This window comes from Somniosus microcephalus, chromosome 11 (genome assembly GCF_052327205.1).
Source record: "Somniosus microcephalus isolate GS21.2 chromosome 11, FLI_Smic_1.0, whole genome shotgun sequence".
Taxonomy (NCBI): Eukaryota; Metazoa; Chordata; class Chondrichthyes; order Squaliformes; family Somniosidae; genus Somniosus; species Somniosus microcephalus.
This window is the reverse complement of record NC_140997.1, coordinates 233,332,982-233,476,324: the sequence shown is the minus strand read 5'-3', so window position 1 is coordinate 233,476,324 and position 143,343 is coordinate 233,332,982. Positions and strand designations below refer to the sequence as shown.

At 51.8% G+C, this 143,343-nt stretch overlaps 3 protein-coding genes across 4 annotated transcripts; 2 read left to right on the top strand and 1 right to left on the bottom strand.

Annotated features, from left to right (window-relative positions):
• Positions 1-32,692: 32,692 nt before the first annotated feature.
• LOC147111344 (uncharacterized) lies at positions 32,693-35,985 on the bottom strand. Its single transcript, XM_086002133.1, has 2 exons — positions 33,006-35,985; positions 32,693-32,737 (listed from the first exon to the last, which is right to left on the bottom strand). Exon 1 carries the CDS (start codon positions 35,888-35,890, stop codon positions 33,809-33,811), a length of 2,082 nt encoding a protein of 693 aa, XP_085858259.1. The 5' UTR covers positions 35,891-35,985; the 3' UTR covers positions 32,693-32,737; positions 33,006-33,808.
• A 22,157-nt stretch (positions 35,986-58,142) lies between these two features.
• Positions 58,143-61,426, top strand: LOC147111343 (uncharacterized). The gene has a single exon (XM_086002132.1). It carries the CDS (start codon positions 58,278-58,280, stop codon positions 58,950-58,952), a length of 675 nt encoding a protein of 224 aa, XP_085858258.1. The 5' UTR covers positions 58,143-58,277; the 3' UTR covers positions 58,953-61,426.
• Positions 61,427-74,043: 12,617 nt separating this feature from the next.
• Positions 74,044-130,724, top strand: LOC147111342 (phosphatidylinositol 4,5-bisphosphate 3-kinase catalytic subunit gamma isoform). Of its 2 annotated transcripts, XM_086002131.1 has the most exons (11): positions 74,055-74,583; positions 82,212-84,176; positions 87,831-87,896; positions 89,390-89,615; positions 98,305-98,399; positions 99,308-99,454; positions 100,681-100,771; positions 102,864-102,994; positions 118,833-118,944; positions 124,937-125,094; positions 129,396-130,724. In XM_086002131.1, exons 2-11 carry the CDS (start codon positions 82,221-82,223, stop codon positions 129,657-129,659), a joined length of 3,246 nt encoding a protein of 1,081 aa, XP_085858257.1. In that variant the 5' UTR covers positions 74,055-74,583; positions 82,212-82,220; the 3' UTR covers positions 129,660-130,724. The 2 variants fall into 2 exon arrangements, 1 of the variants encoding a protein (XP_085858257.1); XR_015080086.1 differs by lacking the exon at positions 118,833-118,944 and having other exon boundaries at positions 74,044-74,583; positions 129,396-129,524.
• Positions 130,725-143,343: the final 12,619 nt, after the last annotated feature.

Below are 143,343 nucleotides of genomic sequence, written 5' to 3'. Positions count from 1 at the left end.
ATAGAACAAATGTGTTAGAAGCACAAATTCAGCTTAAAGGACTTGATGTAGGAGCCATTAGACAGACCTGGCTACAAGCTGAGCATGAATCGGAGCAAAATTCCAGGCTATAGGATTTTCAGAAAGGACAGGGAATTTGGGAAATTTGAGGAGTAGCAATATTGATAAATGACACAAGTAAAGAAAGACTTGCATTCCTATAGCGCCTTTCACGACCACCGGACGTCCCAAAGCACTTTACAACCAATGAAGTACTTTTTGAAGTGTAGTCACTGTTGTAATGTAGCAGCCAATTTGTGCACAGCAAGCTCCCAGAAACAGCAATGTGATAATGATCAGATCATCTGTTTTAGTGATGTTGATTGAGGGATAAATATTGAGCCCAGGACACCAGGGAGAACTCCCCCTGCTCTTCTTCGAAATAGTGGCCATGGGATCTTTTATGTCCACCTGAGAGAGCAGACGGGGCCTCAGGTTAATGTCTCATCCGAAAGACGGCACCTCAGACAGTGCAGCACTCCCTCAGTACCGCACTGGGAGTGTCAGCCTGGATTTTTGTGCTCAAGTCTCTGGAGCGGGACTTGAACCCACGACCTTCATGACTCAGAGGCGAGGGTGCTACCGACCGAGCCACAGCTGACATAAAGCAAACAATCTCATCTGCTTTTTTAACAACCTTCTCAACTTGTCCTGCCACCTTTGATTTGACAGCGGTGTTCAAAAATCATGAGGGGTCTAGACAGAATAGATAGAGGGAAACTGTTCCCATTGGCGGAAGGGTCGAGAACCAGAGGACACAGATTTAAGGCGATTGGCAAAAGAACCAAAGGCGATGTGAGGAAAAACTTTTTACGCAGCGAGTGGTTAGGATCTGGAATGCACTGCCTGAAAGGGTGGTGGAGGCAGACTCAATCGTGGCTTTCAAAAGGGAGTTGGATAAGTACCTGAAGGAAAAAATTTGCAGGGCTACGGGGACAGGGCGGGGGAGCGGGACTAGCTGAACTGCTCCTGCAGCGAGCCGGCACGATCTCGACGGGCCGAATGGCCTCCTTCTGTGCTGTAACCATTCGATGATTCTCTAAAGAAAGCGTATGTGAACTGCCTTTAGCATTTAGTTTATATTGCCTCTCCTCAATCTTCCTTCCTAAATTCACTTCACACTTTTCTGCATTAAATTTCATCTGCTACGTGTCTTGCCATCTCACCAGTCTGTCTGTGTCCTCCTGAAGTCAGTTACTATCCTCCTCACTATTGACTACATTTCCAAATTCTGTGTCATCTGCAAACTATGAAATGATGCCCTGTGCACTCAAGACCAGGTCAGTAATACAAGAGATTATTAGCAAAAGTGAGCGTGCATGACACTGGAGGTAACCTTGTGACATGGGCCAGTCATTGTCTGGGAGGCAGGAGGCAGAGGGTGGGGATAAAGGGAATGTCCTCTGGTTGGTGGAATGTGACGAGTGGTGCTCCCCAGCGATCTGGTCTGGGGCCCCGGCTGTTCACCATCGTGCATAGGTGCGAAGAAAAAAGGAATCAACAAAGCTGATGGAAAGTTAGCCTTTATCTCAAGGAAGGTTGGAGTACAAAGTGTCAGGAGATGAGACCACACCTTGAGTATTGTGTGCAGTTTTGGTCGCCTTATCTGAGGAAGGACGTTCTTGCCATGGAGGGAGTGCAGCGAAGATTCACCAGACTGATACCTGGGATGGCAGGAATGACGTATGAGGAGAGATTGGGTCGATTGGGCTTGTACTCACTGGAATTTAGAAGAATGAGAGGGGATCTCATTGAAACTTATAAAATTCTAACAGGACTGGACAGACTAGATGCAGGAAGGATGTTCCCGATGGCGGGGGAGTCCAGAGCCAGGGGTCACAGTCTAAGGATAAGGGGTAAGCCATTTAGGACAGAAATGAGGAGGAATTTCTTCACCCAGAGAGTGGTGAACCTGTGGAATTCTCTACCACAGAAGGCAGTAGAGGCCAATTCATTAAATATATTCAAGAAGGAGTTGGATATATTTCTTAAGGCTAAAGGTATCAAGGGATATGGAGAGAAGGCAAGGACAGGGTACAGAATTTGGATGATCAGCCATGATCGCATTGAATGGCGGAGCAGGCTCGAGGGGCTGAATGGCCTACTCCTGCTCCTATCTTCTATGTTTCTATGACACCGGGGGCTAAAAGGGTTAAATTACGAGGACAGGTTGCACAGACTGGGCTTGTATTCCCTGGAGTTTAGCAGGTTGAAAGGTTATCTAATTGAGGTGTTTAAAATGACAAAAGGATTTGATTGGGCAGATACAGAAACTATTTGGCAGAATATTATTTAAATGGTGATAGATTGGGAATTGTTGATGTACAAAGGGACCTGGGTGTCCTTGTACACCAGTCACTGAAAGCAAACATGCAGGTGCAGCAAGCAGTTAGGAAGGCAAATGGTATGTTGGCCTTCATTGCAAGAGGATTTGAGTACAGGAGCAAGGATGTCTTACTACAGTTATACAGGGCCTTGGTGAGACCGCACCTGGAGTATTGTGTGCAGTTTTGGTCTCCTTGCCTAAGAAAGGATATACTTGCCATAGAGGGAGTGCAGCGAAGGTTCACCAGACTGATTCCTGGGATGGCAGGACTGTCGTATGAGGAGAGATTGAGCCGACTAGGCCTGTGTTTGCTAGGGTTTAGAAGAATGAGAAGGGATCTCATTGAAACGTATAAAATTCTGACAGGGCTAGACAGACTGGATGCAGGGAGGATGTTTCCCCTGGCTGGGGGGTCTAGAACGAGGGGTCACAGTCTCAGGATACGGGGTAGGGCATAGTGGTTAGCACTGTTGCCTCACAGCGCCAGGGGCCCGGGTTCGAATCCGGCCTCGGGTGACTGTCTGTGTGAAGTTTGCACATTCTCCCCGTGTTTGCGTGGGTTTCCTCCGGGTGCTCCGGTTTCCTCCCACAGTCCAAAGATGTGCGGGTTAGGTTGATTGGCTATGATAAATTGACCCTTAGTGTTAGGGGGATTAAATACATGGGGTTACGGGGATAGGGTGGGATATGTGTTGGTGTAGGGGTTACGGGGATCGGGTGGGATATGTGTCGGTGCAGGCTCGATGGGCCGAAATGGCCTCTATCTGCACTGTGGGGTTTCTGTGATTCTGTGATTTAGGACTGAGATGAGGAGAAATTTCTTCACTCAGAGGGTGGTGAACCTGTGGAATTCTCTACCACAGAAGGCTGTGGAGAACAAGTCACTGAATATATTTAAGAAGGAGATAGATAGATTTCTAGACACAAAAGGCATCAAGGGGTATGGGGAGAGAGCGGGAATATGGTATTGAGATAGAGGATCAGCCATGATCATATTGAATGGCGGAGCAGGCTCGAAGGGCCGAATGGCCGACTCCTGCTCCTAGTTTTCTATGTTTCTATTTCCTCCGGCTGGGGTAGTCCAGAACAAGGGGATACAATCTTAAAATTAGAGCCAGGCCGTTCAGGGGTGAATCATTGAATCATAGAATGGTTACAGCACAGAAGGAGGCCATTCGGCCCGTCGAGCCTGTGCCGGCTCTCTGCAAGAGCACTTCAGCTAGTCCCACTCCCCCGCCCTTTCCCCGTAGCCCTGCAAATTTTTTTCCTTTAGGTACTGATCCAACTCCCTTTTGAAAGCGGTGATTGAATCTGCCTCCACCGCCCTCTCAGGCAGTGCATTCCAGATCCTAACCACTCGCTGCGTAAAAAAGCTTTTCCTCATGCGGTCTTTGGATCTTCTGCCAACCACCTTAAGTCTGTGTCCTCTGGTTCTCGACCCTTCAGGAAATCAGGAAGCACTTTTCCACACAAAGGGTAGTGGTAATTTGGAACTCTCTCCCCCAAAAAGCTGTGGCTGCTGGGGATCAGTTGGAGTTTTCAAGACTGAGAGCGCTAGGTTTCTGATGAGTAAGGGTATCGAAGGATATGGAGCAAGGACGGGTAAATGGAGTTGAGATATACATCAGCCATGATCTAACTGAATGGTGGAACAGGCTGGAGGGTTACCTAAAATGCCCTGCGGTCTAATTTTTGATAATAATCTCTCGTGTGGAACCTTATCGAATGCCTTCTGGAAGTCCATATAGATAACATCCATTGACATTCCCTTATCCAGCTTATTATCTGCTTCAGGCAGCTTGATCAGATGACCAGGGGATAACTCAACTTTCTTATCTGATTACCTTTAATGTTGGTATCTCCCCGACGGTGTCATCAAAAAGCCTCATTCTGATTAGAGGTATTGGCTCCAAGTCATATTACAGTAAATAATTTACCCTAATCTCATCAGCACACAACGACATGTCACAGACAATTATTTACTCTCCGAAGATCCCACCTTAGGTTCACAGACTTTCAGAAATGCTTTGAAGATATTCTGGGCCAAAGCGACTCAGACTCACTGCCACCGTCGATCGATCGATGCGAAAGGAATTCGCATCGAGCTCTGCTGCACGAGGAACAGCCCGAGACCCTTCCAGAACTTTCTTCGGGAATCAACTCTTTGTCCTGGATTGGCAGAAATGGAATTGTTTTGTTTATTATTATGTGGGCATCACTGGCAAGGCCGCATTTATTGTCCATCCCTCGATGCCCCCTTGAGGACATCGAGAATCAACCGTGTCGGGTTGAATTGGAAAAGAAAAAAGAAAGAGTTGCATTTCTATAGCGCCTTTCACCACCTCGGGGCGTCCCAAAGCGCTTTACAGCCAATGACTCCCTTTTTAAAGTGTAGTCACTGTTGTAATGTAGGAAACGTGTCAGGCAATTTGTGCACAGCAAGCTCCCACAAACAGCAATGTGATAATTGTTAAGTCCGTGAATGATTGAGACACGGACTAGCAGGAGAGAAAACAAACAGATCTTTACTGGTGAAAGGCATAAACGAAACTAAACAACAGAGGCTCTCTAGCGCCTTTTATACAGGGGTGGTCACTGCCAGTACTGCAGTCTGAGGCCAGTTATTCTCTTAAAGGTACATACACAACAATTCCTCCCCTTTTAGATAAACAGTACATAACATTCATTTAACAACTAATGATAACGAATTACAATCACAATTACGGTTGCTAGATACATTGGTTAAGTTTAAGCAATTATAAGTTCAGTCTTTGAGGAGGCTTCCTGATTCTGTCTGGATAACGCCTCTTTGGGGTAGCAGGTTCTTCTGGCAATGTTGAGTCAGAATCAATGTCGTTGTTTGGTTGCTCTGCTTCCAATATTACCGGTTCTGCGGTAGCTGCAATTGGAACGTCGATTTCATTACCAGGTGTATCAGATCGTGGTGTGGAGTTGACGTTTTCCAGTGACTCTAGAATCTGGTCAGCATGTCGTCTTACAATGCTCTCCCCAACGTCCACGGTATACATGAGAGGTCCTTGTCGTGTACAAATCGTTCCTGGCTGCCATTTCTCAGTGCGGTAGTCCCGGGCCAAAACTGGTTGACCTATCTTAAAACTCCTGGTCGGCCTTTCATTCATATTCTGAAACTGCCTGTTCTCCACATCTCTTCGGACGTTTGGCTTAACCAAATCCAAGCGGCATCGTAGTCTTCGATTGAAGAACATCATGGCTGGAGTTTGGTTGGTAACCGCATGTGTCGCATTCCGGTAGGCAAACAAGAAGTTGTCCACCTTGTGTTGTAGGGGTATATCTTCATTACACATTGCCTTGATAGCTTTCTTGAATGTTTGGACAAACCTCTCGGCCAATCCATTAGTGGCTGGATGATATGGGGCAGATGTGTAATGCTTAACACCATTGTTCTTTAAGAACCTCCGGAACTCTTCAGACACAAACTGTGGTCCATTGTCAGAGTAAATCTGTTCAGGCAGCCCATTCCTGGCGAATATGGTTCGTAAAACTGTGATCGTTTTTTCCGTGGTGGTTGAGGACATTTTTATTACCTCTGGCCACTTTGAATGTGCATCCACCGCAATTAAAAACATCGAGTCCATGAAGGGACCAGCAAAATCAATGTGCACCCTTTGCCATGGAGATGAGGGCCACTCCCATGGATGCAGAGGAGCTTGTGGTGGGGCGTTTTGGACCTTCTGGCATCCTGCACAGCTCTTGGTCATCTCTTCGATTTCTCTATCGATTCCCGGCCACCACACAAACGCTCTGGCTAAGCTCTTCATTTTTACCCCACCCAGATGACCCTCATGAAGCTCATTGAGCACTCTATCCGTCAACTTAGGTGGAATTACTACTCTGGATCCACACATCAAGGTTCCTCTGCACACTGACAGCTGTTCTCTTCTCGGCGAGAATGCTGGCAGCAGTGGTTCGCCATGTGCTGGCCATCCCTTCACCGTTAAATCATAGACCCGTGATAGTGTCGGGTCATTCCGTGTTTCCTTTTCTATGTTTGCATTCGTCACAGGGAGACATTCGACTATGGTCGAGTGGAATAACTCCATTGGATCCACTGCAAGGTCTTCTTCTTCCACCGTCGGCAACGGTAGACGTGACAATCCATCAGCATTTCCATGCTGTTTAGTTCCTTTGTACTCGATGGCATATTGGTGTGCTTCTAGGAAAAGGGACCATCTCTGTAGCCGTTGTGCTGTCATTATCGGTACGCCCTTCTGAGGGTTGAAAATGGAGACAAGAGGTAAAAACAGGAGGGTAGATTATTATCTAAATGGCAATAGATTGGGAGATGGGGAAGTGCAGAGGGACCTGGGTGTTCTTGTGCACCAGTCACTGAAGGAGAGCATGCAGGTGCAACAGGCGATTAAGAAGGCAAATGGTATGTTGGCCTTCATATCAAGGGGGTTCGAGTATAGGAATAGGGATACCTTACTACAGCTGTACAAGGTGCTGGTGAGACCGCATCTGGAGTATTGTGTACAGTTTTGGTCGCCCCATCTGCGGAAGGATGTTCTTGCCATGGAAAGAGTGCAACGGCGATTCACCAGGCTGATACCTGGAATGGCGGGAATGACCTACGAAGAGAGATTAAATAGTTTGGGCTTGTACTCACTGGAGTTTAGAAGATTGAGAGGGGATCTCATCGAAACATATAAAATTATGGCAGGCCTGGACAGGCTGAATTCAGAGAGAATGTTTCCAATGGCCGGGGAGCACAGAACCAGGGGCCACAGTCTAAAAATAGCGGGCAAATCATTTAAAACAGAGATGAGGAAGAATTTCTTCACTCAAAGAGTGGTGAGCCTGTGGAATTCCCTGCCACAGAGGGCTGTGAAGGCTAATTCAATAAATATTTTCAAGAGAGAATTGGATATATTTCTGAAGGCTAAGGGGATTAAGGGTTACGGAGAAAAGGCGGGGACGGGGTACTGAACTGGTAAGATCAGCTATGATCTCAGACGAAGATCAGCCATGATCTCATTGAATGGCGGAGCAGGCTCGAAGGGCCGAATGGCCTACTCCTGTTCCTATCTCTATGTTTCTATGTTTCTATGATCAGTTAGTAGAGTAAATTTTTGACCGTGCAGATAGTGATTGAACTTCTTCACCCCCCACACTAGGCTGAGGGCCTCTCTGTCAATCTGGGCGTAGTTACGCTCAGCAGAAGTTAACGAGCGTGACGCAAAAGCTATCGGCCTCTCCGAACCATCAAGGAATTTATGTGACAGTACCGCCCCAATGCCGTAGGGAGATGCATCACACGCCAGCCTGATTGGCAGTGCTGGGTTGTAGTGAGCCAATAAGTCCTTACTCTTCTGAAAAGCACGCTTACAATCATCGCTCCATTTCCATGCTACTCCCGTTCGTAGCAGGGCGTTCAGTGGGTGCAGAATTGTCAACAAATTCGGCAAAAACTTATGATAGTAATTCACCAACCCGAGGAATGACCTCAGCTGCGACACATTTTCAGGCGCTGGGGCCTTAACAACCGCTTCAATTTTGTCAGGGGACTTATGTAACCCCTCTTCATCAATCACGTGGCCACAATACGATATCTGTTTCTTAAAAAATTCACACTTGGGGTGGTTGGCTCGCAGCCCATGTTCCCGTAGTCTAGTGAGCACCTGTTCTAGGTTGTTAAGGTGTTCACTGTCATCTTCACCTGTTACAAGGATGTCGTCCAAGTAACACTGAGTCCCCGGAATCCCTTGCAGGACTTGTTCCATCGCTCTTTGCCACATCGCCGGAGCCGATGCTACTCCGAATACCAATCGATGATACTGGTAAAGACCTTTGTGAGTGTTTATCGTGAGATACTTCCTAGAGGACTCTTCAACCTCCATCTGCAAATATGCTTGTGCTAGGTCAATTTTTGTAAAACGCTTCCCTCCAGACAGCGAGGCGAAGATGTCTTCTATCCTTGGAAGAGGATATTGTACTGTGCGAAGGACAGGGTTCACCATCACCTTGAAATCCCCACAGATGTGAATCTTCCTTGGCTCTCCAGACTTATTGGTTAACGTTTTCTTCATGACAGGAACGATGGGTGTCGCCCACTCGCTCCAGTCGACCTTAGACAACACGCCCGCCTTCTCCAGATTCTCCAGCTCTGCCTTGACGGCTGGGCGAATTGCATATGGTACCGGTCTCGCTTTGAAAAACTTGGGAACTGCATTCTCTTCTATTTTTATCGAGGCGGTTACGCCTTTAAGCGTGCCCAGTTCTTGTTGAAATATCTCTTTGGCGTTAGCTAAGATTGTTGACAATCGTCCAGGAGTGACATCTTCATCTTTTTTACCGTCCACCGTCATTGCATGAATGGAATGCCAATCTAAGTTTATCTTCCTGATCCATTCCCATCCCAATAACGGTGGTCCACCATTTGGCAGTATGTAGAGATACAATTTCCGTATTTTCTTGCCATTGTATTCGACAGGCACCCTTATTTTTCCTCTGGGGTATACTTTTTGCCCCGTATACGTCGTCAAGACGATGGATGTCTCTCTCAAGGGTATGTGTGAAAATAGCCGCTCGTAGTCTCGTCGATTCATGACGGTTAGCGCTGATCCTGTATCCAATTCCATTTTAACTTGGGACCCTGCTATCGTGAGGGTGACCCAAATGGTTCGGTGATCCTCTTTTGCGATTACATTGTGAAGTTTGAGACAGCTTAGTCTCCTGTTTCCGGATTCACTATCGCTCATCTGGCCTTCGGAACTACTGTCCGTCATCTTTTGTACTTTCTTGTACGGTTCCTTAGTAGCCTTTTTGTTGTCGCTGGTCTTCTTCCCAGACCTACAAACTCGTGCAATGTGTCCAATCTTCCCGCATTGTCTGCATATTTTGTCTTTGGACCAGCAGTCCTTCTGGTCATGGTTAGTTCTGCCGCAGCGATAACATTTTGCAAATCCCTGTGTCATTTCGTGGGTGCCGTATTCCTGTGGTTTTTGTTGAATTTCTGCAGCTCCCCTGGCTGCTGCTTCATACGATACTGCCACGCTGAAAGCCTTATCTAGCGTCAGCTCTTTTTCTGCGAGTAACTTCTTCTGTGTTCCTTCACTCAGGAGTCCACAGACAAATTTGTCCCGTAGGGTATCTGCCAGTCCTGCTCCAAACTGGCAGTGCTTTGATAGCTTGCGTAGTTCCGTAAGATACTCAGCACTGCTCTCATCTTTGTGCTGAGTTCTCCTGTGGAATTTAAATCTTTCTGCTATCAACAGCGGTGCAGGGTTTAAGTGCTCCTGTAGAACAGCAACAATTTCGTTAAAACTCTTCGCCTTCGGTTTGGCTGGAGTAATCAGGTCCCGCAATAGGCCGTACGTTCTAGCGCCCATTAAGTTTAACAATATCGATGCCTTTTTACCCTCCGCTATATCGTTTGCCTCGAAATATACCTCGACTCTTTCCACATATGTGGTCCAGTCCTCTAATGTATTATCAAAAGCAGTGATACAGCCAGTCTTCGGCATCTTGCAAATCTAAAATGGCGCCTCCCGCGCTTTGCCTTCTTCTCCGATTTAACAAAATGGCACCTCCCGCGCTTTTCCTTCTGCCCCGCTGTTGTTAGCGCTGCTTTCCACGGTTTCTTGCGCGTATTCTTTTTCTTTTATTATTTTCCCGTCGTGGAGCGGACCCTCTGGGACACTTCCCTCCCTCTTCTGAGGTCCGAATGCTGCCCAGCTTCGAAACACCGGCCGCGCCCTGTATGCTCCACCCTCTCTCTCTCTCCTTGCTTCCCGACTCGCTGCCCGGCCCCGTTGAAAAGCCACCCGATCGAGCTTCAGCCCGCCGCAGCCCAGGAAGGATCAGAGCACTACCTGCCACCAGCCCAATTAGCTGGGAAACCACGGACCGAGGAACCCAGCCTGGCTCTGGACAGTCTCTCCTGCAAGTTTTGAAATCGATGATTGACGGTCGACGCCTGTTTCTCGAGTTTCAATGGCCTATTTTTTTTTTTCTTTCTTCTGGCTCCGACCTTCAACAACGTCGTCGGAGCTGCTGCTGAGTTGCAGGTAAGTTCGTTTCTAACTCGTCGCCAGTGTTAAGTCCGTGAATGATTGAGACACGGACAAGCAGGAGAGAAAACAAACAGATCTTTACTGGTGAAAGGCATAAATGAAACTAAACAACAGAGGCTCTCTAGCGCCTTTTATACAGGGGTGGTCACTGCCGGTACTGCAGTCTGAGACCAGTTATTCTCTTAAAGGTACATACACAACAATAATGACCAGATAATCTGTTTTAGTAACGTTGATTGAGGGATAAATATTGGCCAGGAGAACTCCCCTGCTCTTCTTCAGAATAGAGGCCACGGGATCTTTTACGCCCACCTGAGAGAGCAGGCGGGGTCTCGGTTTAACATCTCATCCGAAAGACGGCACCTCTGACAGTGCAGCGCTCCCTCAGTACTGCACTGGGAGTGTCAGCCTGGATTATGTGCTCAAGTCTCTGGAGTGGGACTTGAACCCACAACCTTCTGACTCAGAAGCAGTCACGTGTAGGCCAGATTGTGGAGGGATTTCTTTTTGCAGAACCCATGGGTTTATGAGTCATAAGAGAGATTGCTGCCAAATAACCTACAGAGTCAAGACATTTAACCAACAGCGGGAAGCCTAGTTAAGAAGCTGCTTGTCATGGTCAACCCAGGCGGGGTGTGTGATGGGTGGCTAATCGGCTATCACCTGTTTTGTACCCCTGGAGTTGCATTTCACTTCCCACCCCTCACCCCATGTTTCCTTAACACCAGTCGGTCTCGAGGGTTCAATTATGCAGCCAGTTGGAATTGGGGAAGTCAGCCCGAACATGGAGTTCCTTTCTTAGTTTATTGTCTCCCTCCCCCATGAGTTAGAGGAGTGAGGAGAGAGTGAGCAGGGGAGGAGGGAGTGAGATGAGTGAGCGAAGTGAGGTGGAGTGAGGGAGGGGGAGGGAGGGGAGAGTGAGGAGGGAGTGAGCAGGGGAGTCAGGGGAGGAGGGAGTGAGGGGAGTGAGGTGGAGTGAGGGAGGGGGAGGGAGGGGAGAGTGAGGAGGGAGTGAGGCGGAGTCAGGGGAGAGTGAGGAGTGAGGAGGGAGAGAGGGGAGGAGGGAATGAGGAGAGGAGCGAGGGGAGTGAAGAGGGAGTGAGGGGAGGAGAGAGGGGAGGAGGGAGTGAGGAGAGGAGTGAGGGGAGTGAAGAGGGAGTGAGGGGAGGAGAGAGTGAGGCAGAGTGAGGGGGAGGGAGGGGAAAGTGAGGAGGGAGTGAAGAGGGAGTGAAGAGGGGAGTGAGGAAGTGAGGAGGGAGAGAGGGGAGGAGGGAGAGAGGGGAGGAGGGGGTGAGGAGAGGAGTGAGGGGAGTGAAGAGGGAGAGAGGGGAGGAGGGAGTGAGGAGAGGAGTGAGGGGAGTGAAGAGGGAGACAGGGGAGGAGAGAGTGAGGCAGAGTGAGGGAGGGAGGGGCAGGGAGGGGAGAGTGATGAGGGGAGTGAGGCGGAGTGAGGAGGGAGAGAGGGGAGCAGTGAAGAGGGAGAGAGGGGAGGAGAGAGTGAGGCGGAGTGAGGGAGGGAAGGAGGGGAGAGTGAGGAGAGAGAGTGAGGTGGAGTGAGGAAGTGAGGAGGGAGAGAGGGGAGGAGGGAGTGAGGAGAGGAGTGAGGGGAGTGAAGAGGGAGTGAGGGGAGGAGAGAGTGAGGGAGTGAGGAGGGGAGTGAGGAAGGGAGGGGAGAGTGAGAAGGGAGTGAGGGGAGTGAGGAGGGGAGTGAGGCAGAGTGAGGAAGGGAGGGGAGAGTGAGAAGGGAGTGAGGAAGTGAGGAGGACAATGAGGGCGCCAGTGAGGAGGGATTTGAACTCATTCTCTGGATTACTAGTCCAGTAACATAACCACTGCGCTAGTACGTGAGACCAACGTTCCCACTAAGCTGCGTGGCCGCGCAGCGGTCTGAAGATTCCGCTTTTGAACGTAATTAACCGCGCATGCGTGAAAAATTGAACAGGCCGCACAGCCAGTTAAAGGGCCCACGCAGCAAAAATAAATGACAGGGAGCGTTGGTTGAGACTGGCTGGAAATCCTTCTGCTGGATTTCAAATCCCTCCATAAGTTAGCTCCATCCTCGCTGAGCTAACTCCTCCAATCCCACGCCCCAGAATGTACCCACTCCTCCTCCGAAATGGGGTTAATTCCTTGACCCGTGCCTCACTCTACCATCCGGAGACCTCCCCGTTCAGTCTCCACGCTGCTGGTTCTATGAGACCCTTTAAACCTCCCTCCCTGCTTTCAAAAGCCCCCTAAAAACCTTTGATCATCCCTTCAGCATCCGTACTCTCAACTTCACCCCTCCCGCGACCAGCACCTGTAAAGTGAGTTGCGATAGCTCTCGGTATGTGCAGAACACTGCAGCAATACATACTGTGCAAGGATGGCAATATTCACTGGAATACCAAGAATGTTGTGCTAAACCTTTTTAAATCACTGGTTAGGCCTCAGCTGGAGAATTGTGTCCAATTCTGGGCACCACACTTTAGGAAGGATGTCAAGCCTTGGAGAGGGTGCGGAGGAGATTTACTAGAATGGTCCCAGGGATGAGGGACTTCAGTGATGTGGAGAGACTGGAGAAGCTGGGGTTGTTCTCCTTGGAGCAGAGAAGGTGAAGCTGAGATTTAACAGAGGCGTTCAAAATCATGAGGTCTTTCGATAGAGTAAATAGAATGATACAAAACAGAAGGATGTTATCGTGCCTGTGGGGGCTCTTTGAAAGAGCTCTCCAATTAGTCCCACTCCCCCCCGCTCTTTCCCCACAGCCCAGCAATTTTTTTTCCTTTTCAAGTATTTATCCAATTTCCCTTTTGAAAGTTCCTATTGAATCAGCTTCCACCACCCTTTCAGGCAGCGCGTTCCAGATCACAACAACTCGCTGCGTAGAAAGAATTCTCCTCATCTCCCCTCTGGTTCTTTTGCCAATCACCTTCACTCTGTGTCCTCTGGTTACCGACCCTCCTGCCACTGGAAACAGTTTCTCCTTATTTACTCCATCAGAACCCCTCATGATTTTGAACACCTCGATTAAATCTCCCCTTAACCTTCTCTGCTCTGAGGAGAACAACCCCAGCTTCTCCAGTCTCTCCACAATAATTGAAGTCTATTATCTGATGTTTTATGATACAGCTAAAACAACTAGGAGAAGAATTGAGCAGATCTGATTAACAGACTGAAATAATTAATTGGACTCATTATGATCTCAGGAAATTAACCTGCGGAACACCGGGGATCCTTATAATTGCTGGAGTGGTGACAGTGAAATAGAAACATCAGCTTCTATCTTCAGGGACGGGAAAGTTCTTACTGAGTTTGGTCTCAACTGTTCAATGCAATTAAACTTACCACAAATCAGACTTAGGAATCAACCTTCTGATAGCTATTTTTATATACTTCTATTTAAAAGGGTGACCCTCACAGACATTACTGGAGCAATTGGTTCGGTTCAATTTGTGCGCATTAAATGGAGGGATGATGGTGTCGGGATTGGAATATTTTCCATTTCAGGCGCTCAGAATCAGCATCATTCCCGGGGCAGGTACAACATGGGTTAGATACAGAGTAAAGCTCCCTCTACACTGTCCCATCAAACACTCCCAGGGCAGGTACAGCACGGGTTAGATACAGAGTAAAGCTCCCTCTACACTGCCCCATCAAACACTCCCAGGGCAGGTACAGCACGGGTTAGATACAGAGTAAAGCTCCCTCTACACTGTCCCATCAAACACTCCCAGGGCAGGTACAGCACGGGTTAGATACAGAGTAAATCTCCCTCTACACTGTCCCATCAAACACTCCCAGGGCAGGTACAGCATGGGTTAGATACAGAGTAAAGCTCCCTCTACAATGTCACATCAAACACTCCCACGGCAGGGACAGCACGGGTTAGATACAGAGTAAAGCTCCCTCTACAATGTCACATCAAACACTCCCAGGGCAGGTACAGCACGGGGTGAGATACAGAGTAAAGCTCCCTCTACACTGCCCCGTCAAACACTCCAAGGGCAGGTACACCACGGGTTAGATACACAGTAAAGCTCCCTCTAAACTGTCCCATCAAACACTCCCAGGGCAGGTACAGCACGGGGTTAGATACAGAGTAAAGCTCCCTCTACACTGCCCCGTCAAACACTCCAAGGGCAGGTACACCACGGGTTAGATACACAGTAAAGCTCCCTCTACACTGTCCCATCAAACACTCCCAGGGCAGGTACAGCATGGGTTAGATACAGAATAAAGCTCCCTCTACACTGTCCCATCAAACACTCCCAGGGCAGGTACAGCACGGGTTAGATACAGAGTAAAGCTCCCTCTACACTGTTCCATCAAACACTTCCAGGGCAGGTATCCTCTATCCATATTCTGGCATGGATAGAGGATTGGCTATCTAACAGAAGGCAGAAAGTTGGGATAAATGGTTCATTCTCAGACTGGCAATCAGTAACTAGTGGTGTTCCACAGGGGTCAGTGCTGGGTCCCCAACTCTTTACAATCTATATTAACGATTTGGAGGAGGGGACCGAGTGTGACATATCAAAGTTTGCAGATGATACTAAGATGGGAGGGAAAGTAGTGAGTGAGGAGGACATAAAAAACCTGCAAGGGGACATAGACAGGCTAAGTAAGTGGGCAGAGATTTGGCAGATGGAATACAATACTGGAAAGTGTGAGGTTATGCACTTTGGCAGGAAAAATCGTAGAGCAAGTTATTATCTTAATGGCAAGAAACTGGAAAGTACTGAAGTACAAAGGGATCTGGGGGTCCTGGTGCACAAAACTCAAAAGGTTAGTATGCAGGTGCAGCAAGTGATTAAGAAGGCCAATGGAATGGCTTTCATTGCTAGGGGGATAGAATCTAAAAATAGGGAGGTATTGCTTCACTTGTACAAGGTATTGGTGAGACCGCACCTGGAATACTGGGTACAGTTTTGGTGTCCATACTTAAGAAAGGACATACTTGCTCTCGAGTCAGTACAAAGAAGGTTCACTCGGTTAATCCCGGGGATGAGGGGATGGACATATGAGGAGAGGTTGAGTAGATTGGGACTCTACTCATTGGAGTTCAGAAGAATGAGAGGCGATCTTATTGAAACATATAAGATTGTGAAGGGGTTGGATCGGGTGGATGTGGGGAGGATGTTCCCGATGATGGGTGAAACTAGAACTAGGGGGCATAGTCTTAGAATAAGGGGCTGCTCTTTCAAAACTGAGATGAGGAGGAACTACTTCACTCAGAGGGTGGTAGCTCCACGGAATATGCTGCCCCAAAAAGCTGTAGAAGCTACATCATTACATAAATTTAAAACAGAAATAGACACTTTCCTAGAAGTAAAGGGAATTAAGGGTTACGGGGAGCGGGCAGGAATTTGGACATGAGTTTAGGTTCGGATCAGTCATGGCCCTGTGGGTAGCGGAGCGGGCCCAGGGGCCGTGTAGCCTGATCCTGCTCCTATTTCGTGTGGCTAATTCTGTTAGATTCAGGAGATGTTTCTGTGATAGTGGATTGGCGGTTAGGATCAGATCAGCCATGATCTTATTGAATGGTGGAGCAGGCTCGAGGGGCCGATTGGCCTACTCCTGCTCCTATTTCTTATGTTCTTATGTTCTTATGCTACAGTACGGGTTAGATACAGAGTAAAGCTCCCTCTGCAATGTCACGTCAAACACTGCCAGGGCAGGTACAGCACGGGTTAGATACAGAGTAAAGCTCCCTCTACACTGCCCCGTCAAACACTCCCAGGGCAGGTACAGCACGGGTTAGATACAGAGTAAAGCTCCCTCTACACTGTCCCATCAAACACTCCCAGGGCAGGTACAGCACGGGTTAGATACAGAGTAAAGCCCCCTCTACACTGCCCCATCAAACACTCCCAGGGCAGGTACAGCACGGGTTAGATACAGAGTAAAGCTCCCTCGACACTGTCCCATCACACACTCCCAGGGCAGGTACAGCACGGGTTAGATACAGAGTAAAACTCCCTCTACACTGTCCCATCAAACACTCCCAGGGCAGCTCAGCACGGGTTAGATACAGAGTAAAGCTCCCTCTACACTGCCCCATCAAACACTCCCAGGGCAGGTACAGCACGGGTTAGATACAGAGTAAAGCTCCCTCTACACTGTCCCATCAAACACTCTCAGGGCAGATACAGCACGGGTTAGATACAGAGTAAAGCTCCCTCTACACTGTCCCATCACACACTCCCAGGGCAGGTACAGCACAGGTTAAATGCAGAGTAAAGCTCCCTCTACACTGTCCCTTCAATCACTCCCAGGGCAGGTACAGCACGGGATAGATACAGAGTAAAGCTCCCTCTACACTGTCCCATCAAACACTCCCAGGGCAGGTAGAGCACGGGTTAGATGCAGAGTAAAGCTCCCTCTACACTGTCCCATCTAACACTCCCAGGGCAGGTACAGCACGGGTTAGATACAGAGTAAAGCTCCCTCTACACTGTCCCATCACACACTCCCAGGGCAGGTACAGCACGGGTTAGATACAGAGCAAAGCTCCACCTACACTGCCCCATCAAACACTCCCAGGGCAGGTACAGCACGGGTTAGATACAGAGTAAAGCTCCCTCTACACTGTCCCATCACACACTCCCAGGGCAGGTACAGCACGGGTTAGATACAGAGTAAAACTCCCTCTACGCTGTCCCTTCAAACACTCCCAGGGCAGGTACAGCACGGGTTAGATGCAGAGTAAAGCTCCCTCTGCACTGTCCCATCAAACACTCCCAGGGCAGCTCAGCACGGGTTAGATACAGAGTAAAGCTCCCTCTACACTGGCCCATCAAACACTCCCAGGGCAGGTAAAGCACGGGTTAGATACAGAGTAAAGCTCCCTCTACACTGTCCCATCAAACACTCTCAGGGCAGATACAGCACGGGTTAGATACAGAGTAAAGCTCCACCTACACTGCCCCATCAAACACTCCCAGGGCAGGTACAGCACGGGTTAGATCCAGAGTAAAGCTGCCTCTACACTGTCCCATCACACACTCCCAGGGCAGGTACAGCACGGGTTAGATACAGAGTAAAGCTCCCTCTACACTGTCCCTTCAAACACTCCCAGGGCAGGTACAGCACGGGATAGATACAGAGTAAAGCTCCCTCTGCACTGTCCCATCAAACACTCCCAGGGCAGGTACAGCACGGGATTAGATACAGAGTAAAGCTCCCTCTACACTGTCACATCAAACACTCCCAGGGCAGGTACAGCACGGGATTAGATACAGAGTAAAGCTCCCTCTACACTGTCCCATCAAACACTCCCAGGGCAGGTACAGCACGGGTTAGATACAGAGTAAAGCTCCCTCTTACACTGTCCCATCACACACTCCCAGGGCAGGTACAGCACGGGTTAGATACAGAGTAAAGCTCCCTGTACACTGTCCCTTCAAACACTCCCAGGGCAGGTACAGCACGGGTTAGATACAGAGTAAAGCTCCCTCTACACTGTCCCATCACACACTCCCAGGGCAGGTACAGCACGGGTTAGATACAGAGTAAAGCTCCCTGTACACTGTCCCTTCAAACACTCCCAGGGCAGGTACAGCACGGGTTAGATACAGAGTAAAGCTCCCTCTACACTGTCCCATCACACACTCCCAGGGCAGGTACAGCACGGGTTAGATACAGAGTAAAGCTCCCTCTACACTGTCCCATCAAACACTCCCAGGGCAGGTACAGCACGGGTTAGATACAGAGTAAAGCTCCCTCTACACTGTCCCCATCAAACACTCCCAGGGCAGGTACAGCATGGGTTAGATACAGAGTAAAGCTCCCTCTACACTGTCCCATCAAACACTCCCAGGGCAGGGACAGCACGGGTTAGATACAGAGTGTATGTGTGTGTCCGTGTATCTGGTTATTAACACAATTCTGCTCGTGGGATCTTGCTGTGCGTAAAATTGTCTGCCATGTTTGCAACATTACAACAGTGGCTTCACTTCAAAAAAGATACTTTAAAAATGTTTTATTCCTTCACGGGATGTGGGCGTCGCTGGCAAGGCCAGCATTTATTGCCCATCCCTAGTTGCCCTTGAGAAGGTGGTGGTGAGCCGCCTTCTTGAACCGCTGCAGTCCGTGTGGTGAAGGTGCTCCCACAGTGCTGTTAGGGAGGGAGTTCCAGGATTTTGACCCAGCGACGATGAAGGATCGGCCGATATATTTCCAAGTCAGGATGGTGTGTGACTTGGAGGGGAACTTGGAGGTGATGGTGTTCCCAGGCGCCTGCTGCCCTCGCCCTTCTAGGTGGAAGAGGTCGCGGGTTTGGGAGGTGCTGTCGAAGAAGCCTTGGCGAGTTGCTGCAGTGCATCTTGTCGATGGTCCACACTGCAGACATGGTGTGCCGGTGGTGGAGGGAGTGAATGTTTAAGGTGGTGGATGGGGTGCCAATCAAGCGGGCTGCTTTGTCCTGGATGGTGTCGAGCTTCTTGAGTGTTGTTGGAGTTGCACTCATCCAGACAAGTGGAGAGTATTCCATCACACTGCTGACTTGTGCCATGTAGATGGTGGAGAGTCGGAGGGTGAGACACTCGCTACAGAATACCCAGCCTCTGACCTGCTCTTGTAGCCGCAGTATTTATGTGGCTGGTCCAGTTAATTTTCTGATCAATGGTGACCCCCAGGATGTTACATAGAAACATAGAAACATAAAAGCTAGGAGCAGGAGATTCGGCCCTTCGAGCCTGCTCCGCCATTCAATGCGATCATGGCTGATAATCCAAATTCAGTACCCTGTCCCTGCTATCTCCCCATATCCCTGGATCCCTTTAGCCTTAAGAAATATATCCAACTCCTTCTTGAATATATTTAATGAATTGGCCTCTACTGCCTTCTGTGGTAGAGAATTCCACAGGTTCACCACTCTCTGGGTGAATAAATTCCTCCTCATCTCTGTTCTAAATGGCTTGCCCCTTATCCTTAGACTGTGACCCCTGGTTCTGGACTCCCCGACCATCAGGAACATCCTTCCTGCATCTAGTCTGTCTAGTCCTGTTAGAATTTTATAAGTTTCAATGAGATCCCCTCTCACTCTTCTAAACTCCAGCGAGTACAAGCCCAATCGACCCACTCTCTCCTCATACGTCATTCCTGCCATCCCAGGTATCAGCCTGGTGAATCTTTGCTGCACTCCTTCCATGGCAAGAACATCCTTCCTCAGATAAGGTGACCAAAACTGCACACAATACTCAAGATGTGGTCTCACCAAGGCCCTGTACAACTGCAGCAAGACATCCTTGTTCCTGTACTCAAACCCTCTCGCTACGAAGGCCAACATACCATTTGCCTTCTTAACTGCCTGCTGCACCTGCATGCTTACCTTCAGCGACTGGTGCACAAGGACGCCCAGGTCTCGTTGCACTTCCCCTTCTCCCAATCTATTGCCATTCAGATAATAATCTGCCTTCTTGTTTTTAACACCAAAGTGGATAACCTCGCATTTATCCACATTATATTGCATCTGCCATGCTTCTGCCCAATCACCCAACCTGTCCAAATCATACTGGAGTTTCTCGGCATCCTCCTCACAGCACACAAGCCCACCCAGCTTTGTGTCGTCTGCAAACTTGGAGATATTACATCTAGTTCCCTCGTCCAGATCATTAATATATATTGTGAATAGCTGGGGTCCAAGGACCGATCCCTGCGGTACCCCACTCGTCACTGCCTGCCACTCGGAAAAAGAGCCGTTTATCCCAACTCTTTGCTTTCTGTCTGCCAACCAGTTCTCTATCCAAGTCAATACCTTGCCCCAATCCCATGTGCCTTAACTTTACACGCTAATCTCTTATGCGGGACCCAATCGAAAGCCTTTTGAAAGTCCAAATACACCACATCCACTGGTTCTCCCTTATCTATTTTACCAGTTACATCCTCAAAAAATTCCAGTAGATTAGTCAAGCGCGATTTACCTTCTGTAAATCCATGTTGACTTTGTCCGATCCGGTCACTGTTTTCCAAGTGCTCTGCTATTACATCTTTTATACAGTAATGGACTCTAGCATTTTCCCCACTACCGATGTCAGGTCTATAATTCCCCGTTTTCTCTCTACCACCTTTTTTGAACAGTGGGGTAACATTAGCTACCCTCCAATCCATGGGTACTGTTCCAAAGTCTATCGAATTATGGAAGATGACCAGCAATGCATCTACTATTTCTGGGGCCACTTCCTTAAGTACCCTAGGATGTAGATTATCAGGCCCTGGGGATTTATCAGCCTTCAATCTCGTCAATTTCTCTAACACCATTTCCCTACAAATACTGATTTCTTTCAGTTCCTCCCTTTCATTAGACCCTATGTTCCCCGACATCTCTGGGAGGTTATTTGTGCCCTCCTTTGTGAAGACAGAACCAAAATATGTATTTAATTGGTCGGCCATTTCTTTGTTCCCCATTATAAATTCCCCTGATTCTGACTGCAAGGGACCTACGCTTGACTTCACCAATCTTTTTCTCTTCACATATCTATAAAAGCTTTTACAGTCACTTTTTATGTTCCCTGAAAGCTTACTCTCACATTCTATTCTCCCCCTCTTAATTAATCCCTTAGTCCTCCTTTGTTGAATCCTAATGTTGATGGTTGGGGATTATCTGACTTTGCAGGGTCGACTGCGCTGGGTGCACCTTTGTCGTGTGCGGTGCCTGGGTCGACCGTCCGGTTTTATTCTTAGTATACTTCTTTGCAGCGGTTTGGTACAACTGAATGTCTCGCTCAGCCCTTTCAGAGGGCAGTTAAGAGTCAACCACATTGCTGTGGGGTCTGGAGTCACATATCGGCCAGACCGGGTAAGGGCGGCAGATTTCCTTCCCGAAAGGACATTAGTGAACCAGATGGGGTTTTACCAAGCCGTTAGTTTCATGGTCACCATTACTGAGACTAGCTTTTTATTCAGATTTATTTAATTAACTGAATTTAAATTCCCCAGTTGCCGTGGTTGGATTTGAACTTGTGACTCTGGATCATTCGTCCAGGCCTCGGGATTACTGGCCCAATAACCTAACCGCTATGAGACTGTTTTTGCTGCTGCGAGGGTTTACGATTGTTGCCTGCTGATGTTTAATCAGCTCCAGGGCCACAAGAGACAGATCACAAGATTGGTTAAGATGAAAAAAAGAAAGGCCTTCTGATCGCGTCCGTTTCACAATAAACAAGTCCGTCACCTCCCCAGCACATCGCAAGGCAGCCCGAGAACTCCCCGGTGATACCAGCAGGCACGCTATCTGGTTAGGCAATAAAAATAAAAAAACAGAGATATTAAAAAAAAACCCCAGATGGAATGAAGCAAAAGGTTCCGGGAGTTACTGGTGATTCTTGGGCTCCCCCTGATGGTTCAGTTGCTGGATGACTATCTTCTGTCGTAAAAAGAAAGAACTTGCATTTCTATAGCGCCTTTCACGACCTCAATGTCCCAAAGAGCTTTACGGCCAATGAAGTACTTTTTTTTGAAGTGTAGTCACTGTTGTAATGTAGGAAACGCGGTAGTCAATTTGCGCACAGCAAGCTCCCGCAAACAGCAAAGTGATAATGACCCGGTAATCTGTTTTAGCAATGTTGGCCGAGGGGTAGATATTGACCCAGGACACCGGGGAGAACTCCCCTGCTCTTCTTTGAAATAGTACCGTGGGATCTTTTATGTTCACCTGCAAGGGCAGACGGGGCCTCGGTTTAACGTCTCATCTGAAAGACGGCACCTCCGACAGTGCAGCGCTCCCTCAGTACTGCCCCTCCGACAGTGCGGCGCTCCCTCAGTACTGCCCCTCCGACAGTGCAGCACTCCCTCAGTACTGCCCCTCCGACAGTGCAGCGCTCCCTCAGCACTGCCCCGCCGACAGTGCGGCACTCCCTCAGTACTGCCCCTCCGACAGTGCAGCACTCCCTCAGTACTGCCCCTCCGACAGTGCAGCGCTCCCTCAGTACTGCCCCTCCGACAGTGCGGCACTCCCTCAGTACTGCCCCTCCGACAGTGCAGCACTCCCTCAGTACTGCCCCTCCGACAGTGCGGCGCTCCCTCAGTACTGTCACTCCGACAGTGCAGCGCTCCCTCAGTACTGCCCCTCCAACAGTGCAGCGCTCCCTCAGTACTGCCCCTCCGACAGTGCAGCGCTCCCTCAGTACTGCCCCTCCAACAGTGCAGCGCTCCCTCAGTACTGCCCCTCTGACAGTGCAGCGCTCCCTCAGTACTGCCCCTCTGACAGTGCAGCGCTCCCTCAGTACTGCCCCTCCGACAGTGCAGCGCTCCCTCAGTACTGCCCCTCCGACAATGCAGCGCTCCCTCAGTACTGCCCCTCCGACAATGCAGCGCTCCCTCAGTACTGTCACTCCGACAGTGCAGCGCGCCCTCAGTACTGTCACTCCGACAGTGCAGCGCGCCCTCAGTACTGATCCTCCAACAGTGCAGCGCTCCCTCAGTACTGCCCCTCTGACAGTGCAGCACTCCCTCAGTACTGCCCAACCGACAGTGCAGCGCTCCCTCAGTACTGCCCCTCTGACAGTGCGGCGCTCCCTCAGTACGGTCCCTCCGACAGTGCAGCGCTCCCTCAGTACTGTCCCTCCGACAGTGCAGCACTCCCTCAGTACTGATCCTCCGACAGTGCAGTGCTCCCTCAGTACTGCCCCTCCGACAGTGCGGCGCTCCCTCAGTACTACCCCTCCGACAGTGCAGCGTTCCCTCAGTATTGCCCCTCCGACAGTACGCCGCTCCCTCAGTACTGCCCCTCCGACAGTGTGGCGCTCCCTCAGTACTGATCCTCCAACAATGCAGTGCTCCCTCAGTACTGATCCTCCGACAGCGCAGCGCTCCCGCAGTACTGCCCCTCCAACATTGCGGCTCCCTCGGTACTGCCCCTCCGACAGTATGGCGCTCCCGCAGTACTGCCCCTCCGACAGTGCAGCGCTCCCTCAGTACTGCCCCTCCAACGGTGCGGCGCTCTCTCAGTACTGCCCCTCCGACAGTGCGGCGCTCCCTCAGTACTGCCCCTCCGACAGTGCGGCGCTCCTTCAGTACTGCCCCTCCGACAGTGCAGCACTCCCTCAGTACTGCCCCTCCGACGGTGCGGCGCTCTCTCAGTACTGCCCCTCCGACAGTGCGGCGCTCCCTCAGTACTGCCCCTCCGACAGTGCGGCGCTCCTTCAGTACTGCCCCTCCGACAGTGCAGCACTCCCTCAGTACTGCCCCTCCGACAGTGCGGCGCTCCCTCAGTACTGCCCCTCCGACAGTGCGGCGCTCCCTCAGTACTGCCCCTCCGACAGTGCAGCGCACCCTCAGTGACGGACACGCCAGGTCAAACGTTCCATGCAAGCTCTGCCTTAAATCAGCTAATCGCAGCCCCGCAATAGTAAGTGGGTGTCGTGGGATGCACACCCTTCATGTCTTTCTGCCTCCCCTCCTACTGATGTCACTTTAGGGTCTTTTGATTACCCTCCATAATCTTCAGCTCATGCAAATCTCTGCTGCCCCGTGTCCCATGTGACCGAGGCAAGCAAGGCAGTTCTTGTAGTCACATGCCCTCTGCTGGTCAGGCACAAGCAATCAATACATGCAAACATGCTGATAAGGCATCATAATCAAACAGGAAATAACATCACTATTTGCTGATATCATTACAACACCAAGTCCCGTTCACCCATCACCCCCTGTGCTCACTGCCCCGTGTCCTAACTCACACCCAGTCCCGTTCACCCATCACCCCCTGTGCTCACTGCCCCGTGTCCTAACTCACACCCAGTCCCGTTCACCCATCACCCCCTGTGCTCACTGCCCCGTGTCCTAACTCACACCCAGTCCCGTTCACCCATCACCCCCTGTGCTCACTGCCCCGTGTCCTAACTCACACCCAGTCCCGTTCACCCATCACCCCCTGTGCTCACTGTCCCGTGTCCTAACTCACACCCAGTCCCGTTCACCCATCACTCCCTGTGCTCACTGCCCCGTGTCCTAACTCACACCCAGTCCCGTTCAACCATCACCCCCTGTGCTCACTGCCCCGTGTCCTAACTCACACCCAGTCCCGTTCACCCATCACCCGCTGTGCTCGCTGCACCGTGTCCTAACTCACACCCAGTCCTGTTCACCCATCACCCACTGTGCTCACTGCCCCGTGTCCTAACTCACACCCAGTCCCGTTCACCCATCACCCCCTGTGCTCACTGCCCCGTGTCCTAACTCACACCCAGTCCCGTTCACCCATCACCCCCTGTGCTCACTGCCCCGTGTCCTAACTCACACCCAGTCCCGTTCACCCATCACCCCCTGTGCTCACTGCCCCGTGTCCTAACTCACACCCAGTCCCGTTCACCCATCACCCCCTGTGCTCACTGCCCCGTGTCCTAACTCACACCCAGTCCCGTTCACCCATCACCCCCTGTGCTCACTGCCCCGTGTCCTAACTCGCAGCAAGTCCCGTTCACCCATCACCCCCTGTGCTCACTGCCTCGTGTCCTAACTCACACCCAGTCCCGTTCACCCATCACCCCCTGTGCTCACTGCCCCGTGTCCTAACTCACACCCAGTCCCGTTCACCCATCGCCCCCTGTGCTCACTGCCCCGTGTCCTAACTCACACCCAGACCCGTTCACCCATCACCCCCTGTGCTCACTGCCCCGTGTCCTAACTCACACCCAGTCCGGTTCACCCATCACCCCCTGTGCTCACTGCCCCGTGTCCTAACTCACACCCAGTCCCATTCACCCATCACCCCCGGTGCTCGCTGCACCATGTCCTAACTCGCACCCAGTCCCGTTCACCCATCATCCCCTGTGCTCACTGCCCCCTGTCCTAACTCACACCCAGTCCCGTTCACCCATCACCCCGTGCTCACTGCCCCGTGTCCTAACTCACACCCAGTCCCGTTCACCCATCACCCCCTGTGCTCACTGCCCCGTGTCCTAACTCACACCCAGTCCCGTTCACCCATCACCCCCTATGCTCACTGCCCCGTGTCCTAACTCGCATCCAGTCCCGTTCACCCATCTCTTGAAAAGAGACCCAGCCTGTTCACCCTTTCCTGATAGGTGCACCCTCGCATTTCTGATACCATCCTTGTAAATCTTCTCTGCACCCTCTCCAGTGCCTCCTTATTCTTTTTATAATATGGCGACCAGAAATAAACCCCAGTGCTTGGTTTGTTATTTTATGGCCTTATTAACCTGCGTCGTTACTTTTAGTACGATAGCAAAATACTGCGGATGCTGGAAATCCGAAATAACAACAGAAAATGCTGGAAAAACTCAGCAGGCCAGGCAACATCCGTGGAGAGAGAAATAGAGTCAACGTTTCAGGTCGAAACCTCTTAATGGCCCAGAAATTCGGGTCTCCCCGGGTGAGTACGCACAGGGTACTCACCCGTGGGCCCAATGGAAGTGCCGGTTTCCTGCATGCACTGCGCATGCGCGGGAAACCGGCACTTCCGTTCCCCTGAAAGCAGGGGTTCAGAGGTCGAATGCGTGCGCGGGAGAGGCAGCGCGTGCGCATCGAACTTCGGGTTTTTTTTGTACAGGTTTTCCCGGGAGGGTAAGTCTCCAGAAGTTACACATGTAAAAAGCAGGCGTAAGGCCTGCTTTATACAAGTGGTGAATTAATTAAAATTAAAACATTTTTTCCACAGGTTTATTATTTTTAAATACTTTAAAGCAAGGTAAGTTTATTTTTAGCCCCGTTAGAAAATAAAATTATTTTTTTCAAAAATTTATACTGTTTAAAAGTTATTTCATGTAATTTATAGTTTATTTAAAAAATGTGGTTTAAAAAAAAATTTATTTGAAGATTTAGCAATGTTTTGGGGTCCATAGTATTTCTAAGTTTGACAGCTCTTCCTGTCAGACTTATGAATGAAGCATTCCCTGCTCTGATTGGCTCTCCATGGCCCACGTGATCCCAGGGGACGCATCGAACTAACTGCGCCCCTGGGATACGCAAGCACTGCGCACCGGCAGTTGGAGGAGGCCCAGGATCAGAATCCCACGTGGGCCCACAGCTCAACGGCTGGCGCGCTAGGTAAGTGCAGGTCGGGGGCTTGCACCCGCGGGAAGCCCCCGACCCGAATTTCTGGGCCAATGTCTCTTCACTTCTCTTTTGTTCTCTCATCCCCATTTCCCAGCCCCCAAACTGGCCTTTAATCTGTTTCATTTCTTGTGTTTTTTCAGTCCTGACGAAGGTCCAAAGTGGATGACCTCACATTTGCCGATATCCCTTTGTAATTTTATGCTTTCATCTCCACTGCCTACAATGCCACCTATCTTTGTGTCATTGACAAATTTGGATCTATGACTTTCTATGTCATCATCTAATTCATTAATACTGTGAATAGTTGAGGCCCCCACACTGATCCCTGGGGACACCACTAGTCACCTCCTGCCAATTAGAGTACCTGCCCATTATCCTGACTCTCTGTCTCCTGCCGCTCAGCTAATCTCCTAACCAGGTCAATAATTTGCCCTCAATTCTGTGGGCTTCTACCTTAGTTAACAGTCTCTTATGTGGGACTTTATCAAATGCCTTCTGGAAGTCCATATAAATAACATCCATAGACATTCCCTTGTTCACTACTTTAATCACCTCCTCAAAAAATGCAATCAGGTTTGTCAGGCATGACGTACCTTTCACAAATCCATGCTGGCTCTCTCTGATCAACTGAAAATATTCGAGGTGTTCAGTCATTCTATCCTTAATTATAGACTCTAGCAATTTCCCGACAACAGATGTTAGGCTAACTGGTTTATAATTCCCTGGTTTCCCTCTCTCGCCATTCTTAAAAAGTGGAGTGACATGTGCAATTTCCAATCTAAAATTATGTCAGGCAGCATCTGTGGAGAGAGAAACAGAGTTAACATTTCAGGTCGATGACCCTTCGTCAGAACTGGAAAAAGTTGGAGATGGAACAGGTTTTTAAGCAAGTGCAGGGGCCGGGAAAGGGGAGGAAAGAACAAAGGGAAGGTCTGTGATAGGATGGACGGCAGGAGAGATTAAAGGACAAAAGGGATGATAGCACGAGGCAAAGGGAGATGGTAATGGAACAAGTAAAGAAACAAAAGATGGGTCTAGAGAAGGTGTAAATGGGAATGGCAGAATCAACGATTGCCGTCTGAAAAAATGGGGGCAGAGGTTATGATCTGAAATTGTTGAACTCGATGTTGAGTCCAGAAGGCTGCAGAGTGCCTAATCGGAAGATGAGGTGCTGTTCCTCGAGTTTACGTTGAGCTTCCGTGGAGCAATGCAAGAGGCCAAGGACGGTGAGGTCCGAGTGGGAATGGAGCGGTGAATTAAAATGACAGGCGACCGGAAGCTCGGGGTCACCCTTACGGACTGAACGGAGGTGTTCCGCAAAGCGGTCACCTGATCTGCGTTTGGTGTCCCCAATGTAGAGGAGACCACATCGTGAGCAGCGAATACAGTGTACTAGATTGGCAAGTACAAGTAAATCGCTGTTTCACCTGGAAGGGGTGTTTGGGGCCCTGGACAGTGGAAGGGAGGAGGTAAAAGGGCAGGTGTTGCATCTCCTGCGCTTGCACGGGAAGGTGCCGGGTGAAGGGGAGGGGGTGTTAGTGATGATTGAGGAGTGGACCAGGGTGTCGCGGAGGGAGTGGTCCCTTCAGAATGCTGAAAGGGGAGGGGAGGGAAAGATGTGTTTGGTGGTTGGATCACGCTGGAGATGGCGGAGGATGATCCGTTGAATGTGGAGGCTGGTGGTGTGAAAGGTGAGGACAAGGGGATTCCTATTGTGGTTCTGGGAGGGAGGGGAAGGGCTGCGAGCAGAAGTGCGGGAAATGGAACGGACACGGTCGAGGGCCATGTCAACCACGGTAGAGGGGAATCCTCGTTTGAGGAAAAGGAAGACATGTCGGAAACACTGGTACGGAAGGTGGCATCGTCAGAACAGATGCGGTGGAGACGGAGAAACTGGGAGAATGGAATAGAGTCCTTACAGGAAGCGGGGTGGGAGGAAGTGTAATCCAGGTAGCTGTGGGAGTCAGTGGGTTTATAGTGGATGTTTGTCGATAGCCTATACCCAGAAATGGAGACAGAGAAGTTGGGGAAGGGAAGGAAAAAAAGAAAAACTTGCATTTATAGAGTCAGATATGGACCATGTGAAGGTGAGGGAAGGGTAGAAATTGGAAGCAAAGTTGATGAAATTTTCCAGTTCGGGGCGAGAGCAGGAAACGGCACCGATACAGTCATCAATGTACCGGAAAAAGAGGTGAGGGAGGGGACCCGAGTAGGACTGGAACAAAGAGTGTTCCACATATCCCACGGAAAGGCAGGCAGATCTCGGACTAATGTTCCCTTTAAATACACGGCACTCCAGGGGTCCCGCACAGCCGGTGAGCCGGCTTTTAAATGTAAAAAACTGCGCAGGCGGAATTCTGAATGGGCTGCACAGCCCAAAAAAATTACAGGGAACATTGGCTAGGGCCTACGTGGGTTCCCATAGCAACACTTTTTATTTAGAGGAAGTGAGTGGAGTCAAAGGAGAAGTTGTTCAATGTGAGAACAAGTTCAGCCAGGCGGAGGAGGGTGGTGGTGGATGGGGACTGGTCGGGCCTCTGTTCAAGGAAGAAGCGGAGCGCCCTCAGGCCATCCTGGTGGGGGATGGAGGTGTAGAGGGATTGGACGTCCATGGTGTGAAAAGGAGATGGTTAGGATCAGGGAACTGGAAACTGTTAAAGTGGAGGGTGTCGGAACAGTCATGGATGTAGGTGGGAAGAGACTTGACAGGGGGATAGAAAATAGAGTCGAGACAGGAAGAAATCAGTTTCATGGGGCAAGAACAGGCTGAAATGATGGGTCTCCCAGGGCAGTCCCATTTGTGGATCTTGGGAAGGTGGTAGAAGCGGGCTGTGCGGGGTTGGGGGTCTATGAGGTTGGAGGCCGTGGAGGGAAGATCTCCAGAGGAGATGAGGTCAGTGACAGTCTTGGAAACAATGGCTTGATGTTCGGTAGTGGGGTCACGGTCCAGGGGGAGGTAGGAGGAGGTGTCGGAGAGCTGGCATTCAACCTCCGTAAGGTAGAGGTTAAACAACAACAGTGCCACCCTCGTCAGCAGGTTAGGGTTGGTTCTGAGAGAACGGAGTGCTGCAAGTTCAGAGGGAGGTAGGTTAGAGTAAGTGAGGGGAGCAGAGAAACGGCCGATGTCACACCAGCAGTTTGCAATGAAAAGATCTAGAGAGGGTAAGAGGCTAGAGGGAGGGGTCCAGGTAGAACGAGAATTCTGAAGGTGGGAGAAAGGGTCAGCTGTGCGGGGGCAGGACTCCTGGCCAACATTCCATTAGCCTTTTTAATAACTTTTTGTACCTGTACGCTGGCTTTTAGTGATCTGCGTACATGGACACTGAAACCCATTTGCTCCTCCACAGATCCTCGTCTCTCACCATTAGGAAGATATTCCGATTGTCTTTCTCGGATCTCAGTCCACTTCACACTTCCCCACATTGAACCCCATCTGCCACAGTTTTGCCCGCTCGCTTAGTCTGCCTACGTCCCTCTAACTTCCTGCTCCCATCCACACAACTTCCTGGGTCTAACTCAGTGTCATCTGCAAACTTGGATATACAGCTGTATGATTTATTCGGTTTTTATTTTTGTGTTTGAATGACAATTACACATTGAAGTGAACATAACAAGACAAGGAACTTACTCCAAGCTCCAGAATGGCCGAAGGGGAAGGAGCAAAAAGACCAACTGTTGAGTTCCTCAAATACTTATCACATGATCTTTCAATATTCAACAACGTGAGCACAACCACAAAGGAACCACTGACCGAGTCCCTGAAATAGATATGCTTAGTTTGAAAGGGCAGCTTTTAAAGGGACAAAGTCTTTCTAAAGTTAAAGGGAACACTATCACCTCCAACTCACACACACAACCCCCACTTGGACATGTATCAGCCGTTCCTCCTGGAATTCCCTACCTAAAGAAAGACTTGCATTTATATAGCACCTTTCACAACCTCTGGACGTCCCAAGCGCTTTGCAGTCAATGAAGTCCCCTTGCAGTCTAGTCAAGGATGGCAGCGCTTCAAGAGGGCGGCCCAGGATATTGACCCAGCGACGATGAAGGAATGGCGATGTGTCCAAGTCGGGATGGTGCGTGACTAGGAGGGGATCTTGGGGATGACAGTGTTTGCACAACATTGCTGTTCTTGTCCTTCTTGGCAGTAAAGGTCATGGCAGGGGGGGGAGCTGGAGGTGCTAGCCGATATCAATATGTTACAAGTCATGAATTTGACTGATGCTAGATCTTTATTACCTTTCAAACCCACTGCTTGCTTCTGGATGCCAAAGAAATCAAACCCAAACCCATTGTCCTGGGAGAGGACAGACCACTCTGTGCCAAACCAATCTCCGAAACGACCACAGAGATAGTAAGAGGACGCGACTGCTGCCAACAAACAACAATAGTCGCTGCGCCGGCGCAGTTCCATTGGTTTTTTGGTTGTTCTCACTGGGCTTCTCACAGAAGGAAGCTGCAGACTGCAGGAAGATATCAATGGACTGGTCAGGTGGGCAGAACAGTGGCAAATGGAATTCAATTCAGAGAATTGTGAGCAAATGCATTTGGGGAGGGCTAACAAGGAAAGGGAATACACTATAAATGGCAGGACACTGAGAAGTGCAGAAGAACCCCACTATTTAAAAAAGGTGGTAGAGAAAAAATGGGGAATTATAGACCGGTAAGCCTGACATCGGTAGTGGGGAAAATGCTAGCGTCCATTATAAAAGATGTAATAGCAGAGCACTTGGAAAACAGTGACAGGATCGGACAAAGTCAACATGGATTTACAAAAAGGTAACTCATGCTTGACTAATCTACTGGAATTTTTTGAGGATGTAACTGGTAGAATAGATAAGGGAGAACCAGTGGATGTGGTGTATTTGGACTTTCAGAAGGCTTTCGATAAGGTCCCGCATAAGTGATTAGCGTGAAAAGTTGAAGCACATGGGATTGGGGGTAAGGTTTTGACTTGGACAGAGAACTGGTTGGAAGACAGGAAGCAAAGAGTTGGAATAAACGGGTCTTTTTCCGAGTGGAAGGCAGTGACTACTGGGGTACCGCAGGGATCGGTGCTAGGACCCCAGTTATTCACAATATATATTAATGATCTAGACATGGGAACTAGATGTAATAGCGCCAAGTTTGCAGCCAACACAAAGCTGGGTGGGCGTGTGTGCTGTGAGGAGGATGCAGAGAAACTCCAGGATGATTTGGACAGGTTGGGTGATTGGGCACATGCATGGCTGATGCAGTATAATGTGGATAAATGCGAGGTTACCACTTTGGTGGCAAAAACAGGCAGGCAGATTATTATCTGAATGGCAATAGATTGGGAAAAGGGGAAGTGCAACGATACCTGGGTGTCCTTGTACACCAGTCGCTGAAGGTAAGCATGCAGGTACAGCAGGCGGTTAAGAAGGCAAATGGTATGTTGGCCTTCATAGAGAGAGGATTCAAGTACAGGAGCAAGAATGTCTTGCTGCAGTTGTACAGGGTCTTGGTGAGACCACACCTTGAGTATTGTGTGCAGTTTTGGTCACCTTATCTGAGGAAGGATGTTCTTGCCATGGAGGGAGTGCAGTGAAGATTCACCAGACTGATACCTGGGATGGCAGGAATGACGTATGAGGGGAGATTGGGTCGATTAGGCTTATATTCGCTAGAGTTTAGAAGAATGAGAGGGGATCTCATTGAAACTTATAAAATTCTAACAGGACTAGACAGGCTAGATGCAGGAAGGCTGTTCCCGATGGCGGGGGAGTCCAGAACCAGGGGTCACAGTCTAAGGATAAGGGGTAGGCCATTTAGGACTGAGATGAGGAGGAATTTCTTCACCCAGAGAGTGGTGAACCTGTGGAATTCTCTACCACAGAAGGCAGTTGAGGCCAATTCATTAAATATATTCAAGGAGTTAGATATATTTCTTAAGGCTAAGGGGATCAAGGGATATGGGGAGAAGGCAGGGACAGGGTACTGAATTTGGATGATCAGCCATGATCGCATTGAATGGCGGAGCAGGCTCGAGGGGCCGAATGGCCTACTCCTGCTCCTATCTTCTATGTTTCTATGTCTATGTTTCTAAGATCAGAGGGACCTTGGAGTGCATGTCCACAGATCCCTGAAGGTAGCAGGACAGGTAGATAAGGTGGTTAAGAAGGCATACGGGATACTTGCCTTTATTAGCTGAGGCATAGAATATAAGAGCAGGGAGTGTTCTGCCCTCGCAACGCGATCCTATGCAGAGCTAGACAGATAGCGAACAACTCGATATCTTCCAATAAAATCACAAGGCTTGACTTTTCTTGTAACGCTTTACTGAAAGATTCTTATTGTAAAACTGAAATACAACACAGAAATGGAAGGACACATTAGTATACAGACGCATAATTGATATGTATACACAAATTTAGGTACGCCTGGGCAACACGGTACATCTGGCAACGAATTACATTTAGCAAGCTGGAAGGCATTCTCTTTAAATTAGCCCTGTACATAGTGTATCAAATACGGCTGCTAGTTAACCAGCTAGACAGAGAAAGTTACAACTAAACATTTTCTACAACATACAGTGTACGCTAATCGTCTATAGCATTCTAAATACTCACAGACAAACAATTTCCAAGGCTGAAGCATGGGGACAATACAACCGAGGAGCACCGTGGCGCAGGTCTTGTTCCGGCGGCAGCTCCACGAGGAATGAACTTGCAGTGCCGTGGGGAGCGTGATGACCTCATCACGCTCGGGGTCGTGACGTCGTCGCGTTTGCCGGTAGTTGCGTCGCTGGCCGTTGGGGCCTAAGTCGGGAGCAGGAGCTGGGGGCCAGGCTGGGCCGGTGCTTGCCGCGGGAGCGGAAGATAGCGGTGCTCCCGGCGGCTGCTCGATGCGGCCGAAGACGCTGGGCCGGGCTGTGCCGGCGGCCTTCTGGCGAGCCGGGTCGGGGCGGCAGCCGCCTGACGCACGTCACGTTGTACGTGACGTGACGTCATCACGCTCGGGCGCGTCTTAAAGGGGCAATGGCCCTAAAGGCGAGTTAAAGGGGCAACGGCCCTAACAGGTAAGTCATACATATATAAGTAGGTTATGTACATACAGTAAGGTTGGGTTAGAGGGAGAGACAGCACACTCCCCGCTTGGTACGATCCCATTCGTACCACTACAGACACAAAATAAACCTGAAGAGAACGTCCTTCGGCAGCGACATACTCAGAGTCCGTTCTCTAGGTTTCTTCGGAAAGGAGGACTACGATCTCTGAGACTGGCCTCAGAAACACTTTGACAGTCCCCTCCTTGACGATCTTCACCTCCACCTTGCGGACCCTCTTGTCCCTGCTCGGCAGAGTTTTGACGACCAGTCCCACTGGCCATTCGTTTCTGTGTGCTTGGCTGTCTTTCAGCAAGACGACATCTCTCACTTTGACGTTTGGCTTGTCTTCTGTCCATTTCCTACGGTTCTGTAGGGTGGACAAATACTCTCCTCTCCATCTCTTCCAAAAATGTCTGCAAGGCACTGGACTTGCTTCCACTGCTTCCTGTGTAGCTCAGCCATGTCAAAGTTTCCAGGGGGGGCTGAAATAGCACTCATCTTTTGAGTCAGGAGCATCGCTGGGGTGAGGACTGCGGGCATGTCTGGGTCGGTGGACACCGGCACCAGGGGTCTTGCATTCATGATCGCCATGACTTCAGCCATGAGAGTGCTCAAGACGTCGTGTGTGAGACGAGTAGGTCCCGTCCGAAGCAGCATGGCATCCAGAATACGCCTGGCGACACCGATGAGCCTCTCCCATGAACCACCCATGTGGGATGAATGTGGGGGGTTAAACACCCACGTGCATCCTTTCTTTTGGAGGTAGCTTCCTACCGCTGCATCGTCCGTGTGGATGTCCAACTCCTTACAGGCACCCATGAAGTTAGTCCCTCTGTCAGAACGGAGAAGTTTGGCTGGACCACGGATAGAGAAAAGCCTCCTCAGTGCATTGATAAAGCTGTCTGTTGACATGGATTCGATCAGCTCAATGTGCACAGCTCTGGTAGACATGCACGTAAAGAGCACCGCCCAGCGCTTGCTGCCTGCACTACCTCCTCTTGTGCGACGTGTCATGATGGTCCATGGCCCAAAGACGTCAAGGCCCACGCTGGTGAATGGAGGCTCTGGAGTGAGTCTGTCAGCGGGCAAGTCTGCCATCTTTTGGTCCTCTAACCTCCCTCGTAGCTTGCGGCAGGTAACACACTTGTGGATAACGGAAGAAACCAGGCGCTTGCTCCCGATTATCCAGTATCCGGCTGCTCGGATAGCTCCTTCTGTTATGTGTCGCCCTTGGTGAGCCACTTGCTCAGGATAGTATCTCACGAGTAGTGTGGCAATGTGATGGGTGCGCGGGATGATCAGAGGGTGCTTTTCTTCTCTTGACAAGTCTGCGGATGATATGCGCCCTCCGACCCGGAGCAAACCATCTTCATCTGTAACTGGGTTGAGCTTTTTAAGTGGGCTCTGCTTGGGGAATGTCTGTCCCTCTTCAAGACATTTGAGTTCCTCCTTGAAGACATCGTGCTGGGCAGAGCGAATGATCACATCTTTGGCTTGTGAAAGCTCACTTGTGCTGGGTGCTTCTTTAGAACATTTCCATCCCTTGCGTTCTATGTTGTCCGAATTCCCCTTGAAGGATGCTGCTACGTGAATGAGTCGGGCTGTGGTTCGGCAGAGTGTTCTCCAGCTTGAGAATCGCTCGAAGCGTTGTGAGCCCAACTGAGGTTCTGAGGCTTTGGTGACCAGGGTCGTAACTTCAGGCCGAATCTCAGTATCAGCTTCAGGCTCCACAAGGGTGAAGGGATTGGACTCAGGAGTCTCCTCTGTGTTAACATTAGACAGGAAAGAGGGGCCCGAGAACCAACTGCTTTGCTGTAGGTGTGCTGCTGGTATAGACCTGGTAGCATGGTCTGCAGGGTTCAGGTCCGTGGGGACATAGCACCACTGGTCAGGGTGAGTGGATCGTCTGATACGAGTCACCCGGTTGGAAACATACACATAAAACCTTTTTGTGGAGTTGTGGATGTAACCAAGTACAATCTTGCTGTCCGTGAAGAACTTGACGGCGCCCACATCGACGTCGATCTCGTCTCTGATCAACTCGTACAGTTGGACAGCCAACACGGCTGCACAAAGCTCGAGACGTGGAATGGTGTGGGCAGGCCGAGGGGCCAACTTGGACTTCCCCATAACGAATCCCACATGGTATTTCCCGTCGGTGTCAGCCGCTCTCAAGTAGGCCACAGCTCCTATTGCTACTGTGGACGCGTCTGAGAAGATGCACAGCTCTCTTCTCTGTGTTGAAGACAGCGAGCCTGGAATGTAGCACCTGTCTATGCGCAGGTCTTCGAGAGCCTTCAAGGACTCCTTCCATAGGTTCCATTTTGCTTCTTTTTCTGGGAGGAGTGGAGCATCCCACTCACTCTGATCAGATGAGAGTTCCCGTACTAATGCTTTTCCTTGCATTGTTATGGGAGCTACGAACCCCAAAGGGTCGTACAAACTGTTGACCGTGGACAGGGCGCCTCTCCGTGTGAATGGCCTTTCTTCACGGGACACCAGGAATGTGAAGCTGTCTGTTTCTAGGTTCCAGGAGAGCCCCAGGCTCCGTTGAAGGGGGAGGATCCACTCCAAGGTGCAAATCCTTCAGATCCTTGGCACGGTCCTCTGCAGGGAAGGCTTCCATCACCCGTCCACTGTTCGATGCTACCTTGTGTAGTCTCAGGTTGGACTCTGCCAACATCGCTCTGGTTCTTGTCAGGAGGTCTATTGCTTCTTCAGGTGTGGTAACCGAGGTAAGACCATCGTCAACATAGAACTGTCTCTCAACAAAATGCTTCGCGTCGGAGCCATATTCTTGCTTGCCTTTCTGAGCAGCTCGCCTCATGCAGTAGATAGCCACAGCAGGTGAAGGGCTGTTTCCAAACACGTGGACCTTCATCCTGTACTCCACCACCTTCTTGTTGAAGTCGTTGTCCTCATACCACAGGTAGCGGAGATAGTCCCTGTGGTCCTCTCGGACGACGAAGCAATAAAACATTTGCTGCACGTCTGCTGTCAGGGCTACGGGTTCTTTCCTGAACCGCAGGAGAACTCCCAGCAAGGTGTTGTTCAAGTCTGGGCCGCTGAGGAGTACATCGTTCAGGGACACCCCTTTGCATTCAGCGCTTGAGTCGAACACAACTCGTACCTGGCCTGGCTTTTGTGGGTGATACACACCGAATGTCGGCAGGTACCAGTGTTCTTTACCTTCTTCCAGAGGTGGAGCAGGCTCGGCTTGGTCGTTGTCCAGCATCTTCTGCATGAACTCTATGTAATGGCCCTTCATTTCTAGCCTTTTCTCCAGTGTTCTCCTGAGTGAGCAGAGGTGCTTCATAGCTTGTTCCCTGTTGCTCGGAAGACGGCGTCTGGGAGAGCGAAATGGCAAGGGTGCCACCCAGCTGTGTCCATCGTCCTGGTAGACTTCCTCATCCATGATGGTTAGGAAGGCTTTGTCGTCCATGGATAGTGCTGGCTTGTCGTCATCCTCGGACCTTTCGAACGCTGAGCATCCTAGGCTGTCTGTGCTCACGGTGAGGCCTGCCTCTTCCTCACAGGCAGAGGAGGTTGACCTATGATGCTGCGTCATGCCGTCGTAGTCTTCCTTTACCTGGATCCTGTTTGGGCATGGACTGAGAAAGGATGTGCGACCATTGTGTAACACGTTCGTTTTATGGACGCTGACATCCGCTGGTTTGTGGACTGTTCCCAGGCAAACTCCACCCACGAGGACCCATCCCAGGTCAAGCCGCTGCGCATAAGGAGCGTTGTGGGGCCCGTTGATTTGCTCGCGCACCTTGTGCACCCTTAAGATGTCTCTTCCCAAGAGCAGGAGGATTGGAGCGTCCGGGTCCACAGCTGGAATCTTGTCGGCGACTGGCTGTAGGTGGGGCTGATAGCGTGCGACCTCTGGGGAGGGAATTTCCGTCCTATCGTCTGGCATCATGTCACACTCAATTAGGGTGGGGAGGGGAAGCTGTAGTTTCCCATCCATGGACTCGATCGTGAAGTTCCCGACTCTCCTACCCGTAGTCTCTGTTGTCCCTGCGCAGGTTTTTAGCGTGTACGGAGCTGCGCTGGCCTTGACTTCAAAGAGATTGAAGAATTCGGTCCTCGCTAGAGACTTGTTACTTTGCTCATCGAGCACTGCGTACATTTTGATTGCTTTCTCCTTTCTCCCTGCAGGATATGCTTTAACCAAGCAGATTTTGGAGCATGAGCGTGGGCTGCTTGCGTTTCCACAAACCTCTGTGCACTTGGAGGTGACCGAAGAAGATGTGCCTTCGCTTTGCTCCCCGCTATCCTCTTTGTCGACCGCAGCGCTCTCGGTGGTTGAAGGAGGAGGACCTGGATGCAGGGCCGCGATGTGTTTTTCGCTGTTGCACTCAAGGCACTTGATTGTCACCTTGCAGTCTTTTGCCATGTGCATAGTCGACCCACAACACCTGAAGCAGATGCGATTCTCTTTCAGGTATGATTTGCGCTCATCAATAGGCTTGTCTCTAAAGCTCCGACACTTCTTGAGTGGGTGGGGCTTCTTGTGTATCGGACACTGACGGTCCGGGTCATCCACTTTGTTCTCAGCGGAACTGGATTGGTTGACTGAGGGTTCGGCTGGAACGTCTGTTTTGTGCACACTCACAGAGGCTTTATTGCTGTACTTTGTGGGTTTCTCTGTTCTCGAAGGAGCGTAACTGCTGGAGGTGGAGAAAGTGAAACTTGGATCATTCCTCACCCTTGCCTGTTGTTGGACAAACCTGGAGAAGAGAGAGAAGGGGGGAAATGCCACTCCATTGTCCTCCTTGTACTTGGATCCCTTAGCTATCCATTTCTCTTGAAGATTGTGGGGGAGCTTTTCCACTATTGGGTTTACCCCGCGAGCCGTATCCAAATACGAGAGGCCGGTCAGGTAACCTTCTCCCTTGGCACACTCCAGTTCGAGGAGAATGTCACCCAGTTCTCTGAGCTCGACATTATCCTTGTTGGTTAGCTTCGGGAAGTCCTCAAGCTTCTTGAGCAGTGCGTGTTCGATGACTTCTGGTGTCCCATAACAGTCGTCGAGACGTTGCCAAACCAGGTTGAGGCCTGCTGTGGGATTGAGGACGTGCGCTGAGCGAATTCTCTTCGCCTGCCTTGACGACTCGGCTCCGAGCCACTTTATCATCAAGTCTAGTTCTTCTCTGGCTGACAGATTCAAGTCCTTGGTGGTACTCAGGAAGGATGCTCTCCATGACCAATAATTTTCAGGACGGTCATCGAATTCTAGGAGGCCTGAACTTAATAATTCTCGGCGAGTAAGGTACCTGGCGAAGTCTTGTGCGCCTTGCAGCTCGGGCGAGGACTGCTTAGCTGGATTGGCCGAGTGTTGTGGAGGTCTCTGCAGGTGAGTCTTACTCGTTTCTTCTCTTTTGAGCTCAGTGTCTCCGAAAACGGGCCGTTTGTTGCTGGGGTGAGTAGCTAGTTCTACGTCGAGATACCTGAATGTTTCCTTTGAGAACACTTTGGAGTGTTGTTGGACATACTCATTTGTACGTTGCACTGGACTGAGGGGCTGTTCCAGGTCATATGTTTCCTGGCTGGGCTCCCCGCGTTCGCTCTCCTCATCTTCTTCATAAGCTGCGGCTTCGGCTTTAGCGGCAGCGGCAGCTCTCTGGCTTTGGAGAATGTGGAGAGTGGCAGCGAGATCAGCTCTCTGCTTTACAAGGTCGGCTCTCTGCTTCATGAGGTCAGCTTCTTTTTCAGCGAAGGACAATTGCGCCTGGGTGGCCTTTGCCTTGGCACGTGCTTTGGCGGCTGCAGAAGCTGTCGATGACGACGGTCTGCTGGACCGCCGAGATGACCTAGAGGATACTTTAGAGAACTGTGACTTGGCATCGTTTGCTGGGAGAGCTGTCGGTGACGACGGTCTGCTGGACCGCCGAGATGTTCTAGAGGCTGCTTTAGAGGACTGTGACTTGGCCTCGTTTGCTGGGAGAGGCTCATTCTTCTCGATTGGCTGGTCGACTTCCTCTAGAGTATATTGTTTTCCTGAGTGTAGACTCATGGTAGCTGAGTGGTATCTTCCTGTGCTTGAGCCCGCTGTGCTGCTGTCTTTTTACTGTTCTGCCCTCGCAACGCGATTCTATGCAGAGCTAGACAGATAGCGAACAACTCGATATCTTCCAATAAAATCACAAGGCTTGACTTTTCTTGTAACGCTTTACTGAAAGATTCTTACTGTAAAACTGAAATACAACACAGAAATGGAAGGACACATTAGTATACAGACGCATAATTGATATGTATACACAAATTTAGGTACGTCTGGGCAACACGGTACATCTGGCAACGAATTACATTTAGCAAGCTGGAAGGCATTCTCTTTAAATTAGCCCTGTACATAGTGTATCAAATACGGCTGCTAGTTAACCAGCTAGACAGAGAAAGTTACAACTAAACATTTTCTACAACATGCAGTGTACGCTAATCGTCTATAGCATTCTAAATACTCACAGACAAACAATTTCCAAGGCTGAAGCATGGGGACAATACAACCGAGGAGCACCGTGGCGCAGGTCTTGTTCCGGCGGCAGCTCCACGAGGAATGAACTTGCAGTGCCGTGGGGAGCGTGATGACCTCATCACGCTCGGGGTCGTGACGTCGTCGCGTTTGCCGGTAGTTGCGTCGCTGGCCGTTGGGGCCTAAGTCGGGAGCAGGAGCTGGGGGCCAGGCTGGGCCGGTGCTTGCCGCGGGAGCGGAAGATAGCGGTGCTCCCGGCGGCTGCTCGGTGCGGCCGAAGACGCTGGGCCGGGCTGTGCCGGCGGCCTTCTGGCGAGCCGGGTCGGGCCGGCAGCCGCCTGACGCACGTCACGTTGTACGTGACGTGACGTCATCACGCTCGGGCGCGTCTTAAAGGGGCAATGGCCCTAAAGGCGAGTTAAAGGGGCAACGGCCCTAACAGGTAAGTCATACATATATAAGTAGGTTATGTACATACAGTAAGGTTGGGTTAGAGGGAGAGACAGCACAGGGAGGTTATGCTTGAACTGTATAAAACACTAGTTAGGCCGCAGCTAGAACACTGCGTGCAGTTCTGGTCACCACATTACAGGAAGGATGTGATTGCACTGGAGAGGGTGCAGAGGAGATTTACCAGGATGTTGCCAGGACTGGAGAATTTTAGCGATGAGGAAAGATTGGAGAGGCTGGGGTTGTTTTCTTTGGAACAGAGGAGGCTGAGGGGAGATTTAATTGAGGTGTATAAAATGATGAGGGGCCTGGATAGAGTGGATAGGAAGGACCTATTTCCCTTAGCAGAGAGGTCAATAACCAGGGGGCAGAGATTTAAAGTAATTGGTAGAAGGATTAGAGGGGAGTTGAGGAGAACTTTTTTCACCCAGAGGGTGGTGGGGGTCTGGAACTCACTGCCTGAAAGGGTGGGAGAGGCAGGAACCCTCATCACATTTAAAAAGTACTTGGATACGCACTTGAAGTGCCGTAACCCACAGGGCTACGGACCAAGAGCTGGACAGTGGGATTAGGCTGGAGAGCTCGTCGGCCGGCACAGACACGATGGGCCGAATGGCTTCCTTCTGTGCGGTAAATTTCTATAATTCTATGATTGGTGAGAGAGAGAGGGGGGCTGGGGAAAAGAGATCGCTGCTGCCAAACTGAAGAAAATAAAAATTAGAAGTTGAATTGGTTAAGGTTAATATTTATGCGCAGAAGCTTCCGGCAGCTTCTGGTTCATTGGCAGCAGTCACTCTGATAAAAGAAAGACTTACATTTCTATCGTGCCTTTCACAACTTCAGGACGTCCCAAAGCGCTTTAGTCAATGAAGTACCTCTGAAGAGTAGTCACTGTTGTAATGTAGGAAGCATGGCAGCCAATTTGCGCACAGCAAGTTCCCACGTACAGCAATGTGAAAATGACCAGATAATCTGTTTTAGTGATGTTGATTGAGGGATAAATATTGGGCCCAGGACACTGGGGAGAACTCACCTGCTCTTCTTCGAAATAGTGCCACGGGATCTTTCATGTCAACCTGATAGAGCAGATGGGGCCTCAGTTTAATGTCTCATCCGAAAGACGGCACCTCTGACAGTGCAGCGCTCCCTCAGTACTGCCCCTCCGACAGTGCAGCGCTCCCTCAGTACTGCCCCTCCGACAGTGCAGCGCTCCCTCAGTACTGCCCCTCCAACAGTGCAGCGCTCCCTCAATACTGCCCCTCCAACAGTGCAGCACTCCCTCAGTACTGCCCCTCCAACAGTGCAGCGCTCCCTCAATACTGCCCCTCCAACAGTGCAGCACTCCCTCAGTACTGCCCCTCCGACAGTGCAGCGCTCCCTCAGTACTGCCCCTCCGACAGTGCAGCGCTTCCTCAGTACTGCCCCTCCGACAGTGCAGCGCTCCCTCAGTACAGTCCCTCCGACAGTGCAGCGCTCCCTCAGTACTGCCCCTCCGACAGTGCAGCGCTCCCTCAGTACTGCCCCTCCTACAGTGCAGCTCTCCTTCAGTACTGCCCCTCCGACAGTGCAGCGCTCCCTCAGTACTGCCCCTCCGACAGTGCAGCGCTCCCTCAGTACTGCCCCTCCGACAGTGCGGCGCTCCCTCAGTACTGCCCCTCCGACAGTGCAGCGCTCCCTCAGTACTGCCCCTCCGACAGTGCGGTGCTCCCTCAGTACTGCCCCTCTGACAGTGCGGCGCTCCCTCAGTGCTGCCCCTCCGACAGTGCAGCGCTCCCTCAGTACTGCCCCTCCGACAGTGCGGCGCTCCCTCAGTACCGCCCCTCCGACGGTGCGGCGCTCCCTCAGTACTGCCCCTCTGACAGTGCGGCACTCCCTCAGTACTGCCCCTCCGACAGTGCGGCACTCCCTCAGTACTGCCCCTCCGACAGTGCGGCGCTCCCTCAGTACTGCCCCTCCGACAGTGCAGCACTGCCTCAGTACTGCCCCTCTGACAGTGCGGCGCTCCCTCAGTACTGCCCCTCCGACAGTGCAGCGCTCCCTCAGTACTGCCCCTCCGACAGTGCGGCGCTCCCTCAGTACTGCCCCTCCGACAGTGCGGCGCTCCCTCAGTACTGCCTCTCTGACAGTGCAGCACTCCCTCAGTACTGCCCCTCTGACAGTGCAGCACTCCCTCAGTACTGCCCCTCTGACAGTGCGGCGCTCCCTCAGTACTGCCCCTCCGACAGTGCAGCACTCCCTCAGTACTGCCCCTCCGACAGTGCGGCGCTCCCTCAGTACTGCCTCTCTGACAGTGCAGCACTCCCTCAGTACTGCCCCTCTTACAGTGCAGCGCTCCCTCAGTACTGCCCCTCTGACAGTGCAGCACTCCCTCAGTACTGCCCCTCTGACAGTGCGGCGCTCCCTCAGCACTGCCCCTCCGACAGTGCGGCGCTCCCTCAGTACTGCCCCTCTGACAGTGCGGCGCTCCCTCAGTACTGCCCCTCTGACAGTGCGGCACTCCCTCAGTACTGCACTGGGAGTGTCAGCCTGGATTTTTTGTGCTCAAGTCTCTGCAGCAGGAATTGAACCCACGACCTCCTGACTCAGAGGCTAGAGAGCGACCCACTGAGCCAGGGCTGGCTCTCTACCAGATCCGTGCTGGGAACAATATCAGAAGAGCCACTGATATTTTGACTGAACCTTTATGCTGATGGCAGGAATCCAGCAGCCGTTGCGGTTCAACATCCTGTATCAAACCAAAACGACAGGTGCAAAAGCAGCTGTGCGCTGGAACGCACGATGGAAGTTCCGGCTCCGGATACGCTCGCCTCGAGGCTCAACCAAAGTCAGCCGTAACATACATCAGAGTGTGAAAGGCTGAGAGTTTGAACCACGACACCCCAACAGATATCTGGGCATGGTGCCTAAACTGTCTGGAGGTTTATGCCATGCAGTGAAGGGTATGATCTCCAGAGGCAGTCCGCCACTGTGGCATGAAGCCCAGGGTTGTCCACCTGCTCCAACCTGATCTGACCATTGCATTTACACTGCTGCATATTTACCATGGCATTCTGTTTTGGGTGAACTGTCTATTCTTGTTATTGATGTCCTGTTTTGTGCTTTCCCCAGTCTCACTAATTACCAGCTCCCATTACTACAGGTAGACTATCCTTTATCCGAACTTCCGAAAACTGAAAACCTCTGAAAACCTCAAGTTTTTTCGTTTAGCGTAAGTCGTGCGCACGACATGACCCGAGTGGCGCAAAACATGACAGGAGTGGTCCTCCGGGGCCCAGAACAAGAATTCCTGCAGATTGTCGACACGCCGGCCTTCGCTTTCGATGTTAAGTGTGACTGAGGGAGCTCTGCCTTTCCCTGTGAGCAGGGCAGGGGGTCACAGAGTTCCCTCCTGGGTAGGAGATTGCAGGCCGAGCCAGGCAGTGTGAAGGAGGTACCGGGAGAGTGAACCCAACAATACAGCGGCCCGTCCAATAGCTGCAGCGGCCCGTCCGATATTCGTTTCACCCCCCCCCACGACCTGATTTGCGGGCCAGCTTAGCGTAGGAGTCAGCCGATATCCGGCTTTCCCACAACTGGCGGTGGCAGTCGAGCCCCAGACCCCCGCTAAGTCAAGGAATTCAGACATGGAGCAGGGGGAGCTGTAAACAGACTGTGAGCGGCAGCACAGAGAAACAGGAAGGGGAATGAGACACGGAACAGTCGCAAGAGGTAGCCTGAACTTTTAAAATTTATATTAGATACAAATACTAATTACCAAATTAATTTAATGTTCAGAGTTTCCCAGTCTGAAATAATACCTTCTGAAATCCAAAAATTTCCGAAAACCGAAACACAGCTGGTCCCAAGGTTTTCGGATAAGGGATAGTCAACCTGTATCTCCTTTTGCCTTGCACCATCCTCCCTTTTGTCATTTAATCTCTCCTGCCTTCCATCCTATCACAGACCGTCCCTTTTGTTCCTTCCACCCCTCCCCCCTTTCCCTGCCTCTGTACCTGCTTAAAATCTGTTACATCTCCAACTTTTTCCAGTTCTGACGAAGGGTCACCGACCTGAAACGTTAACTCTGTTTTACTCTCCACAGATGCTGCCTGACCTGCTGTGTGTTTCCAGCATTGTCTGTTTTTAGTTCACTAATTACCGTACCCTAACTCGCACCAAATCACTGTTAACCCCTGTGCTCGCTGACCTACATTGGCTCCCAGTCCGGCAACACCTCGATAAAATTCTCATCCTTGTTTTCAAATCCCTCCATGGCCCTCGCCCCTCCCTATCTCTGTAATCTCCTCCAGCCCCACGACTCCCCCGAGATATCTGCATTCCTCCAATCCTGGCCTCTTGAGCATCTGTGATTTCCATCGCTCCACCATTGGCAGCCATGCCTTCAGCTGCCTGGGCCCTAAGCTCTGGAATTCCCTCCCTAAACCTCTCTGCCTCTCTTTCCTCCTTATAGATGTTCCTTATTTTGGGCTCTAGGGGAACATAAGAACATAAGAAGTAGGAGTAGGAGTAGGCCATACGGCCCCTCGGGCCTGCTCCTCCATTCAATAGGATCATGGCTGATCTGAATCTAGACTCACGTCCACTTCCCTGCCCGCTCCCCGTAACCCCTAATTCCCTTATCAGCTAGGAAACTGTCTATCTCCGTTTTAAATTTATTTAATGTCGCAGCTTCCACAGCTCTCTGAGGTAGCAAATTGCATAGATTTACTACCCTCTGAGTGAAGAAGTTTCTCCTCATCTCAGTTTTGAAAGGGCAGCCCCTTATTCTAAGATTATGCCCCCTAGTTCTAGTCTCACCCATCAGTGGAAACATGCTCCCCGCATCCACCCGATCAAGCCCCCTCACAATCTTATATGTTTCGATAAGATCGCCTCTCATTCTTCTGAATTCCAATGAGTAGAGGCCCAACCTACTCAACCTTTCCTCATAAGTCAACCCCCTCATCTCCGGAATCAACCAAGTGAACCTTCTCTGAACTGCCTCGAGAGCAAGTATATCTTTTCTTAAATATGGAAACCAAAACTGTACGCGGTATTCCAGGTGTGGCCTCACCAGTACCCTGTATAACTGAAGCAAGACTTCCCTGTTTTTATACTCCATCCCCCTTGCAATAAAAGCCAAGATTCCATTGGCCTTCCTGATCACCTGCTGCACCTGCATACTAACCTTCTGTGTTTCATGCACCAGGACCCCCAGATCCCTTTGTACTGTAGCACTTTGCAGTTTCTCTCCATTTAGATAATAACTTGCTCTTTGATTTTTTCTGCCAAAGTGCATAACCTCACATTTTCCAACATTATATTCCATCTGCCAAATTTCTGCCCACTCACTTAGCCTGTCTATGTCCTCTTGCAGGTTTTTTATGTCCTCCTCACTCACTGCTTTCCCTCCCATCTTTGTATCGTCGGCAAACTTGGATACATTGCACTCGGTCCCTTCCTCCAAATCGTTAATATAGATTGTAAAGAGTTGAGGTCCCAGCACTGACCCCTGCGGAACACCACTAGTTACTAATTGCCAACCCAAGAATGAACCATTTATCCCAACTCTCTGTTTTCTGTTAGATAGCCAATCTTCCACCCATGCCAGTATATTACCCCCAATCCCATGATTTTTTATCTTGTGCAGTAATCTTTTGTGTGGCACCTTGTCAAATGCCTTTTGGAAGTCCAAATACACCACATCCACTGGTTCCCCTTTATCCACCCTGTTTGTTACGTCCTCAAAGAATTCGAGCAAATTTGTCAAACATGACTTCCCCTTCATAAAACCATGCTGACTCTGTCCGATTAAATTATGCTTATCCAAATATGTTACTGCTTCCTTAATAATGGACTCTAACATTTTACCAACCACAGATGTTAGGCTAACTGGTCTATAGTTTCCAGCCTTTTGTCTACCTCCCTTTTTAAATAAGGGTGTTACATTAGCAGTTTTCCAATCTGTTGGGACCTTTCCTGAATCCAGGGAGTTTTGGAAAATTATTACCAATGCATCCGCAATCCCTACCGCTACTTCTCTCAAGACCCTAGGATGTAAGCCATCAGGTCCGGGGGATTTATCCGCCTTTAGTCCCATTATCTTACCGAGTACCATCTCCTTAGTGATTTTAATCGTGTTTAGCTATTCCCGCCCTATAGCCGCCTGTTTGTCCAGTGTTGGGATATTTTTAGTGTCCTCTACTGTAAAGACTGATACAAAATATTTGTTCAGCGTTTTTGCCATCTCCATGTTCCCCACCACTAATTTCCCGGTCTCGTCCTCTAAGGGACCAACATTCACTTTAGCCACCCTTTTTCTTTTTATATAACTGTAGAAACTCTTGCTATCTGTTTTTATATTTTTGCTAGTTTACTTTCATAATCTATCTTCCCTTTCTTAATTAATCTTTTAGTTATTCTTTGCTGGCTTTTAAATGCTTCCCAATCTTCTATCCTCCCACTAGATTTGGCTACTTTATATGCCCTTGTTTTCAGTCGGATACTATCCTTTATTACTTTACTTAGCCACGGATGGCTGTCTTTTCTTTGATGCCCCTTTTCCCCCAGTGGAATATATTTTTCTTGAAAGTTGTGAAATATCTCCTTGAATGTACACCACTGCTCATGTACCGTCTTACACCTTAATTATTTTCCCAGTCCACTTTAGTCAACTCTGCTCTCATACCTTCATAGTCTCCTTTATTTAAGCTTTGAGGTTTGAGGTTTGAGATCCAACTCTCTCACCCTCCAACTGAATTTGGAATTCAACCATGTTATGGTCACTCATTCCAAGGGGATCCTTTACTAGGACATTTTTTATTAATCCTGTCTCATTACACAGGACCAGATCTAAGATTGCCTGCCCCTTGGTTGGTTCAGTAACATACTGCTCAAGGAACCCGTCCCTAATGCCCTCTATGAACTCTTCCTCAAGGCTGCCCTGCCCAATTTGATTTGTTCAGTCAATATGAAAGTTAAAATCACCCATGATTATAGGTGTTCCCTTATTACAAGCCCCAACTATTTCCTGATTTATACTCCGACCAACAGAGTTGCAACTGTTAGGAGGCCTATAGACTACGCCCACTAGTGACTTTTGCCCCTTATTATTCCTTATCTCCACCCAAACCGTTTCACTATCCTGATCCTTTGACCCAATATCATTTCTCACTATTGCAGTGATTACATCCTTTATTAACATAGCCACCCCACCTCCCTTTCCTTTCTGTCTGTCCTTCCTAATTGTCAAATACCCCTGGATGTTTAGTTCCCAGTCATGGTCACCTTGCAGCATGTTTCTGTAATGGCCACCAGGTCATACCCATGTGTAGTTATTTGTACCGTCAACCAAAGAGTTGGATATATTTCTTACGGCTAAAGGGATCAAGGGATATGGGGAGAAGGCAGGGACAGGGTACTGAATTTGGATGATCAGCCATGATCTCATTGAATGGCGGAGCAGGCTCGAAGGGCCGAATGGCCTCCTGCTCCTATCTTCTATGTGTAATACCCACTGGAAATGTTATGTACGCTAAGTATGGTTATCAATCTTTAACTTAGACACTGTATTATCATTGTTATAAATCCCTGGGTTAAAGTTGCCCATGTGAAGGTACGGCAAGAACTTTTAAGGACACAATGTGACTAAGAGCAGACTTTCCATAATTCTGCACCAGTATCAACTGTTGTAGACAGTGAGGCTGCGCAGTCTCCAGGCAGAAACCCCAGGAGGAAGGGGTGGAGTCGGGTTTTCGAGCGGGAAACTGGAGCGACTGGAAGAGAAGAGGGCAGGAGCTCTGAAAAGAGGGCTCAGGAGGCAAATGGCTGCCGCATCCCGTCCCGGGTTTCCAAACTCGGCCGCCGCCCTTCGTATTAGTAGCTCTGCATCCAGAACTCAAAGTGGGATTCAGTGATCGTGAAGAGAATTCAACGAAGGGGTTCGGAGTCGTAAGTCTTGCAGACATTATACATACCATGAGCGCCAACTTAAGCGCGCCAACGAAAGAGTACACTCGAATTTGGACACAGGGACAGATTCTCCTTTGAATCCATGTAAATGGAGAATGTATGTTTATTATGTCTAGATTCATTCTAATGTATGCAAATGTCTAATTTAGGTCATTGACCCGTAATCTTCTTATACTGTCTGACGTTAAACTATAAAGTAAGATAATTAGAATTAAGCCATTGTAGTAGTGATCTCCTTACTGGACTATAGAATACTGTCTACAACAGAGACCACATCTCACATATATCTAGAGAACCGTGAAGGGGTTACATTTTGGGGGCTCGTCCGGGATTGTGGTCTATTTATGTCAGTAAACTAACAGTATTGAATGCTCATTGCTAAGAGAGTGGCTTGTGGTTTCTACTGGGCTGTTTGAGCATAAAAGATGGATGTTATTGAGGTTGAAGCTTGGTGCAAACGGAAGCAGATAGCTACTACCCACGCCATTGTGCTGAATGGTGTTGCTAACGATGACCCTGATGATGTCTTGTTAAGGGCCCTGAATTGTGTCAAAGCCTTTGGAAAGGTTAGGATAGTGGAGCGCTGCTTGGATACAGCTACCAAGAAGCAGTTTGTGTTGATCCAGACATCAGAGAACCTGAGAGGTCATGGTTTACCTGAGGCAGTTGGGCTTTCTGAAGAGGCTGGTCCCTGGCCAGTTCAGTTTGTCCCTATTACTACTAAGGAAGAAGAAGGGTTTCAGACCAAGTTGTTGTCATTCTTGAGACAAGAAGGAAAGACTGTTGCTGATGTCAAAGGTCTGATAGGTCCTTCGGCCCTGGATATGAACACTCAGTTGGTCAGTGCCATTAGTTCTCTGGTGGATAAATGCACCAATCTGCCCTTCGAGGCTCAGGGATACCGTAAGCTCCGTATGTTCTCAGGAGTGAGACCAACTCCCAGTGGGGAAGAGGAGTACGACGCCTGGGCTGAGCAGACCCTGCCTCTGTTAGAGGAATGGCAGTGCAGTGACAATGTGAAGAGGCAGAGAATAGTAGAAAGCCTTAAGGGTCCTGCTGCTGACATTGTAAGATTCTTAAAGGCACAGAACACCTCTGCTACTTCCTTTGACTACATGCAGGCTCTAGAAACTGCCTTTGGAACTACTGAAACCATTTCAGATTTGATGGTCAGATTCAGAAGCACATTCCAGTGTGAGGGAGAGAAGCTGTCCAGTTATCTGCTGAGAATAGACAAACTGCTGCATTGTATGTTACGGAAAAGAGGGATTGAGTTGCCTGAAATGAATCGGTTCCGCATTGAACAGGTTGTGCGAGGTGCATTGCTCGAAGACGTGACTGCTCTTCGCATACGCATGACCCATAAGTTGCGAGATCCACCTACCTTCACTGAGCTGCTAAGGGAAGTCAGAGAGGAGGAGGATATGCTTCAGGCCCGGAATGTAGCAAAGAGTGCTGTGATGTCCAAGCTTGTGACTCCTGTTACAGTTCCTACTCCTAAGGGTGATGTCAACCCTGAGATGGAACAGCTGAAGAAGGAAATAAATGTCATGAGAGCCGAGATGGCATATTTTCGGTCTAAGCCCAACACAGAAAGGGATGACGCATGGATGCAAAAGGTTGAACACCCTGCGAAGTCTAACAGCAAAATGAATGATTCCTCTAAAGGATATCCCCATGAAGGAGATAAACCTGGAGTCTTTTGTTATAACTGTGGAAAGGATGGACATTTCAAGCGAGAATGTAGAGGTGAGGAAAATCTAAAAAAAAGTAAATGACCGTCTCATAAAACTTACCAAGAAGTCGGGAAACTACAAAGGGGCACAGTAACGGAACGGCCTGCTGTCCCTGTAGTTAAGACACGTTCCGCTAAGTGCAATAATAGACGAGAGGATATGAAAGACATCATACCTGAAGGTTTAGTAGGGCCGAGTTCTGCTGTATCAATACAAATTGAAGGCATTTATACTAAAGCTATCCCCGACACGGGTTCTCAGGTTACCATACTGTACAGATCCTTCTATGACCGATACCTGACACATTTGCCGTTAACCCCAATCAGTCTTCTGCAGATCTGGGGCCTTAGTCCTGCTGATTACCCATATGATGGCTATTTGTCGCTGAGGTTGGAGTTCTTGGAAGCTGATGTAGGGACCACTGAGACCATTGATGCACTTGTGTTGGTTTGCCCTGACCCCATGGTGAAAGGTGAGGCTTCCATACTGGTTGGCAGTAATACACCCATAGTGAGACGACTCCTGACAAGCTGCAAAGAGCAGGGAGGTGAAAACTTCTTGAGCACCAGACACATTCACCCTGTTTTCAAAAAGGCTTTTGAGAAACTGCCTGAACTTTCTTCCGACGTAGATGATAGCAAAAGAGGAACTGTGTGGTACGTTCGAGCCAAACCTATCACCCTGCGTCCTGGAGGAGTGGCTAGAATCCCTGGGATACCAAAATTCCCTGGAACGCCAGGTACTGAAGCCATTCTGATAGAGTCACCTGATGATCCTGCAGAAGAGTCACGGTTTCCAAATGAGCTTCTGGTGAGACCAGAGTTGCAGACCCCGACAGCTGTGATGTCAAGGAGAGTTACAGTGACCGTGAGGAATATGTCAGGCAAAGGAATCACATTGAGGAAAGGAATGCCGATTGCGCATCTGTTTCCTGTAAATGTACTGTCGTCACATGTGAAGGAAGAGTCCAAAGTTAACTCAACCGGAGATCTGACACCCTCCTCCTCCAACTTTGGAGATTCATTCATTCCTAAAGAATGGAAGGACCGATTAGTCAGGAAGATGATGGAGCGGAGAGGAGTTTTCTCTACTCATGAGTTTGATGTTGGTTGTAGTAAGAGTACTCGCTATTCTATCAGAATTACCGAGGATAAACCCTTTCGGGAGAGGTCTCGACGGCTGGCACCAGCTGACATCGAAGCAGTGAGACAGCACCTGTCGCAGTTAAAAGAAGCTGAGATCATTACCGAGTCCAGGAGTCCTTATGCATCTCCTATAGTGGTGGTGAGGAAAAAGAACGGAAAGATTCGGATGTGTGTGGACTTTAGGACGCTTAACAGACGTACTATTCCCGACCAATACACCGTTACAAGAATTGAGGATGCACTGGCTTGTCTTAATGGAAGCAAGTGGTTCAGTGTGTTGGATCTCAGAAGTGGATACTACCAAATACCGATGAGTGAATCGGACAAAGAAAAGACAGCCTTTATATGTCCAGTTGGGTTCTACCAATTTGAAAGGATACCACAGGGAGTTTCAGGCGCTCCAGCAACTTTTCAAAGAATAATGGAACAAACAGTTGGGGACATGAACTTGCTCGAAGTATTGGTGTACTTGGACGATATCATTGTGTTTGGGGCAACCCTTGAAGAACACGAAGCTCGGTTGCTGAAAGTGCTTGGTCGCCTGGAGGATGAAGGTCTCAAGCTATCATTGGACAAGTGTCAGTTTTGCCAAACATCCGTGTCCTATGTGGGGCATATTGTATCACAGGATGGAGTAGCCACAGATCCATCCAAGATCGAAGCTGTTACCACATGGCCCAAACCGAACACAGTGACTGCCTTGCGGTCATTTCTTGGGTCTGCGGATATTACAGGCGCTTTGTGCAGGATTACTCCAAAGTGGCCCATCCTCTGAATCAGCTGCTGGCTGGTTACCTCCCACCAGCCGAGAGGAAGAAAAAGGCTAAAGGTAAAGAGAACAAGGACTACTTCAAACCCTCTGAGCCTTTTGGTGTTAGATGGGATGAGAAATGCGAAGAGGCCTTCCACACCTTAAAGCAAAGTCTTACTCAAGCCCCCCGTGTTGGCTTTTGCAAAGCCACAGCTGCCATATGTGCTACACGTGGATGCCAGTCAAGAAGGGTTGGGTGGTGTGTTGTATCAGGACCAAGGAGCAGGGCTGAGACCCGTAGCGTTCATCAGTCGCAGTCTTACGCCATCAGAGCATAACTACCCAGCTCATAAGCTAGAATTCTTGGCGTTGAAGTGGGGGGTGGTGGATAAGCTGCAGGATTATCTGTATGGAGCGAAGTTTGAAGTGAGGACAGACAATAATCCATTAACCTATGTGTTGACTTCGGCAAAACTTGATGCCACCGGCCACCGCTGGCTTGCTGCACTATCTGCTTACGACTTTAGTCTCAGGTACAGACCTGGGAACCAGAACATTGACGCAGATGCTCTGTCTCGTCGCCCACACTACCAGAAACCAGAGTGGAAAGATGTTGCTTCAGCAGATGTGAAAGTAATGTGTCAGATGTCCGTGGTATCTGGACCAAAGAAGTCATTTCATGCCCGAGAGATTGACCATTTGGTCAATGCATGTTGTTCCCCAGGCATTTTGCAACCTTTCCAGTTTGGATGTACAAAACTTACCCATGTTGTGTTCATCTGAAATATCCAAAGCACAACAGGAGGATCCCTGTATTCATGAGGTGTTTTCAGCTCTCCGTCTGGGTGATATTACACAGATCGACAAATCAAAACATCCTGACTGTCGTCTGCTCCTAAGAGAATGGGACCACTTGGAAATTAAAGAGGGAGTGTTGTGTAGAATCACTCACCCACCCACTAAACCATGTCATTCACAGTTGGTCCTGCCTGAAAAGTACAGGGAAATAGTGATGAAGTCTTTGCATGATGACGCAGGTCATCTGGGAGTAGATAAGACCTATGGGTTGGTCAAGGACAGATTCTATTGGCCGCGTATGAAGTCTGCAGTTGAGGAGTTCTGCAAGTCCTGTGCACGTTGTGTCCAGAGAAAGACTTTACCTAAAAGAGTTGCTCCTCTGTTTCACATGCAAAGTGATGGACCTCTAGACCTTGTCTGTATGGATTTTCTGTCCATCGAACCCGATTCCAGCAATACCGCAAATGTCTTGGTCATTACAGATCATTATACTCGCTACGCCCAAGCTTTTCCCACAAAGGATCAGAAAGCATCCACCGTTGCCAAAGTGTTGTGGGAGAAATACTTCATCCACTATGGACTGCCAAAGCGAATACACAGTGATCAAGGTAGAGACTTTGAAAGTAAACTTATACATGAGTTGTTGTCCATGCTCGGGATTGAGAAGTCAAGAACAACTCCATACCATCCTCAGGGAGATCCTCAACCTGAGTGGTTTAACCGTACTTTGTTAGACGTGCTTGGAACGCTGGATTCAAAGCGAAAGAACAAGTGGAGTCGGCACATTGGACATCTTGTTCATTCTTATAATTGTACCCGAAATGACGCTACTGGTTTTTCACCGTACTACCTCATGTTTGGACGTGAAGCGAGGATGCCGGTGGATTTGTGTTTCGGAGTATCCAGTGATGGCACATCACAGAGAACTTACCTCAAGTATGTATCTGACATGAGAAAGGAATTGCAAGCTGCTTATGAACTTGCTGAGTCTGTTTCTGCCAAACAGAATAAAGGAAATAAGCAGGGGTATGGCCAGAAGATCCGTTTTTCCCAACTCATGCCTGGTGACCGAGTTCTCATACGGAACCTAGGACTTCAAGGGAAACATAAGTTAGCAGACCGCTGGGCTTCTACACCTTACATTGTTGAAAGTCAAATGTCACAACTACCTGTGTTTCGGCTAAAACCTGCAGGTGGGAATGGACCCATAAAAATACTGCACCGGAATCATATCCTGCCATTGGGACAGCAAGTGCGTCTGGATCCGCCAGCGGATAATGAGCCGACACCTAGTAGGAGAACCCTGCAGAGAAGAAGAAGGAAAAAAACGAGAAACCAGGAAAACTTTGTTCCAGAAGACAGAAAACCCATGACACAGTGTGTGGATCATGAGGAACCTGATGAGTCGGAAGATGAAGAATGGGATCTATGGTACGACCTCCCAGAAAGACGCATAAGACAGAATCTGGATGAATTGTCTGAACCATTTAGCTCAGACTTGGACATGGTTTGGGAAGAACCAGGTGCTTCCGAGAAGGAGATAAAAGAGACTGAAAGGCATGATGACAAAGGAACCAACGCCTCCAACGTAGTTGAAGGAACTGAAGACCGGGTATCCGAAATAAGGAGCACACAGCGAGTTAAGAAGGTTCCTGAAAGATTGACATACAGTACACTAGGAGTGCCAAGTGTAATGATAGCCCCTACGGTTCGATATGTTACCTCCCTTTATACATGGTTGGGAAGCATGCGACCACTTAGTGTAAAGTTCATTAGTCATGGGGACATGCCTATATTTGGTAGGGGGGGGAGTGTAATACCCACTGGAAATGTTATGTACGCTAAGTATGGTTATCAATCTTTAACTTAGACACTGTATTATCATTGTTATAAATCCCTGGGTTAAAGTTGCCCATGTGAAGGTACGGCAAGAACTTTTAAGGACACAATGTGACTAAGAGCAGACTTTCCATAATTCTGCACCAGTATCAACTGTTGCAGACAGTGAGGCTGCGCAGTCTCCAGGCAGAAACCCCAGGAGGAAGGGGTGGAGTCGGGGTTTTCGAGCGGGAAAAAGGAGCGACTGGAAGAGAAGAGGGCAGGAGCTCTGAAAAGAGGGCTCAGGAGGCAAATGGCTGCCGCATCCCGTCCCGGGCTTCCAAACTCGGCCGCCGCCCTTCGTATTAGTAGCTCTGCATCTAGAACTCAAAGTGGGATTCAGTGATCGTGAAGAGAATTCAACGAAGGGGTTCGGAGTCGTAAGTCTTGCAGACATTATACATACCATGAGCTCCAACTTAAGCGCGCCAACGAAAGAGTGCACTCGAATTTGGACACAGGGACAGATTCTCCTTTGAATCCATGTAAATGGAGAATGTATGTTTATTATGTCTAGATTCATTCTAATGTATGCAAATGTCTAATTTAGTTCATTGACCTGTAATCTTCTTATACTGTCTGACGTTAAAACTATAAAGTAAGATAATTAGAATTAAGCCATTGTAGTAGTGATCTCCTTACTGGACTATAGAATACTGTCTACAACAGAGACCACATCTCACATATATCTAGAGAACCGTGAAGGGGTTACATATGTTTCTATGTAACTCGTCTATTTTGTTACGAATGCTGTGTGCATTCAGATAAAGAACTTTTAAATATGTTTTGTGACAATTTATTCCTGCTTTTACCCCCTTTACTACTTTACCTTTATCTTTATATACATTCTGTCCCTTCCTGGCATGCTCTGGTTTTTAATTCCCCCACTGCTACCTTGCTCTATTGCCTTCTCCGCTGACATTTTTATTTTTTGCTCTCTTGAAACCTCCCCCCCACTAATTAGTTTAAAGCCCTCTCTACAGCCCTAGTTATTCGATTCGCCAGGATTCTAGTCCCAGCACTGGCCAAGTGAAGCCAGTCCCAACGGAACAGCTCCCTCCTGCCCCAGTACTGGTGCCAGTGTCCCAGGAAGCAAAACCCATTTCTCCCACACCAGTCTTTGAGCCGCACATTTAACTCTCTAATTTTATTTACCCTAGCCAAATTTGCTCGTGGCTCAGGTAGTAATCCAGAGATTATTACCCTTGTGGTTCTGCTTTTTAATTTGGCCCCTAACTGCTCATACTCCCTCAGCAGAACCTCTTTCCTTGTCCTATCTATGTCGTTGGTACCAACATGGACCACGACAATTGGATCCTCCCCCTCCCACTCAAAGTTTCTCTCCAGCCCAGAGGAGATGTCCTTAACCCTGGCACCGGGCAGGCAACACAGACTTCGGGACTCTCGCTCTCGGCTGCAAGAACCCTATCTATCCCCCTAATGATACTATCCCCTACCACTACAACATTTTTTTTTACTCCCCCCACTTGAAAGGCCCCTCGTTCCACGGTGCTGTGGCCAGGTTGCTCATCCTCCCCGCAGTCCCCGTTCCCGTCCTCACAGGGAGTAAGAGCCTCGAACCTGTTGGACAAGAGCAAGGGCTGCGGCTCCTCCAACACTACCTCCTGGATCCCCGTACCTGCCTCACTCATAGTCACACCCTTCTGTCCCTGACCACGGACTACATCTGAATTAGTTAATCTAATTGGTGTGACTACTTCCTGGAACACAGAGTCCAGGTAACTCCCCCTCCCTGATGTGTCTCAGTGTTTGAAGCTCGGACTCCAGCTCATCAACACGGAGCCGGAGTTCCCCAAGCAGCCAGCACTTACTGCAAATGTGATCACCGTGAACATCAATGGTGTCCACCAGCTCCCACATATTGCAGCAGTAACACATCACCTGCTCTCCCATTCTATGTAATTAATTAAATTTATTTGTATTATTTTTAAATACCCTCTGCCCCGATTCTAGATGATGAATATCACACCTCTATTTAATTGAAATTACCAACTTATAAAGGTTTCTAAAAGGGAAGGAAAAGTACTCACCAACCAGCCAATCACCTACCAGCTTGGCTGTGATGTCACTTTTGAATTCTGACCTCCCCTTGGAATGTTGCCTGTGGAGCCTGTTTAGGCTGCCTTGCCTCGCTGCTGCGGCTCGACTCGACATCCACTGCTGCTCCCGGCTGCCTCGACTGGGCCTCGCCTCGCTGCTCCGCCTCCGCGATGTCTGCTAATCCTGAGACTGGCAGGAAAAACAAGGCCAGAAACAAAACAGAAACAGCACCTAACACCCCACTTACCCTAACTCTCTCACTTATCCAAACTCTCAAAACGGCACTCTCTGCTGCTTGCACTAGCACCGGTCTTTTTATACTGTTTTTTTATAAAGGGAGTGAAGGGTTACGGGGATCAGGCAGGAAAGTGGAGTTGAGGTCGATGATCAGCCATGATCTCATTAAATGGCGGAGCAGGCTCGAGGGGCTGAATGACCGACTCCTGCTCCTATTTCTCATGTTCTTTCTTATGTTAAAACCGACCTCTTTGACCAAGCGATGGATGGGTCGCATTGTTCGCATGCCTGATACGAGACTCCCAAAACAAGCGCTCTATTCGGAGCTCTGGCACGGCAAGAGAGCCCCAGGTGGGCAGAGGAAACGCTTCAAGGACACCCTCAAAGCCTCCTTGAAAAAGTGCAACATCCCCACCGACACCTGGGAATCCCTGGCCCAAGACCGCACAAAGTGGAGGAGAAGCATCCGGGAAGGCGCCGAACACCTCGAGTCTCTTCGCCGGGAGCAAGCGGAAGCCAAGCGCAGGCAGCGGAAGGAACGCACGTCAACCCAAGCACCCCAGCCACCCGCCCCTTCAACCACCGTCTGCCCCACCTGTGACAGAGACTGTAGGTCCCGCATTGGACTCATCAGTCACCTGCAAACTCATTTTTAATGTGGAAGCAAGTCATCCTCGGCTCCGAGGGACTGCCTAAGAAGAGAAGAAGGTCACCTGTCCTAATATCTCCTAGTGTGGCTCGGTGTCAAATTTTGTTTGATAATCGCTGCTGTGAAGCTCCTCGGGACGTTAAAGGCGATATATAAATGCAAGCTGGTGTCGTAATAACTTTTAGCACAATACACGCACTGACCTTGATTGGAAAATGGAGATAAGGGAGCCGCAAGACTACATTTCGTTGTACTGCACTTGTGCATTAACAATGACAATAAAGTTGATTATTATTAAAGGGTTTGAGGATCAGTGATGGATTGGGGGGGGATGTTCCTCTGACCTCCAGTGCTTGAACTCCACACGACCTCTTGCCTCAGGGGTCGGGGGTGCGGCTTCCCCCCCCCCCCCAAAAAAATCTGAGGGGAAATTTTTTTTTTGCTGGCAAGGCCCTGTGAGGAGGGCGGGGTCAGGGGTCAGGGCGGCCCGGTGACCCCGGGGCTGCAGCTCCGCCGGCCGGAAGTGAGGTCACCGAGGGGGGGGAGCGAGAGAGAGAAACCGGATCTGCAGGCCCGAAGCCTGGGGCTGGAGTTTGGAGCGGCCGGCCGAGCGATGAGGATGATGGGGGCGGATTGAGCGAGTACCCCTAGCGAGGAGTGATGTCGATGGCCGGGCCCCAGCCGCCGCCTCCTCCCCCGCCCGAGGGCCCGGCCGTGCAGCGCTGGTCGCGGCTGGGCCTGGTGGGCCCGCCGGCCCTGGAGGCGGCGCTGAGCGTCTTCAGCCCGCGGAGCGCCGACCCGGGCCAGTCGCGGCGGCAGCTGCTGAGCCTGGTGCAGGGCCTGCGGGACGAGGGCTGCCTGCCCACCGTGCTGCGGAGCCGCGACGTCTACGGCTACACCTCGTGTACCTGCAGGGTGCCGCCGCCGGCCGCCGCCTCCAGCGCCGAGCCCGGGGCCTCGGCCTCCAGCCCGGCCCGCCCCGGCCCCGAACACCCCAAGCCGGCACCCAAAGCCCGCGGCTGGTTGCGGCCCCCGGCCCCGGCAGTCAGGCTGGGCCGGCGGGCTATGCTGGAGGCCCGGCCCCGGGGGCCGCGCTACCCCGAGCGGAGCCGCCTGTGCCAGCGGGCCGACAGCCAGGAGCCGGGAGGCGGCGGCCGGAGGAGGAGGCGGAGGGAGGCGGGCGGCAGCAATGCCCGGCTGCAGCTGCTGCGCTCCAAAGTCATCAAAGTGGACGACTCGTCCTCGGAGGAGGAGGTGCGGCGCAAGGCCCAGCGCATCTTGCGCCTCAACCTGTCGCCCGTCATCAAAATCAGGCCCATCAACCACCCGAGCTAGGCGTGGGCCCCGGGCCGGACACCGCTGGACAGAGCACCGGACACTGCCCGGGCCGGACACCGCTGGACAGAGAGCCGCACACTGCCCGGGCCAGACACCGCTGGACAGAGCACTGGACACTGCCTGGGCCGGACACCGCTGGACAGAGCACCGCACACTGCCCGGGCCGGACACCGCTGGACAGAGCGCCGGACACTGCCCGGGCCGGACACCGCTGGACAGAGCACCAGACACTGCCCGGGCCGGACACCGCTGGACAGAGCACTGGACACTGCCTGGGCCAGACACCGCTGGACAGAGCGCCGGACACTGCCCGGGCCGGACACCGCTGGACAGAGCACCAGACACTGCCCGGGCCGGACACCACTCGACACGGCCCGGCCTGGACCATGGACACTCCCCGGCCCGGACGCCGCTGGACACTGCCCAGCCCGGCCTGGAACTTGGACAGAGCACTGGACACAAGCCTGGCCACAGCCTCAACCATGGACAGAGCACCGGCCACCACCTCAACCATGGACAGAGCACCGGCCACAGCCTCAACCATGGACAGAGCACCGGACACAAGCCTGGCCACAGCCTCTCTGCACAGTGGACATCGCCTTCAGACAGACTCTGTTTTTTATATGATGATGAACTTCTTACACAATCTGCCTGTTCTGGTTCCCCTCTCCCTGTTCCTTGGTGCTTCAGGCGAGGATCTGTCATTTGTTATAACAACAGACAATGCTGGAAACACTCACTCAGCAGCATCCGTGGAGAGAGAAACAGAGTCAACGTCTCTGGTCCCGGTCCCTTCGTCAGAACTGGATTTGTTGATGGATCTGCAAAGACGAAACCTTTTTTTTGGAGCTGGGTTTGCTCTTCTGCAAACATTCCCCTCGGCTGCCCACGCCTGCTTCACCTTTTTGTGCAATATAAGATGTGACTTAACTGCTGCCCAAAGGCCTGAGCCACCACTCAACCCGTTTCAGTCCTTTCTTTGTGATTTCCTTTTAGTTTTTAGTTCTTTTTCTCCCCCCCCCCCCCCCCCCTCTCTTTGCTAACTTCAAAGTGCAGCTGCTATAAGGATTTGGAACCAAGCTTCATAGAAACATAGAAGATAGGAGCAGGAGTAGGCCATTCGGCCCCTCGAGCCTGCTCCGCCATTCAATGAGATCATGGCTGATCATCCAAATTCAGTACCCGGTCCCTGCTTTCTCCCCATACCCCTTGATCCCTTTAGCCTTAAGAAATATATCCAACTCCTTCTTGAATATATTTAATGAATTGGCCTCAACTGCCTTGTGTGGTAGAGAATTCCACAGGTTCACCACTCTCTGGGTGAAGAAATTCCTCCTCATCTCTGTCCTAAATGGCTTACCCCTTACCCCTTCAGTTGATCAGTAACAAGAACAGGAAAAATGCTGGAAGAACTCTCAGCAGGTCAGGCAGCATCTGTAGAGAGAGAAAAACCGAGTTAACGTTTCAGCTCGGTGACCCTTTGTCAGAACTGGAAAAAGTTGGAGCAGTATCAGATTTTTTAAGCAAGTCTTAAAAAGTTTTTCCAACTTTTTCCAGTTCTGATGATCGACCTGAAGCGTTAACTCTGTTTCTCTCTCCACGGATGCTGCCTGACCTGCTGAGTGTTTCCAGCATTTTGTGGTGTTGTTTCAGATTCCCAGCATCCGCAGTATTTTGCTATTGTTCAGTCGATCAGTGTTGGTCTTAAGATGCTGCCTGTGCTGCTTTAGACATGTTCCCTCTTTAAACCCACCCTCCCTAGACATCTTTACATCGGGGTTCCCCGCGGCTGGTCGTTTTAAGACGTTTTGAAAAGGGAGCTGTTGTGGATTGGTGTGGCTGAGCTGGAAGGCTCGGGCTTCGGTCCGCTCACTGGTTTCCCTCTGGCTCAGTGGGGGGTTGGTTTTTGCACTTGGATTCTGTGCCGGGGGCTGGTTCTGGTCCAGCGTATCTGCTCCTGATCGCTGTCGGGAGCACCTGCGCCTCTGTCTGTCCGCTGAGGAAAGGACACAGCCTGGTGAACATTTCCCTGTCCCCCTCCCCGTGGCTGAATAGCCCATCAGCACCACCTGGAGCCACTTCAGCGAGATAACAGGTGGGGTCCCCGGTGCCAACCGACTGTATCCCGGCGAAATAATTCATTTAAGGGAAAGAAGGGGAGGGAGGGGAGACTGTGAGTGTGTTAGAGAGCCACTTGATTTCCAATTCCACAAGTATCCTACTTGTCGGAAGCTCTTGCAAATGGTGGTGGTGGGCTATGTATGTGCTGCTAGCGGCAGGGACCCAAGGCACTAATGACACAGCAGCAGAGGGCTGGTGCAGAGCAAAGAGACTACTGTAGACCGGGGGAGGGGGGGAGTGCAATCACTGTCTAGACTGGGGGAGGGGGAAGTGCAGTCACTGTCTAGACCGGGGGAGGGGGGAGTGCAGCCACTGTCTAGACCGGGGGAGTGCAGTCACTGTCTAGACCGGTGGGGGGGGAGTGCAGTCACTGTCTACTGTAGACTGGGGGAGGGGGGAGTGCAGTCACTGTCTAGACTGGGGGAGGGGGAAGTGCAGTCACTGTCTAGACCGGGGGGGGGGGGGGGGAAAGAGTGCAGTCACTGTCTAGACCGGGGGGGGGGGGGGGGGGAAAGAGTGCAGTCACTGTCTAGACCGGGGGGGAGTGCAGTCACTGTCTAGACCGGGGGGGTGGGGAGGGAGTGCAGTCACTGTCTACTGTAGACTGGGGGGGGGGGGGGGGTGCAATCACTGTCTAGACTGGGGGAGGGGGAAGTGCAGTCACTGTCTAGACCGGGGGGGGGAGTGCAGTCACTGTCTAGACTGGGTGGGGGGGAGTGCAATCACTGTCTAGACCGGGGGAGTGCAGTCACTGTCTACTGTAGACCAGGGGGGTGGAGTGCAGTCACTGTGTGCTGAAGTATAAATGAATGACTTGGATCAATTTGTATTTTCATGTGAGTGCGTCTGTGTGGATTTTTCATTCACAGTTTATACTTTGCTGTTGAAGTTCTCAGTAAAAGTTTGTAAACTGCTGGGTGTATGAGGAGGGCTGAATCTTTTAGAAGCGACCTTGGGGCTGGCGCACGCGAGCACCAGTCAACATTTGCAGAGTTTTATCTGGCAATTTCTTTTTTATCTCGCTAGGCCCTGGCTCCACCAGCGACCGACTGCTCTCTGATTTGGGCTTCACCCGGCAGTGCTGAGTGGCAGGCAATTCGAACAAAGGAGTCTTCACATTCCAGACCAATCCGGTTTTCCCCCACCCCCCCAATCCCCCCCAGCAGCAGTCGCTCAGGAACTTTACCTTGGTCAGGGTCCACTTACGAGGGACGTAACCTACGACCATCCTGAGCTCTGAAGGTACAGTTGTTCGCTGAGTAAACTGACGAATGCCCAGGAGAAATTTGCAGGGCTGTGGGGAAAGAGAGGGTGGGGGAGCGGGAACTAATTTTTAATTGCAAAAGAGATCTTTTAGAAGCTTATTGTGCGCCAAAGGATGGGTTTCGGGAGATTAAACTGCACGTTAAAAAAAAAAAAAAAAAAAAATCCAATCCCTAGTACAGTATTTTTAAAGCAATTACAGATTAACACTCTTTAATATATTCCTATATAAATAATGTACTTTTTAAAAAAAACTATAGCCTTTCACATCTTTCGCTGTGGGGCCTGGATGAGCAATCCCAAGAACGTGAGTCCAAATCCGCACCGCCGCAGTTTGAGAATTTGTTTTAAAAAGTGACCCTGAATCTGTCGAATTGTCGTTAAAAATCCCAGCTGGTTCACTGATGTCCCTCTCTGGAAGGAAACCTGCCGTCCCCACCCAGTCTGGGCCTACAGGTGACTCCAGTCCCACAGCAGGGTGGTTGACTGTTCACTCTGGCCCTCTGAATTGGTCCCAGCGAGACACTCCCAGCTCCAAACCCGCTCCCAGCGGTTCAAGGCGGCCCACCACCACCTTCTCAGGGCAGCTCGGGACGGGCAATAAACACCGGCCTGGCCAGCGACACCCACATCCCCAGATCAACTAAAATCTAAATCAATGAAGCTGTCTGGTGAACTTAAAACTTGAAATGTTGGGTTTGACTCTCCAGCCCTTCTCCCTATGACCGCCATGTGTGTTTGTGGGAGCACTTGTTAACTGAATGTTTCCCGAAAGTCAATTCTTGCCATGTTATGGCTTGTGTTGGGGAAACTTGAGCGAGCACCTTATCCCTTTGTCTAAGTATTAGATGGGAAGCCTGTTCCTCTGTTGTGAGCCGGTGACCAGAAGCTAGAGCTCCGTGACGATTGAAAGATGCTGTGTTTGCCAGAGGCTTTGCGTTGCCGTCTCCGCCCCTGCCTCAGCTCATCTGCTGCTGAAACCCTCCTCCATGCCTTTGTCAGCTCCAGACTCGACTATTCCAACACACTCCTGACCGACCTCCCACCTTCCACCCTCCGTAAACCTCAACTCATCCAAAACTCTGCTTCCCCCGTGTCCTAACTCACACCCAGTCCCGTTCACCCATTACTCCCTGTGCTCACTGCCCCGTGTCCTAACTCTCACCCAGTCCAGTTCACCCATCACCCCCTGTGCTCACTGCCCCGTGTCCTAACTCTCACCCAGTCCCGTTCACCCATCACCCCCTGTGCTCACTGCCCCGTGTCCTAACTCACACCCAGTCTTGTTCACCCATCACCCCCTGTGCTCACTGCCCCGTGTCCTAACTCACACCCAGTCCCGTTCACCCATCACCCCCTGTGCTCACTGCCTCGTGTCCTAACTCACACCCAGTCCCGTTCACCCATCACCCCCTGTGCTCACTGCCCCGTGTCCTAACTCACACCCAGTCCCGTTCACCCATCGCCCCCTGTGCTCACTGCCCCGTGTCCTAACTCACACCCAGTCCCGTTCACCCATCACCCCCTGTGCTCACTGCCCCGTGTCCTAACTCGCACCCAGTCCCGTTCACCCATCGCCCCCTGTGCTCACTGCCCCGTGTCCTAACTCACACCCAGTCCCGTTCACCCATCACCCCCTGTGCTCACTGCCCCGTGTCCTAACTCACACCCAGTCCCATTCACCCATCACCCACTGTGCTCACTGCCCCGTGTCCTAACTCACACCCAGTCCCGTTCACCCATCACCCCCTGTGCTCACTGCCCCGTGACCTAACTCACACCCAGTCCCGTTCACCCATCACCCCCTGTGCTCACTGCCCCGTGTCCTAACTCGCACCCAGTCCCGTTCACCCATCACCCCCTGTGCTCACTGCCCCGTGTCCTAACTCGCACCCAGTCCCGTTCACCCATCACCCCCTGTGCTCACTGCCCCGTGTCCTAACTCACACCCAGTCCCGTTCACCCATCACCCCCTGTGCTCACTGACCTACATTAGTTCCCAATTAAGCAACACCTCGATTTTTAAAATTCTCATCCTTGTTTTCAAATCCCCTCCATGGTCTCGCCCCTCCCTCTCTCTGTAACCCCCCACACCCTCTCTGCGCTTCTCCATTTCTGGCTTCCTGCGCATCCCCGATTTTAATCGCTCCAGCATTGGTGGCCGTGCCTTCAGCTGCCTGGGCCCCAATATCTGGAATTCCCTCCCTAAACCTCTCTACCTCTCTTTCCTCCTTTAAGACCCTCCTTAAAACCGACCTCTTTGACCCAGCTTTTGGTCACCTGTCCTAATATCTCCTTGTGTGGCTCGCTGTCAAATTTTGTCTGATTTACGCTCCTGTGAAGCACCTTGGGACGTTTTGCTATGTTAAAGGTGCTATATAAATGCAAGTTGTTGTGTAACCCACTGAAACATTATCTAAAACACGAGAGAGAGAGAGATAGAGGGGGTTCTAAGTAATGAATATTCTCAATTTAAGACACACCCAAAGTTTTAACATAACTTTTTTTGTATCAATTGAATTCCGATTTACGATGTTGTGTTGCGAATAATGAAGGATTTGTACTATTTGAAATGATTTTAGTTCAGGGCCTACTTTCCATAATGGTGCTTAACGAGGAGCTAAGATTGGGCCGGCTCTGGTCGTTGGGGCCTGGGATGAGACTCCGTGCATCATAGAAATGGCTTTTGAATTTTGGAGAGAGCGCCGGGGCAGCCTGTTGGCCAACTTCTATCTTGCGTTTGATGTAAGATGTATTGTTGGGCCCCTTTATTTAGACCGGTGTTGTCCAGCACACCAGCCACATGTGGCTAATTGGGAATCCAGGTGTGGCACATTGCATTCCTGATTAGTAAATAAAATAATTGGTGACGGGCACCGTCGCTGGTCATGTGACCTCAATTCTCATAGTTGCATGGCGTGTGAACTTTAACCTTTTTGTGTGTTTGTTGGTAAAACAGTGCGAGGAGAAGCAGAGAGTGAGAGTGTGGTTTGATCGTTGTGGCTGCTTTACTCCCCGGGTCACTGAATGGGGGGAGATGTGTTAAATATCCAGGTGTGAAGTACGTCTACCTGTATCGTGTGCGAGACCTTTTCTACTAAAATTAGTGCGTGAGTTTAAAACGGTGTCGCCTGTAGCCTCCCCTGTGGCTCCTCAGCGGTTTCTATCGGACAACACTGGGCTAGATTAAATATTTAGTTTTTATCGGGGCTCTTTATATGTCCGTTTCCTTCCCCCGCAAACTCTGGGCAAATGCAACTCTCTGCCATAGTCCTGACGCACGTAGGCCTGGAAGGAGCCAGGCTCCCTCCCTGGACTCTGTGCAGCTATCTGATCTTGGCCATCATCGCTCGAGCGGCTGCAGTTGGCCTCCGACTAGCCCCAAGCTAGGGAACGGGGGGGTGGGGAGGGGGCGGTATCACAGCCAAAGGGCCCCCCCGCCACACCCCTGCCTCCCCAGGTCTGATTGTAACGCTGCAACCATTTCAGGAAAGCATGTGTGCGTGCGGACTTGGGCCGAGGACGGAATTGAGCTTGGCTGTGATGCTTTCCACAGTCGAATAGCCCGCCAGCACACACTCTAGACTCGCACGTGAAGAAAGGCTGCTCGGGCCAGGCACTGGGGGGCAGACAGTGCACCCCCCCCCCCCCCGAATACATAATTTGAGAGTAGTCGGCACCGTCGGGAAGACGGGAAAAATAAAATGGCTCCAATACCCAATCGTATCTATTGATAGTTTAAAGATATTGACTGTTTCGGCCAATAAGAGCAAAGCTGCCTCTTTATCCCATTTCCCCCGACCCTACCAATGAGGTCTCCCTTTCTAGAAGCTTAAAGTACTTGCAGTGTTGGGCGATTTCATCAACTTTGGGTGCCCGGGCTAGTTGTAACCAAAGGGTGGTCATTTAACATTCCGAACATGCAAGGCTGTCGCAGTCAAGATGGCGGTCGCCTCTTTCAGTTCTGATTGCGAGAGGCTGCGGTTCCTGAAAAGCGTCGCGTTGCCTGTGCAGGATGTCCGTGGCCCCTCGGCGAGAATTGAGGGCGAAGTTTCAAAGTGTCACTGAAACGAAACAAGATGCAATATTCCTGACCATTTTCTGTATCTCTGACCATTTTAATATCTGTCTAGCTGCACGCTCGCTGTCTGCCTGATCTACGTGTTAATTGTATTAACCGAGAATATTGAATGTTGATGGTACATGTGTTTTTGGTTTAAGTAATTATTTGTGTTTTTACATATATATAAAAATAATCAGCTGCTTTTTCAGCAGAAACCCTTACTGTGAATTATGAAAAGTCTGGCAGGATATCGGATTTGTGTGTTTTATTTTAAAAACAATTATCAAACTATCGTGCCAATATTTTGAACCTTGTTTTTGCATTAACTCTCTCTCGTGGATCTTGCAATTTCGGTACCAATCTTGCAAAGTGTTTCAAAGATTAGTATTAGCTTTTTAGTTGAGGGCAAGTGAGCTTGGGTATAAGTAGGCCTAAAAACAATCAAAGTGCAGATCCACAGGATGGGACGGCAGTCTCTCTGGCAGCGGTGGGACTGGGGTTCAGCTCCCCAGTTGATGACTGGCCATCCAATCTGGGGCCAACGTGGCACCAACTCAACTCTTCATCTACTTGAGCAGAATCCAAAGATGGCTGGGGAGGTGGCGGAGTATAGATATTCTAACCTATCTAGAATAAAATTGATTGGATGAGCCCAAAGTTGAAGGGGAGAGAATTTGCGGGGCTCTGGGGAAAGAGCAGGGGGGGAGTGGGACTAATTGGAGAGCTCTTTCAAAGAGCCGGCACAGGCAGGGTGGGCCGAATGGCCTCCCTCAGTGCTGTAAGATGCTATGAAGTTTGACTGCTGGTTTGAATTACTATTGCTCGGGAGGCAGTGTCCGAATGTTTGCCCCAACTGAAAAGGGGTTGCTGTAGTAATCTTGACGTGCAATATTCTTGGGCCTACAGAAGGGACGACTTCCTTGTAAATGTTAACCCACAGAGCAGTGTTGTTATTATTGGTATTATCCTAATTAATGGCGTTTTCAGAGAGCATTCCCGGGAATGCTGCACCTTGCACTGATGGGACGAGGTTTTGTACCTCTGTTCCCCAGGTGGTAAGGTCTTAATGATCAGTCGAGAGTATGATGGGCAGTTGCCAAGTGGAGGCCAGGTGCTTCTACAGGACGGGGCGGGCGAAAACCTGTCTGACCAACAGTTTTTTTTTTAATAAGGAGAGTTGAGGGGCAGTAAAAGGCTCCTGGTCCCGAAAAAGCCCGTCTCCTCCTCCTCTTCGCAGAGGCGCGACTGACCGTATCCTGCAGCTCCCTCCGTGGAATGTGCGATCGAGCTCTCTGTGCCGAGCAGGTTGGGGCTGCGTCCAGTACCTCGCCTCACGGTGCGGTGAATTAACCGCGAGCTGCTGAAAGGCGCAGCGAGTCAGGGCCACAGCCTGTCCACTGCGAATGGTACACGGTCTAAAATGGGCATCGCGGCCGCGTGTTCTTCATACAGACCGTGCGAGTAGGTGGCTTTCACCGTAAAGTACTGTGCGCGCAGTATGTTGTCAAACTGTCTACTTTTAATTAGCATCTATGCATTTTTTTTTGTAAAAGTACATCAAACGGCACTTGCTGCGATTGGGGCTGGAGGTATCTCGATACGTGGCGAGACGTTATCGTGAGAGGCGTCTGTGGGATCTTGTGGCCAGCGGGTAGACTGTGGAAATGACACCCAGGGAACCAAAGCTGCTCGTGTGGAAATAGTTTGGCAAGCGGTTCCATGGGTCGATAGGAGCGGTGTGCGTGTTTAGATTTTTAAAACGAGGGGTGGGGTGGGGTGAGGGCAAGGAACGAGGCGATTGATTTATATATTTTTAACCTTTTAAAACTTTAAAAAAAAAAGGATTTTCACACATGAAAATGAAAGCTAGGAGCGAGTGATTTTGATATCCTGAGCTGTTTGTATGTTTTACGATAATTTTCCAAATGATGCTTTTGACTGTGAAACGTACTGCGACTTTCACTGTCTATCGGGCTTACAATATGGGCGGGAGTTATTTAAATAATAAAATCATTTTCAGCGATTTGTTAAAAGGTGTGTTTGAGATTATTTGAATAGCATTAATTATTCGAGAAACTAGTGTCTTGCTTCTCCCCTCCCCTCCCCTCCCGCGAGTGCTGACTCTCACTGGGGCGCTAGGTGCCCCGCGCTACCTCAGCCACGCAAGGAAGTAGGCGGCGACAGGCTGTTCGCCTACAGAGGGCATCACACGGAGCGGCTCATCACATTCAGCGTGATCAGGAGAGGGAACCCACACACTTTCTTTTTCGTCTTCCTAGCCTAATGTCGCTGAGGCTAACCAGTGCCCCACTAGCTTCCCCCTCTTTTTTCTCATTTATTCATGGGATGTGGGCGTCGCTGGCAAGGCTGGCATTTATTACCCATCCCTAATTGCCCTCAAGAAGGTGATGGTGAGCCGCCACCTTGAACCGCTGCAGTCCGTGCGGTGAAGGTGCTCCCACAGTGCTGTTAGGGAGGGAGTTCCAGCATTTTACACTGGCGACAAGGAACGGCCCATATATTTTCAAGTCAGGATGGTGTGAAGGACACCCAATGAATTGAGAGGCTTCAGAAAAGGGCTGGAAAATCTCTATAGCAATAGGCGTTCCTTAAACCCAGAGAGAATAAGCTGGAGGCTCTGTTATTACCTTGAAGCCAAGAGCTTTGAGTCTTGGCCTATTGGCCTATTATGTGCTTACACCATGGCCACAGGCCCAAGACTGTTCTGATCATAACTCCTAATCATCCTGCAATAACAATGCTTCTTCCCCTCTGACTCACTGTAAACCATCAGAGCTTGACACAGCCTCGCCTGTTGCGCAGTGGAGATCTCACGCTCGCCAAGACATTACTGGCAAGGGTTGGCATCTCCTGTTGGACCGTATTCCAAGAGGGTTCATCACATGACCGCGCCGCTCCAACCGCCACCCCCCCCCGCCCAGGCCATCGGTCACCCATCAATAGTGTCGACCCACGCCGCAATCGGTCAGTAATGGCGACTGCGGTACCCACAATCCTCGGTGATCCAAAACCCCGCTCTATCCACGTGCCACGGCCGCAATACAAGCTGGGCACGCTGTTACCAGTCCGGTCAGAACAAAAAAAGGATAGGCCTCTGTGATTTTTCTCCCGGCTTTGCTCAGAGTGTCCGGGGGATTAATCCTCAATTCTGGGCCAGCCGGCCACCCTGACCACTCGGGTATCAGTCTCCAGGCCTCTGAGGATGGAAAGATTGCCATTGACATTCCTTAAAGGGTTAAATTACGAGGACAGACTGGGCTTGTATTCCCTGGAGATTAAGGGTGATCTAATTGAGTTGATGGGGTCGAGAGAGAGAAACTATTTCCTCTGGTGGGGGGGGAGTCCAGAACAAGGGGGCAGAACCTTAAAATTAGAGCCAGGCCGTTCAGGGGTGATGTCAGGAAGCACTTCTTCACACAAAGGGGGGTGGGAATCTGGAACTCTCCCCCCGAAAAGCTGTTGAGGCTGGGGGTCAATTGGAAATTTCAAAACTGCGATTGATAGATTTTTGTTGGGTAAGGAAGGGTATTAAGGGATACGGAACCAAGGCGGGTAAATGGAGTTAAGATACAGATCAGCCCTGATCTGATTGAATGAGGGAACAGGCTCGAGGGGCTGAATGTCCCCTTGTTCCTATGTTCCTAAATTTATCACAGGTGTCATACCCGGTGCAATCAGCACTCCGGGTCAGGGTGGGTTTGCTGGACTTGCTCTACCGATATAACATACGGCAAAATGGGGTGGTGCAAGGGTGGGGCAGGAATATTGCGCACGAACGCCAATGCGGGCGCCAAATTTGGAGACATTGGAGAGGTCAAGGCCCGGCCACCTTTAAATTTCTTCGGACTCCCGCCCCAGCTGGAGCGGGAATTCAAGTGGCAGGAGGCTGCAAACGGGGTCCCGCGGGAAAGATCCCCGGCCATCAGGTCACTGGCGAGGGGGAAATCTAAAATAAAATGTAAAGACTAACCTGCCTGGGCCTCTCCTGACCATCGAACCCCGCTCCTGGAGGGAGGGGGGGGTGGTGGCAGGCAGTAGTGGGGGTGGTGTTGAACCCGTCACTGCTCTCCTCGCTCAGGCCTCAGTTTAAAATTGCAACCAGACCCCCGTGACACCATCGGGACCCACTCGGCATATTTAAAACAATCCCATTCAGCCTGCTGAAAAGAGCGGGTTAAGATCGGACCCGAGAGCGAAAGGGGTAATGTCGCTGCCCCCATTTGAACTCTACCCCACACCCCCGCCCCAGCCCAGTTTCCATCAGGATGAGGTGAGGGGAGTTAAAATCAGGCCCAGTATTCTTGTCCTCAAAACTGCAACAGGGTCTCAAAGAATAAAACAAACGGGTAAACCGCAAGGGATAGTTAGCGAAGCTTGATGTTTGTTGGAGGAGTGCGTTCAGTGTTAGTAAAGGAACTTGTGCTAATCTCACTATCCCGACTCGTCTCCAGTCCCTACGGTTACAGATTTGGAGTTCTTGAGCAGCAGAATTATTAACCAAGAAAAAACATCCTCCTGAACTCAACAGGGTTTATTTAGTTAAGGAAGTACTTAACTTTGTTAATCATTTCTTGCAATGATTTACCTGGATGTTCATTACCATTGTAGCTGGGTGGATTTAGGCAGAGCAGGGGCAAAAAAACGGTACATAAGAATTAGGAGCAGGAGTCGGCCATACGGCCCCTCGAGCCTGCTCCGCCACACGGCCCCTCAAGCCTGCTCCGCCATTCAGTAAGATCATGGCTGATCATCGACCTCAACTCCACTTTCCTGCCCGATCCCCGTATCCCTTGATTCCCCTAGAGTTGAAAAATCTATCATTGAGTCATAGATAGAGTTATACAGCACAGAAAGAGGCCCATCGTGTCCACGCCGGCCATCAAGCCCTATCTAATCTAATCCCATTTTCCAGCACTTGGTCCGTAGCCTTGTATGCTATGGCGTTTCAAGTGCTCATCTAAATGCTTCTTGAATGTTGTGAGGGTTCCTGCCTCTACCACCCTTTCAGGCAGTGAGTTCCAGATTCCAACCACCCTCTGGGTAAAAAAGTTTTTCCTCAAATCCCCTCTAAACCTCCTGCCCCTTACCTTGAAACTATGCCCTCTGGTTATTGACCCTTCTACTAAGGGGAAAAGTTCCTTTCTATCTACCCTATCTATGACCCTCATAATTTTGTACACCTCAATCAGGGCCCCCCTCAGCCTTCTCTGCTCTAAGGAAAACAACCCCAGCCTGTCCAGTCTCTCTTCATAGCTGAAGCGCTCCAGCCCAGGTAACATCCTGGTGAATCTCCTCTGCACCCTCTCCAATGCAATCACATCCTTCCTATAGTGTGGCGACCAGAACTGCACACAGTATTCCACCTGTGGCCTAACCAGCGTTTTGTAGAGCTCCATCATAACCTCCCTGCTCTTATATTCTATGCCTCGGCTAATGAAGGCAAGTATCCCATATGCCTTTTTAACCACCTTATCTACCTGTCCTGCTGCCTTCAGGGATTTATGTACATGCACACCAAGGTCCCTCTGATCCTCTGTCTTTCCTAGGGTCCTACCATTCATTGTGTATTCCCTTGCCATGTTAGTCCTCCCAAAATGAATCACCTCACACTTTTCAGGGTTAAATTCCATTTGCCACTGTTCTGCCCATCCGACCAACCCGTCTATATCGTCCTGTAGCCTGAGGCTTCCCTCCTCGCTATTTACCATTCCACCAATGTTCGTGTCATCTGCGAACTTACTGACCATACCTCCTACATTCATATCTAAATCATTAATGTACACTACAAACAGCAAAGGACCCAGCACCAATCCCTGCGGCACACCACTGGACACAGGCTTCCAGTCACAAAAACAACCTTCGACCATCACCCTCTGCCTTCTGCCACTAAGCCAATTTTGGATCCAATGTGCCAAATTGCCCTGGATCCCATGGGCTCTTACCTTCTTGACCAGTCTCCCATGTGGGACTTTGTCAAAAGCCTTACTGAAGTCCATGTAGACTACATCAACTGCACTGCCCTCATCCACACACCTAGTCACCCCCTCGAAAAATTCAATCAAATTGGTTAGACATGATCTCCCCCTGACAAAGCCATGCTGACTATCCTTGATTAATCCTTGCCTCTCCAAGTGGAGACTAATTCTGTCCCTCAGAATTTTTTCCAATAATTTCCCTGCCACTGATGTTAGGCGCACTGGCCTGTAATTCCCTGGTTTATCCCTACTACCCTTCTTGAATAATGGTACTATGTTAGCTGTCCTCTGGCACCGCCCCTGTGGCCAGAGAGGCTCTGAAAATTTCTGTCAGAGCACCTGCAATCTCCTCGCTTGCCTCACACAGCAGCCTGGGATACATCTCGTCTGGGCCTGGGGATTTATCCACTTTTAAGCCCACTAAAACTGCTAGTACGTCCTCCCTCTCAATACTAATTTGTTCAAGTATATCACAATCTCCCTGCCTGATTTCTATGCCTACGTCGTCCTTCAGTGACATCCTTGACCCTGGCACCAGGGAGGCAACATACCATCCTGCAGTCATATCTGCGGCCACACTTCAGTAATCCCTCAGTATTGCCCCTCCGACAGTGCAGCGGAGAGTATTGCCCGGCCGACAGTGTAGCGCTCCCTCAGAACTGCCCCTCCCACAGTGCAACGCTCCCTCAGCACTGCCACTCCGACAGTGAAGTGCTCCCTCATTGCTGCCCCTCCGACAGTGCAGCGCTCCCTCAATAATGCCCCTCCAACAGTGCAGCGCTCCCTCAGTACTGCCGCTCCAACAGTGCAGCGCTCCCTCAGTACTGCCTCTCCGACAGTGTGGCGCTCCCTCAGTACTGCCCCTCTGACAGTGCGGCGCTCCCTCAGTACTGCCCCTCCGACAGTGCAGTGCTCCCTCAGTACTGCCCTGCCAACAGTGCAGTGCTCCCACAGTACTGCCCCTGCGACAGTGCAGCGCTCCCTCAGTACTGCCTCTCCGACAGTGCGGCATTCCCTCAGTACTGCCCCTCCGACAGGGCGGCGCTCCCTCAGTACTGCCTCTCCAACAGTGCGGCGTTCCATCAGTACTGCCCCTCCGACAGGGCGGCGCTCCCTCAGTACTGCCTCTCCAACAGTGCGGCATTCCATCAGTAATGCCTCTCCGACAGTGTGGCATTCCCTCAGTACTGCCCCTCCGACAGTGCAGTGCTCCCTCAGTACTGCCACTCTGACAGTGCAGTGCTCCCTCAGTATTGTCGCTTCAACAGAGCAGCACTCCCTCAGTACTGGACCTCTGACAGTCCGGTGCTCCCTCAGTACTGCCCCTCCAACAGTGCAGTGCTCCCTCAGTACTGCCCCTCTCATAGTGCAGCGCTTCCTCAGTACTGCCCCTCCGACAGTGCGGCACTCTCTCAGTACTGCCTCTCCGACAGTGCGGCGCTCCCTCAGTACTGCCCCTCCGACAGTGCAGCACTCCCTCAGTACTGACCCCTGGAGAGTCAGCGTAGATTTTTGTGCTCCAGTCTCTGGAGTGGGACCTGTACCCATGACTTTCTGACTCAGTGGTGTGAGACAGTGCTACCCACTGAGCCACGGCTGGCAGAGCTAAAGGTGCCACCAGGTGTGGTACTGAGCCACACAGACCCTCAGTATGGTAAAGGGAGTGCCCTGCATGGACCAGTAGCCTGCCTGGTCTCACACAGGAGGAATTGTCACTTGGTGCAAGGTGCCAGAGATGAACCCTCTCCATACCCCATGGTCAGCCCCTTGTAGAGGAGGGGGAAGGTGGAAATAAACAGGGGCGAATAAAGCAAAGGCCGAGGCCCCATCGGCCCCTCGAGCAGACTGGAACAGCACTGTCGACATTGGATATTGCTGTCTAACTGGTAGAGCAGGTAACCAATTAACCAGGAATGAGGAAACTGCAGTGATTATGCCAAGTCTTCTCATACCTGACTACCTCTACATGTAAACTCCAGTTCAGCAGGTGTTACCGTCTGCCACTGTCAAACTTTCCTACTCAATCTGGATTGCCCTTCCCCCTCCAAAAAGAACTATACCCGTCACTTGTGTGAGAGTTTCGGTCTTGCCTTCAGGGATAAGCAGGGGCTGAGGGAGCAGCTGTCAGAGATGGACAACACTCGCTCGACTGGAAAGCCTGTGTCAGAATCTGCTTGAAATTCAGGTAATAGGATGTCGAAACAGGGAGATTAGTTCAGAGAAGGACTGGCTCCCGGGCTTGTTCCATTCTTAAAAAAGTGGGTATTCTGTGCTCAAAAAAATTAATTAATTCTCGGGATTATTGCCCATCCCTAATTGTCATTGAGAAGGTGGTGGTGAGCCGCCTTCTTGAACAGCTGCAGTCCGTGTGGTGAAGGTGCTCCCACAGTGCTGTTAGGAAGGGAGTTCCAGGATTTTGACCCAGCGACAATAAATGAACAGTGATATATTCCCAAGTCAGGATGGTGTGTGATTTGGAGGGGAACTTGGAGGTGGTGGTGTTCCCATGCGCCTGCTGCCCTTGTCCTTCTAGGTGGAAGAGGTCGCGGGTTTGGGAGGTGCTGCCGAAGAAGCCTTGGCGAGTTGCTGCAGTGCATCTTGTAGATGGTACACACTGCAGCCACGGTGCACCAGTGGTGGAGCGAGTGAATGTTTAAGGTGGTGGACGGGGGTGCAAATCAAGCGGGCTGCTTTGTCCTGGATGGTGTCGAGTTTCTTGAGTGTTGTTAGAGCTGCAGTCAACCAGGCAAGTGGGGAGCTTTCCATCAGAATCCTGACTGATCCACTTGTGTGTCACGTCATTCTGATGGAGATTGGCATCAAGCTGCTTTATGTCATCCCTGGACTTCACAACCCAAATGGTGGCCCTTTTAAAATGACCAGGGATTGATTAAAGCACTGGGGGGAGCTTTACTCTGTATCTAACCCGTGCTGTACCTGCCCTGGGAGTGTTTGATGGGACACTGTAGAGGGAGCTTTACTCTGTATCTAACCTGTGCTGTACCTGTCCTGGGAGTGTTTGATGGGACAGTGTAGAGGGAGCTTTACTCTGTATCTAACCCGTGCTGTACCTGCCCTGGGAGTGTTTGATGGGACAGTGTAGAGGGAGCTTTACTCTGTATCTAACCCGTGCTGTACCTGCCCTGGGAGTGTTTGATGGGACAGTGTAGAGGGAGCTTTACTCTGTATCTAACCTGTGCTGTACCTGTCCTGGGAGTGTTTGATGGGACAGTGTAGAGGGAGCTTTACTCTGTATCTAACCCGTGCTGTACCTGCCCTGGCAGTGTTTGATGGGACAGTGTAGAGGGAGCTTTACTCTGTATCTAACCCGTGCTGTACCTGCCCTGGGAGTGTTTGATGGGACTGTGTAGAGGGAGCTTTACTCTGTATCTAACCCGTGCTGTACCTGCCCTGGGAGTGTTTGATGGGACACTGTAGAGGGAGCTTTACTCTGTATCTAACCTGTGCTGTACCTGCCCTGGGAGTGTTTGATGGGACACTGTAGAGGGAGCTTTACTCTGTATCTAACCCGTGCTGTACCTGCCCTGGGAGTGTTTGATGGGACTATGTAGAGGGAGCTTTACTCTGTATCTAACCCGTGCTGTACCTGCCCTGGGAGTGTTTGATGGGACTGTGTAGAGGGAGCTTTACTCTGTATCTAACCCGTGCTGTACCTGCCCTGGGAGTGTTTGATGGGACTGTGTAGAGGGAGCTTTACTCTGTATCTAACCCATGCTGTACCTGCCCTGGGAGTGTTTGATGGGACAGTGTAGAGGGAGCTTTACTCTGTATCTAACTTGTGCTGTACCTGCCCTGGGAGTGTTTGATGGGACAGTGTAGAGGGAGCTTTACTCTGTATCTAACTTGTGCTGTACCTGCCCTGGGAGTGTTTGATGGGACTGTGTAGAGGGAGCTTTACTCTGTATCTAACCCGTGCTGTACCTGCCCTGGGAGTGTTTGATGGGACTGTGTAGAGGGAGCTTTACTCTGTATCTAACCCGTGCTGTACCTGCCCTGGGAGTGTTTGATGGGACAGTGTAGAGGGAGCTTTACTCTGTATCTAACTTGTGCTGTACCTGCCCTGGGAGTGTTTGATGGGACAGTGTAGAGGGAGCTTTACTCTGTATCTAACCCATGCTGTACCTGCCCTGGGAGTGTTTGATGGGACAGTGTAGAGGGAGCTTTACTCTGTATCTAACTTGTGCTGTACCTGCCCTGGGAGTGTTTGATGGGACAGTGTAGAGGGAGCTTTACTCTGTATCTAACTTGTGCTGTACCTGCCCTGGGAGTGTTTGATGGGACAGTGTAGAGGGAGCTTTACTCTGTATCTAACCCGTGCTGTACCTGCCCTGGGAGTGTTTGATGGGACAGTGTAGAGGGAGCTTTACTCTGTATCTAACCCGTGCTGTACCTGCCCTGGGAGTGTTTGATGGGACAGTGTAGAGGGAGCTTTACTCTGTATCTAACCCGTGCTGTACCTGCCCTGGGAGTGTTTGATGGGACAGTGTAGAGGGAGCTTTACTCTGTATCTAACCCGTGCTGTACCTGCACTGGGAGTGTTTAATGGGACAGTGTAGAGGGAGCTTTACTCTGTATCTAACCCGTGCTGTACCTGCCCTGGGAGTGTTTGATGGGACTGTGTAGAGGGAGCTTTACTCTGTATCTAACCCGTGCTGTACCTGCACTGGGAGTGTTTGATGGGACAGTGTAGAGGGAGCTTTACTCTGTATCTAACCCGTGCTGTACCTGCACTGGGAGTGTTTGATGGGACAGTGTAGAGGGAGCTTTACTCTGTATCTAACCCGTGCTGTACCTGCACTGGGAGTGTTTAATGGGACAGTGTAGAGGGAGCTTTACTCTGTATCTAACCCGTGCTGTACCTGCCCTGGGAGTGTTTGATGGGACAGTGTAGAGGGAGCTTTACTCTGTATCTAACCCGTGCTGTACCTGCCCTGGGAGTGTTTGATGGGACTGTGTAGAGGGAGCTTTACTCTGTATCTAACCCGTGCTGTACCTGCCCTGGGAGTGTTTGATGGGACAGTGTAGAGGGAGCTTTACTCTGTATCTAACTTGTGCTGTACCTGCCCTGGGAGTGTTTGATGGGACAGTGTAGAGGGAGCTTTACTCTGTATCTAACCCATGCTGTACCTGCCCTGGGAGTGTTTGATGGGACAGTGTAGAGGGAGCTTTACTCTGTATCTAACTTGTGCTGTACCTGCCCTGGGAGTGTTTGATGGGACAGTGTAGAGGGAGCTTTACTCTGTATCTAACTTGTGCTGTACCTGCCCTGGGAGTGTTTGATGGGACTGTGTAGAGGGAGCTTTACTCTGTATCTAACCCGTGCTGTACCTGCCCTGGGAGTGTTTGATGGGACTGTGTAGAGGGAGCTTTACTCTGTATCTAACCCGTGCTGTACCTGCCCTGGGAGTGTTTGATGGGACAGTGTAGAGGGAGCTTTACTCTGTATCTAACTTGTGCTGTACCTGCCCTGGGAGTGTTTGATGGGACAGTGTAGAGGGAGCTTTACTCTGTATCTAACCCATGCTGTACCTGCCCTGGGAGTGTTTGATGGGACAGTGTAGAGGGAGCTTTACTCTGTATCTAACTTGTGCTGTACCTGCCCTGGGAGTGTTTGATGGGACAGTGTAGAGGGAGCTTTACTCTGTATCTAACTTGTGCTGTACCTGCCCTGGGAGTGTTTGATGGGACAGTGTAGAGGGAGCTTTACTCTGTATCTAACCCGTGCTGTACCTGCCCTGGGAGTGTTTGATGGGACAGTGTAGAGGGAGCTTTACTCTGTATCTAACCCGTGCTGTACCTGCCCTGGGAGTGTTTGATGGGACAGTGTAGAGGGAGCTTTACTCTGTATCTAACCCGTGCTGTACCTGCCCTGGGAGTGTTTGATGGGACAGTGTAGAGGGAGCTTTACTCTGTATCTAACCCGTGCTGTACCTGCACTGGGAGTGTTTAATGGGACAGTGTAGAGGGAGCTTTACTCTGTATCTAACCCGTGCTGTACCTGCCCTGGGAGTGTTTGATGGGACTGTGTAGAGGGAGCTTTACTCTGTATCTAACCCGTGCTGTACCTGCACTGGGAGTGTTTGATGGGACAGTGTAGAGGGAGCTTTACTCTGTATCTAACCCGTGCTGTACCTGCACTGGGAGTGTTTGATGGGACAGTGTAGAGGGAGCTTTACTCTGTATCTAACCCGTGCTGTACCTGCACTGGGAGTGTTTAATGGGACAGTGTAGAGGGAGCTTTACTCTGTATCTAACCCGTGCTGTACCTGCCCTGGGAGTGTTTGATGGGACAGTGTAGAGGGAGCTTTACTCTGTATCTAACCCATGCTGTACCTGCCCTGGGAGTGTTTGATGGGACAGTGTAGAGGGAGCTTTACTCTGTATCTAACCCCATGCTGTACCTGCCCTGGGAGTGTTTGATGGGACAGTGTAGAGGGAGCTTTACTCTGTATCTAACCTGTGCTGTACCTGCCCTGGGAGTGTTTGATGGGACAGTGTAGAGGGAGCTTCACTCTGTATCTAACCCGTGCTGTACCTGCCCTGGGAGTGTTTGATGGGACAGTGTAGAGGGAGCTTCACTCTGTATCTAACCCGTGCTGTACCTGCCCTGGGAGTGTTTGATGGGACAGTGTAGAGGGAGCTTCACTCTGTATCTAACCCGTGCTGTACCTGCCCTGGGAGTGTTTGATGGGACACTGCAGAGGGAGCTTTACTCTGTGATGTGCCATCAATAACTCAAAGACAAGGAATTAAAGGATTCAACTGAAGGCTTTTAATCACTAAGAACATTGCATGTCTTTCCACATCGGATTCGTCTGGCAGAAATGACTCATACAGCTCTTGAGACCTTTATATGACAAAAGACAGGGGCGGAGCCAATACACACAATAGGAAAAAGGGGGCGGTACACACAATACAATGCAGGCAAAACACAGGGGCTGATGAAGGCATATATTTCATCACATTCACCCCTTCTACAGATTTAGTCTGTCCGGGGGTGTGATAGTCCTTCCTGAAGGTCGCAACAGTACCTCGGGTTCCGACCGGGAGTCCGTGGTGCCCTCCTGGGCATACCCCTGTGCTGGGGGTGTTGCAGGTACTTCTGGGGGTGGTGAGCCTGGGGATGGTGGAGGTTCTTCTGGGGGTGGTGAGGATGGGTCGTCGTCGCTTCCTGCCGAGGCGAGTTCCTTTATGGACACGGTGTCCTCACGCCCGTCGGCGTGCTTGACGTATGCGTACTGTGGGTTTGCGTGGAGTGGGTGTACTGCCTCCACGAGGGGATCCGTTTTGTGGCCCCTCACATGCTTCCGTAATAGGACTGTCCCTGGGGTGGAGAGCCACGAAGGTAGGGACACTCCTGAGGTTGATTTGCGGGGAAAAACAAACATCTTCTCGTGAGGAGTGGCGTTAGTAGCAGTACACAGTAGCGACCTTATCGAGTGGAGTACGTCTGGGAGGACCTCTTGCCAGCGGGAGGTAGGGAGGCCTTTAGACCTTAGTGCTAAGGTGACCGCCTTCCACACCATCGCGTTCTCCCTCTCCACTTGCCCATTACCCCGGGGGTTATAACTAGTGGTCCGACTCGTGGCTATCCCCTTCGACAGCAGGTATTGGCGCAGTTCGTCGCTCATGAACGACGCCCCCCCTGTCAGTGTGGATGTAGTTAGGCATGCCGAACGTGCAATACAGGCTGCCGAGGCACTTGATGACCGTGGCACTGGTCATGTCTGGGCAGGGGTAGGCGAATGGGAAGCGGGAGTACTCATCCACAATGTTGAGAAAGTACACATTGCGGTCGGTGGAGGGGAGTGGTCCCTTGAAATCTAAGCTCAGGCGCTCGAATGGCCGTGTAGCTTTGATCAGGTGGGCTCGGTCGGGCCTGAAAAAACGGGGCTTGCATTCCGCACAGGTGCGGCAGTCCCTGGTCATAGACCGGACCTCCTCGATGGAATAGGGCAGGTTACGGGATTTTATAAAGTGGAATAGCCGGGTGACCCCCGGGTGGCAGAGGCCATTGTGGAGGCCCTGTAGCCTGTCCCCCTGGATGCTGGCACACATCCCTCGTGATAGGGCGTTGGGGGATTCGTTGAGGGCCCCCGGCCTATATATTATGTCGTACTCAAACGTGGAGAGTTCGATCCGCCACCTGAGAATTTTGTCGTTCTTGATCTTCCCCCTCTTTGTTGTTAAACATGAAGGCTACTGACCGCTGGTCGGTAAGCAGGGTGAAGCGTTTGCCGGCTAGGTAGTGCCTCCAGTGCCGCACTGCCTCCACTATGGCCTGGGCCTCCTTCTCTACCGAGGAGTGCCAGATCTCGGGCCCTTGGAGGGTTCTTGAGAAAAAGGCTACGGGCCGCCCATCCTGGTTGAGGGTGGCTGCTAAAGCGAAGTCGGACGCATCGCTTTCGACCTGGAAAGGGATGTTTTCGTCCACTGCCTGCAGCGCGGCCTTCTCAATGTCGTGTTTAATGCTGTTGAAGGCGGCGTGGGCCTCGGCCGTGAGCGGGAAGGACGTTGATTTCAGGAGGGGACGGGCCTTGTCAGAATAATTGGGGACCCATTGGGCGTAATAGGAGAAGAACCCCAGGCACCTTTTCAGGGCCTTGGGAGTGTTTGGTAGGGGTAGCTCCCGTAGGGGGCGCAATCGGTCGGGGTCCGGACCGATTTCCCCGTTTTCCACCACGCAGCCCAGGATACAGAGGCGCGTGGTGCTAAAGACACACTTATCCTCGTTGTAGGTGAGATTGAGTCTGAGGGCGGTTTTCAGAAATCTCGCGAGGTTCGAGTCGTGGTCTTGCTGGTCGTGGCCGCAGATGGTGACGTTGTCTAGGTATGGGTAGGTGGCTGTTAACTGGTTCTCATCGACCATGCGGTCCATCTCCCACTGGAAGACCGAGACCCCATTCGTTACCCCAAAGGGGACTCTGAGGAAGTGGTAGAGGCGTCCGTTCGCCTCGAAGACGGTGTATGGACAGTGTAGAGGGAGCTTTACTCTGTATCTAACCCGTGCTGTACCTGCCCTGGGAGTGTTTGATGGGGCAGTGTAGAGGGAGCTTTACTCTGTATCTAACCCGTGCTGTACCTGCCCTGGGAGTGTTTGATGGGACAGTGTAGAGGGAGCTTTACTCTGTATCTAACCCGTGCTGTACCTGCCCTGGGAGTGTTTGATGGGACAGTGTAGAGGGAGCTTTACTCTGTATCTAACCCGTGCTGTACCTGCCCTGGGAGTGTTTGATGGGACAGTGTAGAGGGAGCTTCACTCTGTATCTAACCCGTGCTGTACCTGCCCTGGGAGTGTTTGATGGGACAGTGCAGAGGGAGCTTTACTCTGTATCTAACCCATGCTGTACCTGCCCTGGGAGTGTTTGATGGGACAGTGTAGAGGGAGCTTTACTCTGCATCTAACCCGTGCTGTAGCTGCCCTGGGAGTGTTTGATGGGACAGTGTAGATTGAGCTTTACTCTGTATCTAACCTGTGCTGTACCTGCCCTGGGAGTGTTTGATGGGACAGTGTAGAGGGAGCTTTACTCTGTATCTAACCTGTGCTGTACCTGCCCTGGGAGTGTTTGATGGGACAGTGTAGAGGGAGCTTTACTCTGTATCTAACCCGTGCTGTACCTGCCCTGGGAGGTAAGGATTGAACCCACCACCTCCCTGTTCTGTATTTCAGTACCGGACCCCAGAATTATCCACTGAACCCCTCGAGGGAGCCATTCTCTTGAACGCGCGATTGCTTGCACACGTTCTTTGTGTTACTCCTGATGGTATTACATGTTGCCTTGTATCCTGCAGCGGAGGAACATGGACCCGTTACCAGCACCGTCCTCCATTGACCGGGACGAGGACGAAAGTGAGTTGTGCAATGCCGGGCCTTTTACCGACTGCGGCACGATGCTCTTCACCTGCGTGCTGCCAACAAAGCAGCCTCACGACGGCCATAACGAGGTGATCACCGTGGAGGTGCCGGTGAACAGCACGGTGAGGACCCTGCGGATGTTGACCTGGATGAAGGCGAGGAATGAGAGCGCTACACCTTCTGCCTACCAGATTTCCAACCCTGACTCCTTCCAGCTCCTGTACAAGAAAGGAATGACTTGGTACGAGATTTACGATGACCAGCAGTTGCTGCGGACTCTAGACTCAGTGAAATACTGGAAGAGTCTGGGCCAGGAGAAGGGCCTGCTTTACATCAAGAGCAGACCCACAGAGACGGAAGAGGGTGAGCAATTCTGGAAGCGGTTGGCCTATCTGACGGGGTACGACGTACGGAATGCCGTCGCCTGCCAGCGCGATGAGCTGGGCTCTGCCCGCAGGAAGCTAGCCGCGGCTAGACAGGCCGAGTTGCACAATCGAGACGGTAGGGCTTATGCAATGGAACCTTGGCTGGCTTCAAGCCCTCTTCCCAAGGCCCTCAAGGGTCAAATCAGCAAAGAGCTGGTGGTCGCAATCCACTACAGTGGCACCAGTCATAAAATGAAGGTGGGTGTTTACGACACGCCAGACGTGATCATTCACTCCTACACACACAAGATGGCCGAGAAAGGATTGCCGGTGCACAGTGCCGACGGTAGCCTAGTCCTGAAGGTCTGCGGAAGAGAAGAGTACATCACCGGAAACTGGTCGCTGGTAGACTTTATCTGGGTCAGGCGCTGCATCAAGAATAAGGAGCAACTCCACTTGGCATTGGTGACCTCTCCGTCCCTTGCAGACGATGAGGTCAACATTGCGGACTGGCCTTTGGTTGACCAATGCACGGGACTCACCGCGGCCCATGACCAACTGACCCTAAGGAGCAAGGATATTGAGCAGATTGTGGTGCTGTCACTCTGGGATTGCAATAGGCGCTTTCGTGTCAAGATTGTGGGTATGGACTGTCCAATTTTACCAAGTAAGAGCCTCCCGAGTGTATACGTGGAGGCAGCAGTGCGTCATGCTACTAACGTTCTTTCTTCCGCAAGGTCTCAACCGATGCCTTTCACTGAAGAAGTTATGTGGAACGCTTGGTTGGAGTTCGACATCTTGGTGAAGAACCTCCCCCAAGGATCGAGTTTGAGCTTGTGCGTGTACGGAGTGGACGCAGAACTCTCCGCCGCGAGAGACGGAAGGCCCACCCTACAGAGCGCCAAAGATGGAGATCCGCACAGAGGCAAGACGAAGCTCCTGTACTTTGTCAACCTCCTTCTGATTGACCACCGATCGTTCCTCCAGCAAGGGGAACACATCCTTCACATGTGGTCCTACTCAAGCCGTGAAGAAAACCTCGTGACCCACGAGGTGGACAAACTCTCATCCAAGACCAACCCAGATGTCGAGAACTCCGCGGCCATCTGTATCGTGCTGGACACCTATAATTACCCGGTGGCTTTACCGAGCGGCAGGAAATCAAGGTCCAGTTGGGTTAATCAGGCGTCAGATGATGAGGACGTCCCTACTAAAGAAGAGGCAAAGCACGAAGAGTCTCAGGCTTCCCTCAGTGGCTCACAGACGGATATGTTCAAGCGATTCACAGAGGAGTGCGCCCGGTATAGCAACTCCCTGCCCAAATTTCTCAGCACTGTTCAATGGGGTGACCTTAAAGCAGTGGAGGAAGTCCATTGGCTTTTTGAGCACTGGAGCCCTCCTGAACTGGATATCGCCATCGCGCTGGAACTCCTCAGCATTAACTTTGCCGATGAGAAGGTCAGGACCTTATCGGTCCAACGACTGGAAGAGTTAGACAATGACCACTTGTTGAGATACCTCCTGCAGCTCGTACAGGTGTGCCTGCTTCTCTTTTATTACATTCTTTTCCTCAAGGGTTTTGACCTGCTAGGGAACGAGCCTGGGAGTAAGAACATAAGAACATAAGAATTAGGAGCAGGAGTCGGTCATTCGGCCCCTCGAGCCTGCTCCACCATTCAATAAGATCATGGCTGATCATCGACCTCAACTCCACTTTCCCACCTGATCCCCATATCCCTCGATTCCCCTAGAGTCCAAAAATCTAGCGATCTCAGCCTTGAATATACTCAACGATTCAGCATCCACAGCCCTCTGGGTAGAGAATTCCAAAGATTCACCACCCTCTGAGTGAAGAAATTCCTCCTCATCTCAGTCCTAAATGGCCAACCCCTTATCCTGAGACTCTGCCCCCTGGTTCTAGACACTCCAGCCAGGGGGAAACAATCTCTCAACATCTACCCCGTCAATCCCCTTCAGAATCTTATGTTTCAATGAGATCACCTCTCATTCTTCTAAACTCCAGAGAGTATCGGCCCAATCTACTCAATCTCTCCCTCAAGTGCCCGATCTTCATATGGCAGCCTGGGCAGTCAATGTTGGCGTTCTTTCTCACATGGGGCAGGGCATCACATCATTATCAGTCATTGTTGCGTGCTCCTTCGGAGCGTTGTATGGTAGATCGTAAGTCTCCACTTCTCATAATCTCTCCACAGGCTGGAGAGGGTTCCTAGATTCTGGGGCTTGAGGTCAGCTGTAAGGGGCCAAGGATCGGGTCCTTCTTGGCCTTCCACAGTCAGGGCGGGTTTCCGGAGGACCAGGCTCTGGGTGGCCAGGCAGTGCCGGGTGACCGGCCGAGCCTGGCTGCCAGCCCCTTTCGGCCGAATTGTGACATTTATGAGGAAGGTTCCCACCTGACCCTCGGTGGCCTGGTCACATGTGCCCGAATGGGGCAGAAGCGGCTGAAGATCCGACGGTCCCTCAGGCCAATTTCTGACCGGTCAGCTCGCGAGAGACTCCCACGTCTCCGATGCACACGGGATAATCGGAGCAAATAGTATACAGCGAAGCTTTGTTGCGATGACCACGTGTTCCCATCCAGATCCGTCATCACCAACAGCATCAATGCAACAGAGGGGGAGGCCATTCGGCCCATCGTGCCTGTGCTGGCTCTTTCGTCGAGCTCTCCAATTAGTCCCACTCCCCCGCTCGTTCCCCACAGCCCTGTGAATTTCTCCCCTTCCAGTATTTCTCCAATTCCCCTTTTGAAAGTTACTATTGAATCTGCTTCCACCGCCCTTTCAGGCAGCGTGTTCCAGATCACAACAACTCGCTACGTAGAAAGAATTCTCCTCATCTCCTCTCTGGTTCTTTTGGCAATTATCTTCAACCTGTGTCCTCTGGTTCCCGACCCTCCCTAGTCCAGGGACACAGACGCTATCTATAACAAGCTAACCACCTCCTGGTTAAGACAAGGTAACTCATGGAACATGTGACCTTCTCAGAGAGGGAGCTTTTAGTGTAAAGTGAAATGAGACGGTCGATTCTATGATTAGGAACTTGTAGAGAACATCATGCATCGTCCAATGGGGCACGTGTCACAATCTGATCGCATTATTGGATGTGCAACTCTCCAATCAAATAATCAGAAGCCCAATCCAATCATGTGACTGGCCAGTCTCTCCCCCCCCATCTCCCCCTCTCCCCTCTTCTTCTCCCTCTCACACCCTCTCTTACCCTCCCTCTCCCTCCCCCCTCCCTCTCTCCCCCCTCTCCCCCTCTCCCTCCCTCTCTGACCCCTCTCCCCCTCTCCCTCCCTCTCCCCCTCTCCCTCCCCCTCTCCCTCCCCCTCTCCCTCCCCCTCTCCCTCCCTCCCTCCCTCTCTCCCTCCCTCTCTGACCCCACTCCCCCTCTCCTCCCTCTCCCCCTCTCCTCCCCCTCTCCCTCCCCCTCTCCCTCCCCTCTCCCTCCCTCCCTCTCTCCCTCCCCCTCTCCCCCTCTCCCCCTCTCCCCTTCTCCCCTCTCTCCCTCTCTGCCCCTCTCCCTCCCTCTCTCTCCCTCTCCCTCCTCTCCCTCTCTCCCCCTCTCCCTCCTCGCCCTCCCCCTCTCACTCTCCCTCCCTCCCTCTCCGTCCCTCTCCCTCCCTCTCCCTCTCCCTCTCCCTCTCCCTTCCCCTCCCTCTCCTTCCCTCTCCCTCTCCTTCCCTCTCCGTCTCCCTCCCTCTCCGTCTCCCTCCCTCTCCCTCTCTACCCCTCTCCCTCCCCCTCCCCTTCCCTCCCTCTCTCCCCCTCTCTCTCCCTCCCCCTCCCCCTATCCCTCCCTCTCCCTCCCCCTCTTCCCCCTCTCACTCCCCCTCTTCCCCCTCTCACTCCCCTCTTCCCCCCTCTCACTCCCCCTCTTCCCCTCTCCCTCCCCCTCTTCCCCTCTCCCTCCCCCTCTTCCCCCTCTCCTCCTCCTCCCCCTCTCACTCCCTCTCCCCCTCCCTCTCCATCCCTCTCCCTCCATCCCTCTCCCTCCCTCCCTCTCCATCCCTCTCCCTCCCCCTCCTTCCCTCTCCCTCCCACTCCTTCCCTCTCCCTCCCACTCCTTCCCTCTCCCTCTCCTTCCCTCTCCTTCCTCTCCGTCTCCCTCTCCTTCCCTCCCCTTCCCTCCCCTTCCCTCCCCTTCCCTCTCCTTCCCCTCTCCTTCCCTCTCCATCTCCCTCCCTCTCCCTCTCTACCCCTCTCCCTCTCCCTCTCCTCCCCCTCCCCTTCCCTCCCTCTCTCCCCCTATCCCTCCCTCTCCCTCCCCCTCTTCCCCCCTCTCACTCCCCCTCTTCCCCCTTTCCTCCTCCTCCCTCCCCTCTCACTCCCTCTCCCCCTCCCTCTCCCTCCTCTCCCCTCCCTCTCCCTCCCTCCCTCTCCTCTCCATCCCTCTCCTCCCCCTCCCCCTCCTTCCCTCTCCCTCCCCTCCCTCCCTTTTCTCTCCCCCACTCCTCCTCTCCCTCCCCCTCTCCCACCCCTCCCCCTCCCCTCCCTCCCCTCTCCCCCCCTCCCCTCCCCCTCCCTCCCTCTCCCTCCCTCTCCCTCCCTCTCCCCCCCTCTCTCTCCCCCCCTCTCCCCCCCTCTCCCCCCCTCTCCCCCCTCTCCCCCCCTCTCCCTCCCTCTCCCCCCTCCCCCTCTCCCCCCTCTCTCTCCCTCTCCCTCCCTCTCTCTCCCCCACTCCTCCCTCTCCCTCCCCCCTCTCCCACCCCTCCCCCTCTCCCTCCCCCTCCCTCTCTCCCCCTCTCCCTCCCCCTCCCTCTCCCCCACTCCCTCCCCCTCCCTCTCCCTCTCCCCCTCTCTCTCCCTCTCCCTGCTCTACCCACTGGCAGCTGGAGGCTCTCCCCCCCCCCCCCCCCGATACAAGTCCTGTGGAATCGTGAACACTTGAGCCAGGGGAGCGGAAATAAACCTGTCCCCTGCCCCCCCCCGCTTCCCCCGTCCCCGCCATGGCCATCCCATGACCCCTGACCTCTGTGCATGGACATAGGTGAGGCTGTGATGCGGTTTATGCTCTGCCGACACCGGCTGTCTCCATTCACGTGCCCTGCACGGCCGCTCTGGGAGAGGGTTGGCCGACCCATCGAGCAGCGCATTTCGCCACGTGGCTCTGTGTCTCTCTGTGGAAAGGCCGCTGGTTTGATCAGCGTTGTTGCGTTGTGTGTTTCTTCAGGCGCTGAAGTTTGAACCGTATCACGACAGCAGGCTGGCGAGGTTCCTGATCCGATGTGCGCTGAGGGTGAGTGTCCATTACACCGCGCTCACTGCAATAGAGCGTGCGCCGTCCCCTGTCCCTGTCACGGGGCTCCTCCGAATCCAAGCCTCACACCCGAGGTTTCTGAACCACTTAAAAAAGACTCGCATTTCTACAGCGCCTTTCACCACCTCAGGACAGCCAATGAAGTACTTTTGAAGTGTAGTCACTATTATAATGTAGGAAACGCGGCAGCCAATTCGCGCACAGCAAGCTCCCACAAACAGCAATGTGATAATGACTAGATCACCTGTTTTTAGTGATGTTGGTTCAGGGATAAATATTGGCCCCAGGACAGGGGAGAACTCCCCCGCTCTCCTTCAAATAGTGCCACAGGATCTTTTACATTCACCTGTGAGAGCAGATGGTGCCTCAGTTTAACGTCTCATCCAAAAGATGGCCCCCTCCGACAGTGCAGCGCTCCCTCAGTACTGCCCCTTCGACAGTGCAACGCTCCCTCAGTACTGCCCCTCCGACAGTGCGGCGCTCCCTCAGTACTGCCCCTTCGACAGTGCAACGCTCCCTCAGTACTGCCCCTCCGACAGTGCGGCGCTCCCTCAGTACTGCCCCTCCGACAGTGCGGCGCTCCCTCAGTACTGCCCCTCCGACAGTGCGGCGCTCCCTCAGTACTGCCCCTCTGACAGTGCGGCACTCCCTCAGTACGGCCCCTTCAACAGTGCGGCACTCCCTCAGTACTGCCCCTCCGACAGTGCGGCGCTCCCTCAGTACTGCCCCTTCGACAGTGCAACGCTCCCTCAGTACTGCCCCTCCGACAGTGCGGCGCTCCCTCAGTACTGCCCCTTCGACAGTGCAGCACTCCCTCAGTACTGCCCCTCCGACAGTGCAGCACTCCCTCAGTACTGCCCCTCCGACAGTGCGGCGCTCCCTCAGTACTGCCCCTCCGACAGTGCAGCTCTCCCTCAGTACTGCCCCTCCGACAGTGCAGCGCTCCCTCAGTACTGCCCCTCCGACAGTGCGGTGCTCCCTCAGTACTGCCCCTCCGACAGTGCGGCGCTCCCTCAGTACTGCCCCTCCGACAGTGCGGTGCTCCCTCAGTACTGCCCCTCCGACAGTGCGGCGCTCCCTCAGTACTGCCCCTCCGACAGTGCAACGCTCCCTCAGTACTGCCCCTCCGACAGTGCGGCGCTCCCTCAGTACTGCCCCTCCGACAGTGCGGCGCTCCCTCAGTACTGCCCCTCCGACAGTGCGGCGCTCCCTCAGTACTGCCCCTCCGACAGTGCGGTGCTCCCTCAGTACTGCCCCTCCGACAGTGCGGCGCTCCCTCAGTACTGCCCCTCCGACAGTGCGGCGCTCCCTCAGTACTGCCCTGGGAGAGTCGGCCTGGATTATGGGGCTCAGATCTCTGGAGCCCATGGCTGACAGTACAGTAAAGTCGGAACTATGGAGGCGCGGAGAGATTTGGGGTCAACGCGTTTCCTTGCCCCTCCCACTGTTTAAACGTTCTGTGTTTTCCGCAGAGTAAGAGAATTGGCCATTTTTTCTTCTGGTACCTGCGCGGAGAGGTGACAGCGTCTCCGTATTTCTGTGAGCGTTTCGCGGTGATCCTGGAGGCTTACCTGATGGGTTGTGGCAAGGCCATGCTGGAGGGATTCCACAAACAGGTGCAGCTGGTCGAGAGTCTCAGCCAAGTGGCCAGCGAGATCAAGAAGATCATTCCGGAAAAGAGTGACCTTCCGCCCAACGGTGAGTCGCTTCTCAGCTGCCCAAGTGGTCTAAGGGCAGCTCGCCCAACTGAAGAATCGAACTTCGGGCAGTCGGCCTCGCTGGGAATGGCCTGGGAAAGGGAGGGGAGAGCGGGGGGAGAGTGGGGGGAGGCTGGGAGAGCGCGGCGGAGGGTGGGGGAGGGCGGGGGGAGAGCGGGAGAGGGGGGGGAGAGTGGGGAGGCTGGGGGAGGGCAGGGGAGGGGGGGGGGAGAGTCGGGAGGCTGGGGGAGAGGGGGGAAGGCGGGGGGGAGAGTGGGGAGGCTGGGGGAGAGAGGGAGGTGGGGGGAGAGAGGGGGGTGGCGGGGGGAGAGAGGGGGTGGCGGGGGGGAGAGTGAGGAGGCTGGGGGAGAGAGGGGGAGGTGGGGGGGAGGCTGGGGGAGAGCGGGGAAGAGTGGTTGGGATGGGGGGCGTGGAATGCTGTGGATCAGGGAGGGACGTTCCTGCTCCTCTCAGCTCCAAGGCTGCATTCACGCCTGTGGAAGTTTAGCGGAAAAGCCTCCGCCACCTGCTCCATTACCCGGGTCACCCACGGGGTCCTTAAGACCCTCATTTGCAAACGTAAGAGGCCGAGCGTCCGTCTAAGGTGGCCGCCCGAAAAACCTCCGCACCCAATGTCTCCCGGGCCTTCTTGGGTTGCAGGAGGTTGGTGCCTGAAACTGGGCCTCGTTGCACCTGTTTTACGCCCGTAAGACAGGGCCCAATTTCTACCCCAGAGAGAGGGACAGGAAATTTGTACAAGAGTGAGGTGGAAGTCTGGGGCGAGAGAGGATTCAACACTCGTACTTTGTACATTGACCAGAGATGTGTCAGAGAAGCCACAGCCACTGGTTGTTGGAGGTTAAATCCCCTCTCACCCCCGCCCCCAGTTATAGAGTCAGGGCAGGATTTTCATTGGGCCGTGGAGGTGGGATTGGAGGCGTGTGGGGGGTTAAAATCTCGAAATCGGGGGGCACGAACCCATCCCACCCCCAACCCAACTCCGTGCCCGTTTCCCAGGGGGCGGGTACCCGACCTGTGCTGGGAGCCGCCTCCCCGAGGCGGGAAGGGGATTAGTACCAATTAATAGGCAGTTAACAGGCAGTTTTTAGCCTAATCCCTATTTTTATTGCTGAAGTGTGGGATTCCCGACGGCTCCAAACCACGCCAAGTTAGCGAGGTGGGCCGTCGCGATGAAGGGCTTGGAGGGGTCGAGATGTCCGGTGTTCAGGTGAGTGATGGGTGCATGAGTGCAGAGGTAAGTGTGTTTGGTGTGTGTAAAGTGTTTAAAGAAGTTTTACTTACCTTTACTTTACAGCCTTCCTTCCTTCAGGTCTCGGGAGTCCCTCATCTCACCGGCACAGAAAGCAGAATGGCCGCGAGCTGTCAAAAGTTGCAGCATTCAGCTTTCTGTTCTGGAGAGATCTCTAAATCATCCTGACAGGAAGGAATTAACTTAGTGTACAGATTGTCAGTGTTTGACAGCTTCAAAGAGCTGTGAAACGCTGATATTTCATCTGTCAAAAGCTCTTGACAGATGAAATGTCAATCTGTGACGTCACCTGTTGCCAGGTGGCCCTTAATTGGCCTGCTGAGCCCACTGGGCGGGATCAACAAGGTCAATCAAGGGAAAATCACGCGGGATTGGCCACAACTCGATGGAGGCGCGTCTACAATCCCAAAAGTTGTAGTCCCGCCTCCTACACGCCTCCTCAATGAAAATCCAGCCCATCGAGTCATAACGGCACAGGAGGAGGCCATTCGGCCCATTGAGTCCGTGCCAGCTCTCTGTAGAGCAATCCAGTCAGTCCCATTCCCTCGCTCTATCCCCGTAGCCCTGCAAGTTTATTTCCCTCAAGTGCCTATCCAGTCTCCCCTTGAAAACATTGAGTGCCTCCGCTTCCACCACTTCCGTCGGCAGCGAGTTCCAGGTCCTCACCACTCGCTGCGTAAAAAAGTTTTTCCTCATATCCCCCCCCCTGTATCTCTTGCCCAAAACCTTAAATCTGTGTCCCCTAGTCCTTGTACCATCAACTAGTGGGAACAGCCTTTCCCGTCTAGCCTATCCAAACCCGTCATAATCTTGTACACCTCGATCAAATCACCCCTCAACCTCCTTTGCTCTAATGAAAACTGTAGTGTATGTGCCTTTAAGGCAGAACTACTTTTACAGCTCCTGTATACTGTAGTACCGGCAGTGACCACACCAGTATATAAGCTTTGCGCATGCCTCTGTACCCCCAGTCTAGAGACTACCCTCCTCCAGTAAAGACCTGTTATTTGTTAATGTACAGCATCCGTGTGATTATTTAATAATAGCATATCCACTGAACCACGGATCCAACAGTGGCGACGAGTGTCGATTCGAATCTACCTGCAACATAAAAAAATAAATAGTCGAGGCCAGGAACACGGGCGTCGACCGCGAGCAACCGCCCAGCAGTCAGGCAGAGATCCAACTTCGCAGGGGAGGCTGTGGAGAGCCGGGCTTGGTTCCCCAGCCACAACGAGCAGTAAGAGACTGAGGACAGGTCCGGCGCAGACCCTTCCCGAGCAGCGGCGGCTGGAGCTGACCGACGGCGGAGAGAGAGCCGAGCAGCGTCGACGGGGTAAGACAGAGGGTGAAGAGAGCAGGGCGCAGCCGGGGGTTGAACACCGAGCGGCATCGAGGAAAATAAAACAAACCGGAGAGAGAGAGGGTAAAGAAACAGCCGGGTTCTAGACTGAGCGGCGTCGAAAAATATAAAAAGAAGAACGCGCAGAGCACAGCCAGTGCTCACGGGCTGAACAGGGTCCGCGGGGCGAAGAAAGGGGAGACGCCATTGAGCCGCGGAGAAGAAGGAAGAGTGCGGGAGACGCCATTGAGCCGCGGAGAAGAAGGAAGAGCGCAGGAGACGCCATTTTTAGAAGCCGCAGCGGAGAAGAAGGGCGAGCGCGGGAAGGAAGGAAAGCCATTTTGTGCCAGCGGAGAAGAAGGGGAAGCGCGGGAGGCGCCATTTGTGATAGTTAACGCACACCCAAGGATGCCAAAGAGTGGCAGTATCTCTACATTCGACAATGAAGTCGAAGATTGGGCGACATATGTGGAACATATTGAGGTGTACTGCAGGGCGAATGAAGTGCCAGATGCTAATAAAGCACTGGTTCTGTTAAATTCCATGGGTGCAAAAACTTATGGGTTACTGCGAAATCTAATAACCCCAGAGAAGCCGGTAAACAAGAATTTTGAAAGCATAGTAGAAATCCTACAGGACCACTTAAACCCCACACCGCTGCTGATAGCAGAACGATTTAAGTTCCATAAAAGGAACCAACACAAAGACGAAAGCAATGCTGAGTACCTAACGGAACTGCGCAAGCTATCGAAACACTGCCAGTTTGGAGCGGGACTAGCAGACACGTTAAGGGACAAGTTTGTGTGTGGGCTACAAAGTGAAGGAACCCAGAAACGGCTTCTATCAGAAAAGGACCTTATGCTGGACAAAGCTTTCAGTATGGCAGTATCACACGAAGCAGCCGCAAGGGGCGCTGCAGAGATACAACGGAGACCGCAAGAATATGGCACCAATGAAATGTCCTATGGAACAGGGAAGTGCTATCGCTGCGGCAGAACAACACATGACCAGAAGGATTGTTGGTTCAAGGACCAAGTGTGCAGACAGTGTGGAAAAGCAGGACACATAGCAAGAGTCTGCAGGTCTGGGAAGAAAACCAACAGTAAGAAATCTCCACAGGAGAAGTACAAAAAGGTACACCAGGTGATGGACAGTGGTTCAGACGAACAGAAAAGTGACACAGACTCCGGAAGCAAGGAGCTGGGTTGTCTGAAACTACATAAGGTAACCGAAATGGAGGATCACCAGACTATCTGGGTTACACTCAAGATAGACGGAGTCCAAGTGGAAATGGAATTGGACACAGGGTCAGCTCTAACAGTCATAAATCAAAGAGACTACAAGTGGTTATTTTCACACATACCCTTGAAAGCTACAGAGATTGTCTGGAAGGCGTATACTGGGCAAAAAGTCTACCCCAAAGGAAAAATAAGGGTGAAAGTCACATATAAAGGCCAGGAAATACCTAAAATGGATATATATGTATTGCCAAATGGAGGACCACCACTGCTAGGACGTGAATAGATCCGGAAGATACAATTAGATTGGCATTCCATACAGGCACTGAAGGTTGAGGCCAAAAAGGATGACGACGTCACACCTGGGCGACTGTCAAAAATGCTAACTGACGCAAAAGAAGTGTTCCAGGAGGGACTAGGAACACTAAAAGGAATAACAGCAACGATTAAAATAGAGGAAAATGCAAGCCCAAAGTTTCTTAAGGCCAGACCAGTGCCTTATGCGATCAGACCAGCTGTCAAAGCAGAGCTGGAAGGGTTGGAACGTTCAGGAGTACTGTCCAAAGTGGACTGGAGCAAGTGGGCTACACCCATCGTTCCTGTAATGAAGAGGTCGTTGAGTAATACGCCTGGGGAACCAAAGAAGGTCTGCATCTGTGGGGATTTTAAGGTGACAGTGAACCCAGTCCTTCACACGGTGCAATATCCGCTTCCACGAATTGAGGATATTTTCGCCTCGCTATCTGGAGGTAAACGCTTCACCAAAATTGATCTAGCCCAGGCGTACTTGCAAATGGAGGTAGAAGAAGCTTCGAAACATTACCTTACGATCAACACTCACAAAGGTCTCTATCAATACAACCGGCTGGTGTTTGGAGTAGCCTCGGCTCCGGCTATCTGGCAAAGGGCGATGGATCAGGTCCTGCAAGGGATTCCAGGGACCCAGTGTTATTTGGACGACATCTTGGTCACGGGCGAAAATGACGGTGATCACCTCGCCAACTTGGAGAAGGTGCTCACCAGATTAAAGGAGTATGGGCTACGAGCTAATCGCCACAAGTGCGAGTTTTTCCAGAAACAGATCTCGTATTGTGGCCACGTCATCGATGAAGAGGGGTTACATAAGTCCCCTGACAAGATTGAGGCAGTAGTCAAGGCTCCAGCACCGGAAAATGTGTCGCAACTGAGGTCATTCCTTGGGCTGGTAAACTACTACCACAAGTTCTTACCAAATTTGTCTACGGTATTACACCCGCTGAACACCCTACTGCAAACAGGGGTACCATGGAAGTGGGATGACGAACGTAGACGAGCTTTCCAGAAGTGTAAAGAAATGATCACATCAAAAGAGGTGTTGGCCCATTTCAACCCAGCACTACCAATTCGTTTGGCATGTGATGCATCACCCTATGGTATTGGAGCGGTGCTGTCGTACAAATTCCCAGACGGGTTGGAGAGGCCAGTAGCCTTTGCGTCTTGGTCACTAACCTCAGCCGAGCGCAACTACGCCCAGATTGACTGGGAGGCCCTCAGCCTAGTATGGGGAGTAAAAAAATTCAACCACTATCTGCATGGGCAGAAGTTCACCTTGCTGACTGACCACCAACCACTTGTCTCCATCTTTAATCCTAAGAAGGGCGTTCCAGTGATGACTGCACAGCGGTTACAAAGATGGTCCCTGTTTCTAGGGGCGAATCAATATGAAATAGAATATAAAGGCGCGTAACAGCATGGGAACGCTGATGGGCTATCGCGCCTGCCACTGCCTACTGTGGAGGAAGCACCAGCAGTGGACCCTATCGAGATATTTTATTCGTCAATAATTGAACGATTGCCAGTAACAAATGCAGATATAAAGAAGGAGACCCGCAATGATCCGACGCTGTCACGGGTATATGAATTGACGGTGAGGGGATGGCCAACACATGGCGACTCACTGTTGCCAGCATTCTCATCCAGAAGAGAACAGCTGTCAGTATGCCAGGGGACCTTGATGTGTGGATCCCGAGTGGTAATTCCACCCAAGTTAAGGGAGAGAGTGCTAAATGAGCTACATGAAGGTCATTTGGGGGGGGTGAAAATGAAAAGCCTTGCTAGGGCTTATGTGTGGTGGCCGGGAATCGATCAACAAATCGAAGACCTAACTAAGAGCTGCTTAGGATGCCAGAAGGTCCAAAATGCACCACCACATGCCCCTCTACACCCATGGGAGTGGCCCTCCTCTCCATGGCAACGGGTGCATATTGATTTCGCTGGTCCAATCATGGACTCAATGTTCTTAATAGCAGTGGATGCTCATTCAAAGTGGCCTGAGGTGATAAAAATGTCTTCAACCACTACAGAGAAAATGATTGCAGTCCTACGGACCATATTTGCCAGAAACGGTTTGCCAGAGCAGATTTGCTCTGATAATGGACCACAGTTTGTGTCCGACGAGTTCCAAAAATTCATGAAAAGGAATGGGGTAAGGCCAAAGATGTGCGGGTTAGGTTGATTGGCTATGATAAATTGACCCTTAGTGTTAGGGGGGTTAAATACGTGGGGTTACGGGGATAGGGTGGGATATGTGTTGGTGTAGGGGTTACGGGGATCGGGTGGGATATGTGTCGGTGCAGGCTCGATGGGCCGAAATGGCCTCTATCTGCACTGTGGGGTTTCTGTGATTCTGTGATTACACATCCGCCCCGTATCATCCAGCCACAAATGGATTGGCTGAGAGGTTCGTACAAGCCTTTAAGAAGGCGATAAAGGCCATGTGCGACGATGAAATTCCACTACAGCATAAGATGGACAATTTCTTATTAGCCTACCGAAACGCGACACATGCAGTTACCAACCAGACCCCAGCCATGATGTTCTTTAACCGAAGGTTGAGATCTCGTCTGGACTTGCTCAGATCAAATGTGCGAAGAAATGTTGAGGACAAACAATTCCAGCACATCAATGAGAAGCCGACAAGGAGCTTCAATGTAGGGCAACCAGTCTTGGCCCGTGACTATCGAACAGAGAAGTAACAACCCGGGACGATATGTACAAGGCAGGGGCCATTAATGTACACAGTGGATGTCGGGGAGAACATTGTGAGACGCCACGTCGATCAGATCTTAGCGTCACAGGAAAGCGTCAACCCCATGTCTCGAGTACCTGGGGATGAACCCGACATACCGGTAGCATCTACTTCAGACCCAGTAGCAGTGGAACCCGATTAACTACCCGATGAAAAGGGGTCAGAATCGCCTCTGCACCAAGAACAAGAACCTCTGGAAAGGCGCTATCCCAAAAGGGTCAGGAAGCCGCCCCAAAGACTGAATCTATAAATGGACTTTTGTTGTTTAATGTACATGTTGAAATGTTAATTGTTATTTGAATATTAGGGGTATTACTAATCTAAAAGGGGAGGAATTGTAGTGTATGTGCCTTTAAGGCAGAACTACTTTTACAGCTCCTGTATACTGTAGTACCGGCAGTGAGCACACCGGTATATAAGCTTTGCGCATGCCTCTGTACCCCCAGTTTAGAGACTACCCTCCTCCAGTAAAGACCTGTTATTTGTTAATGTACAGCATCCGTGTGATTATTTAATAATAGCGTATGCACTGAACCACGGATCCAACAGAAACAAATCCAGCTTCTCCAACCTGTCCTTGTAGCTAAGATCCCCCATCCCCGGAACCATCCTGGTAAATCTCCTCTGCACCCTCTCAAGGGCCTTCACATCCTTCCTAAAGTGTGGTGACCAGAACTGGACACAATACTCCAGTTGTGGCCTAACCAGCGCTTTATAAAGGTTCAGCATAACTTCTCTACTTTTGTACTCTATTTATGAAACCCATGCTAGATCAATTGTTGATTTTAAATCTGAGATTGATAGATTTTTGTTAACTAAAGGGATACGGGGCAAAGGCGGGTAGATCGAGTTAGGCCGCAGATCAGCCATGATCTCACTGAATGGCGGCGCAGGCTCGAGGGGCCTCCTGGAATTTACCACAGGCAGGAATGAGTCTCTCTAACAAGCTCCCACAAACAGCAATGTGAGAAATGACCAGATAATCTGTGTTTAGTGATGTTTATTGAGGGATGAATATTGGCCCCAGGACCCTGGGGAGAACTCACCTGCTCTTCTTCCAAATAGATCGGGCGGGAACGTGGAGTTGAGGTCGAAGATCAGCCATGATCTTATTGAATGGCGGAGCAGACTCGTGTGGCCGAATGGCCGACTCCTGCTCCTAATTCTTATTTTCTTATATAGTGCCATGGGATCTTTTATGTCCACCTGAGAGGGCAGAGGGGGCCTCGGTTTAACATCTCATCTGAAAGACGGCGCCTCCGACAGTGTAGCGCTCCCTCAGTAGTGCCCCTCTGACAGTGCAGCACTCCCTCAGTACTGCCCCTCTGACAGTGCAGCACTCCCTCAGTACTGCCCCTCCGACAGTGCAGCACTCCCTTAGTACTGCCCCTCCGACAGCGCAGCACTCCCTCAGTACTGTCCCTCCGACAGTGCGGCACTCCCTCAGTACTGCCCCTCCGACAGTGCAGCGCTCCCTCAGTAGTGCCCCTCCGACAGTGCAGCGCTCCCTCAGTACTGCCCCTCCGACAGTGCGGCGCTCCCTCAGTACTGCACTGGGAGAGTCAGCCTGGATTATGGGCTCAGGTCTCTGGAGTGGGACTTGAACCCATGACCTTCTGACTCAAGTGCTACCCACTGAGCCACGGCCGACACCTTAGATTGGGATTGAAGTGTTGGAAGCCCGTAGCCTGTTTACCGAAGGGAAACCTGAGGGAGGTGAGTGGGGCGGGTGCCACGGATCTGAGTGAGGTTGACGTGTGTTTGTCATTGCAGCGAGCGCCTTGGTTCAGGAGATGCTGAGGAAAGCCCAGCTGCCCGAGGACTTCCTGGCTCCTTACGACCCCCGCATCAAGTCCGGCAGCATCCTGGTGAGGGGAGACCCCGCGGAATAAACCAGCGCCCACATCTTACAGCTCAGTTCGTTCGTCGCGCTACCCAAAGTGAAGCGGAGTCAGCAAGATCCCAGGACCCGTCCTGGGGCGGGGTGCTAACCAGCCTCAGTGTCCGGCGGGCTGGAAAGTGTTAATATCTGTCAGGATTCCTGCTCCTGATCGCTGTCAATTACAACATAACGGTCAGGAGCAGAGGAACAGGAGGAAGCCATTCGGCCCCTCGAGCCTGCTCCGCCATTCAATTAGCCTCAGCCTTGTGTGGGGGCAGTCAGTCTCCCACCAGGTGCCTATCAATGCCAGCATTCTGAGCTCCGTGTGATCCAGGACAGTGAAGCCATTCAGTGATCTCAGCGAAGCCCCACCTGGTGGACTGGCCTTTGGGATTTCTCAGTGTTCCCCGTATGGGGATGCAGTCTCTCCCAGTGTGACCTACATTGGCTCCCGGCCTGGCAACACCTCGATTTTAAAATTCTCATCCTTGTGTTCAAATCCCTCTGTGTCCTCGCACCCCTCCCTATCTCTGTAACCTCCTCCAGCCCCACAACCCCCCCGAGATCTCTGCGCTCCTCCAATTCTGGCCTCCTGCGCATTCTCAATTATAATCGCTCCACCATTGGCGGCCGTGCCTTCAGCTGCCTGGGCCCTAAGCTCTGGAATTCCCTCCCTAAACCACTCCGCCTCTCTACCTCTCTCTCCTCCTTTAAGACGTTCCTTAAAACCTATCTCTTTGACCAAGCTTTTGGTCACCTGCCCTAATATCTCCTTATGTGGCTCGGTGTCAAATCGCTCCTGTGAAGCGCCTTTGGATGTTTTACTGTGATAAAGGTGCTATATAAATGCAAGTTGTTGTTGTTGCTGCATTGCGCTGTGCTGCTCCTCCACAGGTCGAGCGCTGTAAGCTCCTGGCCTCCAAGAAGAAGCCTCTGTGGTTGGAGTTCACCTGCGCCGATCCCGACGGCACGCAGAGCCGACCCGTGGGCATCATCTTCAAACACGGGGACGACCTGAGGCAGGACATGCTGATCATCCAGGTAACGCTGCCTTGACCGCTGGAGCGGGGCTTGAACCCCCGACCCTCTGACCGTCAAGGAGCGAGTCAAAGGGTCTAACGCCCATTTCAGACGTGGGCTCCGCGCTCGCCCACTTTCTGGCCATCACCAATATGGCAGGTGGCGCGTGTCCGGCTGGTCATGAGTGAACGCCAATGTGTATCGGGGTTCAGGGGGTTTATCGGAGTGCAAGTGGGCTATCGGGGTTCATGGAATCGGGGTTCAGGGGTATCGGGATTTATGGAATCGGGGATCAGGGTTCTCGGGGTTCAGGGGTATTGGAGTTCATGGAATCGAGGTTCCGGGGGTATCAGGGTTCAGGTGGTGGTTATCGGGGTTCAGGGGTATTGGGGGTTGGGGTATCGGGGATCAGGGGTATTGGGGGTTGGGGTATCGGGGTTCGTGTGGGGTATCGGGGTTCAGGTGGTGTTGATCGGGGTTCAGGGGTATCGGGGTTCAGGGGTATCGGGGTTCAGGTGGGGTATCAGAGTTCAGGGGTATCGGGGTTCCGGGGTATCGGGGTTCAGGTGGGGTATCAGGGTTCAGGGGTATCGGGGTTCCGGGGTATCGGAGTTCCGGGGTATCGGGGTTCATGGGGTATCGGGGTTCAGGGGTACCGGGGTTCTGGGGTATCGGGGTTCAGGGGTATTGGGGTTCAGGTGGGGTATCAGGGTATCGGGGTTCAGGGGCATCGGGGTTCAGGGGTAACCGGGTTCAGGGGGTTTAATTGGGGTTCGGGGGTATCGGGGTTTATCGGGGTTCCGGGGGTTATCGGGGTTCAGGGGTATCTGCTTCGGGAGTATCGGGGTTCAGGTGGGGTTTATCGGGTTCAGGGGGTTTATCGGGGTTCAGGGGGTTTATCGGGTTCAGGGGGTTTAATAGGGGTTCAGGGGGTTTATCGGGTTCAGGAGGTTTATCGGGGTTCAGGGGGAATTGGGGTTCAGGGATATTAGACCGTGGAGGCCATCGCCGGGTGAGCCTGTCCTAACCTGATAGCCGCAGCGCTGTCACCTCCTGTGGGGGGAGGGGTTGATTGGGGCCTCTCCCCAGCCCAGTGCCCCCGAGGACAATGGCGGGGGGGTCAGTGAGCTCAGAGCCAGCTCCGAGGGCCGGTCTCTGTGCGGGCTTTGTGGGGGAGCTTCCTGCATCGCTCTCTGTTCAATCACAGCCCCGGTGTGAGGCTAACTCCTGCTTCATTTCTTTCACAGACTCTGGTGATAATGGATTCTATCTGGCAAGAAAACTCACTCGATCTGAACCTCGTGCCTTATGGATGTATATCTACTGGATATAACATAGGTACAAACTCCTTGTACAAGCTCCTCGCACAAACCCCTCGCACAAACTCCTCGCACAAACCCCTCGCACAAACTCCTCGCACACATTCCCTCTCGCTCTCTCTCTCCCCGTCTCTCCCTCCCTCTCTCTCCCCGTCTCTCTCTCTCCCCCCGTCTCTCTCTCTCTCTCTCTCTCTCTCTCCCCGTCTCTCTCTCTCTCAATTCAATTCAAATCACTTTATTGGCATGATGACAAGGTACATCTTATGTTGCCAAAGCATCGAAAAACATTCATGGTTGTACACAAAAATACAGATCTATCCATACAGTGTATAAACAGATATATCCCTGAGTGTATAAATATACATTCATATAATTTGTATATACTCTTTTCTTATATTTAGTGGTTGTCCCTCTGTTTATGGCAAGCTGTAACATAGTGTGCCGCTAAGGTTACACAATTTCTCTCTTCCCCTAGTAGGTATGGGAGTTTTTGGTCGTCATTCAAATTTCTGAATTCCAGGCATATTTTTGTGAATTTTGGGTAGAAATTCTCCCTTATGCCCTGATATTTTCTACAACCTGTGAGGAAGTGCATCTCTGTCTCCACCACTCCCTGACTGCAGTGAGAGCGTATCCTGTCCTCTCTTGGTAGCCGGGTCTGCCTGTGTCTACCTTTTTCGATCGCCAGGCTATGTTCACTAAGTCTGTACATTGTCAAGGTTTTTCTCAGTTTGCTATCCTTTACCATGGTCAGGTAATCAGCCATCTCTCTCTCCCCGTCTCCCTCACTCTGTCTCCCTCTCTCTCTCTCCCCCGTCTCCCTCTCTCTCTCTCCCCGTCTCCCCCTCTCTCTCTCTCCCCGTCTCCCTCTCTCTCTCTCTCCCCGTCTCCCTCTCTCTCTCTCTCCCCGTCTCCCTCTCTCTCTCTCTCCCCGTCTCCCTCTCTCTCTCTCCGCCCGTCTTTCTCTCTCTCTCTCTCCCCGTCGCCCTCTCTCTCTCTCTCCCCGTCTCCCTCTCTCTCTCTCTCTCCCCGTCTCCCTCTCTCTCTCTCTCCCCGTCTCCCTCTCTCTCCGCCCGTCTTTCTCTCTCTCTCTCTCCCCGTCTCCCTCTCTCTCTCTCTCCCCGTCTCCCTCTCCGCCCGTCTTTCTCTCTCTCTCTCTCCCCGTCTCCCTCTCTCTCTCTCTCCCCGTCTCTCTCTCTCTCTCTCCGCCCGTATCCCTCTCTCTCTCTCCCCCGTCTCCCTCCCTCTCTCGCTCCCCGTCTCGCTCTCTCTCTCTCCGCCCGTCTCTCTCTCTCCCCCCATCTCCCCCTCTCTCTCTCTCTCTCCCCCCGTCTCCCTCTCCACCCGTCTTTCTCTCTCTCTCTCTCCCCGTCTCCCTCTCTCTCTCTCTCCGTCTCTCTCTCTCTCTCCGCCCGTCTTTCTCTCTCTCTCTCTCCCCGTCTCCCTCTCTCTCTCCGCCCGTCTTTCTCTCTCTCTCTCTCCCCGTCTCCCTCTCTCTCTCTCTCTCCCCGTCTCCCTCTCTCTCTCTCTCCGCCCGTCTCTCTCTCTCTCTCCCCCCATCTCCCCCTCTCTCTCTCTCTCTCCCCGTCTCCCTCTCTCTCTCTCCCCATCTCTCTCTCTCTCTCCCCGTCTCCCTCTCTCTCTCTCCCCCCATATCCCCCTCTCTCTCTCCCCGTCTCCCTCTCTCTCTCTCTCCCCGTCTCCCTGTCTCCCTCTCTCTCTCTCCCTGTACCCTCTCTCTCTCTCCCCCCATCTCCCCCTCTCTCTCTCCCCGTCTCCCTCTCTCTCTCCCCGTCTCCCTCTCTCTCTTCCTGTTTCACTCCCCTTCTCTCTCTCTCTCTCTCCCCATCACACGCTCCCGGTCTCCCAGAAGAGCAGGGGGAGTTCTCCCCGGTGTCCTGGGTCAATATTGATCCCTCAATGAACATCACTGTTTGTGGGATCTTGCTGTGCGCAATTTGGCTGCCGCGTTTCACACAACACAACAGCGAGCACACTTCAGAAAGTACTTCATTGGCTGCGAAGCACTTTGGGACGCCCTGAGGTGGTGAGAGGCGCTGGAGAAATGCGAGTCTTTCTCTGAGGTTGTATGTCCTTGTGCGATCCTACAGGAATGATCGAAGTGGTAAGGGACGCAACAACGATTGCAACTGTGCAGAGGAGCAAGGGCGGGAACACCGGGGCGTTTAAAAATGACGCGCTGTATGACTGGCTGAAATCCAAACTACAGGTGGAGGAAGCGGTGAGTCTCTCTCTCGAGTTCTTCAATCCCTTTCATCATTTCCCCACGAAATGTTTACAGGGCCGTCCTCAGGGAAAATGGGGCCCTGGGCGAACTTGTATTCTGCACCCTTTCTTAGAGTTTTATTTGTAGTCGTATCAGCAAAACTTGCAGAAATAAAGCTGTGATCTCAAAAGCTTTTTATAATTTAAATAAGAAACAATATAAGCCATAAAAAATAACGTTGTCGCTAAGTGACAAATAAACCAAACATTAAATTAAACAATAAACTAATAAATAACAATAACAAATAAAAAGCTTTGTTCCCCAAGATATTTTGAGCCCCATCATTCTCGATAGACAGAATGGCCAGCGAGGTGAGCCTGTCGACTCCCATGGTCGATTGCAAATATGTTTTTATGAGCTTCAACTTTGAGAAGCTCTGTTCGCTGCTTGCCAGTGCTATGGGCAGGGTTAACAGGATCCTGAGTGCTCTCCATCGCCAGTGATACGGGCAGGGTTAACAGGATCCTGAGTGCTCTCCATCGCCAGTGATACGGGCAGGGTTAACAGGATCCTGAGTGCTCGCCATCGCCAGTGATACAGACAGGGTTAGCAGGATCCTGAGTGCTCTCCATCGCCAGTGATACGGGCAGGGTTAACAGGATCCTGAGTGCTCGCCATCGCCAGTGATACGGGCAGGGTTAACAGGATCCTGAGTGCTCCCCATCGCCAGTGATACGGGCAGGGTTAACAGGATCCTGAGTGCTCGCCATCGCCAGTGATACGGGCAGGGTTAACAGGATCCTGAGTGCTCGCCATCGCCAGTGATACGGGCAGGGTTAACAGGATCCTGAGTGCCCTCCATCGCCAGTGATACGGGCAGGGTTAACAGGATCCTGAGTGCTCTCCATCGCCAGTGATACGGGCAGGGTTAACAGGATCCTGAGTGCTGTCCATCGCCAGCGATACGGGCAGGGTTAACAGGATCCTGAGTGCTCTCCATCGCCAGTGATACGGGCAGGGTTAACAGGATCCTGAGTGCTCTTCATCGCCAGTGATACGGGCAGGGTTAACAGGATCCTGAGCGCTCTCCATCGCCAGTGATACGGGCAGGGTTAACAGGATCCTGAGTGCTCTCCATCGCCAGTGATACGGGCAGGGTTAACAGGATCCTGCGTGCTCTCCATCTCCAGTGATACGGGCAGGGTTAACAGGATCCTGAGTGCTCGCCATCGCCAGTGATACGGGCAGGGTTAACAGGATCCTGAGTGCACTCCATCGCCAGTGATACGGGCAGGGTTAACAGGATCCTGAGCGCTCTCCATCGCCTGTGATACGGGCAGGGTTAACAGGATCCTGAGTGCTCTCCATCGCCAGTGATACGGGCAGGGTTAACAGGATCCTGAGTGCTGTCCATCGCCAGTGATACGGGCAGGATTAACAGGATCCTGAGTGCTCTCCATCGCCAGTGATACGGGCAGGGTTAACAGGATCCTGAGTGCTGTCCATCGCCAGTGATACGGGCAGGATTAACAGGATCCTGAGTGCTCTCCATCGCCAGTGATACGGGCAGGGTTAACAGGATCCTGAGTGCTCTCCATCGCCAGTGATACGGGCAGGGTTAACAGGATCCTGAGTGCTCGCCATCGCCAGTGATACGGGCAGGGTTAACAGGATCCTGAGTGCTCTCCATCGCCAGTGATACGGGCAGGGTTAACAGGATCCTGAGTGCTCGCCATCGCCAGTGATACGGGCAGGGTTAACAGGATCCTGAGTGCTCTCCATCGCCAGTGATACAGGCAGGGTTAACAGGATCCTGAGCGCTCTCCATCGTCAGTGACACGGGCAGGGTTAACAGGCTCCTGAGTGCTCTCCATCGCCAGTGACACGGGCAGGGTTAACAGGATCCTGAGTGCTCGCCATCGCCAGTGATACGGGCAGGGTTAACAGGATCCTGAGTGCTCTCCATCGCCAGTGACACGGGCAGGGTTAACAGGATCCTGAGTGCTGTCCATCGCCAGTGATACGGGCAGGGTTAACAGGATCCTGAGTGCTCTCCATCGCCAGTGATACAGACAGGGTTAACAGGATCCTGAGTGCCCTCCATCGCCAGTGATACGGGCAGGGTTAACAGGATCCTGAGTGCTCTCCATCGCCAGTGATACGGGCAGGGTTAACAGGATCCTGAGTGCTGTCCATCGCCAGCGATACGGGCAGGGTTAACAGGATCCTGAGTGCTCTCCATCGCCAGTGATACGGGCAGGGTTAACAGGATCCTGAGTGCTCTCCATTGCCAGTGATACGGGCAGGGTTAACAGGATCCTGAGTGCTCTCCATCGCCAGTGATACGGGCAGGGTTAACAGGATCCTGAGCGTTGTCCATCGCCAGTGATACGGGCAGGGTTAACAGGATCCTGAGTGCTCTCCATCGCCAGTGATACGGGCAGGGTTAACAGGATCCTGAGCGTTGTCCATCGCCAGTGATACGGGCAGGGTTAACAGGATCCTGAGTGCTCTCCATCGCCAGTGATACGGGCAGGGTTAACAGGATCCTGAGCGCTCTCCATCGCCAGTGATACGGGCAGGGTTAACAGGATCCTGAGTGCTCTCCATCGCCAGTGATACAGGCAGGGTTAACAGGATCCTGAGTGCTCTCCATCGCCAGTGATACGGGCAGGGTTAACAGGATCCTGAGTGCTCTCCATCACCAGTGATACGGGCAGGGTTAACAGGATCCTGAGTGCTCTCCATCGCCAGTGATACGGGCAGCGTTAACAGGATCCTGAGTGCTCTCCATCGCCAGTGATACGGGCAGGATTAACAGGATCCTGAGTGCTCTCCATCGCCAGTGATACGGGCAGGGTTAACAGGATCCTGAGTGCTCTCCATCGCCAGTGATACGGGCAGGATTAACAGGATCCTGAGTGCTCTCCATCGCCAGTGATACGGGCAGGGATAACAGGATCCTGAGTGCTCTCCATCGCCAGTGATACGGGCAGGGTTAACCGGACCCTGAGTGCTCTCCATCGCCAGTGATACGGGCAGGGTTAACAGGATCCTGAGTGCTCGCCATCGCCAGTGATACGGGCAGGGTTAACAGGATCCTGAGTGCTCTCCATCGCCTGTGATACGGGCAGGGTTAACCGGATCCTGAGTGCTCTCCATCGCCTGTGATACGGGCAGGGTTAACAGGATCCTGAGTGTTCTCCATCGCCAGTGATACGGGCAGGGTTAACAGGATCCTGAGTGTTCTCCATCGCCAGTGATACGGGCAGGGTTAACAGGATCCTGAGCGCTCTCCATCGCCAGTGATACGGGCAGGGTTAACAGGACCCTGAGCGCTCTCCATCGCCAGTGATACGGGCAGGATTAACAGGATCCTGAGTGCTCTCCATCGCCAGTGATACGGGCAGGGTTAACAGGATCCTGAGTGCTCTCCATCGCCAGTGATACGGGCAGGGTTAACAGGATCCTGAGTGCTCTCCATCGCCAGTGATACGGGCAGGGTTAACAGGATGCTGAGTGCCCTCCATCGCCAGTGATACGGGCAGGGTTAACAGGATCCTGAGTGCTCTCCATCGCCAGTGATACGGGCAGGGTTAACAGGATCCTGAGTGCTCTCCATCGCCCTCGATACGGGCAGGGTTAACAGGATCCTGAGTGCTGTCCGTGTGTTTGGGAACTTGCTCCTGAAGCTGGAGGTTTGCTGTTCTTGAGAAGCGCTGCAGTCCGCTGGAAGCAGACTTTGGAGATCGCCACGTATTCGCAGAGGTCGACGCCGTTAATTTCAGACCCCCTTGACCACGCGCCCCGGGCGGTCACCCACGTCGCCCGCCCGTGAGGCCGGCCCTGAATGTTTATGCCACTGACCTTATGCTCTCCTAAAGATGTTTCCTGTTAAATCCGTGAATGATTGAGACACGGACCAGCAGGAGTGAAAACAAACAAGTCTTTACTGGTGGAAGTCAATAATGAAAACTAACAAACAGAGGCTCTCTAGCGCCTTTCATACAGGGGTGGTCACTGCCGGTACTGCAGTCTGAGACCAGTTATTCTCTTAAAGGTACATATACAACAATTCCTCCCCTTTTAGATAAACAGTACATAACATTCATTTAACAACTAAATGATAACGAATTACAATCACAATTACTGTTGCTAGATACATTGGTTAAGTTTAAGCAATTATAAGTTCAGTCTTTGAGGAGGCTTCCTGATTCTGTCTGGATAACGCCTCTTTGGGGTATCAGGTTCTTCGGGCAATGTTGCGTCGGAATCAATGTCTTTGTTTGGTTCGTCTGCTTCCAATATTACCGGTTCTGCGGTAGCTGCAATTGCAACGTCGATTTCATTACCAGGTGTGTCAGATCGTGGTGTGGAGTTGACGTTTTCCAGTGACTCTAGAATCTGGTCAGCATGGCGTCTTACAATGCTCTCCCCAACGTCCACGGTATACATGAGAGGTCCTTGTCGTGTACAAATCGTTCCTGGCTGCCATTTCTCAGTGCGGTAGTCCCGGGCCAAAACTGGTTGACCTATCTTAAAACTCCTGGTCGGCCTTTCATTCATATTCTGAAACTGCCTGTTCTCCACATCTCTTCGAACGTTTGGCTTAACCAAACCCAAGCGGCATCGTAGTCTTCGATTGAAGAACATCATGGCTGGAGTTTGGTTGGTAACCGCATGTGTCGCATTCCGGTAGGCAAACAAGAAGTTGTCCACCTTGTGTTGTAGGGGTATATCTTCATTACACATTGCCTTGATAGCCTTCTTGAATGTTTGGACAAACCTCTCGGCCAATCCATTACTGGCTGGATGATATGGGGCAGATGTGTAATGCTTAACGCCATTGTTCTTTAAGAACCTCCGGAACTCTTCAGACAAAAACTGTGGTCCATTGTCAGAGCAAATCTGTTCAGGCAGCCCATTCCTGGCGAATATGGTTCGCAAAACTGTGATCGTTTTTTGCGTGGTGGTTGAGGACATTTTTATTACCTCTGGCCACTTTGTGCATCCACCGCAATTAAAAACATCGAGTCCATGAAGGGACCAGCAAAATCAATGTGCACCCGTTGCCATGGAGATGAGGGCCACTCCTATGGATGCAGAGGAGCTTGTGGTGGGGCGTTTTGGACCTTCTGGCATCCTGCACAGCTCTTGGTCATCTCTTCGATTTCTCTATCGATTCCCGGCCACCACACAAACGCTCTGGCTAAGTTCTTCATTTTTACCCCATCCAGATGACCCTCATGAAGCTCATTGAGTACTCTATCCATCAACTTAGGTGGAATTACTACTCTGGATCCACACAACAAGGTTCCTCTGCACACTGACAGCTGTTCTCTTCTCGGCGAGAATGCTGGCAGCAGTGGTTCGCCATGTGCTGGCCATCCCTTCACCGTTAAATCATAGACCCGTGATAGTGTCGGGTCATTCCGTGTTTCCTTTTCTATGTTTGCATTCGTCACAGGGAGACATTCGACTATGGTCGAGTGGAATAACTCCATTGGATCCACTGCAAGGTCCTCTTCTTCCACCGTCGGCAACGGTAGGCATGACAATCCATCAGCATTTCCATGCTGTTTAGTTCCTTTGTACTCAATGTCATATTGGTGTGCCCCTAGGAAAAGGGACCATCTCTGCAGCCGTTGTGCCGTCATTATTGGTACGCCCTTCTGAGGGTTGAAAATGGAGACAAGAGGTTGATGATCGGTTAGTAGAGTAAATTTTTGACCGTGCAGGTAGTGATTGAACTTCTTCACCCCCCACACTAGGCTGAGGGCCTCTCTGTCAATCTGAGCGTAGTTACGCTCGGCAGAAGTTAACGAGCGTAACGCAAAAGCTATCGGCCTCTCTAACCCATCAAGGAACTTATGTGACAGTACCGCCCCAATGCCGTAGGGAGATGCATCACACGCCAGTCTGATCGGCAGTGCTGGGTTGTAGTGAGCCAATACTTCCCTTGAAGTGATTAAGTCCTTACTCTTCTGAAAAGCACGCTTACAATCATCGCTCCATTTCCATGCTACCCCCGTTCGTAGCAGGGCGTTCAGTGGGTGCAAAATTGTCGACAAATTCGGCAAAAACTTATGATAGTAATTCACCAATCCGAGGAATGACCTCAGTTGCGACACATTTTCAGGCGCTGGGGCCTTAACAACCGCTTCAATTTTGTCAGGGGACTTACGTAACCCCTCTTCATCAATCACGTGGCCACAATACGATATCTGTTTCTTAAAAAATTCGCACTTGGGGCGGTTGGCTCGCAGCCCATGTTCCCGTAGTCTAGTGAGCACCTGTTCTAGGTTGTTAAGGTGTTCACTGTCATCTTCACCTGTTACAAGGATGTCGTCCAAGTAACACTGAGTCCCTGGAATCCCTTGCAGGACTTGATCCATCGCTCTTTGCCATATCGCTGGAGCCGATGCTACTCCGAATACCAATCGATGATACTGGTAAAGACCTTTGTGAGTGTTTATCGTGAGATACTTCCTAGAGGACTCTTCAACTTCCATCTGCAAATATGCTTGTGCTAGGTCAATTTTTGTAAAACGCTTCCCTCCAGACAGTGAGGCGAAGATGTCTTCTATCCTTGGAAGAGGATATTGTACTGTGTGAAGGACAGGGTTCGCCGTCACCTTGAAATCCCCACAGATGCGAATCTTCCTTGGCTCTCCGGACTTATTGCTTAACGTTTTCTTCATGACAGGAACGATGGGTGTCGCCCACTCGCTCCAGTCGACCTTAGACAACACGCCCGCCTTCTCCAGATTCTCCAGCTCTGCCTCGACGGCTGGGCGAATTGCATATGGTACCGGTCTTGCTTTGAAAAACTTGGGAACTGCATTCTCTTCTATTTTTATCAAGGCGGTTATGCCTTTAAGCGTGCCCAGTTCTTGTTGAAATACCTCTTTGGCGTTAGCTAAGATTGTTGACAATCGTCCAGGAGTGACGTCTTCATCTTTTTTACCGTCCACCGTCATTGCATGAATGGAATGCCAATCCAAGTTTATCTTCCTGATCCATTCCCGTCCCAATAACGGTGGTCCACCATTTGGCAGTATGTAGAGATACAATTTCCGTATTTTCTTGCCATTGTATTCGACAGGCACCCTTATTTTTCCTCTGGGTTATACTTTTTGCCCCGTATAAGTCGTCAAGACGATGGATGTCTCTCTCAAGGGTATGTGTGAAAATAGCCGCTCGTAGTCTCGTCGATTCATGACGGTTAGCGCTGATCCTGTATCCAATTCCATTTTAACTTGGGACCCTGCTATCGTGAGGGTGACCCAAATGGTTCGGTGATCCTCTTTTGTGATTACATTGTGAAGTTTGAGACAGCTTAGTCTCCTGTTCTCGGATTCACTATCGCTCATCTGGTCTTCGGAACTACTGTCCGTCATCTTTTGTACTTTCTTGTACGGTTCCTTAGTAGCCTTTTTGTTGTCGCTGGTCTTCTTCCCAGACCTGCAAACTCGTGCAATGTGTCCAATCTTCCCGCATTGTCTGCATATTTTGTCTTTGGACCAGCAGTCCTTCTGGTCATGGTTAGTTCTGCCGCAGCGATAACATTTTGCAAATCCCTGTGTCATTTCGTGGGTGCCGTATTCCTGTGGTTTTTGTTGAATTTCTGCAGCTCCCCTGGCTGCTGCTTCATACGATACTGCCACGCTGAAAGCCTTATCTAGCGTCAGCTCTTTTTCTGAGAGTAACTTCTTCTGTGTTCCTTCACTCAGGAGTCCACAGACAAATTTGTCCCGTAGGGTATCTGCCAGTCCTGCTCCGAACTGGCAGTGCTTTGATAGCTTGCGTAGTTCCGTAAGATACTCAGCATTGCTCTCATTTTTGTGCTGAGTTCTCCTGTGGAATTTAAATCTTTCTGCTATCAACAGCGGCGCAGGGTTTAAGTGTCCCTGTGGACAGCAACAATTTCGTTAAAACTCTTCGCCTTCGGCTTGGCTGGAGTAATCAGGTCCCGCAATAGGCCGTACGTTCTAGCGCCCATTAAGTTTAGCAATATCGATGCCTTTTTCCCCTCCGCTATTTCGTTTGCCTCGAAATATACCTCGACTCTTTCCACATACGTGGTCCAGTCTTCTAATGTATTATCAAAAGCAGTGATACAGCCAGTCTTCGGCATCTTGCAAATCTAAAATGGCACCTCCCGCGCTTTGCCTTCTTCCCCGATTTAACAAAATGGCGCCTCCCGCGCTTTGCCTTCTTCCCCGCTGTTGTTAGCGCTGCTTTCCACGGTTTCTTGCGCGTTAAATATTGATTCTTTTTCTTTTATTATTTTCCCGTCGTGGAGCGGACCCTCTGAGACACTTCCCTCCCTCTTCTTAGGTCCGAACGCTGCCCGGCTTCGAAGCACCGGCCGCGCCCTGTGTTCTCCACCCTCTCTCTCTCTCTTTGCCTCCCGACTCGCTGCCCGGCCCCGTTGAAAAGCCACCCGATCGAGCTTCAGCCCGCCGCAGCCCAGGAAGGATCAGAGCACTACCTGCCACCAGCCCGACTAGCTGGGAAACCACAGACTGGTGAACCGAACCTGGCTCTTGACAGTCTCTCCTGCAAGTTTTCAAACCGATGATTGACGGTCGACGCCCGTTTCTCGAGTTTCTTTGGACTCAATTTTTTTTTTTCTCTTTCTTCTGGCTCCGACCTTCAATAACGTCGTCTGAGGTGCTGCCGAGTTGCAGGTAAGCTCGTTTCTTACTCGTCGCCAGTGTTAAGTCCGTGAATGATTGAGACACGGACCAGCAGGAGTGAAAACAAACAAGTCTTTACTGGTGGAAGTCAATAGTGAAAACTAACAAACAGAGGCTCTCTAGCGCCTTTTATACAGGGGTGGTCACTGCCGGTACTGCAGTCTGAGACCAGTTATTCTCTTAAAGGTACACATACACAACATTTCCCAATGGCTGGTGGATCTCCCAGTGGTATAGATTCATTCTCGGGATGTGGGCATCACGGGCGAGGCTGGCATTTAATGCCCATTCCGCAGGGAACATGGAGGTGGGGCTTCCAGTTGAAGAATGGGTGGGGCGGGAGAGGGTGCGGATGGGGTGGATCCCCAACCCTCCCGGGTGGCCCTGCACTCTCCAGGAATTAAAAATTAATCTCCAGGTCACTGCTACCAGGGAAAACCCAGGGAAAATATCATAGGGAGCATTCAAACATTTTTTTAAAAATGTCGTTTATTAGTTATAAAAATATTGGAGATGGGAAACGGGCCACTTGACTGAGAGTTGAGCATCATCCAATCAGGCAGTGAAGAGTCTGTTTGCTTTCTGATTGGCCGTGGGAAGATGGGTCGGGCGGCCAATGGCAGGAGTGTGGGGGGGGCGGTGGCGGGGCCCTGCGAGGATGGACGGGTCAGGCGGCCAATGGCGGGAGTGTGGGGGGGGGGGCCCTGCGAGGATGGACAGGTCGGGTGGCCAATGGCGGGAGTGTGGGGGTGGGGCAGTTGGACGCAAGAGGTCATGTGATGGAACCTCCAGGAATACATCCAACCAGAGTTGGCAACCCAAGGGTCAAGAGCGAGGGGGAATAGTGGAGAAATAGGGAGGGAGATGGGTTTGGATGAAGTGAGGGTGGCGGGGAGGGATGCGGAAATCGGGAAGGGAGACATGTGCAAGGGGACAGTATCCCAATGAACCAGTGTGGGGTAAGGTGGACACCTCAGGGTCCAGCAACATAGACCTCAATGCGAGCCAGACCCTCGAAGGAGCTGGAGGGACACCATTATTGATAACACTGCAGAAATGAGCAGTGAATCCATTGATTAGATATTTTCCCAGTTGAATCCCCTCCTCTGCTGAAGCAGCTGGGACCAGTCCGAATGATGCTCGCTGCCCCTTCCCCCAGTCACTTCACCATGTGTGAGTCTAGACAGTGAGGAGTGCCGGACCTGAGCTCCAGTCTCTTCCCATCTGATGCCCACATGTTGGCTACTTTCCCTGCCCCCCCCTTGCGTAAAGAAAGAAAGACTTGCATTTCTGTAGCGCCTTTCACAACCTCAGGACGTCCCAAAGCACTTTACAGCCAATGAAGTACTTGTTGAAGTGTAGTCACTGTTGTAATGTAGGAAACACGGCAGCTAATTTGCGCACAGCAAGCTCCCACAAACAGTATAATGATCAGATAATCTGTTTTTTGTGATGTTGATTGGGGGATAAATAGTGGCCCCAGGACACCAGGGAGAACTTGCCCGCTCTTCAAAATAGTGGCCGTGGGACCTTTTACGTCCACCTGAGAGAGCAGATGGTTTAATGTCTCATCTGAAAGACGGCACCTCCGACAGTGCAGCGCTCCCTCAGTACTGCCCCTCCTATTAAATCCATGTGTTAATGGAGACACGGACTGCAGGAGTTGGTTTAACAAGTCTTTACTGAATGGAGACAATCGGGAACTGAAACTACAGAAGGCTGCTAGCGCCTTTTTATACAGGGGTGGTCACTGCCGGTACTGCAGTCTGAGACCAGTTATTCCCTTAAAGGTACATACACAACAATTCCTCCCCTTTTAGATAAATAGTACATAACATTCATTTAACAACTAAATGATAACTAATTACAATCACAATTACGGTTGCTAGATACATTGGTTGAGGTTAAGCAATTATAAGTTCAGTCTTTGAGGAGGCTTCCTGATTCTGTCTGGATAACGCCTCTTTGGGGTATCAGGTTCTTCTGGCAAGGTTGAGTCGGGATCAATGTCGTTGTTTGGTTCATCTGCTTCCAATATCACCGATTCTGCGGTAGATGCAATTGGTACGTCGGTTTCATCGCCAGGTGTATCAGATCGTGGTGTGGAGTTGACGTTTTCCCGTGACTCTAGAATCTGGTCAGCATGGCATCTTACAATGCTCTCTCCAACGTCCACGGTATACATGAGAGGTCCTTGCCGTGTACAAATCGTTCCTGGCTGCCATTTCTCTGTGCGGTAGTCCCGGGCCAAAACTGGTTGACCTATCTTAAAACTCCTGGTCGGCCTTTCATTCATATTCTGAAACTGCCTGTTCTCCACATCTCTTCTGATGTTCGGCTTAACCAAATCCAAGCGGCATCGTAGTCTTCGATTGAAGAACATCATGGCAGGAGTTTGGTTGGTAACCGCATGTGTCGCATTCCGGTAGGCAAACAAGAAGTTGTCCACGTTGTGTTGTAGGGGTATATCTTCATTACACATTGCCTTGATAGCCTTCTTGAATGTTTGAACAAACCTCTCGGCCAATCCATTAGTGGCTGGATGATATGGGGCAGATGTGAAATGCTTAACGCCATTGTTCTTTAAGAACCTCCGGAACTCTTTAGACACAAACTGTGGTCCATTGTCAGAGCAAATCTGTTCAGGCAGCCCATTCCTGGCGAATATGGTTTGTAAGACTGTAATAGTTTTTTCTGTGGTGGTTGAGGACATTTTTATTACCTCTGGCCACTTTGAATGTGCATCCACCGCAATTAAAAACATCGAGTCCATGAAGTGACCAGCAAAATCAATGTGCACCCTTTGCCATGGAGATGAGGGCCACTCCCATGGATGCAGAGGGGCTTGTGGTGGGGCGTTTTGGACCTTCTGGCATCCTGTACAGCTCTTGGTCATCTCTTCGATTTCTCTATCGATTCCCGGCCACCACACAAACGCTCTAGCTAAGTTCTTCATTTTTACCCCTCCCAGATGGCCCTCATGAAGCTCGTTGAGCACTCTATCCTTCAATTTGGGTGGAATTACTACTCTGGATCCACACATCAAGGTTCCTCTGCACACTGACAGCTGTTCTCTTCTCGGCGAGAATGCTGGCAGCAGTGGTTCGCCATGTGCTGGCCATCCCTTCACCGTTAAATCATAGACCCGGGATAGTGTCGGGTCATTTCGTGTTTCCTTTCCTATGTTTGCATTCGTCACAGGGAGACATTCGACTATGGTCGAGTGGAATATCTCCATTGGATCCACTGCAAGTTCTTCTTCCACCGTCGGCAACGGTAGGCGCGACAATCCATCAGCATTCCCATGCTGTTTAGTTCCTTTGTACTCGATGTCATATTGGTGTGCCCCTAGGAAAAGGGACCACCTCTGTAGCCGTTGTGCTGTCATTATCGGGACGCCCTTCTGAGGGTTGAAAATGGAGACAAGAGGTTGATGGTCAGTTATTAGAGTAAATTTTTGACCGTGCAGGTAGTGATTGAACTTCTTCACCCCCCACACTAGGCTGAGGGCCTCCCTGTCAATCTGGGCGTAGTTACGCTCGGCTGAAGTTAACGAGCGTGATGCAAAAGCTATCGGCCTCTCAGAACCATCAAGGAATTTAGGTGACAGTACCGCCCCAATGCCGTAGGGAGGCGCATCACACGCCAGTCTTATCGGTAGTGATGGGTTGTAGTGAGCCAATACTTCTCTTGAAGTGATTAGGTCCTTACTCTTCTGAAAGGCCCGCTTACATTCACGGCTCCATTTCCATGCTACTCCCGTTCGTAGCAGGGCGTTCAGTGGATGCAGAATTGTGGACAAATTCGGCAAAAACTTATGGTAGTAATTCACCAATCCGAGGAATGACCTCAGTTGCGACACATTTTCAGGCGCTGGAGCCTTAACTACCGCTTCAATTTTGTCAGGGGACTTATGCAACCCCTCTTCATCAATCACGTGGCCACAATACGATATCTGTTTCTTAAAAAACTCGCACTTGGGGCGATTGGCTCGTAGCCCATGTTCACGTAGTCTAGTGAGCACCTGCTCTAGGTTGGCAAGGTGTTCACTGTCATCTTCACCTGTCACCAGGATGTCGTCCAAGTAACACTGAGTCCTCGGAATCCCTTGCAGGACTTGTTCCATCGTTCTTTGCCATATCGCCGGAGCTGATGCTACTCCGAATACCAGTCGATTATACTGGTAAAGACCTTTGTGAGTGTTTATCGTAAGATACTTCCTAGAGGATTCTTCAACCTTCATCTGCAAATATGCTTGTGCTAGGTCAATTTTTGTAAGACGCTTCCCTCCAGATAGTGAGGCGAAGATATCTTCTATCCTTGGAAGAGGATATTGTACTGTGTGAAGGACTGGGTTCACTGTCACCTTGAAGTCCCCACAGATGCGAACCTTCCTTGGCTCCTCAGACTTATTGTTTAACGTTTTCTTCATGACAGGAACGATGGGTGTCGCCCACTCGCTCCAGTCTACCTTAGATAACACGCCTGCATTCTCCAGATTCTCCAGCTCTGCCTCAACGGCTGGGCGAATTGCATATGGTACCGGTCTTGCTTTGAAAAACTTGGGAATTGCATTCTCCTCTATTTTTATCGAGGCGGTTACGCCTTTAAGATTGCCCAGTTCTTGTTGAAATACCTCTTTGGCGTCAGCTAAGATTGTTGACAATCGTACAGGAGTGACGTCGTCATCCTTTTTACCAGCCACCGTCAGTGCCTGAATGGAGTGCCAGTCTAAACTTATCTTTCTGATCCATTCACGTCCCAATAACGGTGGTCCACCATCTTGCAGAATGTAGATACAATTTCCGTATTTTCTCGCCGTTGTATTCGACAGGCACCCTTATTTTTCCTCTGGGGTATACTTTTTGCCCCGTATACGTCCTCAAGACAATGGATGTCTCTCTCAAGGGTATGTGTGAGAATAGCCGCTCATAGTCTCGTCGATTCATGACGGTTAGAGCTGATCCTGTATCCAATTCCATTTTGACTTGGGACCCTGCTATCGTGAGGGTGACCCACATGGTTCGGTGATCCTCTTTTGCGATTACGTTGTGAAGTTTGAGACAGCTTAGTCTCTTGCTCCCGGATTCACTATCGCTCATCTGGTCTTCGGAACTACTGTCCGTCATCTTTTGTACTTTCCTGTACGGTTCCTTAGTAGCCTTTTTATTGTCATTGGTCTTCTTCTCAGACCTGCAAACTCGTGCAATGTGTCCCATCTTTCCGCATTGCCTGCATATTTTGTCCTTGGACCAGCAGTCCTTCTGGTCATGGTTTGTTCTGACGCAACGATAACATTTTGCAAATCCCCGTTTCATATCGTGGGTGCCGTATTCCTGTGGCTTTTGTTGTATTTCCGCAGCTCCCCTTGCTGCTGCTTCGTACGATACTGCCACGCTGAAAGCCTTATCTAACGTCAGCTCTTTCTCTGAGAGTAACCTCTTCTGGGTTCCTTCACTCAGGAGTCCACAGACAAATTTGTCCCGTAAGGCATCTGCCAGTCCTGCTCCGAACTGGCAGTGCTTTGATAGCTTGCGTAGTTCCGTAAGGTAATCAGCATTGCTCTCATTTTTATGCTGATTTCTCCTGTGGAATTTAAATCTTTCTGCTATCAGCAGCGGTGTAGGATTTAGGTGTTCCTGTAGGATAGCAACAATTTTGTTAAAACTCTTCGCCTTCGGTTTGGCTGGAGTAATCAGGTCCCGCAATAGGCTGTACGTTCTTGCGCCCATTAAATTTAGCAATACCGATGCCTTTTTCTCCTCGGCTATTTCGTTTGCCTCGCAATATACCTCGACTCTTTCCACATACGTGGTCCAGTCTTCTATTGCATTATCGAAGGCAGTGATATCGCCAGTCTTTGGCATCTTGAAAATCTAAGCTGGCGTCTCCCGCGCTTTTCCTTCGTCCCCGATGGATCAAAATGGCGCCTCCCGCGCTTTTCCTTCTTCCCCGCCGAGTTAAGATGGCGCCTCCCGCGCTTTCCCGCCGCTGCCGCTGCTGTCAACGCCGCTCTCCGCAGTATTTTTATTTTTAACCGTTCCTGTCATGGAGCGGACCCTCTGGGACACTTCCCTCCCTCTTCTTAGGTCCGAACGCTGCCCGGCTTCGAAGCACCGGCCGCGCCCTGTGTGCTCCACCCTCTCTCTCTCTCTTTGCTTCCCGACTCGCTGCCCGGCCCCGTTGCAGAGCCACCTGATCGAGCTCTAGCCCGCCGCAGCCCAGGAAGGATCAGTGCACTACCTGCCACCAGCCCGATTAGCTGGGAAACCAAGCCTGGCTCTTGACAGTCTCTCCTGCAAGTTTTCAATCCGATGATTTGGAGGGTGGTTGCCCACGGTCGACGCCCGTTTCTCGAGTTTATTTGGATAATATATTTTTTTCTTTCTTCTGGCTTCGACCTTCAACAACGTCGTCTGAGGTGCTGCCGAGTTGCAGGTAAGTTCGTTTCTTACTCGTTGCCAGTATTAAATCCGTGTGTTAATGGAGACACGGAATGCAGGAGTTGGTTTAACAAGTCTTTACTGAATGGAGACAATCGGAAACTGAAACTACAGCAGGCTGCTAGCGCCTTTTTATACAGGGGTGGTCACTGCCGGTACTGCAGTCTGAGACCAGTTATTCTCTTAAAGGTACACATACACAACACCTCCGACAGTGCAGCGTTCCCTCAGTACTGACCCTCCGACAGTGCGGCGCTCCCTCAGTACTGCCCCTCCAACAGTGCAGAATTCCCTCAGTACTGCCCCTCCGACAGTGCAGCGCTCCCTCAGTACCGCACTGGGAGTGTCGGCCTGGATTATGGGCTCAAGTCCCTGGAGTGGGACCGGAATCCACGAGCCCAGGGTTGCTGAGCCTCACAGGCCAGGAGCACCACTGCACCTCCCACGCCCCCCACACCACCCCCGCAACTGCCCTGGCCCCCCGCCCCCCCCGCAACCACCCCACACCCCCCCACGCCCCCCCCCCCGCCCCCCACACCTCCCCCGCCACCCACGCCGCACCCCCCCCCCCTCGCCTTGAGGGCGGCCAGCTCAGCCCAGGCTCCGAAGGGAGCATTAATGAACCCCTAGCCCACCAGTTGCCGAGGTGAAATCTAGCGGTGTGAGCCAGTGCGCCCGGCCGATAACCGTGTGCTCTCTGCTCTCCAGTATTATCAAGCGATGGAGACGTTCGTCACTTCCTGCGCGGGATACTGCGTTGCTACCTATGTTCTTGGAATTGGGGATCGGCACAATGACAACATCATGATAACCGAGCAAGGTAGGACCTCTGACCTGCGCACAAGAGAGGAGCACAGTAACATTAGGAACAGCAGGAGGCCACTCAGCCCCTCGAGCCTGCTGCCCCATTCTGTTAGATCAGGGCTGATCGGCACCTTAACCCCATTTACCCGCCTTTGCTCCGTGTCCCTCGATCCCCTTACCCAACAAAAATCCATCGATCTCAGTCTGGAAAGCTCCAATTGACCCCCAGCATCCACAGTATTTTTGGGGGAGAGAGTTCCAGATTCCCACCACCCTTTGTGTGAAGAAGTGCTTCCTGACATCACCCCTGAACGGCCTGGCTCTAATTTTAAGGTTCTGCCCCCTTGTTCTGGACTCCCCCCGCCAGAGGAAATAGTTTCTCTCTCTCGACCCGATCAACTCCTTTAATCATCTTAAACACCTCGATCAGATCGCCCCTTAATCTTCTAAACTCGAGGGAAGACAAGCCCAGTCTGTGCAACCTGTCCTCGGAATTTAACCCTTTCAGCCCCGGTATCATTCTGGTGAATCTGCGCTGCTCCCCCTCCAGGGCCGATATATCCTTCCTGAGAGGCGGGGCCCAGAACTGAACCCAGTGACTCCAGAGGGGGTCTGACCAGAGCTCTGAACAACTGAAGCATCGCTCTGTGCCCCTTTGTAATTCCAGCCCCCGAGAAAACATTGCATTCGCTGCCAGGATTGATTTTTGTGCAGGATTCTCCAAAGTTGCTTGGTGTGGCTCTGGAATCCCGTTTTCACTCGCTTGTTAAGGAGACCAGTGAATATAGTGTTAACGGAGCCGGCTCGCCACACTGCGAAGTTCCACAGTCCCGTGTTTCGTTGTCGCTTCACTGAGAGACCAGCAGATGCCTCAGGGTAAAAGCGGAGTCTCTGGTTCCCTGGGACGTTGTTCTTTCCCCTGTGAAGGGAGAGGAGCTTCCGATTGGGCCTTGGTGACAGACAGGTGGGCGGGGGGGAGGGGCAGTGCCGGGGGTGAGGATTCCCTAAGCCAGCTGTTCCCGCTCCTTGACCTGCAATGGGACTAAACATAGTGGCAGCAGTGAACCACCTTCTCCCCATATCCCCCAACCCCACTTACCCACCTTCTCCCCAGACCCGCAACCCCACCTACCCACCTTCTCCCCATATCCCCCAACCCCACTTACCCACCTTCTCCCCATATCCCCCAACCCCACCTACCCAACTTCTCCCCATATCCCCCAACCCCACTTACCCACCTTCTCCCCATATCCCCCAACCCCACTTACCCACCTTCTCCCCAGACCCGCAACCCCACCTACCCACCTTCTCCCCAAATCCCCCAACCCCACTTACCCACCTTCTCCCCATATCCCCCAACCCCACTTACCCACCTTCTCCCCATATCCCCCAACCCCACTTACCCACCTTCTCCCCATATCCCCCAACCCCACTTACCCACCTTCTCCCCATATCCCCCAACCCCACCTACCCAACTTCTCCCCATATCCCCCAACCCCACTTACCCACCTTCTCCCCATATCCCCCAACCCCACCTACCCAACTTCTCCCCATATCCCCCAACCCCACCTACCCACCTTCTCCCCATATCCCCCAACCCCACCTACCCACCTTCTCAGAGACTAGGGTCCTCAATTTAAATAAAGGAAACTACGATGGTCTGAGGAGCGAGTTGGGTAGGATTGATTGGGGAATGGCACTCAAAGTGGTGACGGTGGATAGGCAATGGCAAACATTCAAAGACCGAATGGATGAGCTACAGAATTTGTTCACCCCAGTTTGGCATAAAAATAAAACAAAAAAGGTGACTCAACCATGGCTAACAAGGGAAATTAGGGATAGCATAAGATCCAAGGAGACGATATATAAATTGGCCAGAAAAAGCAATAATCCTGAGGATTGGGAGCAGTTTAGGATTCAACAAAGGAGGACAAAGGGATTAATTAAGAAAGGGAAAATAGAATATGAGGGTAAGCTTGCACGGAACATAAAAACAGACTGTAAAAGCTTTTATAGATGTGAAGAGAAAAAGATTGGTGAAGTCAAGCGTAGGTCCCTTGCAGTCAGAATCAGGGGAATTTATAATGGGGAACAAAGAAATGGCAGACCAACTAAATTCATACTTTGGTTCTGTCTTCACAAAGGAGGACACAAATAACCTCCCAGAGATGCCGGGGAACATAGGGTCTGATGAAAGGGTGGAACTGAAAGAAATCAGTATTTGTAGGGAAATGGTGTTAGGAAAATTGATGGAACTGAAGGCCGATAAATCCCCAGGGCCTGATAATCTACATCCCAGGGTACTTAAGGAAGTGGCCCTAGAAATAATAGATGCATTGCTGGTCATCTTCCAGAACTCGATAGACTCTGGAACAGTACCCATGGATTGGAGGGTAGCTAATGTTACCCCACTATTCAAAAAAGGTGGTAGAGAGAAAACAGGGAATTACAGACCGGTAAGCCTGACATCGGTAGTGGGGAAAATGCTAGAGTCTATTATAAAAGATGTAATAGCAGAGCACTTGGAAAGCAGTGACAGGATCGGACAAAGTCAACATGGATTTACAAAAGGTAAATCGTGCTTGACTAATCTACTGGAATTTTTTGAGGATGTAACTGGTAAAATAGATAAGGGAGAACCAGTGGATGTGGTGTATTTGGACTTTCAGAAGGCTTTCGATAAGGTCCCGCATAAGAGATTAGCGTGCAAAATTAAAGCACATGGGATTGGGGGCAAGGTATTGACTTGGATAGAGAACTGGTTGGCGGACAGAAAGCAAAGAGTTGGAATAAACGGGTCGTTTTCCGAGTGGCAGGCAGTGACTAGTGGGGTACCGCAAGGATTGGTCCTAGGACCCCAGCTGTTCACAATATATATTAATGATCTGGACGAGGGAATTGGATGTAATATCTCCAAATTTGCAGACGACACAAAGCTGGGTGGGAGGGTAAGCTGTGAGGAGGATGTCGTGAAACTCCAGTATGATTTGGACAGGTTGGGTGATTGGGCAGAAACATGGCAAATGCACTATAATGTGGATAAATGTGAGGTTATCCACTTTGGTGGCAAAAACAGGAAGGCAGATTATTATTTGAATGGCAATAGATTGGGAGAAGGGGAAGTGCAAAGAGACCTGGGTGTTCTTGTGCACCAGTCGCTGAAGGTAAGCATGCAGGTGCAGCAGGCGGTTAAGAAGACAAATGGTATGTTGGCCTTCGTAGCAAGAGGGTTCGAGTACAGGAACAAGGATGTCTTGCTACAGTTGTACAGGGCCTTGGTGAGACCGCACCTTGAGTATTGTGTGCAGTTTTGGTCGCCTTACCTGAGGAAGGATGTTCTTGCCATGGAAGGAGTGCAGCGAAGATTCACCAGGCTGATACCTGGGATGGCAGGAATGACGTATGAGGAGAGACTTTGTCGATTGGGCTTATACTCACTGGAGTTTAGAAGATTGAGAGGGGATCTCATCGAAACCTATAAAATTCTGTCAGGCCTGGACAGACTAGATGCAGGAAGGATGTTTCTGATGGTCGGGGAGTCCAGAACCAGGGGTCATAGTCTAAGGATAAGGGGTAAGCCATTTAGGACTGAAATGAGGAGGAATTTCTTCACCCAGAGAGTGGTGAACCTGTGGAATTCTCTGCCACAGAGGGCGGTGGAGGCCAGTTCATTAAATATATTCAAGAAAGAGTTGGATATATTTCTTAAGGCTAAAGGGATCAAGGGATATGGGGAGAAGGCAGGGACAGGGTACTGAATTTGGATGATCAGCCATGATCTCATTGAATGACGGAGCAGGCTCGAAGGGCCGAATGGCCTACTACTCCTCCTATCTTCTATGTTTCTATGTATCACCAACCCCACCTACCCACCTTCTCCCCGTATCCCCAACCCCACCGACCCACCTTCTCCCCATATCCCCAACCCCACCGACCCACCTTCTCCCCATATCCCCAACCCCACCTACCCACCTTCTCCCCATATCCTCAACCCCACCCACCCACCTTCTCCCCAGACCCCCAACACCACCCACCTTATCCCCATATCCCCAACCCCACCCACCCACCTTCTCCCCAGACCCCCAACCCCACCCACCCACCTTCTCCCCATATCCTCAACCCCACCCACCCACCTTCTCCCCAGACCCCCAACCCCACCCACCCACCTTCTCCCCATATCCTCAACCCCACCCACCCACCTTCTCCCCATATCCCCAACCCCACCCACCCACCTTCTCCCCATATCCCCCAACCCCACCCACCCACCTTCTCCCCATATCCCCCAACCCCACCCACCCACCTTCTCCCCATATCCCCCAACCCCACCCACCCACCTTCTCCCCATATCCCCCAACCCCACCCACCCACCTTCTCCCCATATCCCCCAACCCCACCCACCCACCTTCTCCCCATATCCCCAACCCCACCCACCCACCTTCTCCCCATATCCCCCAACCCCACCCACCCACCTTCTCCCCATATCCCCCAACCCCACCCACCCACCTTCTCCCCATATCCCCCAACCCCACCCACCCACCTTCTCCCCATATCCTCAACCCCACCCACCCACCTTCTCCCTATATCCCCCAACCCCACCCACCCACCTTCTCCCCATATCCCCCAACCCCACCCACCCACCTTCTCCCCATATCCCCCAACCCCACCCACCCACCTTCTCCCCATATCCCCCAACCCCACCCACCCACCTTCTCCCCATATCCCCAACCCCACCCACCCACCTTCTCCCCATATCCCCCAACCCCACCCACCCACCTTCTCCCCGTATCCCCAACCCCACCCACCCACCTTCTCCCCATATTCCAAAACAACAACAACAATTTGTATAGCACCTTTAGCGTAGTAAAACGTCCCAAGGTGCTTCACAGGAGCGTAAATCAGACAAATTTGACCCCGAGCCACAGAAGGAAATATTAGGGACAGGTGACCAAATGCTTGATCAAAGAGGTCGGTTTTAAGGATCGTCTTAATGGAGGAGAGGCGGGGAGATTTAGGGAGGGAATTCCAGAGCTTAGGGCCCAGGCAACAGAAGGCACGGCCGCCAATGGTGGGGCGATGATTATAATCAGGGATGCTCAATGTTAGATCCGTGATTCTGAGAGTATGACGTTTTTTTAATAACCACACGGATGCTGTAACTTAACAATCAACAGGTATTTACTGGAGGAGGGTAGTCTCAAGACTGGGGGTACAGAGGCATGCGCAAGGCTTATATACAGGTGTGGTCACTGCCAGTACTACAGTATACAGGAGCTGTAAAAGTCGTTCTGTCTTAAAGGCACATACACTACACTCGAGTCCAGAATTAGAGGAGCACAGAGATCTCGGGGGTTTGTGGGGCTGCAGGAAGTTACAGAGATAGGGAGGGATTTGAAAACAATTTTAAAATCGAGGCTGGGAGCCAATGTAGGTCGGTGAGCAGAGGGGTACTCACCCTTTTCCCCACCTTCTCCCCATATCCCTCAGTCCCTTCTCTCTCCAGAAACACTTCCACTGTCTCCTGACACCGTCCATTTCAATGTCCTTCTCCGGTAACTTGTTCCACAATCTGATTCCCCTTTGGGTGTGAAAACTCCACAGACATTCCTTCTCACTCCTTACTTCCTCATCACTAATCCCTGTCCCTGGGATTGGAATCTTCGAACGGAATGATTAGCCCGGATTAATTTGTGTCTGTTCCCATCATACAACCTTGAAAACTTCACAAGGGCGCTTGTTTAGCCCAATATTTATCCCTCAACCAACATCACTAAAACAGATGATCTGATCATTATCACATTGCTGTTTGTGGGAGCTTGCTGTGCGCAAATTGGCTGCCGCGTTTCCCACATTACAACAGTGACTACACTTCAAAAATTGGCTGTAAAGCGCTTTGGGACATCCTGAGGATGTGAAAGGCGCTATAGAAATGCGAGTCTTGTTTTCGTTGTTGTAGGTAATTACTGGGTGTGGACAATCTGACATCCCCTTTCTCTTTCCTCTTTTTACAGGCAATTTATTCCACATTGATTTCGGTCACATTCTGGGCAACACAAAGCGGATTCTGGGTGTAAACCGGGAGCGTGTCCCCTTCGTCCTGACCCCAGACTTTCTCTTTGTGATGGGACGAGTGAACAAAAGACACAGCCTTTACTTCCAGAGGTTCAAGGTGAGAGTGTGGCTCTGGGGACCGCTCCGGCACACAGCACGACTGGGCGCGACCCTCCACACACACACACGGACCAGTGCACCACCCACAGCACGGCCCCCAACACACACACACGGACCAGTGCACCACCCACAGGATGACCCTCCACACACACACACACACACACACACACACACACACACACACACACACACACACACGGACCAGTGCACCACCCACAGCACGGCCCCCCCCCCCCCCCCCACACACACACACGGACCAGTGCACCACCCACAGGATGACCCTCCACACACACACACACACACACACACACACACACACACACACACACACACACACACACGGACCAGTGCACCACCCACAGCACGGCCCCCCCCCCCCCACACACACACACGGACCAGTGCACCACCCACAGCACAACCCTCCACACACACACACACACACACACACACACACACACACACACACACACGGACCAGTGCACCACCCACAGCATGCCCCCCCCCCCCCCACACACACACACACGGACCAGTGCACCACCCACAGCACGGCCCCCCCCCCCCCCACACACACACACGGACCAGTGCACCACCCACAGCACAACCCTCCACACACACACACACGGACCAGTGCACCACCCACAGCACGGCCCCCCCCCCCCCCACACACACACACGGACCAGTGCACCACCCACAGCACGGCCCCCCACACACACACACGGACGTGCACCACTCACAGGATGGCCCCCTCCCCCCCACACACACACACGGACCAGTGCACCACCCACAGCACGGCCCCCCCCCCCCACACACACACGGACCAGTGCACCACCCACAGCACGGCCCCCCCCCCCACACACACACACGGACCAGTGCACCACCCACAGCACAACCCTCCACACACACACACACGGACCAGTGCACCACCCACAGCACGGCCCCCCCCCCCACACACACACACGGACCAGTGCACCACCCACAGCACGGCGCCCCACACACACACGGACGTGCACCACTCACAGGATGGCCCCCTCCCCCCCCCACACACACACGGACGTGCACCACCCACAGGACGGCGCCCCCCCCCCCCCACACACACACACGGACCAGTGCACCACCCACAGCACGGCCCCCCCCCCCCCCACACACACACACGGACCAGTGCACCACCCACAGCACGGCCCCCCACCACCCCCCTACACGCACGGCCCCCTCCCCCCCCGCACACACACACGGACCAGTGCACCACCCACAGCACGGCCCCCCACACACACACGGACGTGCACCACTCACAGGTTGGCCCCCTCCCCCCCCCACACACACACGGACGTGCACCACCCACAGGACGGCGCCCCCCCCCCCCCCCCCACACACACACACGGACCAGTGCACCACCCACAGCACGGCCCCCCCCCCCCACACACACACGGACCAGTGCACCACCCACAGCACGGCCCCCCACCACCCCCCCACACGCACGGCCCCCTCCCCCCCCCACACACACACGGACCAGTGCACCACCCACAGCACGGCCCCCCACACACACACACACACACACACGGACCAGTGCACCACCCACAGCACGGCCCCCCACACACACACACACACACACACACACGGACCAGTGCACCACCCACAGCACGGCCCTCCACACACACACACACACACACACACACGGACCAGTGCACCACCCACAGCACGGCCCCCTCCCCCCCACACACACACACGGACCAGTGCACCACCCACAGCACGGCCCCCTCCCCCCCCCACACACACACGGACCAGTGCACCACCCACAGCACGGCCCCCCCACACACACACGGACCAGTGCACCACCCACAGCACGGCCCCCTCCCCCCCCCACACACACACGGACCAGTGCACCACCCACAGCACGACCCCCACCCCCCCCACACACACACGGACCAGTGCACCACCCACAGCACGGCCCACCCCCCCCACACACACACACGGACCAGTGCACCACCCACAGCACGGCCCCCTCCCCCCCCCCACACACACACGGACCAGTGCACCACCCACAGCACGGCCCCCCACACACACACACACACGGACCAGTGCACCACCCACAGCACGGCCCCCCACACACACACACACACACGGACCAGTGCACCACCCACAGCACGGCCCCCCACACACACACGGACCAGTGCACCACCCACAGGACAGCCTCTGGTCTCTGGTACAGGCTGGGACCACTGCTCTTCAACATTGACATTAATGATTTGGACTCGGGAATCGGAAGTACAATTTCAAAATTTGCAGACGACACCAAATTGGGGGGTGTAGTTAATACAAAGAAGGACTGCGACAAAATGCAGGAAGACATTAATAAACTTGCAGAATGGGCGCGTAATTGGCAAATGGATTTCAATATAGATAAGTGTGAGGTGGTGTGTTTTGGTAGGAAGAATAAGGAGGCCACTCGCTCCTTGGGAGAGTGTGAATGGGGTCGAGGAGCAGAGGGATCTGGGGGCACAGATACACAAATCACTAAATGCAGCGACACGGGTTAATAAGGCCATAAAACAGCAAACCAAGCACTGGGGCTCATTTCTAGAGGGATAGAACCGAAAAGCAGAGAAGTTCTGTTAAACTTGTATTGAACCTTGGTTAGCCTGCACTCGGAGCACTGTGTGCAGTTCTGGTCTCCATATTATAAAAAGGATGTAGAGGCACTGGAGAGGATGCAAAAAAGATTTACAAGGATGATTTTTAAAAATTTGTTCCTGGGATGTGGGCGTCGCTGGCAAGGCCAGCATTTATTGCCCATCCCTAATTGCCCCTTGAGAAGGTGGTGGTGAGCCGCCTTCTTGAACCGCTGCAGTCCGTGTGGTGAAGGTACTCCCACAGTGCTGTTAGGGAGGGAGTTCCAGGATTTTGACCCAGCAGACTTTGATTTTGATGCCAGCACTGAGAGGTTAGAACTATCGGGAAAGGCTGAACAGGCTGGGGCTCTTTTCTCCAGAAAGGAGAAGGCCGAGGGGGTGACCTGATAGAGGTCTTCATGATTATTCTAGCCCCATATAGTTCAATGATTTCAGGGAGTCACATTGCTAAGTCCCTCCCTAAACTCCTCGTCTTTGACCAAGCTCTCAGTCACACCTGGGAACAGAAGCCACTTGGTTCTAGGACTGGACTAGCAAACCTGCCGTAGCGAGTTCGGAAAGCGAATTGAATAAATCTGGTGATTTGTGGGCCAACACCAGATAAAGTGACCATGAAAACTGTCGGATTGTCGTAAAAACCCATCTGGTTCACTAATGCCCTTCAGGGAAGGAAATCTGCCATCCTTACCCGGTCTGGCCTATAGGTGACTCCAGTCCCACAGCAATGTGGTTGACTCTTAATCTCAGGGCGACTAGGGATGGGTGATCAATGCTGCCTTGCCAGCAACACCCACATGCCAAACACAGATAATAAGTGACATGAATCTTGTCATCCATGTGGAAATGACTTATGAAATGATACTGGGCGGCCTGCTGGTGGCGCTGTCCAGGGAGAGTATAAATACTCGGGCATGGGCCCAGCTTGCTCAGGACATTCTTTAACAGGAACTAGTGAAGGACACAACTAGACCTCCATGTTGTAAAACAGTTGATTAAAGCTTTGTTTAATGCTTAGACCAAGTGCCTAGTAGTTTTCTTACATCAATAAGTATTTTGCTTGTCATCCATTTTGGAAAGAACGAACTTGCATTTCTCCAGCGCCTTTCACCACCTCAGGACGTCCCAAAGTTCTTTTCAGCCAATGAAGTCCTTCTGAAGTGTAGTCACTGTTGTAATGTAGGAAATGCGGCAACCACTTTGGGCACAGCAAGCTCCCACAAACAGCAATGTGATAATGACCAGATCATCTGTTTTTAGGGATGTTGGTTGAGGGATAAATATTGGCCCCAGGACACCGGGGAGAACTCCCCTGCTCTTCTTCTAAATAGTGCCACGGGATCTTTTACGTCCACCAGAGAGAGCAGACGGAGCCTCGGATTAACATCTCATCTGAAAGACGGCACCTCCGACAGTGCAGCGCTCCCTCAGTACTGCACTGGGGGTGTCAACATAAATTATGGGGCTCGAGTCTCTGGAGTGGGACTTGAACCCACGACCTTCTGACTCAGAGGCGAGAGTGCTGCCCACTGAGCCACTGGTGACTATGCTTTAGTGAAGCGCCTTGGGCTGTTTTTCTACGATAAAGGTGCTAGAGAATGAACGCCAGCAGTTGGTAATGCCGTCGAGGGTACCAATAACTTGCAGCTCTGACCTTCTTCCCCTTGGTCCTCAGGATATTTGCATCCAGGCCTACATGAGTCTTCGGACCCACTCCAGCCTCCTGATCACTCTCTTCTCACTGATGATGTTGACTGGTATCCCTGAACTAACCTGCACGGAGGACATCCAGTACCTGCGGGAAGCACTGGCTGTTGAGAAAGAGGAGAAGAAAGCACACGAACACTTCTTGAACCAGATCAGTATCTGTGAGAACCTGGGCTGGACCATTCAGGCCAGCTGGTGGATTCACATGTTCATGGGTATTAAACAGACTTGAGCAGAGAGATGGGCCGAATGGCCCCCTGCTGTATGATACAGACCTCTGTTATTTCCTACCATCCAGCCTCAAAATATCACTCCTTAATTGCCTATCCACTCCCCAGCCCCGGGAATAAGCCACCCCCCCAGGTGAGGAAGGGGAGAAGTCTTCGCCAAGACGCGACACCTCACCTACGGAGGAGCCTTCACCAATATGGCGGGTGGCGCACTTCCCTTTGGGTGCACGCCGCCCGCCATTTTGGACCCTTAGGCACCCGTTCGACGCCTTGTATATCAGCCGCCACACGATCCAATTTCAAGACCATTGGGTCTCCTGCGAAGGCTTTGTCTGTGGCAGCGCCTCCTGTGGATCTAGAATCACAGAATGATACAGCACAGGAGGAGGCCATTTGGCCCATCATGCCTGTGCCGGCTCTTTGAAAGAGCTCTCCAATTAGTCCCACTCCCCTGCTCTTTCCTCAGAGCCCTGCAAATTTCTCCTTTTCAAGCATTTCTCCAATTTCCCTTTTGAAAGTTACTATTGAATCTGCTTCCACCGCCCTTTCAGGCAGCGCGTTCCAGATCACAACAACTCGCTGCATAAAAACATTCTCCTCATCTCCCCTCTGGTTCTTTTGCCAATCACCTTCAATCTGTGTCCTCTGGTTACCGATCCTCCTGCCACTGGAAACAGTTTCTCCTTATTTACTCCATCAAAACCCCTCATGATTTTGAACACCTCTATTAAATCTCCCCTTAACCTTCTCTGCTCTAAGGAGAACAATCCCAGCTTCTCCAGTCTCTCCACATCACTGAAGTCTCTCATCCCTGGGACCATTCCAGTAAATCTCCTCCGCACCCTCTGCAGGGCCTCGACACCCTTCCTAAAGTGCGGTGCCCAGAATTGGACACAATGCTCCAGCTGGGGCCGAACCAGTGATTTATAAAGGTTCAGCACAACATTCTTTGCTTTTGTACTCTATGCCTCTATTTATAAAGTGATTTATAAAGGTTTTGCATAACTTGGCACATCTTCCTTGCTTTTGTACTCCATGTCTTTATTAATAAACCCATGGATGTTATTAACAGCCTCCTCAACTTGTCCTGCCATTTTCAAAGATTTGTCTACAGACGTCCCCGGGTCTCTCTGTTACTGCACCCCCTTTAAAATTGTACCCTTTAATTTATATTGCCTCTCCTCATTCTTCCTACCAAAATGTATCACTTCGCACGTTAAATTTCATCAGCCATGTGTCTGCCTATTTCACCAGTCTGTCTATGTCCTCCCCGAAGTCCGTTACTATCCTCCTCAGTGTTTACATAAGAACATCGGAACAGGAGGAGTCCATTGACCCCCTCCAGCCTGTTCCGCCATTCAATGAGACCATGACTGATCTGCGACCTAACTCCACATACCCGCCTTTGGCCCATATCCCTTAATACCATTGGTTAACAAAAATCTATCGATCTCCCGATTTAAAATTAACAATTGATCTAGCACCAATTGCTGTTTGCGGAAGAGAGTTCCAAACTTCTACCACCCTTTGTGTGTCGAAGTGTTTCCTCATTTCACTCCTGAAAGGTCTGGCTCTAATTTTTAGACTCTGCCCCCTAGTCCTAGACTCCCCAACCAGCGGAAATAGTTTCTCTCTCTCTACCCCTATCTGTTCCCCTTAATATCCTGAAACTTCAATCAGATCACCCCCATAACCTTCTAAATTCCAGGGAATACAACCCTAGTTTGTGTAATCTCTCCTCGTAATTTAACCCTTGGAGTCCGGGTATCAGTCTGGTAAACCTACGCTGCACTCCCTCCAAGGCCAATCTATCCTTCCTAAGGTGTGGTGCCCAGAACTGCTCCCAGTGCTCCAGGTGTGGTCTCCCAGTGCTCCAGGTGTGGTCTCCCAGTGCTCCAGGTGTGGTCTCCCAGTGCTCCAGGTGTGGTCTCCCAGTGCTCCAGGTGTGGTCTCCCAGTGCTCCAGGTGTGGTCTCCCAGTGCTCCAGGTGTGGTCTCCCAGTGCTCCAGGTGTGGTCTCCCAGTGCTCCAGGTGTGGTCTCCCAGTGCTCCAGGTGTGGTCTCCCAGTGCTCCAGGTGTGGTCTCCCAGTGCTCCAGGTGTGGTCTCCCAGTGCTCCAGGTGTGGTCTAACCAGGGTTTTGTACAGCTGCAGCATAACTTCTACCCCCCTTGTATTCTAGTCCTCCAGATATAAAGGGGAAGAATTCGGTTGCTTTGTGCCTCCTGTTAACGGGGCGCAAAACAACTCGCACCCGGACTCAGCGGCGCCAACACCTCCCGCGAAATTCAGCGGGTGGTTAGTGGCGGCGGTAACCGTTAGCGCCCCGCGGTGCTGCGCCGCTAGCAATGACGCCATCGCCGTGTACAGCGCTCCACTCGCGTCCCGGTCGCGATCTTCGGTAGCGCCTCCTGACTTACCGCCGGACGCCATGTCTGCCAGGGTCGGGGGGGGCCTACCTGCGGCCGGGGCGATGCTAAATAAAGGCGAGGTGCCGGGCGGCCTGCCAGCACCTACCTGCACTCCCATCCACGGCCTCCTGACCCACCCCCCCCTCCCCGCGGAGTGCCGGCTGCGCTCCGTGAGCCCGGCACTTCCCTTGAGTGCCGGGCTCTTTTGCTGGCACTCCCGATCCCTGGTGGCCCAGCTGGGCCCCGGGTCGCGCTGCGCCAGGCCCCTCCCCTTTAAGAAGGGGAGGAGGGCCTGCAGTACCACGGCACGTAGCGCCACGATATTCCCTCGCAGCGCCCCAAGAGGGAGGCGAGGCACTTCCAGTAGCACCCCGCTTCCCTCTTGAGGCGTTACCGATAAATTTCGGCCGTGGGGGTGTTAATTTTTTCAGGGCGCTAAAAGTAGCGCCCCGGTGAAGTTAGCGCCCCAGAGGGGGGCGTGACTCCGATTTTCCCCCCAAAGGCTTTTATATTTGCCTTTTTGATTATTTTCTGTAGCTGTGTTTACTACATTTCGGAGTTTCATGTCATCTGCAAACTTTGAAATGATGCCCTGTATACCCAAGACCAGGTCATTAATATATATTAAAAAGAGCAGTGGTTCCAGTACCGACCCCTGGGGGGCACCACTGCACACTTCCCTCCAGTCCAAAACACAGCCAGTCCAGTCCAGGTCATTAATATAGATCGAAAGATGTGGTTTGGTGCCGTTTGACTTTTACGCCAGTGCGATTGGCACCTGATGTTGCTGGCGGACCGGGGACTGATAACATTTTGTCTTTAAAGCCAGCGCGAATAGGCGGGTGCGAGACCCCGTCACCTTCACCTTTCACACACTGAAAGTCCCAGCTTGACCCAGGAGCCCAGTCAACACTCGGAGTGGCAGGTCAACGGGTCCAAAGGCCGGGGAGTGGGCGGCTCGGCCTGTCATCCAACTCCTGTGTTTATGAAAGAGCAGGGTGAAGGGTCACCGGAGTGCCTGAACCTAAAGCATTAGCCCAAAGGCTGCAGAAGTTTAGTTTACAGAACTGAGATGGCCTACCACGAGGAGGCCAGGAGATTTAATTAAAAGCAGTTTGTGGTATCTGCACAGGGTAGGGTCGACAATCGCCAAGCCTCCAGGATTGCCCTGGTACCTCTAGGAATTGAAGATTTATCTCCTAGACACCACTGGGAGCAAAATCAGGGCGAGAAATCATTGGGGACGTTAGAAATGGTGCGTTTTTTTTTCTTTTTATGAACTTATGAGCATGACGGAGAGGAAAAGAGCCTCTGGTCCATCCAGCCTGTCCCCCACAACTGTGATACCCCGTGCATCACAATATATAGACTCAAATCAAATCAAATCAAATCAACTTTTATTGTCATTGTTAGTGCACAGGTGCAGTACAACGAAATGTAGGCTTGCGGCTCCCGAGAGTGTACATTTAGATTAAGACATTTAAACATTCAACATACATTTGGCTTGTAATACATTAACATAGACATAACCATAATAAAGTGCATTGGCAGATGTGCAGGCTTTAGAGTTTATTTGTGGAGTTCAGTAGGATGACAGCCCTGGGAAAAAAGCTGTTCCTAAATCTGGTCGTACGGGTGCGAATGCATCTGTAGCGTCTCCCAGATGGCAGGAGGGCGAACAGACTGTGGCTGGGGTGGGTAGGGTCTTTGATGATGGTCCGTGACCTCCGTAAACAGCGTTTCTGGTATATGTGCTCTATGGTCGGTAGCCGGGTGCCGGTAATGCGTTGGGCAGTTTTGACTACCCGCTGCAGGGCTTTCCGGTCATAGTAGCTACAGCTGCCCACCCCAACCAAGATCACACGAGTTCCTGGGAGAGACAAAAACCCAGGCCAATTATGGGGGGCCAATAATCTGGGTAATTCCTCTCCGACCCCCCTGAGGCGATGGAGACTAGTCCAGAAGATCACTCTGGCCGTGAGTAACGTTACCAGCTCCCTCCCTCTTGTACGAGGTGATCTCCGCCCCAGCCAGAAACAGGACCAGCTCTCGCTCGAAGGGATTCGGCGAATCACCATCCACCGCACGAACCAGCAGCCTGTCCCCGAGGTCCACCATTCCCCGGAGAAAGAGCCACCTCCTGACTTCGAACGTAACATTTTCTTTGAACACCTTTGTTTATTTGGTATTAAACATTGGAGATCGGGGTGGGGTGGGGGTGGGGGGGGGAATGGACTGACAATCAAAAATCATCCAATCAGATAACAACAACAACAACTTGAACTTACATAGTGCCTTTAACGTAATAAAACGTCCCAAGGCGCTTCACAGGAGCGTAAATCAGACAAAATTTGACACCGAGCCACAGAAGGAGATATTAGGACAAAAGCTGGGTCAAAGAGGTCGGTTTTAAGGAGCGTCTTAAAGGAGGAAACATAGAAACATAGAAGATAGGAGCAGGAGGCCATTCGGCCCCTCGAGCCTGCTCCGCCATTCAATGCGATCATGGCTGATCATCCAAATTCAGTACCCTGTCCCTGCTTTCTCCCCATATCCCTTGATCCCTTTAGCCTTAAGAAATATATCCAACTCCTTCTTGAATATATTTAATGAATTGGCTTCTACTGCCTTCTGTGGTAGAAAATTCCATAGGTTCACCACTCTCTGGGTGAAGAAATTCCTCCTCATCTCAGTCCTAAATGGCTTACCCCTTATCCTTAGACTGTGACCCCTGGTTCTGGACTCCCCGACCATCGGGAACATCCTTCCTGCATCTAGTCTGTCTAGTCCTGTTAGAATTTTATAAGTTTCAATGAGATCCCCTCTCATTCTTCTAAACTCCAGCGAGTACAAGCCCAATCGACCCAATCTCTCCTCATATGTCATTCCTGCCATCCCAGGTATCAGCCTGGTGAATCTCCGCTGAACTCCTTCCATGGCAAGAACATCCTTCCTCAGATAAGGCGACCAAAACTGCACACAATACTCAAGGTGCAGTCTCACCAAGGCCCTGTACAACTGCAGCAAGACATCCTTGTTCCTGTACTCAAATCCTCTCGCTACGAAGGCCAACATGCCATTTACCTTCTTAACCGCTTGCTGCACCTGCATGCTTACCTTCAGCGACTGGTGCACAAGGACACCCAGGTCTCGTTGCACTTCCCCTTCTCCCAATCTATTGCCATTCAGATAATAATCTGCCTTCCTGTTTTTGCCACCAAAGTGGATAACCTCACATTTATCCACATTATACTGCATCTGCCATGCTTTTGCCCAATCACCCAACCTGTCCAAATCATACTGGAGTTTCTCAGCATCCTCCACACAGCACACACACCCACCCAGCTTTGTGTTGTCTGCAAATTTGGAGATATTACATCTAGTTCCCTTGTCTAGATCATTAATATATATTGTGAATAGCTGGGGTTCAAGGACCGATCCCTGCGGTACCCCACTAGTCACTGCCTGCCACTCGGAAAAAGACCCGTTTATTCCAACTCTTTGCTTTCTGTCTGCCAACCAGTTCTCTATCCAAGTCAATACCTTGCCCCCAATCCCATGTGCCTTAACTTTACACGCTAATCTCTTATGCGGGACCTTATCGAAAGCCTTCTGAAAGTCCAAATACATCACATCCACTGGTTCTCCCTTATCTATTTTACCAGTTACATCCTCAAAAAATTCCAGTAGATTAGTCATGCACGATTTACCTTTTGTAAATCCATGTTGACTTTGTCCGATCCTGTCACTGTTTTCCAAGTGCTCTGCTATTACATCTTTTATAATGGACTCTAGCATTTTCCCCACTACCGATGTCAGGCTTACCGGTCTGTAATTCCCTGTTTTCTCTCTACCACCTTTTTTGAATAGTGGGGTAACATTAGCTATCCTCCAATCCATGGGTACTGTTCCAGATTCCATCGAATGTTGGAAGATGACCAGCAATGCATCTACTATTTCTAGGGCCACTTCCTTAAGTACCCTAGGATGTAGATTATCAGGCCTTGGAGAGAGAGGTGGAGAGGTTTAGGGAGGGAATTCCAGAGTTTTGCAAAGAGTCTGTTGGTTTTCTGATTGGGTTGGGAAGGCGGAGCATCATGAGAATGGACGTGTTGGCCGACCAATGGCGGGAGAGTGTGGATGGGGGGGCGGGGCAGGCTGGAGGAGGGAGGTCATGTGATGAAACCGCCTGGAATATGTCCAACCACAGCTGGCACCGCCCCCCCCGCCCCCAGCAATAAACCAGAATGCTCGAGCCCTGATTGTAACTCGGGACGAGAGCGGGGAGCAGAGGGGTGAGCGTCAAGCTCGCCAACATTGGAAATCGCAAAACAGCAAAACCGGACGGGAAAGGGTTAACACAGCTCCGCGAGCTCAGTGTATTACTTATGAGTTAATCTCTTTCCATGTTATCCTTCCGAAGGTTTGGGCGGTCCAAATACATTGGCTTTCAACAATGACTATTGACCTTCCACCTTTGCCCATCCATTCCCATTGGGTGTTGTATGGGATTGAGGGGCCGTGGCCCCTCGGTATTAGTCAGAGGGACCATATTTCAAATTGTTTTTATTCGAGCGGGACAGACAGACACGCTGGGCTGGATTTTGATACTGGAGGCGTGTAGGAGGCGGGACTCCCACTTTCGGGGTTGTAGTCCAGCCTCCATTGAGTTGTAGCCAACCCACGCGATTTTCCCTTGATTGACCTTGTTGAGCCCGCCCAGCGGGTTCAGCAGGCCAATTAAGGGACACCCGGCAACAGGTGACGTCACAGATTGACATTTCATCTGTCAAGAGCTTTTGACAGATGAAATATCAGCGTGTGACAGCTCTTTGAAGCTGTCAAACACTGACAATCTGTACTCTAAGTTAATTCCTTCCTCTCAGGCTGATTTAGAGATCTCCCCGGAACAGAAAGCTGAATGCTGCAACTTTTGACAGCTCGCGGCCATTCTGCTTTCTGTGCCGGTGAGATGAGGGACTCCCGAGACCTGAAGGAAGGAAGGCTGTAAAGGTAGTCTCATCATCCCCTGAACTCGCTGGCCGATTTACACATCAACAATGCCGTGAGTCATAAACTCGCTGTCATTTTTCCAGCAGGATTTGGACCATTGAGTCATGGAGATGTTTCAGAGGTGGAGGGTCATTGTCCAACCTCTTGTGTCATCCAGCCACTGATAAAGGTTTCTTTTCATAGGAACAACAACGACAACAACAACTTGCATTTATATAGCGCCCTTAACGTAGTGAAACATCCCAAGGTGCTTCACAGGAGCGATTATTTAAAAAAATTTTGACCCCGAGCCACATCTGGAGATTTTAAGGCAGGTGACGAAAAGCTTGGTCAAACAGGTCGGTTTTAAGGAGCGTCTTAAAGGAGGAGAGAGAGGCGGAGAGGTTTAGGGAGGGAATTCCAGAGCTCAGGGCCCAGGCAGCTGAAGGCACGGCCGCCAATGGTGGAGCGATTAAAATCAGGGATGCTCAAGAGGCCGGAATTAGAGGAGCGCAGAGATCTTTGGTGGGGGGGCGGTAGGGCTGGAGGAGGTTACAGAGATAGGGAGGGGCGAGGCCATGGAGGGATTGAAAACAAGGATGAGAATTTTTAAATCGAAGTGTTGCTGGACCGGGAGCCAATGGAGGTGAACGGGACTGGGTGTGAGTTAGGACACGGGGCAGTGAGCACAGGGGGTGATGGGTAAATGGGACTGGGTGTGAGTTAGGACACGGGGCAGTGAGCACAGGGGGTGATGGGTGAACAGGACTGGGTGTGAGTTAGGACACGGGGCAGTGAGCACAGGGGGTGATGGGTAAACGGGACTGGGTGTGAGTTAGGACACGGGGCAGTGAGCACAGGGGGTGATGGGTGAACGGGACTGGGTGTGAGTTAGGACACGGGGCAGCGAGCACAGGGGGTGATGGGTGAATGGGACTGGGTGTGAGTTAGGACACGGGGCGGTGAGCACAGGGGGTGATGGGTGAACGGGACTGGGTGTGAATTAGGACACGGGGCAGTGAGCACAGGGGGTGATGGGTGAACGGGACTGGGTGTGAGTTAGGACACGGGGCAGCGAGCACAGGGGGTGATGGGTGAACGGGACTGGGTGCGAGTTAGGACACGGGGCAGTGAGCACAGTGGGTGATGGGTGAACGGGACTGGTTGTGAGTTAGGACACGGGGCAGTGAGCACAGGGGGGGATGGGTGAACGGGACTGGGTGTGAGTTAGGACACGGGGCAGTGAGCACAGGGGGTGATGGATGAACGGGACTGGGTGCGAGTTAGGACACGGGGCAGTGAGCACAGGGAGTGATGGGTGAACGGGACTGGGTGCGAGTTAGGACACGGGGCAGTGAGCACAGGGGGTGATGGGTGAACGGGACTTGGTGTGAGTTAGGACACGGGGCAGTGAGCACAGGGGGTGATGGGTGAATGGGACTGGGTGTGAGTGAGGACACGGGGCAGTGAGCACAGTGGGTGATGGGTGAACGGGACTGGGTGTGAGTTAGGACACGGGGCAGTGAGCACAGGGGGGGATGGGTGAACGGCACTGGGTGCGAGTTAGGACACGGGGCAGTGAGCACAGGGGGCGATGGGTGAACGGGACTGGGTGCGAGTTAGGACACGGGGCAGTGAGCACAGGGGGCGATGGGTGAACGGGACTGGGTGCGAGTTAGGACACGGGGCAGTGAGCACAGGGGGTGATGGGTGAACGGGACTGGGTGCGAGTTAGGACACAGGGCAGTGAGCACAGGGGGCGATGGGTGAATGGGACTGGGTGTGAGTTAGGACACAGGGCAGTGAGCACAGGGGGTGATGGGTGAACAGGACTGGGTGTGAGTTAGGACACGGGGCAGTGAGCACAGGGGGTGATGGGTGAACGGGACTGGGTGCGAGTTAGGACACGGGGCAGTGAGCACAGGGGGTGATGGGTGAACGGGACTGGGTGTGAGTTAGGACACGGGGCAGTGAGCACAGGGGGTGATGGGTGAACGGGACTAGGTGCGAGGAATGTCTGGGCGAAGAGAGACCAAGGCCCATCTTGTGAACGTTCCACCATCCTGATACGACAATACGAGTGGCACAGCTGGGTCAGGGCGTGACCCTCGCCCACCACCCGACCCTGCTGTGACCCCGACTGATTTCCGTGGGTCAGAGTTCACCACAGATACAGAGTGGGCTCCCAACAGCATCTCCGCCATGGGTTGCCAACTCTGACTGGACATATTCCTGGAGCAGACATCCCGCCTCCACACTCTCGCCACTGGCCGCCCGACACTCACATCCTCTCATCGCCCCGCCTTCCCACAGCCAATCGGAAAGTCGACAGACTCTTTGTTATCCAATTGGATGATTCTTGACTCTCAGTTTTTTCCCCATGTCTGATATTTTTATAACTAATAGGCAAAAGCTTGGAACTAAAATTAAAACACAATTTTTTTTCAACGCCCCTGTGATTTTTCTCCCGGGTTTTGCTTGCAGTCAGTGTCCTGGAGATTAATCTCCAATTCCTGGAGACTCCGGGGCCAATCCTTCTCCCAAGGGGAGGAAACGGGTTACAGTGCAGCGAGACTCCCAACACAACGGCAGATAGAGCAGGAGGCACAGATAACAGGGGCAGCAGCCCAAAGGGTCTGCGAAGAACTGGAAGGAAAGGCCCTTCCTGAGATGACACCTCCTTGGGAGCAGAAGCTGGGAATCGCTCAACGACGAAAGTCTAAGGTCCGTCTAGTTCGCCTTCTCCCATCCTGGGAATCCCATGATCCAACGATAATGGGGTTGTTGACCAATCACAGCGATCAATCTCTATCAATGAGTCTACAACAGACCCAGACACGAGGCGAAGAAAACCCCCAGTGGGGGAGAGCTTTGGTGTTGCGGTAATTGCCAGAGGGGAATTTGAGGAGAAATATTTTTTACGCAGTGAGTTGTTGTGATCTGGAACGCGCTGCCTGAAAGGGCGGTGGGAGCAGATTCAATAGAAACTTTCAAAAGGGGAATTGGATAAATACTTGATGGGGAAACACTTGCAGGGCTCTGGGGAAAGAGCAGGGGGGTGTGGGACTAATTGGAGAGCTCGACCAAAGAGCCGGCACAGGCACAATGGGCCGAATGGCCTCCTTCTGTGTACGATTCTAGGAAGTCACCTGTTCCTCCCGAGCATGCTACACTTTACCGGTTTGATAAATGATGTACAGATTTTTCAGTAAGTGAATGTATTTCCCGAGTAGTTTGACCTCACACGGCAATGATGCTCCTCTTGGACAGTTACCCAGAATTCCTGTGCTTTGATTGACGGCACGACGGCACTTCCTGTGCCATTTGACCCTATCCATGATGACTGATTTCCTTTGGTGCTCAGGGTCCCTTTTAAAGTTCTTAAAACACCATTTGAGGTCGCTGGTGTTGAGGGGGTTTCTCACCAGGACCAGTGGGAAGTCAAACAGGCTGAAGAATAAATATTGACGCGTGTCCTCAGAGGATGATGAATGCCCCGCCTGATAGCACTGCAGATACAGACTAATGCAGCATGGGAAGATCCCAACGCGCTCTATGGTTGGTCTGGCTAGCGAGGGGATAATCAGCCAGGGTCACCTCTCCTCGTCGCTGCCCAGTGGTTTGCCCTGGGATTGGGTGAGTGAGTAGATCTCGAGCGAGGAAAGGATTGGTGAATGAGTGGACACGAGACGAGCTGAGCTCGAGAGACTCCATCGTTCCCAGGACTCAACCATCGAGACTGGCGCAACGAAGAACTGTCCCCAGGGCGAGGAATCCAAGTGACTCTGTAACCCAGGGTCTCAGGTGTGGGGGAGGAAACTGGGGGCTGGGGGGGGAAGAGGATTGATCATGGAACAGATCGGGTTATGGTGGATTAGCCAAACATTAGAGATAAATTGCAGTCCATGTTGGACAGAACCGCCACAAATTCTGTTCCCCAGCCATCGCCTCCGTCTCTCTCCCTGGCCACTGTCTGAGGCCGAACCAGACTGTTGGCAAACTCGGAGTCCTAACTGACCCTGAGTGGATGTTACAACCCCATCTCCACTCCATCGCCAAGACCGTCTATTTCCAACTCCGTAATATTGCCCGTCTCCACTCCTGCCTCAGCTCAGCAACTGCTGAAACCCTCATCTGTGCTTTAATCACCTCCAGACTCGACTATTCCAACACACTCCTGGCCGGCCTTCCACATTCCATCCTCCGCAAACTTCAGCTCATCCAAAACTCTGCTGCCCCGTGTCCTAACTCACACCCAGTCCCGTTCACCCATCACCCCCTGTGCTCACTGCCCCGTGTCCTAACTCACACCCAGTCCCGTTCACCCATCACCCCCTGTGCTCACTGCCCCGTGTCCTAACTCACACCAAGTCCCGTTCACCCATCACCCCCTGTGCTCACTGCCCCGTGTCCTAACTCACACCCAGTCCCGTTCACCCATCACCCCCTGTGCTCACTGCCCCGTGTCCTAACTCACACCCAGTCCCGTTCCCCCCTCACCCCGTGTGCTCACTGCCCCGTGTCCTAACTCACACCCAGTCCCGTTCACCCATCACCCCCTGTGCTCACTGCCCCGTGTCCTAACTCACACCCAGTCCCGTTCACCCATCACTCCCTGTGCTCACTGCCCCGTGTCCTAACTCACACCCAGTCCCGTTCACCCATCACCCCCTGTGCTCACTGCCCCGTGTCCTAACTCACACCCAGTCCCGTTCACCCATCACCCCCTGTGCTCACTGCCCCGTGTCCTAACTCACATCCAGTCCCGTTCACCCATCACCCCCTGTGCTCACTGCCCCGTGTCCTAACTCACACCCAGTCCCGTTCACCCATCACCCCCTGTGCTCACTGCCCCGTGTCCTAACTCACACCCAGTCCCGTTCACCCATCACCCCCTGTGCTCACTGCCCCGTGTCCTAACTCACACTCAGTCCCGTTCACCCATCACCCCCTGTGCTCACTGCCCCGTGTCCTAACTCACACCCAGTCCCGTTCACCCATCACCCCCTGTGCTCACTGCCCCGTGTCCTAACTCACACCCAGTCCCGTTCACCCATCACCCCCTGTGCTCACTGCCCCGTGTCCTAACTCACACCCAGTCCCGTTCACCCATCACCCCCTGTGCTCACTGCCCCGTGTCCTAACTCACACCCAGTCCCGTTCACCCATCACCCCCTGTGCTCACTGCCCCGTGTCCTAACTCTCACCCAGTCCCGTTCACCCATCACCCCCTGTGCTCACTGCCCCGTGCCCTAACTCACACCCAGTCCCGTTCACCCATCACCCCCTGTGCTCACTGCCCCGTGTCCTAACTCACACCCAGTCCCGTTCACCCATCACCCCCTGTGCTCACTGCCCCGTGTCCTAACTCACACCCAGTCCCGATCACCCATCACCCCCTGTGCTCACTGCCCCGTGTCCTAACTCACACCCAGTCCCGTTCACCCATCACCCACTGTGCTCACTGCCCCGTGTCCTAACTCACACCCAGTCCCGTTCACCCATCACCCCCTGTGCTCACTGCCCCGTGTCCTAACTCACACCCAGTCCCGTTCACCCATCGCCCCCTGTGCTCACTGCCCCGTGTCCTAACTCACACCCAGTCCCGTTCACCCATCACCCCCTGTGCTCACTGCCCCGTGTCCTAACTCACACCCAGTCCCGTTCACCCATCACCCCCTGTGCTCACTGCCCTGTTTCCTAACTCACACCCTGTCCCGTTCACCCATCACCCTCTGTGCTCACTGCCCCGTGTCCTAAATCTCACCCAGTCCCGTTCACCCATCACCCCCTGTGCTCACTGCCCCGTGTCCTAACTCACACCCAGTCCCGTTCACCCATCACCCCCTGTGCTCACTGCCCCGTGTCCTAACTCACACCCAGTCCCGTTCACCCATCACCCCCTGTGCTCACTGCCCCGTGTCCTAACTCACACCCAGTCCCGTTCACCCATCACCCCCTGTGCTCACTGCCCCGTGTCCTAACTCACACCCAGTCCCGTTCACCCATCACCCCCTGTGCTCACTGCCCCGTGTCCTAACTCACACCTAGTCCCGTTCACCCATCACCCCCTGTGCTCACTGCCCCGTGTCCTAACTCACACCCAGTCCCGTTCACCCATCACCCCCTGTGCTCACTGACCCGTGTCGTAACTCACACCCAGTCCCATTCACCCATCACCCCCTGTGCTCACTGCCCCGTGTCCTAACTCACACCCTGTCCCGTTCACCCATCACCCCCTGTGCTCACTGCCCCGTGTCCTAACTCACACCCAGTCCCGATCAC

Excerpts from the sequence above, each read along its gene's own strand:
- LOC147111344 (XM_086002133.1), bottom strand. The coding sequence starts at position 35,890 with ATGCAAGGAAAAGCATTAGTACGGGAACTCTCATCTGATCAGAGTGAG.
- LOC147111343 (XM_086002132.1), top strand. The coding sequence starts at position 58,278 with ATGTCGATGGCCGGGCCCCAGCCGCCGCCTCCTCCCCCGCCCGAGGGC.
- LOC147111342 (XM_086002131.1), top strand. The coding sequence starts at position 82,221 with ATGGACCCGTTACCAGCACCGTCCTCCATTGACCGGGACGAGGACGAA. Across the intron at positions 98,400-99,307 it reads TCAAGTCCGGCAGCATCCTG|GTCGAGCGCTGTAAGCTCCT; the intron begins GTGAGGGGAGAC and ends GCTCCTCCACAG. Across the intron at positions 118,945-124,936 it reads CATCATGATAACCGAGCAAG|GCAATTTATTCCACATTGAT; the intron begins GTAGGACCTCTG and ends CTCTTTTTACAG.